Source organism: Phragmites australis, chromosome 20, assembly GCF_958298935.1.
Source record: "Phragmites australis chromosome 20, lpPhrAust1.1, whole genome shotgun sequence".
Taxonomy (NCBI): domain Eukaryota; kingdom Viridiplantae; phylum Streptophyta; class Magnoliopsida; order Poales; family Poaceae; genus Phragmites; species Phragmites australis.
In genome coordinates, this window is record NC_084940.1 from 16,910,448 (window position 1) to 17,054,626 (window position 144,179).

At 45.9% G+C, this 144,179-nt stretch overlaps 2 protein-coding genes and 1 pseudogene across 29 annotated transcripts; 2 read left to right on the forward strand and 1 right to left on the reverse strand.

The window, feature by feature from the left end:
- The first annotated feature begins 58,053 nt into the window (after positions 1–58,053).
- On the forward strand, positions 58,054–66,078 carry LOC133901588 (BTB/POZ domain-containing protein At5g47800-like). 27 transcript variants are annotated; one of them, XM_062342977.1, is made up of 9 exons: positions 58,054–58,473; positions 58,552–58,658; positions 59,406–59,475; positions 60,667–60,727; positions 61,109–61,191; positions 61,346–61,415; positions 63,633–64,034; positions 64,520–65,284; positions 65,377–66,078. In XM_062342977.1, exons 5-9 carry the CDS (start codon positions 61,133–61,135, stop codon positions 65,806–65,808), a joined length of 1,728 nt encoding a protein of 575 aa, XP_062198961.1. In that variant the 5' UTR covers positions 58,054–58,473; positions 58,552–58,658; positions 59,406–59,475; positions 60,667–60,727; positions 61,109–61,132; the 3' UTR covers positions 65,809–66,078. The 27 variants fall into 27 exon arrangements, with proteins under 27 accessions (XP_062198961.1, XP_062198967.1, XP_062198974.1 ...); XM_062342983.1 differs by lacking the exon at positions 58,552–58,658 and having other exon boundaries at positions 65,377–65,818; positions 65,920–66,078; XM_062342990.1 differs by lacking the exon at positions 59,406–59,475 and having other exon boundaries at positions 61,106–61,191.
- A 238-nt stretch (positions 66,079–66,316) lies between these two features.
- Positions 66,317–100,360, reverse strand: LOC133901587 (uncharacterized). 2 transcript variants are annotated; one of them, XM_062342970.1, is made up of 18 exons: positions 99,609–100,360; positions 99,102–99,338; positions 98,573–98,763; positions 98,323–98,482; positions 90,343–90,480; positions 90,071–90,257; positions 89,324–89,469; positions 88,945–89,127; positions 78,799–78,909; positions 78,480–78,599; positions 78,243–78,387; positions 77,801–77,964; positions 72,070–72,156; positions 71,399–71,727; positions 70,087–70,168; positions 69,842–69,981; positions 69,236–69,491; positions 66,317–67,056 (listed from the first exon to the last, which is right to left on the reverse strand). In XM_062342970.1, the coding sequence occupies exons 1-18, from the start codon at positions 99,909–99,911 to the stop codon at positions 66,721–66,723; spliced, it is 3,315 nt and encodes a 1,104-aa protein (XP_062198954.1). In that variant the 5' UTR covers positions 99,912–100,360; the 3' UTR covers positions 66,317–66,720. The 2 variants fall into 2 exon arrangements, with proteins under 2 accessions (XP_062198954.1, XP_062198955.1); XM_062342971.1 differs by having other exon boundaries at positions 69,842–69,972; positions 99,609–100,308.
- Positions 100,138–107,021, forward strand: LOC133901508 (uncharacterized; annotated as a pseudogene).
- Positions 107,022–144,179: the final 37,158 nt, after the last annotated feature.

Consider the following 144,179-nt stretch of genomic DNA (forward strand, 5'->3'; position numbering starts at 1 on the left):
ACTGGAAAATAATAGCCATCCGGAGTATACGGATTGGTTCGGAGTATCCGGGTTCGGACCCTCGGGTGAACCTCCGGAAGAGGTGCTCGGGTGCTGCCTTTTTATTTGACTAGCCCGTAGTATATGGGTGAATCCAGAATATCCGGTTTCCGGAGTATCCGAGCCATCCTCCGGTGAAGGCTCTCGGTTAGCCACTATTCTAACTTAACCCAGAACCTCCAGGTTGGTCCGAACTATCCGGGATGTACCGGACAGTCCGAGTGAGGTTCCGAACAAAGCTCTCAGCTACACGACCACATAACTACCCGAAGTCTCCGGGTTTGACCGGATTATTCGAGTGATATAGACTTGGGTTCTTCATGATTTTTTCCACGGGTGATTTGACTCACTTTATAAATCTGTGCTACCTAAATGTGCATATGCTCTATCCAAAATGTTCTAAACCAATCTCGCACCCTAAACCTTAACCAAATTTGAACACAATTCAACGGATAATTTCTGCTGAACCCAGAGTCTCTAGGTGAGTCGGGAATATCCGGGCCAGCCCAGAAAAACTGTTCTTGAGTGGATTTTGGTTGATTCGAGTTGCAACCTTTTCCAAAGCCTAATGCGAACATGTTAGGGATAGTCTAAGGGTCCTAACTTACTCATCAACTATCAACATGATTCTAGAGCTCATTTTTTTACCAAAACCATATTTTCGCTCCGAAAAGCTCAAGAACGCCAAGAACTTCAAGAACTACTCGATTCTTCCACGAAAATAAAAATGAATTGGATAGATGAGTACCTCATGAGATAGAGAATGCAGTGGTACCACATGCATAGCATGAATCCTCCACTTGAGCTCGGATTTTGGGAGAAAAGAGAGAGTGAGCTTGAGTGGGAGAGTGGGAGGGGAGGAGCTGCAGCAGCAGCTTGATGGGGACGTGGGGAGTGAGCGAGGAGAGAGAGGGAGCAGGTGGGGCTGCCCCATTTGGTGGGTGGGATGGTGGGGCCACTAGTGGGGCCCACATGTTAGAGAAAATAGGTATTTCCAATGCAATTTCAATTATTTTCTCCCCCAATTTTTTTCTCTCATCCAAATGATTTTAAACGAAGTGCATTAATGTTCCGAATTACCATTACACAAAGTTAAGCATAATGCTTAAGAAGCATGATTTTACTTAAATGCGTGATTAATAATCTTTGTACTATTCATTATCTGATGTATTATTTGGTGTTTTGCACCGGACCATCCGATGGGTTGAACCTTCGATTTTCAATGACTGCATCCTTCTCTGGTAATAATGCTCTGGTGCATTCATCCTTCTTAACACCGAACCATCCGGTGGGTTGAGCCTTATCTTATTTTATCTGAAAAAATGCTCCGGTACAACTCCCACTGATCACCGGACTATTTCTTCACCCTAATACTTTCTCTAGAAGAATTGCTCCGGTGAGCACTCTGCTCAAACACCAGACCTTCCTGTGAGGTGTTCAGGCCTCTCTTCCATTTGACAAATATACTCCGGTGAGTTCAACACCCAGAGCACCGGACCATCCGGTGAGGTAAATCTTCCTAAGACTTCTCTAATTCAGTCCAACTTTGTCCTGACTGCGGTGGCTTCTTCATGTATTGCATCCATGAGATCTATTAACATATATTCTTGACAAACATGTTAGTCCTATTGACTATGTTGTTATTAATCATCAAAATCACAATCATAGCACAATGGAGCCATTTTCGCTACAATCGAGTAGACACAACCGCCCACGGCACAACCTAGCACAACCAAAGTGAATGGCCATGAGGGTGCAACGGCGTAATGGAGTGATTCAAGCACAATGGGCGGGAGCCGGGACGCTAGCCAGTGGAGCTGCTCCCATGGAAGCACCTCTGGCACCTGCTCTGGCCTCAAGTTATCATCCTCCTCACCTCCTCTGTAGGACCCCAATCTCGGGATTCCTATACCAACTGTATCAGTCCCTAGATCAAGTAGCTGATACACACAATACAACAGTTGTAGTATCACAGTCAAACTTCATACATAATTACTAAAGTTCAGAGTATAAAAGGTTACAACTCATACTGTATAGTATAAACCTGGCTGAGAGGCCAACAAAACACAGCGGAAAGCAAAAGCCTAAGCTACACGCAGCTTAGGATGTGAACGCGACTTCCAAGACTATTTATTCATCATCGCCTTTACCTCTGGCGAAGTCGGCATTAGCTTTCTCATCTAAATGACAACAATAGTGAGTACGGATAGTACTCAGCAAGCGTTATACTACTTCAAGGTGTTGATAGATGCATAAAGGGGGTAATTCAAGGATAAGACTTTACGATTTAGTTTTAAGTGCAAAGTAGGTTTTATGCAGGTATCCAGTTATTTTCTCTACTGTTAACCTTTCAAAACAAAGGTAACCTAGTAACAAAGTTTTTGAAATAGTTTTAAATTCATAAAACAATAACAAGTTAAATTTGAGGGTTTTTCGGTCTTAGGAGGGGCTACACCTCGCTCTGTAGTCCCTTTTAGCACATCTGGTGTACCTCTAGTACCCCACAGATCCTAGCGGATTTAGTGAGCAACTTCATCACACGAACATCTAGTCTGCACACTCACTCATCAAGACACATGCACCCAGAGTCTAGTCAACGCAATTGCTACTTTCGCATGTTCATGACCGTGGACACGGCTATTCGAATAGGTTTACACTTTATAGAGGTTGTATACTGTACCCATGCAATATGCTCAACCTCTAACCGTTGCAAGCAGAGGAGCAAATCATACCGAAACACTCCAATCACCTTTCGTATCAGGCTTTTCTACAAGATTTACCCCCAAGCATCAGGGTCCATGTACTAAAGGCCAGTCCCCCTTTTAAGCCTAAGCCAGTACTAGCAACCTTCAAACAGAGGGACAAATGGACACTTGACTGCTCGCTACTCTCACCCTCCATGTATGATGCCTAACTCAGTCCGGTGAAGGAGAAGTCAAGTCCTACCCATTTAGGATGTATGTTGCATGGGGTGGCTTGGCTAGATGATGCAACAACTCGGTCCTTAAGCGGCCGGGGCAGGTATCTTTTGCAATGAAAACCACATAGGTGACTCAAGACCCCAAGAGCATCCTCATCCGGAGTACTACTCCACCTGCTCGTGCCAAACAATTTTTACCTATTTTTACACATAACCCACCATATCCCACACAACATCAATGATTTCACAACCATCACGGAATTCACAACCATCAAGGAGACATGGTATATGAGTTATCATTGATAACAGTAAATCTTATCTCTGAGGAGAGGTGTTTTAAAAGCGACGTCTCCGAGAAGACGTATTCAATCCTAAGCATGATAGATATTAAGGCGTCATCTGTCATTAATATAGATAACAACATGTAATCCTAGGGTGATATATATTTTGGATAATAACATTTATGGCATAACAAGTATTTAATAGGATTAACTACTACAATCAATTTGTAAAAGCGCATTACATAGCACATGCGATATAAGTCCAGTTTTAGTTGATCATCTAGATTAGTTGAAAACATAGGTTCAATATGATCAAGGAGATTGGACTTGTCTTCTCTGAGGTTTTCTTCCTCGCTCCTGGTTATAGTTAGGATCTTCCTCGCTCCTGACGCTTCCCACGCAGCACTCGCAGAATTATGACAGTTCTGCAATTGTGACTATGATCATTAACAGGCTATACTAGGGATGAATCAAATAACACCAAATGGAAAGCCAAATGAGCCCTAATGGATATCATACTATGATGGATAGATAGATCTCGAATTTAGATTAATTTCGGTGAAAGAATCATAAGAACGGAGAAGTTATGACTCCCTGAAGATTTAATCTAAATTAAATCAAGAAAAATATAAAATAACACTATTTATGGGTGGAGCCCATGGGTGCGACGCACATGAACAGTGACTAGGCCCACTAAATAGTAGCCTGGTGGGGCCCACATGAACAGTACTGGTGGGCCAAATTGGGCTGGGCATGAGCCTAGATGATCAGGCCAGGCTTGGGCCACACACTACAGGCCCGCTCGAGTTGTTAGCTAGTGGCTTAGCGGGTTGTGGAGGTGGGCCGCCCCACTGGGGCGCGAATGTGGGTGGTGGGGCTAGTCTGGCAGGTCGGCTGGCTACCGGACCGAGCCATGGCATGTGGTCGTTTCACGCGCGGGGGCGGCTAGTGTAGAGCGAGCCAACGCTGGGGAAAAATAGGCCAGCGATGAGCGATCCCGATGGAGCTGCACCGACAAGCTTGCCAGAGATGCGCTCCTGCCAGAGTTCTTCAACGGGAAGCTCACGCCGGTGACATAGGCACTATAGGGAACATGTCTAGGGACTTGTCAACGGTGGCCGGCAACGAGAACAGCACGAGATGGTGGCTGGAGGAGAGGGCAGTGGCGTGGAAAATTTACGCATCCTTTCCCCTCAACTACGCGCATTCTACCTGCAAAGAAAATGGGCCCAAGGCTCCCTGGACATCACAGCGCGATGATCGGAGCACACATAGAGCACAACACGTCGACAATGGTGAAATCTCATAGAGGCAAAAGCAAAAGCACAGCTATGTGCTAAGAGGGAGCACAGGGGCGACTACATGCTATCCAAAAGGGTTGTGCGAGGGGCGGGAAGGCCACCGAGAGGATTAACCTCGACGGGCAGGGTGGTGGTTGGTAATTCATCTAAGAGGCAACGACGATGCAGCTCGGTCTCTGGCTCGGATGGCCTTCTGTCGGGCTTCGGGTCCTTGGAGAGCGGCACAGGGACGGCGGTGAGGTCCTAGAGCCCCTTGGCAGCATGTGGGCGGCAGATTAGTGATGGTGAGCTATGACGGAGCAGATGGGTGTGGCGATGGTGAAATGGGGAAAAGGGGGAGGAGAGAGACCAGGGTTGTGCTATTTATAGAGGGGAAGAGAGTAGCGAGGCGGTGCAATCGCTTGCATCACACGGTCATCGGTGGCAGCGCGGCAATGAGGTGGTGGGGTGGCACTCACCATTTTCCCGCGGCATGGGCGCACTACGCAGGCTGCTTGTGTGCGTGGTCGAGGAAGTCACGGTGCCAGACGGTATGGGTGGCGTGCATGAGAGAGCAGAGATAGAGAGAGAGAGAGAAGGGATGACAAGCGCAAAGGGATGGGCAAGAGAGACAAGTGGCCCTCGTCAGTCGTAGCATTGGAGGAGGAAGGAGATGGCGACGGTGCGAGCGCTTGAATGGGTGACACGTGGACGGTCACGCTCGCACGAGCACGACTAGTGACAGGCTGGGAGTGCGCGCAAGGGAGCATGCCGTCGACATGTACGTTGGGTCACACAGGGCTGCGGGGGCCTGTGCGAGCGAGGGAAGGGAAAGGAGGCCGACCAACTAGATGTGGGCCGCTTGAGGGAGAGGGAAGTCGAGCCGGCTGTTGGCTGGTGGGCTGCACCAATGAGAAAGGAGAGGGGAGAATGGCCCAGGGAGAAGGAAAAGAGAAAAGGGAAAAGAAAATGAAAATGAAGGTTTTTGGAAAGAATTCTAATGGAGTATTTGAATTTGGCTGTGGCTTTGGATTAAGACCATTTCAAATAAATATATACTTGAACTATGATTTGGACTTGGATCTTTATTTTTGGGAGATGATTTGAATTTCAGGGATTTGAATTCAATTTGATTTGAGTTGAAGGGAAACTAAGAGTAGATTTGAAATTGAGAGACATTCAATTTCATTTCTCCACACAAAGAACCATAAAAACCTCAAACCAAATGTATATGAACCAACTTAATGTAGGATTAATTTAGAAATAAACTTGATGCAATTTGGAATACTTAGTCCATTTTTAACATACATGAATGTACACATACTAGTATATATACATTAATATATATATATATATACATATTTTCTTGTTTTTAGTTAGCTTAATAAATCATAAAAAATTTATTTAGAGTGAAATTTGCAATTAATTAACATGTTTAAAACTCATGGTGTTACATCCACCCCGTAGGGGGACCGCACCGAGGCTGTCGCCGCTTCACCCTCCTGGCCATTCATTTCGGCCCGTGTCTACGCTTGTGTTGTCGCTGGTGAGATAGGAGGTGACCATGTCAAGGCACAATGAAAGCAAACTTGGTGGCGGAGCCACCACCGCCGTGATGACCTCCACCATGGCCGCTCAATATGCCTCTTGGCTCCTACTGCCTCAGCACAGATCGCTTGTCGCCATGCCTCAGTACCTCACTCACGGTACCAAGTGGGCTAAACGTGCTTAATGGGCCATCACCAGCCCATAGTGCCTCCTGTACCAAGGGCCAGACCGGCACTATATGGTCTTACGTGGGTCGTGCTTAAGCCTAATGCTCAGTATGCAGGTCGGCATGACACAACCCTCATGGCTAATCGGGCTGAACTGAACCGTGCTATGCTAGGCCTGCTCTAGGCTTGTGCTGGCACAAAGGGGCTTCTTCCAGCTCGTGCATCACAGGTGGGACTGGGTCCCACCCACCTCCTGCACGTACTCAAATCAATTCGCTGCATTGGCATCACCGCATTAAGAAATTTCCTTGAGAAATTAAACCGTATCGGCATCAAGGTTCATAAATTCATTTTGGCAACAAAAACTGCTCACTGGCGGTTACTGAAAAATCGTGCTTATCGCGGTAGCCACGCAAAATTCGGCGAGAATTAGCTCAAAATTTACTCGGTCAAATTTGAAATTTGACGAGAATTTGGTCCGAATCGACCAAACGGTAATCGACCAGTTTGCTACAGTTACTGACTATAGTTAGTTATTTATTGACCAATTTTTCGCATTTTCTGAATTGTCAGTAACCATTTGAATTCTTCGGTAACTATTCGGTTTTAGCGATTCATCGAGCGGCTTTCTCGAATTTCATTAAAGTTTAATAAAAAATAAAAAAAGGCTCAACCTTTTAAAATCAATAAACAATTTATCTGAGCTTCAAATCAAGCAAAACAAATTTTTGTTGGTTTTCTTGTAGCATGATCTGCATGATAAAAGTATGTATACTCATAAAAAAGTTTAATATTTTCTTTGAGAAAATGTATTTTCTAAACCAAGTTAAATGCATAATTTACTCTTTGCTAATCCAAAAATCATGAAATTAATTTTGTTAGTCTTCTTACGTGATCCTATGTCTTTTAAAAATACATGAACTCATGATATAGTTATTGTTACATGCAGGATTGTGTAAATATGTTGCAACTAGATTAATTCATAACTAATCCATCACGCCTCCAAATTGAGTGAAACCACTTTTATTAGTTTACTTATACTATTCTTTATGTAGAAAAAATAATAGTAGGTATGAAAAAGTTAATTATAGTGATGTTTCTTAACATATTTACTTTATGCTTGTGAACTTTGTAAAAATCAATGAGAAATTAATAAAACTCTAAATGAAGTGAAATCAATTTTAAAGATTCTCTTAAAATACATAAAAAAATATGTGTTTACATGTTAAGCTTTTTGTTAACATAAGTTAATAAATGAGCTACGTGCTTCAACTGTTTTTTTTTTTTAAACTTCCTTCCTCTAGAATATGATGCAAATGATATTATTTTTGAAATTTTTTCACAGAAGATCTTAGAATTATCTCTAGTTTTTTAGGACTTTTTTTATTTTTTTAAAAAATTTGAATTCAAATTTGATTATCGAACGGTTTCTTTTATCGATGGGGAACAGTAAGCTCGGTTACCACGATTTTGAAGTGGTAACTGACGTATTTGTGAACCTTGATCGGCATCTCGATTTGTTGTGTTGGTTAGCAGATATTAGTCATCTTAGCAAATTAAGATGGGTAGGGGATTAGTAGATTGGGTCGTCACCTCGTCTCTCTCTCTCTGCGTTGCGGTACTAATGTGGCCACAGCAGATGCTGGCAATTACTGCACTTGAGTCGATGGATCGACTTCTTTGGGTAGCAAAAGAAGAGGAAATCTGCCAATCTGTACTCGGTGCTGTACTCTGCTGTGGCCACGGTGACGCGGACCTCGCGTGCGTGCGTGCTTGTTTGGTGCAGTTGCTATAGTGCAACACAAGGAAAAGGGGTGGGCTAATTTTGTAGATTCATATCTGATTGGGTTGGCCTTAAAGAGATGGTACAGGGCAGGATGCAATTTTCCTTAAGAGTTATTTTAACAAAAGGTAGTAAAGATCCTAATGTTAGGGATTGGGCGATAATGGAGGATTTTGCTTGGGTTAAGGAATGTCGGAGAGGCGAAGTTGTGGTCGTGGAGGGAGCGGTTAGGAGAACAGGTACAAGGCAATGGTGTTGTGGCGCCGAATCATGTGAGAGATGGATCTTTGAGAACTATAGTGCAATTCACTGGCAAAGGTGGTGGTGGATTGAGAATAATGATAGGACTGGTAATGCGTTACATCTTCAGAGTGGGTAGGAAGAGAAGCGTTGCAAGAAGTATGGTGCTTTCCGTTCGACCACATCTCCATAGTGGGTAGGAACACGACCAACAGTCGTGAGGAGTCAGGAGGTTTGGATTTTTTTGGGTAAAACTCTACTTATCATGGGTGGTATTAGGCCATGATCCTGGCCCATTCGAGTGAGCTCTTAGAGGGCAGGGATTTTAAAGAAAAGTTAATTTTTTATTTGTAAATTTTTAATTTAAAAAATTGCAAAATTGTAGGTCCATTTTGAAATTTTTTAAATCTATAGTAAAAGATATAAATTTGTCTTTTTTTTTTCTCATTGTTCAGGATATATTTTTGAAATTTTTTGTAGAGCTAGATAATAGTATCAGCTACAATACCAATTTTTTTTCTAATTTTTTCATGATTATTTTGATAGTTTTTTAATTTGAAAAGTATTGGAACACAATATTTCACTACGTAAGAAACCAGCAAAGGAGACACCATATTAGTAACAGCTGCTTTACACGTGTCACTAATGTCCTAGTATTGACAGGTCTAAGAAAAATGCGTCACTAATATCCCTTATGATCAGAACCAGATATACACCTGTGACTAATAACGGTCGTAACATGACGCGTCACTATCATCAGTGACGAGTCAAGTTGTGACCCGTCACTAATAATAAGGTCATCAGTGACGGATCATCCTAAGTCAGTTATTAGTGACGGATCATGTTGTGACTCGTCAATAATGATCCACTTATTAGTGACGGGTCAACTTATAACATGTCATTAATGATCAACCCCAGCCACTAATGATAGTATTCACAAATATTTTTTATTTTATTTTTTTCCTTATTTTTCTCATCTCAGCAGCACTAGAATAGGAATCATTGTACATTTTTACTCAAGTTTGATGTAAGGTGTGGCAGCTATGGACACAAGCACGAGTTCCAAAAACGGTGTAGAAATTTTCGGAGGCGAGAACTCAATCTTCCAAGCTGTTTTTAGCCTCAAAAAATTCTTTGAACCTGACAAAGTGAGGGAGAAACAGATGTAACTTTTTTTTAGATGTCCGTAGAGTCAAAAAACATCGAAATCAGAGTTTGTATGCAAAAGTTATACTCGTTTTACTGAATGCACTCCAGGTCACCTATCAAATTATAAAATTCGATGAAATTTGGCAAAATTAATCATTAGTGATGGTCATGATTATGACGCGTCACTAATGACCTTCAACAAAGAAAGTTAAAAGGATAAAATATCCGATTTATATCCCAACTACGTGATAACAGATGTGGTAAAGTGGCTACATGTGCGATTAGGAGGTCATGGGTTCAATTCCCATGGAACACAAACTTGAAAATAATGTGAAAAAAGCGTGGCTTGTGTGGTATGATGAGCCTGCGTTGGGATCGCTCGGGTGAAAGAATATTTTTTTTATTTTTTGTCAAAAAAGTACAAAAAATGTTTATCGGTCATTCGTGATGGGTCAAGATTACAATCTGTCACTAATATTCAGTCAATAGTGACGTGTCACGGTTACGACCTGTCACTAATGACTGAACATTAGTGATGGGTCACGGTTATGATCCCGTCACTAATGACCTTATTAGTGATGGATCATCACCCGTCACTAATGATAGGTCATTAGTGACGCGATAAGAGTGACGGGTACGAGATCCGTCACTAATACCGGTTATCATCCGTCACTAATAACTTTTTTCATGTAGTGTTTTTGACAGTTCTTGTGGCCCTTCCAACAGGCAATAGGCGTATAAATGTTCTTTTGGCCCTTCTAACGGGTAATAGGCGTATAGATTTGTAATTTTTCTATATGGACATATAATTTTACAATTTTTTAAATTAAAAATTAAAAAAGTTATCTCTGTCGAACTATATAGGATTAAGAATGAGAGTGCCTCCCATAACACCACTCCCTGCTATACCCCATATATGTGCATATATATACACTTATACACATGTTAATGTCTTTATCTCCCAGATATGGATATTTTGTAATATTACATATTATCTGATACTCCATTTTACTATTTGACCAACTTGTGTTTATGAGTTTAGCATTCTCATTTCAATCATATGAAAAATATTCCTATTGAGGACTTGTTCCCGTTGATTCCTTGGTTGTGAAAAATATTGCACCCTCACATCTAAGTGGCAATGGGAACATGAAGTGAAAATTAGCGTGTAATGTCCTCATTGCCATCATTTTCCTTGTAGAACTATGTTCAAAATTTTACATTTTAATTTTAATATATATAAAATATAAAGAATGCAATAATGTTCTTTTTTAATTGAGAATATATAGAAATGGTTTCCTTTTTTACTGAAAACTCTAAACAGTGAAGTTTGATTGACTCAACACAAAGAAGGCAATTGAGATGATTCTCATGCAGCGTCGAGTGCCCTACACTTGTGATTTGAGTATGGTAGAGGAGGGATTGTAATGATGTATTATGTTTAATAGCTTAATAAGTTAGCAAAGTTGTTTGGAATTATAACCATATAATTTTTCGGATCCTATCACAGTGTAGGAGTAAAATAGAGTATATGAGATCAAGTGGCTAGCAAGACTGGAGTTTTAAAAGGTTTTTTTGTTTCATTTCAACTAATCTTACCATTTGGAAAAGCTTTAGATACCCCCATATTGTTGTATGTTGAATATATATATCAACGTAATGAAAAATTTTAACACCGTATGGGGTTTTTATCTTAATCTACAAAACAACGCATATGCAATTATTTGGCAACATTTTCCCTTATTTTATATATTTTAAATTGCCACTTGCATTCTTGGTTTTGCAAATACTTTTGTGGTAAGTAATGCCTCAACTAGATCAGCTCTATGTCCATTTATATTACTTGTAACTTTGTGAGTCCCTTAAGAATTGAATTACAGTTGAAACAAACTTTGAGACTATTATGCTATGCTATAGTACTTGACTATATATATTTACTATAATACTGAATACCATATTACTTATCTATGACCATTCTAAAATATAGTTTGAAATTGTAATGATATTAAGTTTACCATGGATGCCCATGAAATTCATTTGAAATGATTAGGTCATTTCGTTGGAAGTTTGGAGGAACTTTGACGTGAGCTTAGACTCACAAACCACTTTTTAAGGATATATTCATTTAGGTTTTGCATTCAAAGTCCATAAACCACTTTTCACCATTCCTTTTTTATAGTTCCATTGTTGTTCTTATTATTACACTTTCCATTTCTACATTTCAAGGAGTATAAAGCATGTACCAACCACCTTTTACATTTCCTTTCTTGCATATTCACAATTTTGTTGTCCTTGTAGAGTTTCTTGATGCAATTGTTTCCATAACTTGTTGTATTTTGACACCAATCAGTGGTTTCATACAAAGAAGGATGAAATATCAAAGGCAACCTGGCGCCTCTTATTTTGGCACAAGGTCGCGCATGTCATCTAGACTGAAGGTGGCAAATGGACCATCCTTTTTGAGACCGCGAAAATCTGAAAGTAGGTTTTGGATCTCAACGCATGAAAAAAATCCAAGAAGAGGTAAAGAAGAGCCATGAAAATATGCAATATATCATGGGAAACAGAAGAAATGAAAAAGATATTGGCACTGCAAACAAAGCTTGCATGGATAGTAGCAGGATACGTTGTTCATCCAAAATAGCCAGCGAGAAAATATCCACGAGAAACTACAATGTGAAGGATCAAAGAGATAACTTTGTTTCACAACAATCCAGACAAAATCTTACCAAGGTTAGCAATGTTGGGCAGTCGAATGCCATTGCAAGGAAAGAAAATCTTACCAAGGTTAGCAAAGGGTCCTGGCAAATCAAGCCTTTCTCTAGCTATGTCAAAGAATATGAATCAAGGTCTTACCTCAAGGTTAGATAATCATTTGATTCCTTCATCGAAGGATATTAAACACTCCAATAACTCCAGATTTGGAAATGGTTCTTCGGAAAAATTGGATAAGACTACCCCCTTGAGTTCAATGTACAACTCAAATGCGTCATTGAGACCTTTGGAGTTCTCTCCCATTTCAAAGATGAATCAAGGATTGGTTCTCAACTCAATTTACACCAATAGATCAAGTTCACAGCCAAATCACTTGAAGGCAATGCCAGGGTTGGTTCACAATGCAAAGGGCCGAATAAATCTTACTCAAGGACCAGCCGAGCCGAAGCATAGTAGAGACCGGCCGAATGGATGCAATGGCAAAATTGATGATGGCAAGTTGGCAAGGAGGAGGAAAAACCCATTGTCGGAAGAAAAGCCAGAGACGCATGATGACAATGGTAGTAAAGGGGTTGTACAGTTGGAGAATCTAACTCGTAGTATGATGAAGAAACGGAGAAAATACATAGCGACAAATGAAAAAGAAGAAGATGATATTGGTGACCACAGCCTGGAGGGTGTTGAAGATGGTACTACTAAATTGACATCAGAAAATGCCAAAGTGTCTGTGCCATTTGTTTCCGGTTGTGTCAAGCAACAATGCTATTGTTGCTCAAAGCCCATTGACAAACCTATATGGAGGTACGATATATGCTTTTTTTACATTAAGTTTTTATGTACTCTTGTCTCTATGTTACTAATTTTATGATCGTTATGTTAATAGTGGACTCCCTTAATATAGGAATAAGGAATACATATCATTGGCTGGACATTTGTCAACCAAATCAGGGGAGAGAGTGTGGAAAATGTCCAGATAGTTTCTGCGAGTGATTGAAGTGACCAAAGTTTGTAGGTCGGAGATATGGCCTAAGATATGGGAGGCATCAAGACCTTCTTGTGACAACATTGGCCTGTACCTCTTCCCCTACAAAATGAGGTTTCTTGCTTAACCTGTGCATTTGTTTACATCATCTGTACCTTCATTTCCATCCGAATTAAAGTGTATAATGTCTTGTTTCTATCCCTAGGCCCGATCAATACCTGGATCAACTAGTTAAGGAAGTCATGGATAATGATTTGGCCTTACGACCAGTTGTCGATGAAGCTGAAATGCTGATATTCCCTTCCAGTCTATTGCCTAAACGATATCAAAGTATGTACTGCGTTTTTTGTTCCACCTGATTTACTATAAATCATTAAAATTCTACAGTTTACAGTTATGATAGTTATCAAATGCTGCTGTTAAGAAATCATTTTAACTCTTTTGAACCATTTCTTAGACTACGCCTTTCTTTACAGTTTCAATGTTTTGCTCATGAGTTCAGTCACTCATCATGCTGTTGTATATTTGCAGCGTTCCAAAAGAAACACTACCTGTGGGGGGTGTTCAAGCCCAGGGAAGATAAAGCTGCAACCAACATGACCCTTCAACTGAAAGCTCCTGAAGAAGTGAAACGGGGAGATCCATTGCGTCATGCGGAGCGCGCCGCTGAAGCTACCACAAATTCTGCTACGGCTGTTCCTGCTAAAGCTACTGGAGTTGCTGCTAATACTGTCACTGGAGCTACTGCAGTTGCTGGCAATGCCGCCACGGTCGTTCCTGCTGAAGCTACTGGAGTTTCTGCTTCCAATGCCGCTACTGAAGCTACAGCCATTGGTACCGATGCTCCTGCTGCACCTGTAAATCATGGACAAACTGATTCAAGCGTAGTAGTTCCCTCCGGCAGGATGGTTAGTTCTATCGTCCGACAAACTCCGAGGGTCGAGCAGCTCATTCAGGAGATGGAACGCGAAGGTGCATTGGTGGTTGGCATGCAGGGGGAGATGATAGGTGCTGGGTCATGGCCAGGGAACATCACACAGCCGCAACGCAGTAAGATCATGAGCACCGGGAAATACCCGACCGGCGTCAGCATGAGCAGAGGACTGTCAGGTTGATGCCGACAAGATGACCGCGGCCTCGACTTTGTCGCGTCAACAATCTCTGCATGCTCCTCTTGTGCGTGTGTGATGCCTGTAAGGTATCCCTGCTAGTAGCTTAGCTTAGCGTAGTCTAGTGCAGGTTCCTGCTGGTATGGCTGGTGCCTCTTGTAGAGTGCTACACTGCCACTTGAAATATCAATTACTGATCATCCCTTGCATTGGTGTGTGTAGTCCTATTTGTTTAGAAGTTTCTGATCGAAGGATTAGCTCAGCTGCAAGTTATTTGTAGTAGTTGCTTTGTCACTAGTAGAGGAACTGACTGCTTGTATGTCCTCGGCAGATGTCTCTCCATTATTTGGATGTGAATGCAGAATGCATGATGCATCTGTCAAAGCCTAATAATGCTACAAACGATTGCTTACTAACGCGAGTGCATCCAAGGATCAACTGTCCCTTCACTGATTTCATAATTTGTTTATCTTTCTTTTTTTTAATCTTTACCTTGGTTTAGACTTGAGTGCCCTGGAATTGATAACATGGTTTAATGGTTGCCTTGTAGACTAGTTCGCAGTGAAGCCTTGTTTGGATGTGGCGAAACCACGCGCGGCCCATCTACATAATGGGCTCATGCACATTTGTGACATGAAATTCGAAAATTTGTTCCCTATCCGGCAAAGAAGGTCACCTTCCATTTCGATCGCCTGTACGTTATAAGGCCATTCTTCAGCAGGGTTTTTTCAGAGTTGCTATGCTTATTTTCTGTACACCAGGCAGAGGCTCCAACGTATCTGCAGCGGCGGGCTTTTGCTTGATGAAATCAAGTGCCTCTCTTCGTGACGATCTTGCATCACGCGCTGTCATGCGACCAGTTGGCATCAGCGGCAACCTTGTTACTTGGCGCACTAAAAAATGTTTGAAATGACACTTTTAGTACCTCAGTGTTAAATGGTTTTGATTTGGGCTGATCTCTGAAGATATATTATCACGGTGAACTCTCAGCAGAGAACTTTGTCTGGGCTCTCTTATACTCTGGGCTTTCTTGTACTCCAGCACATGGTTTACGTTACCGACCGGAGCTCGGTTACCGTGGTTATCGAGCTCCGGTGGTAATCGAAAAATCGTGATTATCGTGGTAACCGTTCGAATTTCCAAAAAAATTTGGACAAAATTTATTTGAATAATTTTGAAATTTAGGGGAAAAATCGCGATTTTAGCCGCTCGGTAACTGTTTGAATTTTCAAAAAAATTCAGATAAAATTTATTTGAATAAATTTGAAATTTGAGAAAAAAATCACAATTTTAGCTGCTCGGTAACCGGTCCTTCAACCGGTTACTGAGCGGTTTTTGCGATTTATCGAGCAGTTTTCTTGAATTTTTCGTATTGTCGATAACCGCTCGGTTTTGTCGATTTATGAGCGGTTTTCTCGATTTTCAGTGAAATTTTAAAAAAAATCCAAAAATTATTTTAATTTTGTAAAATCAACAACTAATTCATCTGAGTTTCAAATAAAGTAAAACAAATTTTGTTAATTTCCTTGTAACATAATCTAATGATAAAAGTATTTATACTCGTAAAAAAATTCAAAATTTTCTGTAAAACAGTGGGTATAGAAGGTCGAAAAGTGAGGCATCTAACTCAAAAGAAAGGTGATAGTCCGTCAAACTGATCCTCCTACTATGCATGTATACTGAACTAGCTTTACTAAAATTTAAACTGGACGCGTTACCTGTCTAAATTCGGGGGATTAAACGTATTGAACTCTTACTTGTTGTATAGAAGTAAAACATAGAAAAATTGTGAAACTATTTTTCAAGAAAAATTTACTCATCACTACAAATAATAAATTTCAGTATTTAAATAGATTAATAGCCAAACGAGACAGCTTGACACCACACAACCACTACCCCGACCCCTATGTGTCGGTTTGGAACCATCATCTGTGCTAGTATGTGAACTAATCAAACCAACCCAATTATTAGTGCAGATAATATTATTTGTGTTGGTTTTGGATGAACCAACAAACATACCGTGGTGTATTTACAGTTTTGTGGAACTGAAACCGAAACTTTGCTTCCTTGCTAAAAGGGGCGCGGAGGGGGGGGGGCGTTGTAGGTGCCTTTGACCTAATGATGGCAAAAAAAAAATACAAGCAGTATTTAAGGGAGAAAAACATATGAAAAACTCTACCATTGAATTTAACTTATGGGCAACTTTGAAGATGAATGAAATATAGACAAGATCATTGGACAAGTAAACTCTCCAAGATAATAGTCTAGATGCAAGAGAATTTAAGATCCCATCATATATGCATGTGTATGTGAATTCTATATTTCTAGCATAAAGAAAAATAACTTCCCAAGGTATTAAAATTTTAGCTCAAAAAGAAAAACAAAAATCAACAACAAAATACCAAAAACTTGTAAACTTGCAAGGGAACCAATATAAGAAAACTAAGAGGAGGAGAATTCAAGCATATGCAAAAACTTAAACTTCATTACTTAAAAAGGTTAGCCATATTTTATGCGAATTACAAAGATTTATCTATCAAAATTCTCACCTATTATATAGGCTAAACACTCTTCTCACTCTCCTCTACAACCCAAGCACAAGGCTCTCATATGAATGGCTCAAGAGTACTTTACCTAACCAGCCATACTCCTCTATTTATAGCTTAGAAAACTTGACCTCTAAGTTTTCTTAACTGTTCTCAAAATACCCCTCTTTTGTAGTACATTTCTAACTACCACCGGAGGCATTTTGGTCTATTTTCTCCTCCATCTATCGGATGACCATAGAATCTTTACAACTTAGCTTCGCCTTGACCCAAGCTTCGCAATGATACCACGTGCACTCCATCCGCTTATGGTTTTATAGACAAACCGGGAAACCGACTCGCACGCTTCTTAAGGTGTCACTCACAGCTGCTTGCTTTGACCTAAAGCAAGTTTTCTGATGTTGACGTGTGTCCTCTGTCTTGTGATCTTAATCGCCGACAAGTCTCTCTCACTCCCGATTCCTCAGGCCACCTTGTCACTTGTACCTGCATCCCCTTTGCTTGACTTTGTTAACACGTCGTCTTCATCAACCTTCATCTCTTGCCTTGCTTGACATCCACATGTACCGCTAGGATCATCCTTGACTCTACTCACCTTCTTGATTGTCCAGCACCAAGCACCCCGCTTAGCCCTGATCACCCGCCGTCGATCGTCAAGTTGCGTCCATCACCTGCACACGATGAGACCAGCAAACATGCAACTCCAGAACCATATAACATCATCACATGTTAATCCAAGTCGAAATCAAGTTGAAAAAGATCAGACGTAACAAAAATGTGAACACTGGATGGTCCAGCGTTCACAGCATCCACACCAGTGCAATACCGGACCATCTGGTGAGTACAACTGCACTGGAACCCGGTTTGCATTCCTCTCTAGAAACATTAGTCTGGTGATCACAAAATCCCAACGTCGGATAATCTAGTGAACACCTCAATATTTTCCTCCGAAATGAAAAGCTCTGGTGGTACTCTCCAGTGTTCATAAGCCAATCACCGGACCATCCGGTGAGTACATGTAACACCCCAGGGACCAAAACAAGCTCGAAATGTCACTCAGACCAACCTACAGATCTGTCGAACTTTAAAGAAAAAAAAATCGATAGCACCTCCCCTGAAACTGAAGGTATAACTGGCAACAAAACACACATAGACAGATCAGATTTTAGTTATCGCACTAGCAACATAAAGATCCTAGCAAACGAGGTACAAGCCTCGACCATACAACTTAACCACCACAGACTCACTATATACATCACAGGGCAAAAGTCATCATCTAACAACGCAACAAGTTTAGCCCAAAAGAGAAGGTGAACACGTAGGCAACGTGTAGCTACCCATCCCGCAAGCGATTGACACCTCAAAATGAACCTGGAAAGAAAGCACGGGTGAGATTCAAAAATCTCAGCAAGTGAATTTGCTTTAAAGAGCTATTTAACCATAATTGAATAAGCAATCATATCTAAAATAGAAACTAGTAACGAAACAGTCTATCAACAACAAGATAAACAAATATGACTAAGCAAGTCCAACGGCAACATTAACCATTTTAATATTATGTTGGCATAAACCTTCATAGCCGCATCATATAAACAAGCCAACTAAAGGAAGTAAGACCTTGATGCTAATAAATCAATGAACTTCATATGAATACATAAACATGCACATGACATGCTCTTCCTCACCCTTATCCCTCCCCGGGTAACGTAAGGGTGTGCACCGTATCCCTTCTCGTGTAACATATGGTGCTGTACCGTTACGATCACGGCCAGAAGACGGTGACAAACTTCTAATGCATGAGATGTATATGTATGACATGCTTCATACATAACCAACAACATAACTTCCAAAAAATGCTTGAGACTTTAAAAATTGCATAATACAGCAATGAACAACTGCAAATGGCATAACATTCTTACTACACTTCTTAAATCAATAATCGAGTAAACTTCTGAAAGGCAAACAACATAGTAACCAGCTCATAATCAGTTATTCAGGTTAGATGAATGCATTATAATTAAAAGAATGTAGGCAACCAACTAATAGGTTAAAGTGTAGCCATTCGCTACATTCACTTACCTTCACCGATGATGAAGACGGCACTAGTCGCGACGCGAGGCGGCACCACCTGAACAAACACACAATTAACACAAAGACGCCGCGATGATGAAGTAAAAGAAGGCGCATGCTTATACGCCCAAAACCCAGCGTTCTCGACAACCGAAGGCTTCAGAAAGACATCTACCAACTAGTTCACTAGATGCTGACCAAGAACCTCCTCTAGCTTAGTCAAAGACCAAAGAATAAGCCACAACATATGAATAAACCTCGCCGAACACCGACACCAAAAAATAGCCAAAAGCACCTAAACCGCTTACCCGAAAAGAACAACACCAACACCATCAATACGCCAATAACGTGAACAACAACTTACATTATAGACATACACTCACGTCCAACACCAGTCAGGCCTCCAATTTAATTGACGCCCTAATCACTAACCGGACCCACAATACATTTAACCGACAATGCGGACGACTAAACCCAAACTCTTACAAGCATCTAAGGACTACGGAGGAGTCACCTTTGGAGCGGAACCGCAACCGGCAAGGAAAAACTGGCGAACACGCGGATGGTCTCCTCCTCCCTTCTTATTCTTCTTCTTTTCTTCCCTTTCTCTTCTTCCCCTTTTCCTTTCTTTCCTTTTCTTCTTTCTTTCTTTTTCTTCCTTCTCTTTTTCTCTGGCCAACCGGCCAGCCAGCCCCCCTGCTCCTTCCTCCCCACCATGCCCTCCCCCTTGCTCCCCTCCCTACACCACTGACTAGTGGCGCTCCGACCGGCAACTGACGGCTGGGCACGCGGCAGTGGGAGGCAGCGGCGACGGTCGGAGCCAGAGGTGGCGACCGGAAGTGGCGACGGCGGTAGTCGGAGGCGGAGGTGGCGGTCGAAAGCAACGGCAGTGGTGTCGGCCTAGAGGAGACGAGGGTGAGGCGAGTGTGGGTGGGATCGGGTGGGAGCCGATCCCACCAAGCCTTAGCCCCTTTTGTTTTAACCAACGGTCTAAACTTTTTAGGCTCATCACAGATTCATTAAGTGCCCAAATGCGACATTAGATAGCAAAACGGATTCGTCTTGACGAGATCTACGCATCCACGGTCTCCGATCGTCCAATCGAGCAATGGTTTAGAAGATCATATTATTATTATTATCGGCTATTACAGTATATCATCACTGGAACTTAGTTTTTCAACCTCTTTGAAAATTTTTTACAGGTGAAGCCTCCGGTGATCACCCGTGCACACATCGAACCATCCGGTGAGGCTACCGCATCAAACTTTTATATTTGCACCATTCTCTGGAAAAATTAGTCCGATACTCACTCTTACCCACACCGGACCTACCAGTGAATGAATTTTTCTCTACCTCTGCGCTGAAAAGCTCCGATGCTCACACCTATCACACATCGGACTATCCGGTGAGGTCAAAAATCATCACACCGGTCTATCCGGTGAGTGTAAGCATTCTGTACCAAGACAACGATACAAACTTCAATTCTTTATAACTTTGGTTAGACACAATCAACATTGCAGTATATAACCATATATATGCTAATCAACAAAAACCATACAAACATTAATCACTCGTCACACAAGATAAATTAAGATACATCTTAAGTTGGTTTCTCACTATAGATATATATTAAATTGTTCTCGTCATATGGAAGTTCTATGGCATAGAGTTTTGATGGCCAGAACTCATACATAACGCAGGAGATGAACGAATGGTTGCACGGAGGACAAGAAAAATTGTTTACATGTTTCAAGTAACTAAAAGAAGATTGGCTTTTGCATCTGTGGATGTTATAAGTTGTTCCTCATCAACCTTTGCTTTTCTACTCGAATCCTACTTGCTTTTGCCCAAGCGGCCAAAAGTAGGAGATTGGATTTATTGTTTCTTTTTATCAGGTCAAAATGGGCAGTCGATCGAATCGATTCCATTCGGAAAGTGAGTGCCTTTTCTTCTAGATCATTGATACTTCATGGACTGCGTTCGAGATGGAAGCGTCTGTGAAACTAATATAAAAGTACGCAAAGATGTGGAAAAAATGTTTGGGGAATACTTTGTAGTGCAGCGTTTGAGATTCTGCGAACTTTAAGTCAGATGATCGGATCTGTCAAATGATCAGTCACAAGACTTTCTTAAATTTTAAATATATTTAAGTTTTCAGTTCATATAACATTAAGATGTTGTTCAAGCCATGTTTCTAATTGTACTGGTTCTGCACTTTTGGCGGACTGCATCAACCAAAGCATGACAGCAATCATATATGTAGACGAGAAAAAAAATCTTTAGGAAGATGTTTGTATAGGCTGAGAGAATTAATACGAGTGTGGTATCAATGACTATTAGGCACATGCAAAGAGTGTTTTTAATAGTTCTAAATAAAAATACAAACAAGTGGCTTATTGGGATGTGCTTCGTGCCTTAGAACATCCTACACCAATTTTTCCCCGTAAAAATAATAAGACTGTCATTTTGGATTAATTTTGTTATAAATCACTAAAAGCACTCACGTGTAGGTAAATCATGGGAACCGGTATATTTTAAATCTGATGGAGTTGTAGAAAAAAATATCTTTTAAATGTATAGGATGATCTTCTCACAGCTTCACCACCACACTAATAGATGGTTTGCGGATTATTGAAAGCTTGTGAAGTCTGTCAGTGAGAAGGTCGGTCTAGACTCGCATATTATTGATGTAACTAGACCAAACCAGACGGCCAAACTATGCATTTCAATGAAGATGAAACAGCTCGCACGTTGGCCTAGCTTGGCATGAATGTCTACAGTGTTGCTCAGGTCTGTTTTCTACTAATATATTTCCAGAACATGACAAGATGCCCAGATACAAGAGGAAGAGGAAAGAGAGATGGAAACATGGAGGGCTAGAACTTCGAGATTCCTCTGATGGATCGACAGCACAGGCTTGGATACAGGTTGTAAGCCTAGTCAGGGAGCATATCGTTGTTCATCTCTGTCCAAGCCACTCACCCGTCGTACATAGCTTTCTTCAAGTGTCCCAAAAGACAGCGACAAACTTGCACCGCACAGAGTCGATTGCTTCAGAAAAGAACGGAAAATAAATCATGTCGAAGATGACATTTGGTAGTGTGCTCTTTCAGATAATACTGTGACATTTGGACTGGATGTTCAGAAGTTGGGATTTAAGAAATGAGATGGATCAGTTATAACATATTTTCCCTTCACAAAGCAACGGCACTGCCTTTTTTCCCTTGGCTCAATAATAGAGGTTCCTGGAGAACACGCAGGAGACCTGCTTTTTTTTTTTTTTTTGACTCAAACAGAAGTACAGTGGCTGACTGAACAATTCTGAAACAACCCATCTAAACATTAGTTGGGTATGCCTGTTATACATATATACCAGCTATGATAAACTAAATTGGTTCATGGATTCCTGGTTGACAATCCTTCCAATTATCAAATGCTGCCAACATAATTTCTTATTTAATTACCATAAGCTTGTGCTCTCAAGACAAGGCCAATCAATATGCTAAAATATTTGGATGTGCAATGGGTGAGTTACCCCTACGGTATCTAGGAGTCCCAATTCATTATCGAAAACTCAGAAGCTTGGATTGAAAAGGTGTAGAGGAACGAATCGAAAAAAGATTGAGCAGCTGGAAGTACTTAATTGCGGGTGATAGACTAGTACTTCTTAACTTCACCTTAGTAGCCTACCCTCCTATATGATGCCTTTCTTTTAAGTCCCACATGGACATCTAAAAAAGATTTCTTATCTTCGATCAAGATTCTATTGGCAAAGCGATAGTCAAAAAAGAAATACTGCCTCACAAAATGGGAAGGCCTGTGTAAACCTAAAGACCTGAGTGGACTAGGAACAAAAGACCCTAATATCCAAAATACCTCCCTTCTATGTAAGTGGCTATACAAGTTACTAATGGAGAAGAAAACTTGGCAAGAACTACTTGGAAACAAATATATGGGAACAAAACTACTTTCGCAAGTCGAAGGAAAATCAGGTGACTCACACTTCTGGGCTGAACTAATGAAAATTAAAAGTATCTTATTCTGATATGGTACTTTTGATATAAATGATGACTCTGAAATTAGACTTTAAGAGGACATTTGCTTGGGCAACTCGCCACTTGCCACTGGGCAATTTCCTTTACTTTATAATATCGTGCGAACAAGACTTGGTAGCAAAAATGATAGAGTCATTCCCCACCAATATTTCTTTGAGATGAGACTTGATTGGCCTGAAATTGGTCATGTAGAATGAATTGACGGCATGTCTCACCAACATCACTTTGTCCGGGGACCAAGATGAGTTCAAATAAAGCTTAAACCAAATTGGAAGGCTCACAGTTGGTTCTTTGTACAGGGCTCTGATGCAAGGGGACAAACCAATCCAGAATAGTCAAATGTTGAAATTTAAACTGCCACTAAAAATTAAAATCTTCCTTTGGTATTTACACAAGCGTGTTCTATTGACAAAAGTGAAAGTGCATCTAGTCCCTTTATGCGGGTTTTGATGATTGATGATAAATAATTAAGGGACTAAAGTATTTAATGACTATTTGAATAGATAAAAGTCCCATTAATGTAAGTGGCACAACGTTGGCGACCCCTAAAAATACAAGAAAGAAGACATCAAATGGTTTACTCTTTGAAGTACTTTTTTGTTTTTGAAATTGAGTATATGATCGCCGTACTATTAAGATGGGTGCAACACTGTGGTTTGATTTTAAGCTTAGTGCTCAAAAAGATCTACACTAAGTCTAGAAAGTGACACAAGCTCAACACGAATACCGAGTTGAATCCTTCTCTGTGATATCAGATATTCCAAAAATTTATAACATAGGATTCTTGGTTTAGGGTTCTTTTTAATATCGGATGTTCCAATGTTTTCATTGTATTTTCTGATGTAGGTCGGAACGTCTGGCTTTCTCAACCTTAGAGGTCTCGGTCTTGAATTAAAATCCAACATCAGATATTCTGATAGTTGGATTGGATGTTCCAATCAGGATCGGAACATCCGGTTTTGGTGAACATAGATCTTTCGGTCTTGATTTAATTCTCCACATTGGAATATCTGACTTTTGAAGTTCAAATATGTTATTTTGAACTGTTCAGATGTTCCGATATGGAGTTCGGAATCTCTAATGTGGGCTGAAAAGATGTCCAAAAACTAGTTTTTAAAGGGGTTTATTTATATACCCCTTCCCCTTCCCCCTCTCACTCCATACACCCTGCCTATTTCAAATTAGAGAGCTCTCCAAAGCAAAAAGCCCCTCATCTCTCCCAAGAAAGTGTTCCACCTTTGAGAGGGATTTGAAAAGAGAGTCCGAGTCCTAGAAAGTAAAAGTTGATCTTTGAGCACTAGGTGTCATCTCCAAGCTTTTGTGTTTTTATTCTTTTCTCTTGGAGTTTGAGGACTCCTAGACGGTTAGGAGTAACTCACGAGCCGCTAACACGTTTGTGGTGCGCTGTGAGAAAGTTTGTGAAGACTAGATTTCGCCTTTGCAATGGAAGAAATACCACAAGGAAATCGAGGAGTGCTTTGTGTAACCTTAAGAGTAAAAGGGTTGAAATAGACCCTGCTCAAATGTGATCGAGCCCCTTAATGGAGACGTATGATCCCCTCAAGGATTCGAACTTTGAGAACAACATCGTCGTGTCTCCGTCCTTCGGTTATTTCGCATACTTGCTTTAGGGTACTTTGAAATTTCATATTTAATTTCTTAAGGCAAATTTCAGCTTGTTTAGAAGTTCTTTTTAAAAAAGGCCTATTCACCCCCTTCTAGGCTGCCATCTCGATACTTCAAAAGGATAGCCTAAGCAAAAGTCAATGTCATGAAGATAAGAATTGTTGATTTTGTCATATATCCAAGACAATTCAACACTTCTTTTTAATTGTTGTTTCGTACATTCTGCATGGCTAATAGACTAGATCTAATCTTTATCAACCATGAAGTGTTCAAAACATATTCAATAATTGGCTTTAGGGTCTTAGTAAAATTTAAAAGGATATATACTAGCGCCAGTGGCTATATTTTGTTGGTCTCTATAGCTATGCAGGAATGACATTGTATTTAACAAGAGGAAATATGTTTCTCCTTTAAATATTATTTTTACTTGTACGTACTGGCTCCATTCGTGGTTTGTACTGCATTGGCAGAAGCATCGCGAGATGGTTACTATATCATATACGTGATTGGAGCGGACGACCAGAGTGCTCTTTACCTGGTTTGGATGACAATCTAAACTCCGGATCCAAGACTATGAGGAGATGCATTTCCGTCTTGCTAGACTTTTGATTGTTTTATGTCTCATGTATCGGGTTGCCGTTAATTAGTGTGTGGTTGTGTGCATCGTAGTTATGTAGAGATCCAGGGTAAACTCTCGTGCATTTGTATTATCTTGATATAACAATAAAAATTTAATAAAACTCCCTTTTCCAAAAAAAAAGCTTGTGCTCAAGTAGGACTGTAGGAGCCCAATTACATATTGGATTATCCAACTTTAAGTTCAAAAGTAATAATTTGATTTCAGTGCTACATCAAGGCTTATAAAAACTACCGACACAATCTCTAGTGATGTTGTACGTACTCATCTACAACGTGCAATATGAATCAACCCATACATGCACTTTGTATCTATAACACATGAACATGGATATGATTGCAAGGTTCTAGCAATGACAACGGTTGTATATTTAGTGGAAACCATAAAACTGAGTGCAAACTTTAAAAAAACTCTTTTTGATTCAGCAAAAGATCAATACGAACAATTCCGAATCCTCTTTATATTTTTTCATTAATCATTTCTTCCTACAAATACATACAGTTGACTCAAAACAAAGAAATGTGTAAGAGTTTCAGTTGAGAGGCCGTCCACTGGGGCTCGAGCCTGAATGCTTGCAGATCAAAGCCAGTTGGGTGTCTTCTCCCGAATTTTTTTAAGACCTTCAAGTCCTTTCTCAAGAAAAAGGAAGACCTGTTTTTATCATGACAAGGCAAACTGTGTTCATATTCCTCTGTTACTGACTATCGCCGGCCTTTCTGAGAACAAATTCTGAGAATGCATTGTCAAATCCAACTATCTGCAGCAACAGGCAACAACATCATGTATATCAGGTTATGCTCGTGCCAAATGTGTTTAACAATAGGCAGCTGGTTGAAAGCCTAAACACTTTTGCACGGCGAAAATTCTGGCCCGATCTCGCGGTCATCCCACGGCGAAAATTAAGCAGGGAATCTGCTTTAGTTTCCTGGAAAATTTTCGTTCCTACTAGCTAGCCTCATCGATCACTTCAACTCTACCACCCTTGCAGATATATCAAAGCATGATCTAATCAGTTATCACAATGTTGAGTTGTTTTCTCCAGGTCAGAAGTAATCTGACGATCAACTTACCCATCATCAGCGCATCATGGCCTACGTCCAACCCTAGCGCCCACCGTTTGAGCTCCTTTTAACCTAGGACAAGATATCGGCAACGATCAAAAACCCCTTTTCCAACTACACATCAAGTGCATATGCAGAAGTGAAGGAGGGACTAGTGGAGGGAGGCAATCGAAAGGGCAACTCTTTGCTTGCCATCTATCTATCTACTAGAGGGGGACAACATCAAACCGGAGGAATCAGCAGCGCCCTATCGCGCGATCACTGTCGATGTTCGGCCTGCCCTCACCGGTGCCCATTGCCGACAGCACGATCGGTGAGCCAGCCCAGCCGGGCCGGAGTGTGTGGAAAGTGACATGGAATATCCCGTCCCATTTGGTGCAGCACAACTAGTGGTAGTGGTGCAGGTGGTGGAGCTGATGAGGTGGGGGCAGTAGGCTGCTAGTGTCTCCCACTACCACTGTGGAAAGCAGCACTACTGTTGCTAATGAAAGCATCTTTACCATTGATGGACTGCACGCAGCTTCCCTCCCCTTCCCTTCCCTTCCCCATTGTATGGAGCAGTTCCTTGTATAGGCAATCAATCATAAGCTTCCCTTTTCTTGCCCATGTTTCCATGGTGACATTATGCAGTGCCTGGTCCTTGGAACTGCATGCATGCTGGTTGCTCATTGCAATCAGAGGTTGTGGTGTAGAATCACTTTCCCATGGGAGAGGAGTTTCTTTGGAAATGCTAATATCTTTGGCAGGCAGCAGAGGCCTTGCCTACCTGCAGTCTACTGCAGTGTGTAGTGGACGGTTATGTCTAGCCGAATGCATGTGTGACTGGCCAGGAACTAGTGGCTAGAGACTGGTGGCCTTCTATGAAGTATCTTCTCTTTTTTGATAGAATTCTCTGAAATATCACGCACAATGTCGTCTGCACATAGTCTATAGCACTATATAAGAAGCAGTAGGTCCACTAAGATATCGGTCAGCTAGACCGGCCTGCGCTTGGGCTTGGTCTGCGCCTAGGTCAGGGCTATATATGTCCTGCAAATGCGCAAGGTGAATGCCCAACAAACCTAAACCATTGCCTAAACTTTGCTGGAGCTTCTAAATATGTATTCTTTTGATTGTGTTTTGCATTTTTCCCTCCTTTTTGTTCTCTAATTTTTATATTGGGTGTTTCAAGAAATGTTGTGGGGGTCAATTGACCCTACAACCCTGAGTGCAGCTTCTTATTAGCGATGCTGACCATAATGAAGCTTGGTATTATTGTGATTACTGTTTAAATGTAAGAATATATTATGACACATTGTTTTGAGGAATTAAATTTTGCATTATTGTGAACTTAGGAAATTTATGGTGAATCTTATGCTATGTTATATATTGTGATACTATTTACATGTAAAATATTATGAAATATACTTTAGGAATTAAATTTCACACTATTGTGAATTTAGGAATTTAAGTACGATATTTTTAAAATTTCCTGCATTGCCATTGTATCGTAAATTCAACCATCTTACCTTTTGAAATTGGAAAACCAGTTGAACATTCAAGCCAAATATAAGTATAACGAACAGTTTTGGATAGCGATGTTGTAATGCTGCTCCCTGAAAGTAGGAAAAGAAGATGGAATTGGACTTTTTGAAACTTATGTATTTTTGCTATTATATTGAAAAAGATATAAATAATTATTAAGGATACAAGCTAGGAATATATATGTATATACGGTAATCAATATAAGATGGAAAAATTATGTTAAAAACATTTTTCATAAAGAAGAAATAAAACATCATTTGTAGATCACCGAAAAACTGAACAGGGAATAGAACAAGACAACCTATGGACACTGGCCCAAGCGATATAGAGCACGGGCTACCAATGGACCCCTATGAATGCAGCCGAAAGGCAGCGGTGAGATCTCATTGGCCTGCATCTTGTAACATCTTACAGCACATGAAAAAGTGCCTTTTTACACGGGTCTGTAATTATCGACAAGAAGAGTTTTCAGTCCTTTTTTCTGCAATGACCCAATGGCCATGATGCCTTCTGTTTTTCCTGAGAACCCATCATGTTATCCATGACATTAAGAATGTAATAGCCGGCACGGCACTCACTATAATCATTTTTTGTTTCCCCACTCCAATTCAGTCTAATCCTCTAATCAATCCAGATACTCATAAGATTTTTCGCTAATCCATTTGGAACGCATGAATTACAGGAACTCAAGAATTTCAGGAATAAATTTTGTGGAAATCAATGCAGATACTCATGAGATTTTTTCGCTAATCCTCTAATCCAAATTGGACTTGAAGATACAGCTTACTTGTTTCTTTTTCGTGTGCCAGCCTTTATATGTTTTTCTACCGGGTACCCCATGAAGCAATACCAGGTGCATTTTTATCTTGCGTTCGCCAATAAGGCATATATCACAGAACATCGAAGATATCATCTAATACTGTTTGGATGCTTGCGAAGCTTAATTATCAAGAAAGGGCATATACTTTTTTTGGGAATGATAGAAGTTAATAGGAAAAATAGTGCCACGCTATTTGTTTTCATGTAGAATGACAACAGATTGTTCTAGAGACTTGCCAAGGAGAAAGGGCACGATGGCTGTTGGCATGGATGATTTGACTAGATTAGGAGGTAGTGCATCCCTATCTGTCCTGGCTAATGCTCAGAAAGCTGCCAAATAATGTGGTTGTCGCCTCTTGGGAGTTCTGTGGATGCAGTAAGCTAGCACAGGAAAAGAGTATGCTATTTTTTTAATAAATAAAGTTTTATTATCTCTTACCATCACATCAAGATGAAGCAATAGCACAAGAGTGCTTCCGAGCTCTGTATAACTAAAATGCACATAGCCAAAAAGGAACAACACAAACTAGGACGAACCACACTACTTTGAAACGGAAAAACACTTTAAAGCATGTATAAGATGGTGAATCTATACGAAGCCTAGACTGCCACTCAAACAGGGTAAACAACACCCTGATCATCTGCTCCAAATGCACACACGCAATAGCCACCAAATGTCACCGTTGCAGAATAGACTATGTACGGAGCCACCACGTACAAGAGAAGATAATATGCAAATGGGAGGAACACTTCTTTTTGTTAAAGACAATATCATTTGTGCATAGCCATATAGACCAACAAAAGACGACAACAACCACTATTAGATCGGTTTTCCACTATTTACTTAGACCACAGAGCCAATTATCAAACATATTAGTTGTGCTATGTGGTAGATAAATATTATCGGTTATTTGGACTATGAACCATGCCGATCGGGCAAAACGACAGGAAAAAAAGAGGTGCTTAATCGTCTAATTCTTGTGACAAAAGCAATATTTTTGGCTACCTTGTCATTGTCTTTTATAAAGGTTATTCTTTGTTAAAAGAACTCCTTTGTGCAGGTACCAAAGAAAGACTTTAATTTTTTAATGCCACCTTCAATTTCTATAACTACCTATTCAAATTTGGTGCATTGTGATGTATTAGAATGCGATATAAAGAGTTTATGTAGAAATTTCCATCTTGCGAGAGATTCCACTAGAACTCATCGCACCCTTGAGATAAGGAAATATAGCTAAGGCATTGAATCAGCTCGTTCCAAGGTAGCAGTTTTGGACCAACATGGCTCCTCCAGAAGGAGATATGTGATGGACTTGAGTGTAGCATGACGGCAACCGTGTCCTCCTTGTTTCATGCAATATTATACATGCAAGGGTACTGCTTGTTGAGTGGCGCATTTCCCAGCCATCGATCCTCCTAAAATCTGATTTGGGAACCTTCTTTGATGATGAAGGAACCAAAGCAGAAAAGGATATGCTTGACTCACCTGGTTTCCAAGTAACCCAAGACATAAGTTTGGACCCAAGGTATTTGTTCCATAGTAATTCTTTCCAAGTCCCTTCTCTAGTCTCTAATTTATAAAACCATTTATATAACAAGGCCAAGTTGTGAGCATCGAGATCTCTGATCCCTAAACCCCTTGGTCTTTGGGTTGGCACATGAAACTCCACTTCGTTAGATGGTACTTTTTTTTATGACTATCGTCTTGCCGGAAGAATCTGGAGCGGTAGTAGTCAAGCTATTTTAGCACCCCTCATGGGATAAGGAAGAAGGACAACATGTAAGTAGGTAAGCTGCTGAGTACTGAGTTGAGAAGAATGAGTCATCCTCTTGCATGCAGATACTTGCTCAAGCGTTCCATGACACCAGACCAATCTGAGTTCTTCAACTTACGGCAGTGAATTGGAATTCCCATGTAGCGCATGGGTAACTCCCCCATAGCACATTGGAAAAGCTTAGCATACCGGGTCACATTTTCTTGGGCTTGGCCGAAGCAGAACAACTCGCTTTTGTGGAAATTTATCTTCAGACTAGATAATTGCTCAAAAGCATAGAGTAAGGTCATCAAGTTCCTAACCTTTTCCATGCTATGGTCTAAAAAAGAATGGCGTCATCTGCATATTATAGGATAGATAAACCATTATCCACGAGGTGTGGAACTAAACCACCAATTTTCCCTTCTCTTTTAACTCTCCCGATAAGAACTGCCAACATATCAGCAACTATGTTAAACAATATCGGAGAGAGTGGGTCTCCTTGGTGTAAGTCTTTTGTTTGGAAAATTTTCCCAATGTCATCATTGATCTTGACTGCTACACTCCCTCTCGAAATGAAATATTGTATCCAAGAACACCATTTAGGTGAGAAACCTTTCATTCTGAGCGATTGTAGTAAGAAATACCACTTGACTTTATCGCAAGCCTTTTCAAAGTCTAATTTTAGCAAAACTCTACTTGTCTTTTTACGTTGCAATTCATGGATAGTCTCACGCAGTATTACGACCCCCTTGAGGATATTTCTACCTCGCATAAACGCGATCTGAGTGGGTCGGATTAGCTTATCCGCTACCCCATTTATGCGATTGGTGACTACCTTTGTAAAAGTCTCAAAGCTGACGTTAAACAAACAAATAGGCCTATATTGCTGGATACGAGCAGCGTCCTTGATTTTAGGTAGCCGAGTAATTATGCCGAAGTTTAGGCTATGGATAGGTAGTGTTCCAGTATGTAACTCCTGAAATAGTATCATCAGGTCATTTTTTATGATATCCTAGAAAATATGGTAGAATTCTACCTGAAATCCATCTAGCACAGGTGATTCGTTGTGTTCCATCTGGAACACTGCATCCCACACTTTCTTTTTTGTGAACGGAGTCATAAGGAGTTCATTGTCAAGGTCTGAAACTTGAGGAATGTCATCCCGATACGAATCGGGCAAGGAGAAGTGACTTATCCCTGATGGACTAAAAATGTTTTTGTAGAACTAAGTAATGTATTCCTTTATTTGTGAATCACCTTCGATTTTTCCTTCCTCCTGTTCTAAGGAAAAGACACAACTTCTCCTGTGTTTACCATTTGTAATCATGTGGAAGTATTTTGTATTGTTATCACCATGTAAGACATGGTTAATTTTAGCCCTTTGATATCGCTTTAGCTCCCCTTGATGCAAGAGTATGACCAGATTTTCATTAGCTTGATTTTTTAAGTTTATCTCAGGATATGATAAGCCCCGTGATTTAGAAGTTCGATCGAGGTTATCTATGATTTGTAGGATTTCTTTTTTTGTTTATACATTCCTACAGTGTTTGTTGCCCATCCCCTAAGGTGAAATCTCAGCGAACTAATTTTTTTTCCCATCTCTGCATGGAGTTCCGACCAGCTACTAGATGGCTCCAAATTTCTTTCACTCATTTGGCAAAGCCCTCATGGTGTAGCCATCCCAATTTGAATTTGAAGGGTTTGTGCCCCCCCCACCTTATGGTTTGGTTATTGGAATCAATAAGGATATGAGTATGGTTAGATACCTTCGTCTGCTTGAGTGCATAAGTTGTGACCAATGGCTTCCCCTCTTCCCACTCCGTGGTCATAAGAGCATGGTCGAGTTTTTCAAAAGTGGGGGTTTGGAGGTTGTTTGCCTATGTGAATTGCCGATCAGATAGCTCAATTTTTCCCTTAAGTCCAAGTTGTCGATGATCGTGTTGAACAGGAAAGACCACCTAGGTTGAAATCTGTCATTGTTCTTCTCACTTCAGAACTGAAGGATATTGAAGTCCCCACCAACCAACATAGGATATGGGTTATCTCGATAGGTATTTACAAGGTCTTCCAAAAAGCTAGCCTTCAAGTCATCTTGAGCCGACCCGTACACTGCAGCTAAGCTCCATTGGAATGAGTCAATTTTATTCCGAATATGAATTCTAACTAAGAAATCCCCATCATAAATAAACTCAAAATCCAAGGTAGCTACATTAAATTTGGCGAGGATGTCTCCTGATCGGACCCACAGAGGATGGCAGTGCCATTGGAAGTCCTAACCGCTAGAGAGGCGAGTCAGGAGTCCTGCATCGATGAAATTCTTCCCTGTTTCTAGCATGGCTATAAAATCCAACCGTTGTTCACTATTATAATCGGCAATTAATATGATTTTAGCCAAGTCCCAAAGACCTATGCTATTCTAGAAAACACCTTCATTTTTCACCAGTTTGTTTTTTAGTTTTCTTGGCCATTTTCAAAACATGGCCTTTTTTCTTTGAGGAGAGTGATTTGGATTTCCGAGAGTTAGCCTTAAGGTCACAATCAATATTTCCAGGCATTGCCTCATCCATTTCAACCTCAGAAATTTCCTGTATCAAGTGATATAGAATGGAGCCATCCCAATCGGTGTCTGATTCATCCTCACTCGCATTGGTTAGGTGTCCATCTTGGATGCCATTTAATCTTGTTTGATTACTGTTGTTTGGTTGATTTTTTTGCTTAATTTAGACTGATCCATCAATTGATTTAAAACCTCAAAAGACTTCTGTATTTCCATCCTATTTTTCCCCAACAAAATGCTGAGAGGACTAAGATTGAACTCCGGATCTTCTAAGGAGAAGGTAATTTCATATCCTGCACGCCCAAGAACCACGTCTGTTTTTGTGGGCAGTAAATTAGCATCCATGAGATCCATCTGGACATGGGCAATGCCACGGTGTCACATACAATGCATGTGTATTTCCAATGAAGCACCGATCACTGTCGTTGTAGCCCATATAGCCTAGTGCCGAAAAGTGTGTGGGATTCCAGAAATGTGTACCAAAACCGTTTCTAGCTGGAAAGTTGGCTTTGGCTCACAGATGGTTTCCACGCTCCAATTGAGATGATCAACCTTTGTGCCTTGAGGTGGAACTCAGAATCAACCATCTTGCTAAGCTCGTCCGGGTTTGAAAAAGCCACAAGATGGCTATCAGGCCCTTGTGGAACGACACTCCAATCCAGATTGATCCTTTGATGAAGTTCATTATGAATAACATCCATAGACAATTGATTACTTGTGACCATGATCAAACTTATAGGCAGCGTATGAAGATTGACACCTTTGTGACCTGAATTATGAACCTAGAAGAACCCCAGCTTGTTCCCTTTGAAACCAAGGAGCATGACATTTGGTTTAGGGAGCCTCGTAATTAGGCACTTAGTTGATAGGTGATCTCCATGCTTGTCACAGATAACACAGTAAAGAACTGTGTCATAGGCCTTCATCGAATGACCTTTTGTCTTGCTATCTTTCGCCTCAATCCTCGGCTGTGAAGACATTGGGAAGACTGCTTTAGCGACCCAAGTGTTGGCACCACCCATGGTCATCTTTGAAGCATTCGGAGGCCGACCATGGTTGCGCCCTAGACACCTGTACATGGCCCAGCGGTCGTCTTTGAAGCATTCAGAGGCCGACCATGGTTGCACCCTTGCCACTTGTACGTGGCCCAGTGCTATGGTGCACCCCTAGAGAAGCGCGAGGAGAAGTGCCAGCTCAGAATGTGAATTGCCCACCATGAGCAGTACCAAGGCTGGCATTGCGCTCGAAACCTCCTAGGTTGCCTGTCACATTGGCTTCAATGAGGGACCGAAAGATGGGCACCTCAGAAGGTTCTTCCGCTGTGACCATGGTCACCACCCAAGGACTGGCCGTCGCCATGGCTATCGACCTACCGGTCAGACTGGTTCCTAGTAGGAAGCCTCTGTTGCATGTCAATATCACCACATGTCAGTCCCTTGTCTGGCTGGCACTGCCGGAGTTCTTGTTACCGTCAGATTGTCCACCTGACTACCTGCGCAAATGTTGGAGAGAGCGACTGGGAGATGCAAATGATGTGGCCAATCCTATTGGTAGGCAGGAAGATGAGTTTTACAACTGATTAATGGAATGATTTTCATATCATTGGTGAGCCTTTTCCAAATGGCCTCGAAGATGTATTTCCTACTTTGGTCATGCGGATGATCCGTGCCTTCCAGAATTACCTTTGAAGAAACAATGGAAGGATCCTATGATCAGGGTTCACAAATTCAACTAAAACCAGTCGAAAACCGCAAATTTGGTCAATTTAGCGTGATCTGGTTTGTAATGCGACCAAAATTTGTATTTAATTTAAAAATTCAAATCAGATTTTAAAAATAAAAAATAAAAAAATTCCATAAAAACTAGAGACAATTCTAAGACTATCTGTTAAAAAAGTTTTTTTTTGAAAAAAATGCTGTTTGCATTAGAAAATATGTGCTCAAACATTGATGAATTGAAAAAAAAAAGGCCAAAATGGGTCGAATGCACAGTGCAAACGGCCTGTTTCAGCCCAGCTGGATGGGGTGAGTGATAAAGTTTGTAATGAATTTTATTGTTATCATATTTCTTTTTTTTTACACAAAATTTGGTTAATGATTTTTGAATTAGCAAAATGATTCTAAACCACACATATCGAATCATACAAAATAGAAATGGAATTTTGACATTCATCGGATAGAAAAGGATTACAGTGGAATGATAATGTATGTATGATATATGCGTGGAGTAGGTCGTAGAGATTAAACAAAATATAGCAAATGTCATGCCATATTTGTTTCTATTTTCTTTGTTTTTTGTGAATTTTTCTAGTTTTTTGGTTTTTCTTGAACTTTAGTGAAAATCAACAAATGCTACTGTAAATGGAGAAACTCGAACAGTTTTCGACTAATTCGACCGAATGCGATAAATGCGGAAAATGCGACCGGTTTTCGGTAGAATTCGGTTGGTTTTTTGCCATGCTCAAACCAATTTGACCAAGTGAATTCGAATTTTCACCGGATTTCATGAAAATCGCTGACCTCCGCATTTCGGTTGTCAAACGAATTTTTAAACCCTGCCTGAGATTGCTGAATTTTGGAATTGCTGCCACTATTTGACGACGAAGGCTCCCTAAGGAAATCCCTAGAGCCACCACCATTTGTGGCTGACGTTTGGGTAGTGATCTAGGTCATGGCTACATGATCCAACCCCGATCTTCTCCATGACCACTACTGCGAGGAGCAAGAGACAGGGTCTTTGGTAGCTCCTTTCCTGGTCCATGAGGTTGGCTTTGGCATTGACCCATGCTCAGAGTTGCCCAAGGAGATGAGCTACTTGGCCACCGCCTCCATGATCTGCGAACCCATCGATTTTTCTTCATCAACGTCGATGCACTCTTCCTCTTGTAGGATATCCTCATTCAAGAAACCTGCCAGACGCGTGGCCTGGATGAACTCGCTCATCGATGGGGACCAGACAGCTAAATCCATAGCAAGAGACATCGAAGCTGCAACGGCATGCGGCTAGGATGTACCGAATCAGCAATAACCCACCTGGGTCCTACCAGATCAACACCGAGCGGCCGCTCAACCATCGTCGGCATACCAAAATTGCCTTCAAGATCGCCTTGGGGAAAAACGAGATTCAAAATTCAAAAACCCTCATTTATCTCAGATAAAAGAGTAGGTGTCGTCCTCTTTGCAATGCTAGTCTGTATGCAATCTGAGAAAGGTGAGTAAAAGCTTTCTTCAAGCATGAATAATGTGGTAGGAAACTAGGTATTGGTTCTTTGCTTTGGCTATGTCATCCTTTAATCAAGAGTATGCTATATACTCTAGCTAGTTTCTAGTTAGTAGCAATGTTAATTTGGCACCTGGACATTAAAAGAAAATAATCTGGCTCCTATGTGCATATTGTCATCAAGTAATTATTTTCTATATTTGTATCTAACTATTCTAACTTGCCATTATTTTCTATTGGGGGTCATCATTAAGTATCCCTAATGCCCCTGGCCCCGCCAACCTATGCCTACGGACCACAGGTCTTTGGAGGCCTTGCGGATCTCCAGGCTTCAAAACCCCAGTCTCTAGAGCCTGGGTAGGCTCCCCAAAGCACGTGGGCAAGTCATCAAGTCTTGGAGAAAGATCAGCCAGAGAGGACCCACCAGTCATCCTCCACCTTCAAGGAAGTGACTAGCATTTAATATTGATGCAACTGGAGACCTTTCTGACATCCCAACAGATGTGGGAGCCAGACTGACACCTTGGACAGTGCGGCGCTGCAATTGGCGACTGGCTGAGCACCACACCCTTATGGCCACTTGCACCACTGTATTACCATAGTAGATAATATCTTCTGATTAGGAGTAAATGCATCCTACCTAGACCCATGTTGTGCGATTCGACCGGCCCTAGGTCCCTGTGGTATAGTGATGGTTTGTATCGCTATCTCTATAAGGGCATGCTTACACATTTACACCCTATATAGCACTATAAATACAGACCCATAGTCATCAGACCAGAGGATGAATCTTTTTACTATCAACACATAATGGTTCTCCTTCCTTTCCACTTCTTCACCAAGCTTGAGTCTCCTCTTTAAAAGAGACTCTCGCCACACTTTGTTCATGGAAGACATCTTTTCTTCTGCCACCAGCACGCCGTCTGTGGGGAGTCTAAACATAGAAGTACTAGAGAAGTAGGATGCTACCCAAAAAGAAGACCACCAAGGCCACAACATAGGCGGCCAACTCCCCGTCCACACCTGTGCGAAGATCCACACGAACACCGTGACCAAGCGCACGCTACGCCGATGACAACCCCCCAACCGAGGGGAATGAGGGCCCCGTGGCCACCACTAACCCGGTCACAACCTTAGCTGTGATTGACGCTAGACCCCTACCTTGGAGACCCCATAGCAGTATAGTGCGGTCCCTGCTACATCCCTAGGGGCTGCAGCTAGCGCTGTTGCTGTGAACGCAACCTCGGTTGAACAGCAATTGCACTTGGTGGCTCTCCAGGCTCAACTGGAGGAGCTGCATATGGCCCTGCGGGACATGCAACAACCTACCCGCATAACCACCACCACTCCCTTAGTGACCAATGCTGTCCCAGCCTAGGCTCCGGGGACTGGTGAAGGCTTCGTCATCACGACCCATCACTGCCAAGCACCCATCATAGTTGGTGTGTAGGCTCTGAAACCTTGGTTTGTCATCACGAGGCTCCATTACAAGGCTATGACTCTCCCCTGTAGGCAGACCTGCAGGCCTCACCCTCCTTGAAGGGTTTCTGAACCCCGAAGCTACCTAAGTTTAGGGGCAATCCAGATCCAGATGAGTTTGTTCGCTCATACATCCTCGCTTTAGAAGCCAACGGAGGCGGACAGGCTGCCATGGACAAGTGCTTCCCTCTTACCCTAGAAGGGGTAGCCCTCCGATGGTTCTGGATGCTGGATCCTGGGACTATTTATGCATGGGCCCAGCTCCGAGACCTCTTCTGTAACAATTTCCAAGGCACCTTCATCGAACTGATGATCTCCAAAAGCCTATTCAACATCAAGCAGTAGCCAGGTGAGACCCTCTGGGATTACGTCCATAGGTTTTCCCAAACCAAGGCCCAGATTAAAGGCATCTTGGAGTCGCCGGTCATCAATGTGGCAACCCAGGGTCTGATCGATGGGCCCCTCTTCGATTGGTTGCATCGATGCCCACTCAGTGGAGGCCCTCGTGCGCAAATTTGAGGAATATGCATGTGCAGAGGAAGAGGAGCTCTAATAGGGGCTTGTGCTGGCAACCCCGACCCCCGATGTCGAACCCGAGAAATCAACCTCGCAAGCAGGGTCCTCACACACCCTTCCTCCTCCTTCGTCAGCAAAGAGGGGCTTCGAAGAGGCTAATGGCTCTGGAGTCTGCAAGGTATGACAACGACATCGGAGTGGCATCTATACTATTAATCATGGTCAAGGGGCTCCAAACCCACTCTGTTCTAGGGGCCATGGCCGGGGGTGCTCCGGAGCCTTCCCCGAGCGGCATCATGCCCCTGGTTGGCACCACGGGGAGGGACACTGGTTCACTCTGCATGGAGCCGGATGTGACCATAACACTAAAGACTGTCGTACCCTCATAACCTTTCAAGAGGAATACCCAAGAGGCAGCCAGCATGCACAACGGTGGAGAGGAATGATGACGAGCAGCCTGAAGGTAGTAGACCAGCGACGGGCCGCCAGGTTGACCAATTGGCCTTGCAAAATCCTTCCAAGCTGGCCCTGCCTGCACCACCTCCGCCACCTGTCGAGCAATACAAAAACAAGTGAGACAGAGCCATGCAAGTGATTCTCGCCATAATAGGGGGAGGAAGCTCCAGCTACTCCTCAAAACGGCAGTGGTGGGACTACACGCGTGGAGTCAACCACGTCAGGGCAACAAGCATCCATCGTCAGACCCTTGGGTCATTCACATCTGATGACTCCAAGGGGGTAAAGTTCCCCCACTCTAACACCGTAGTCATCTCAGCCAGCATCATCGAAGTTGAAATCCAGAGGGTGCTGGTCGACGGAGGTAGTTCGGCATACCTTCTCTTCATACACACTTTCGACCAGCTCCGCATTCTGCGGAGCTGGCTCTCTCTAGCCCATAGGCTTGCAGGGGTTCATGGGGCCCCTCTTGACACCCTAGGCCAAATAGAACATCCAACCATCTTCAACGAGGCCCCTGCAGCGCGGACCAAAGTGATTACCTTCAACATTGTGGATGTACCCTATGCCTATAATGTCATCCTAGGATGGAAAACTCTGAACAGGTTTGGAGTTATTCTCCATCACAACTACCTCTGCCTAAAGATGCCTAGGGCCCAGGGGCTAATCTCCATCTATGGCGACAAAGACTTAGCAAGATGCATTGAGTACGGGCATACCCCGAACACCGTGGTAAAAGAGAGCTTCAAAGACCCCCCTTCGGCATACCCTGGACACCGTGGCCCTCCGAAATCACAATCAGAGGGGGATGTAAAGCATGTTCCAGCATGTTCGGACCAACCTGACCGAACCTTCCAAATCAGGGTAGACATCACACCGGAGCAAGAAGCCCAGCTCCTGGCCATCCTACGGGGCAAACTTGATGTCTCCCACAGGAGCTCCCTAGGGTCGACTGTTGCATCATCAAAATGCCTTCTGGGTTGACCCAAAGGGCAGGGAAGTATGCAAGGGGCTCTTCAAGCTCTCCCCTAAGCGGGCGGAGGTCGCAAAGGAGGAAGTCCAAAAGCTGATGGAGGCTGGTGTCATCTGAGAGGTTATACACTCCGAGTGGCTCTAAAACCTCATCCTGGTCAAGAAGCACAGTGGTAAATGGCACATGTGCATCGACTTCACATCACTCAACAAAGCCTGCCCCCAAAATCCATACCCCCTCCCTTGCATCGACCAGCTAGTAGACTTCACTGCGGGTTGCGACTTGTTGAGCTTCTTGGATGCGTACTTCGGATACCATCAGACGTGGATGGCTATGGAGGACGAGAGTAAGACTAGCTTCATCACCCCTTTTGGGGTATACTGCTACATTCGGATGCCCTTTGGACTCTGAAATACCAGAGCCACCTTTTCCCGTCTGCTACACAAAATCCTGGAGCAACAATTAGACCGTAATGTCGAGGCCTACATTGATGACATCGTTGTGAAGACCAAGCTCGAGGCAGATCATGCTACTAACCTTCAAGAGGCATTTGATAACCTTCGGGCTACTGGCGTACGACTTAATCTGGAGAAGTTCGTTTTTGGCGCCAAGGCCGGTAAGCTGCTGGGATACCTCGTCTCCCGGAGGGGTATCGAGGCTAACCCTTGCAAGATTCATGCTATCACGGAGATGTCACCCCCACCAGTGCGCAGGAGGTCTAGCGCCCGGCTGGCCACCTTGCGGCCCTTAGTTGGTTCCTCTCCAAATCCGCTGAGCATAACATCCTGTTTTTCAAAATGCTGAGGGGCTCCAAACCTTTTAGATGGACTCTAGAGTGCTAGGCCTCATTCAAGGCCATCAAGGCCCACCTTTTCGACCTCAAGACGCTCCTAATACCCCTTCTCGGTGAAGGGCTCCTCCTATAAGTGCTGCGCTAATACGGGAGGAGATTGAAGGTAGTTCTGCACAAAGGGCCCTATACTATGTGTTGGAGGCCCTAGCTCGGGCCAAGACGCGCTACACCTAACTTGAGAAGATAGGATATGCCCTCCAGGTGGCCTCACGCAAGCTCCGACACAACTTCCTTGCCCACAACATCATTGTAACAACCTCATACCCGCTTGGCAACATGTTCCGTAATTGGGAGGTGACTAGACACATTGGCAAGTGGGCTGTGGAGCTAGCCCCCCTTCATGGTAAAATTTGTGTCCTGTAGAACCATCAAGTCATAGGTCTTGTCTGACTTCATTGTCGAATGGACACCAGCACCCGCTGCCCCTCATGATCCCTCCCCAAGATGTATGGACACGATACACCGATGGAGCATATGGTTCTGCCAGTGAAGGAACCGGTGTGATACTCATCACCCCCACATGATAGCGGTCTGAGTTCGCCACCCACTTGGAGTTCAAGACAGCTAACAACATAGCTGAATATGAAGTCGTCCTCTTGGGCCTCTGGAAGGCCCGGGCCTTAGGGGCCGCTAGACTCATCATCAAGACCGACTCTTAGGTCATCACTGGGCACATCAACAAGAGCTTCTAAGTTCAGTATCCAGACATAACGAGATACCTCGAAGCCATCCGCAAGGCCAAAGGGTCCTTCCACGACATATCAGTACAAAGCATACCGTGGATGGACAACGACCAGGCCGATGCCTTGGTGAAAGCTACTGCTAAGTGCGGAGACATGCCATTGGAAGCCTTCTTCGAGGCCCTCCTCTAGCGAGCAGCCAATACACCAAATGAAACGGCCGCCACCGTACTCCCCATTGGACCCCCAAATTGGAGGCCCCCTCTTTTCCTTCCTAAGCGGGACGGAGGAGCCAGACGAGCTCGTCATACTCCACCGCATTGAACATCACGCCAGGGGGCTACCTCCAAGTTGACGGCGCCCTTTATAAAGTGGGGGTCTGCGCTCCCCTCCTCTTTGTCACCAAGCAGGAGGGGGCTGACCTCCTTCGGTAAATTTACAAAGGACTTTATGACAATCATCTGGCGCCCCGCGCCTTGGCTAGCAAATCACTCCACCAGGGGCGCTACAGGCCCATGGTCATGTCCGATGTGAAGGAACTCATCTGCACCTACCAAAGATGCTAATGGATGGGGGCGCTAGAGCCACCGACCACTGGTTCCCCTAAAGCCGATTGCTCCAGTGTCCTTGGCACTTTGGGGAATGGATCTCATCAAACTATTCCCTAGCACCAAGGGAAACCTTTAGTACATTGTGCTGGCCTTAGAGTACTTCTCTAAATGGGTCAAGACTAATCCCCTCAAGAAAATCACATTAAAAATGTGTAGAAGTTCTTCTAGAAAAACATAATCTGCCACTTCGGCGTTCCGTGACAACTCACAGTCAACAATGGAATGCAATTCAACTCTAGACCATTCAGAGAATTCTGCGACAAACTTGCAATGAATTGTACTTCGCCATCGTCTGTCATCCACAATCCAACAGGGCCATTGAGCGTGCCTACCGTAACATTCTCTCAGGCCTAAATTGATGACTCGTCTGCCTGGCTCAAGGCCTATGGGTTGAGGAGTTGCCAAAAGTTTTGTGGTCCCTCTGTACCACAGTCACACAACCCACAGGGTTCACCCCCTTCCGCCTCCTATACGGTGATGAAGCTATGACTCCAACTGAGATCAAAGGACGCTCACTCTAGGTACAACTACCGCAAACTGCTAGAGAAAGAGAGCCCTCCCTTGACCTCATTGAAGGCATGTGGCTCCATGCCATCCGGAATCTCGACCACTACATCACTGAAACAAAGGCCTGGTACTATCCCAAGGTCGTGACGCAAAACTTCAAACCCAGGGACCTAGTGCTTCAACATGTTCTGCTCCGAGAAAACTGTGCAACAAATGGGAAGGTCCGTACCTGGTCCTCGAGTCCAATAGACCTGGCTCCAACCGTCTGGCAGATACAGAAGGCACCCCTCTACAGCATAGTTGGAACGCGGAAACCCTCCGCAAGTACTATGTGTAGGAGTCCTACGCACTTCCCCCTCCCGGCAACCATCCACGGGAGAGTACGAAGGCCCTTGAGCTAAGGCCTCTCGGAAGGGCACAAGCCATATAAGGTATGCCCTATCGCTCACCTCTCCAATTCATCATTACAATTTACTTTCGACCTTTACACAGCTTACTAATAGTCTTAAGTTGATGCATGCTGAGAATAGCACATGCGATAGGAATATTATCTACTGCAATTAAGCTATTCACTCATAACAGTACATACAAAATCAAGCTAGAGTTTTATCCTTCCTCAAAACCCTCTAGTGTCTTGAAGGCCTAGCCTCCTTTCCAAACAGGTATAGACCCTCTAGCATCTTCAAGGCCTAGCCTCCATGCCAGAGAGGTATGAAACCTCTGGCATTTTGAAGGCCTAGCCTCCGTGCCGGAGAGGTATGGACCCTCCGACATCTTGAAGGCCTAGCCTCTGTGCCAAAGAGGTATAGACCCTTGGGCATCTTGAAGGCGTCGCCTCCGTGCTGAAGGGGTATGGACCCTCTGGCATCTTAAAAGCCCCAACTCCGTGCTGAAGAGGTATGGACCCTGTAGCAATTTGAAGGCCTAGCCTCCATGTCGGATAGGTATGAACCCTTCAGTATCACATCAAAACTCCAACCTACAGGAGTTTACCTCGGCTCAAACAAAACATAACTAAGCAACCTTAAAAAAATCGCACCCGCTACTACTAACGGCCGCAAAATGCGAGGGAGCCAGGAAAGGGGAGACAAACGAAGAGTCGGTGCGACTAAGATTAAAAGGCAAAAAGTGAAGTCAACATGGCACAAGCTTATTCATACTTGACATATACAAACATTGTGCTCAGCTAGCTGCCATACATTGAATCCAAGCCTAACAAATGCGCTAGCCTATTACGCCTCCCCAGAGTATTACATGATATGGAAGACGCTATATCGCCATGCCTCCCCAAGGTACCATGGGATGTGGACGATCGACTCTTATAGCGGCGTACGGAGTGGCAATGTAGATACCCCCGGTGCGAAGACCTTCTACCAAAGATAGAATCCCCTGAGCCCTGGGAGCAGAAGGTTCCACCTAGAAGGGGTACATATCAAAGGCCAAAAGATCCATCTCTTCCTCTGACAATGCCTCTGCCGCCGCCGTAGCCTCTGCATCCTCCGCCTTGACTTTAGCCATAACAGCATCAAGGATTTTCAAGGGCACCCTCCTGTCAGGACCCTGTGGAAGAACAAGACGCCGAGAGATGTGTGGGCCAGTGGCCTCTCAAGCTGTCCACCAATCGTACTTCTCAACAAAACACACCTCCGAGGCAAGAGTAGAAGCGAAAGCGATGAAGTCCTCCAGTTCTTCCTTAACCAAGATGTCGGCGGCCACCTCCTGATCCATGTGCCCTTAGGAATGATCCACGTTCCCTTGGGAATCGTGCGGTAGAACGAATCAATCCCACCACCGCCTCCAAAAAGATAAGGCGGCCCCGAACGCTTGGGACACACTAGACCCCTCCTTGGAGGCAGCATCCTGAGCGTGAGTAAGGCTCCATCTGGCCTCAGGTTGCCACACATATAGGCGCAAATCCTACGCAAGTTAGCCACATGACATGAGCATTATAGAAGAACACAAAACAAGTAGGAGGTAGACACCACTCCATTTGGCTAATGAAGTCAAAATACATGAAACAGGAGAAGGTGGTAACCATACTAAGATTTTGACCCCCCGCACGAAGAGAAGAAACATAAAAATAGACTGCTCAGAGCTACAACTCCAGCGGTAGAGCTTGCGAAGCATCGTCCACGTGTCGAGGCTGTTCCTGTGGAGCAAAGGTCGGATGAGAAGGATGTTTGATGACAAAGGTGCGTCTGAGAGATCCTGGCAGGGAGCCTAAACTCCCACAGAGGTGCCTTAGCGGGGAGCCCCTTCAGTGCTCGGCTTCACCCGAGCTGCCATGAACCATAGCGTCATAGCTCAGCCATGCCTCACCCATACACCATGGTGAAAGCTATCCAAGGCTACATGAATCCTCGCCAGAGGTACCTTGGGCTAGAAGGCCTCAACCATGGAGTTTGGAACTAGCTGCACCAGCACTTTGAGCTAACGTACCCCCACTCAGTGTAGCAATGCCAGCTGGAGTGCTAAGGCCACGCATTCACTATACCTCGCGTAGACCTCGGCAACAGTGGTCGTCACCTCTGCGGCAGACTGGAGCCAACAGAGTGAGCCTGCTCCAGCACATCTAGGCCAAAGGGTATTGAAGAAGGCTCATCTCCAAGTCTGCTCAGGGCACTATGACTTGTTTGGGCTGCCTTTGATGCATGCCTGACGACCCCTTGGCGCTCCACGTGTAGTACCTCTTCCACTGCCTGAGCCTCCTTTAGCTCTCGCTGAACCTCAGGCACCATAATCCTAAGGTCCCTGGCTTTACCTTCTGCAGCCAGGCGACCCTTGATGGCCTAGGTGACAGACTCCTTCATGGCCTAGCGGGCTTTGGTGGCTTCCCGGGTAATTGCCTCCGTCAGAGGCCCTCCTTACACTCCTGTTGTGCCACCTCTTCCTCTAGACAACCCCTCGTAGACTCCACTCACTTCTCGACCTCCTTCAAGGTGCGACAAGCGCCTTGCCAGTTAGTCCCAAGTGGTGTCGAGGGCCGAAGCGAGAGCTTGGCACCACACACATCCTAGCGCCCTTCCCAAGAGCAATTGCTGTGGAGCGCAACATAGGAGAGGTAAGGTGAGGTGCCCAAAAACAAGGGCCTAGAACCTTTGATTGAAATATCTACCTGCTAGGCCACCGCCTCCAAACGCGCCTCCACTTCCTTCGGAGGACTTCGAGCCATTGAATGCTCAATCTCTCCACTCCTAAGGAGAGACGAGGCCGAGGCAAAAGCCTTCCACGCCTTCGGGCAAAGTGCGAAGTCTTTCGGGGTCAGGACCTTGAAGCCAAGGCTGCACTTAGCAGGTGCTAAGGCTGCCGTTGTGAAGGGTCCTGCTCCCCCAGCATCGACCACCAAAAAAAGTCTAGAGCCGACGTGATGTCCCGTGGTGGTGACACTGCCATGTCCGGAATGGCTATCAAGGTCACGCCCTAGGGAGGTCATAATTCCCTGTAGAGGCTCTGTGACTTCAGGGGTGGAGGATGAATCCACTTCCATGCCTTCTAAGAAACACCAGAAAAATCACAGAGGTCATGATTCCTTGTGCATCATCATTATAGAATAAAAACCCACGAGGCAAAATTTTCTTTACCAATGCCCCCGGTCTCCTCAGTCGAATGACCTGTAATGTCCTCATCGTCAGAGAGGTTGTGAACCCCCACACTGTGTGGAAGTCCAGGGAGGCTCTATTGCCTCCCCCGCTGGTTTGGCCATGGCTGTAAAGGTCCAGAGGAGCCAGGCCCTTTCCACGGTCACCCCTTTTGGGTGAGGTTTCGATCTCGGTCGAGCAACCTATGGTTCGGACGCTCTCAACCCACCTCCAATGATTCATTCCCTCCAACGATGCCTCGGACCACTTAGCCACCAAGCTAGCCTGTAAATCTTCAGAGGCACGCAAGGGCCGATCCTGGAGAGATCTTGCAGGAATTGTAGATGCCGCGACACTAGAAACATCGCACCCTCACTTCTCGACCACCTGTGCCTCCGCCAAGCCCGACCATGCTAGAGCCACACCCTGAGGTAGAGGTAGATGTGGTTGTACCACTCCTAGCTCCCGACCAGCTCCATATATCGGTTCTGCTCCGTAACAGTTGGTGGGCCCAAGAAATTCTACATGATTTTGGCTGCTCGCTTTAGTAGGAGGCAATTCTTTGAAAGAAAAGAGCATTTCACATATGTGGATTCCAAACTAGACAACAAAAAAACTCACCAGAACTGATGGTGGGCCATGAGTACACATTTGGCTTGTCCTCCCCACCTTGTTCGAAGACATGATTCCAGTCTATCTGAAGGGGCCAGACGCGCAACATCGTGAACTCCTCTATGAGATCATGCATGCTCATCCTCCAGGCCACCTTCTGGAGAAGCACTAATCTCAAAGCAAACTGTGCATCGGAGATATCCACCACCGGGGTCCGAACATACTCAATGGCCTAGTTCATAGAGCGGAGGGGGGATCTGAAGCCAACATCATAGTAAAACCACTACTCCGGCCATCCGGTGTACCAACGGTTGTTGATGGCCTTCACCAGAAACGCATTGTTGTACTTCAGCCATAGATGGAAGTTCACAGTGCCAAAGCTAAGGGCCTTTTTCTTCCCATCCTCCATCAATATCTTTTGTTGGCAACTCGCTTCATGGATGAGGGTGAAAAGGTCCGCTCTCCTTTCAAATCCCTCCACCCGCATGGCCCACTTGAAGATGGCCAAACGAGCAATGGCATTGGTCAACAGATGCGGGAGCTCCACATATAAGTAGTAAGGCACCTTTTTCAGGAGCGATACGGCTGGAAGGCCAAGGCCCGTATCAAAAAAGGCCTCAAACACCACAGTCTCATGGCTTAGAGGCTCCGGAACCACTTAGCCCCGTAGGGCCTTGGTGATGGATTAGTAGGGGATCTTTTCCTCCGCGAGCATCCAGTCGAGCTTGGTCTTTGTGATGGTGGATTCCCCCAATTGGTCTACCAAGAATTCTTTCAGCTGGCGTGGCGGAGATCCACGCCTGGCAGCGGCCCGAGCAACAACGGAGGAATCGGTGCTGCCTGGATGACCATCGCCCCGCGCACATCAACGGCCCCATCCAAAGTCAATATGTCAGCCCCACCTTGAGCACCGGAGCTAGCCATGAGGGCCCTTGTGAGGTGACGATGGTGGAAGATAGGAGTGCTATGGCCGGTAGAGCAGGCAGGTTGAAACAGATGCAAACGAGAGCAGAGGTGCAGAGCAAGGCCGTCGCTTGGCCGAGACCCTCTCCTTATAAAGCTAAGGGAGGAGTTATTTCCTCTTGTGGGAACGCACGTGCGCCCTGTCCTTTCACCCACGAGGCCACGGTCATGGGGGAGCGAACCCCACCCCCCACGACCCTCCAACGGCGAGGAGCCGCATGCTCTACTACTACTTCACAAGGCGTAACCACGCCACTAACCGTAGGTCGCATTTAATGCCCCCTCTCACAGGTGTCATCGGATGGTCAGTTCAAACCAATTGGACTGGACTTTCCAAAACAATTCAAGCAATACAAAGGACCATATGCCATCAGCTACAGAGATAGGAACCACCGGAGGCCCTGCTTCGAAAAAAACCATGGGGTCGACTACTTCGTTGGCCGCCCTTGCGGGAGGCTACTGTTGGGAGTCATCATTAAGAACCCCCGATGCCCCTAGCCCCACCATACTACTCTATCAAAAATGGCCCTATTAGGCCATGATTGTGATTTTGGTGATTAATGACAACATAGTCATTATGACTAACATGTTTGTTAAGAATATAGGTTAGTAGGTCTCATGGATGCAATACATCAAGAAGCCACCATAGCCAGGATAAAGTTTGATTGAATTGGAGAAGTCCTAGGAGAATTGATCTCACCGGAAGGTCCAGTGGAGAGGAGTTTGTACTCATCGGAGCATTTGTGCACATAGGCTGATAGCCTCATAAGATAGTCTGGTGCTCTATGTATTGAACTCATCGAAGTATTTCTGACAAAGGGGGAGAAGGTTGAGGACCTCACCAGATAGTCCGGTGATCTACGTAAGGTAACACCAAAGCATTTCTTGCAGAGAAGAATGCAATTGTAGAATACTAAAGATCAACCCACCAGATAGTCTGGTACTTGGTTTTGCACACCGGAGTATAGCACAGGAGCATTTCTTGCAGAGGCGACTGCAAGTACTAAAGAATGAAAATCAACTCACTATATAGTCTAGTGATCACAGAGATAGTTGCACCGGAGCATTTCCAGGGCCTAAATGGTTAAAGATAACTCACCGAAAGGTCAGGTGATAGATTTGAAGGCACACTGGAGTGTCATGTGTTCACAGAGGTATTGAGTAGAGTTCCAATAGCTAGTTTCTGAGGTTATACTCACCGGATGATCTGGTGTTAGTACTACTGTTCTCATTGTATCATCCAATGTTAACAACGTTTCTGAGCCATTAGGAAAACTACTAGTTAACGAGTTTAAGGCTATAAATACCCCTCCGCTCAGTCATTTGAAGGTGTGGAATGCTCCTAGAGTCTAGAGGAAGCTCATACACACTTGAGAAAACATCCAAGCCACTTAAGTGCTTAAAGTGATTATCCAAGGCAATTAAACACAAGATTAGAGAGTGTTTAATGCTTATAGGCATAGAGTGAGTTGTAGCTAGGTGCTGCAACTTGAAGAAGGGATCAAGGAGTGACCATAACTTGTACCAAGTGGTACGTCGGTGCCTTGAAGTCTTAATGACTCACTGGCATCTTGGGTCTTGATGGCTCAAGCTTGTTGACCCTTTGACTTGGTGTTGAGCGGCAGCAAGACACGTGTATAGGTACGCGGAGAACCTTGCCTTGGTGGCTCAAGCTCCGAAATGATTACGATGGCAAGTGACTGGAAGAGAGGCTAATGGTGAGACCTTACCTTGGTGGTTTGGTGGCTCATCGTGCTTGAGACCTTGTCTTGGTGACTTGGTAGCTCAAGAGCTGTGATTGGAACAGTCGTGCTGACCGGGAGCATATCTTTTGTGGAGCTCTAACATGGACTAGGGGTGGCATTCATGCCATCGATACTACGGGATAGAAATTCCTTGTGCCAAGTTTGTCTCTTTATCCTCTCTATGTTTCTGCATTTACATACTTGCAATTATCTTACTGGAGTAGGTTACAGTCTTTTCAAGCGATAGAGTGATACACTAGATAAATCTATAGCATATTTAGATAGAAATTAAGATAGATTTATCTTATAAAGTTTTTGGAGCAAATTTAGTTTAGGTTTCTAAACATCCTAATTCACCCTCCTCTTAGGACATCACCATTCCTCACAATTGGTATCAGAGTCTCGTACTCTTGATAGGTTTAACATCCTAAAGTTGCGACGTCTGGAATTGGGATGGATACCCAATAGTGCTCCACTTTTTTATGGCATAATTTTCCCTCATTGGAAAATTTAATATCATGTTATTTGCAAGCCAAGGGTCTAGATGTTTGGAGAGTCATCGAGGAAGGGATCCTCACATCATCAATAAGGAGAGGAAATTAGATGCATTGGTGAAGAGTATCATTTTATCATCTTTAAATGTTGATGCATTTAATTGTGTTTATTCTCTTACCAATACACATGATATTTGGACTAGTTTCATTGAAATATATGAAGGAAAAAAGGATGTGCACAATGAGAAATATCATATGCTCGTTACTAAGCTCAATGGCACCGAGCAACTACCTCATAAAAATGCTAATGATATGTACTCTCGTTTGAACATCTTGTCAATGAGATTAATGGGCTAGGTTTGACGCCAATTAACTATGATCAGTGGTGTGAAGAATACTTCAAGTTCTTCTTCTGAAGTACAAGTTGATAGTCTCCATCATCTACGATAATAACGACATCAAGTAGATGACTCCAAGTCAAGTTCTTGGCAAGATCACCACCCATGAGATGACCATAAACATGGGGATGGAAGCCTCTTTCTCATCTGATGCCAAGAACCTTTCTCTCACAAGCAAGCAAACATCATACCCACACATGAAGGCGAAGATAAGGAGACAAGAGAAAGAGTCAAGTTCAAGCGAAGATGATGGACATAAAGATGAAGATGAAGATAGCAATGACGATAATGAGCAAAGCACATCAGATGATGAAGAAATGGACCCCGAAGTCACCAAGCTCATCTCTCAAGTGGAGAAGAACATCAAGAGGATCAATGCTAAGATTGATCAATGAATCTCCATGAAAGACTTGGTCAAAACTATTAATTGCATTAAGAAGGAAAATAAGCCCAAGAGCAAGAGGGAGATAAGGAGAAGAGCCAAAGTATTTGCAAGCATGGGAATATGGGTGAGTGGAGATGAAGATTCAAGCTCAAGTGATGAGAGCTTCGCATTCGCCACCCACTCCTCCGAGAGAAGCTCTTCTTCAATGTCATCATCACACAAGTCGTCATCGCGCAAGTTATCACACAAGTGCCTTATGGCTAAAGGTATGGATAACGATGTAAGTGATGATGAATCCGATGAGGATTCTCCTTCCAATGATGAACTCCTTCATTTGATCAATGAGCAACAAAGGGTCCTTAAGAAACAACCAAAAGGGCTTAAGAAATTCAATACACTTAATGACATTCATGCTACCTTTGTTTCTAATTATGAACAATTATTGAGCAAATTCAATTTGCTAAACAAGAGCATGAAGAGCTTAAAGCAAACTTTGAGTGCATTTAACCTCAAACTAAGACTCCTTTGGAGTAACCTACCTCTCTATTTAATTTTAATCCTAAGGTAGATGCTTGCACTTCTTGTGATGGTTTAATTGATCTTCTAGCTCACCCCTTTGTATTGAGATATGTGTTGAGAATGTTCCTGTAGAACTATCTAATGATCTCATTGCGCAAGAGAATGATGAGCTCAAGTAAGAAGTGAAAAATCTCAAGAAGGACTTGGCAAGATTAAAGGGCAAGAACCATATCCAATCTTCTCAAAATAATCATACTACCATGGTGAAGAAGCTTATAGAGGGGTCCACTGTGATATGCTTTAAATGCCATCAAGAAGGCCATACAAACAAGTCAAAAAGTAGACCAAGGAGAAGAAAAAAGCAATGAATCTCTCCAACAAGATCTCCAATATCTACACCAAGCCTAACTACAAAACCAAGACCAAGAGTAACCACTACAAACTCAAGAAGAAGAATAATGGCAAGGTGGTTGCACATATGGTTGGGAGAAAGAATTAGGAGTGGAACCAACCCATTTAGGTGTCCAAGGAAGTCATCAACAACATGAAACGGCCCCAATCGATTTGGATTCCAAAGAGAACTTGAAGCCCGAGGCGGCTATGAGGATTTGGAGAATTGGCTTACAAAATGAAGTGAAGGTTCAAGAAAAGAAGCCAAGTGTATAATATCGATTAAGATCATGATCATCATATATACAAATCCTTATCTAAAGGTAAAAAAGGGTAATGGAGCTAGATGCAAAATCTTTCAATTGTTGTAGATCATTTGCCTTGTCTAGGATTACATGTGCATATTTCAATTTATTGCAATACCTAGTGTAGGTTTTCATATGGTAGGTTGCTTGTGTTTCTCTCTTTTTTATCGGCAACCTATATGGTTTATTAGTTGTAGGTTCTTTTTATGGTATTAGTTTCACAATTGGTACCTTTTATGTGTCATGAACCAATCTATAGGGTGATGAGCAATGTTGGCCTGATCTTCCGATAGGTAGCGATAAGTTGGTGGGTGGAGAACTCGACGTTGATGATCCAAAGGCTTCGACCCGAACAGATCGTCTCCCTTGCAATCACTACACCACAGCTCCGTTGGTTATCAACCGTGTCGCGCGGTTGACCTCGCCAAGAAGGCTCAATCCCTGCAAGCGTACCGAGAACACAAGCAAGAACGTAGAAGATGTAATCTGAAATATTGCGAATAGAATTCAAGCACTCGAAGTTGGGGTTCCACAAACACTTGCGGCAGCCTAGTCGGTCCGGAACAAAAGCGAAAATCTCACAATTCGTGTGTAGATCAATATCTAAGCAAAACTCAACCCTAATTAGGGCGGCGGCTACTGTATATAAAAGACTAGGGTCAGCCAAGGACCCCTGGACGCGTCCCTAATGGACTCCAACACGATACACGGCCCAACGGCCCAAAAGATGGTGGCGCAGCACCCTGACAGATTCTGGACGTCCACTTGTTTCGACGATTCCTGTTGACTCAGAAAGAATTTGGACATGGGACCAGTCCCGTTGGAAAGCTTATCTCCTTAGATTTCCAACCATGTGTAGAACATCAAAAACGGAGTCCGTATGCGTCCTGGGCGATGATTTTAGTGCAGGCTGGTCCTGGACTCCAGAACGGACTCGAACTTGATTGGACCTCCACCTTGGCTTGGGTGCCCTTGCTGTTCTTCTCCCGTGTTCTTAAGTAACAATACATCACAATTATTCAGTAGCATCCCATCCTCATCAAAATATAAAGGAACACTAAGGAACGAGCTCACCTCATGATTTAGTTGACGTGCACGAGCTCGTGTCAATGGACCTATTGTTGGAGGAATACTCGGTGTGTGTGTATCCGAAAGAGTGATGTCCTCATCATAGGGTACCCTTCTCATTGTTATAAAAAAAACAAGTGCATATGTATCGCAAGTACTTAAAACTTGTATGCACACTTTTAGGGGGAGTATATCCTATAGGTTGTAATTTTGAGACTAACATGTGTTGCTAGATGTATCTTTTGTAATCTCATAGAGAAATCAACACGTCTCTAGAGGTATGCGATCCTTAAATGCTTCAATTAGTATCATTATCAATTCATTTCTATATTTAAGCTACATCCGTGCATGATATGACATAAACTTCCTACCTCTACTTATTGTCTAGATTTGCATATATTGCTACATTCCTACAAGTGGTATTCACAATTGGGTTTTATTATATGTATGCACACATAAAGGGGGAGTTTAGATTTTATTTTGTGAGTTTCATGAATTATGATCCTTGTTTATCTTTTTCAATTGATATTAATGCCTCATATCCTTATAATTGGTATATCTTCTCAATTGGTATCATTTCATATTGGATCATGATTTATGAAACTCTCTCTCATGTGCTCTAACACTTTTCCTTAAGTTCAACATATGAGTGTAGCCCTTTTTGAAATTGTTAACAAGGGGGAGAAGTTTGATTACCAAAGTAAGAAGCAAGATACAAGATGTCTAAAAATATCGAAGTTGACAAAGGGGGAAGAAGAAGAAGATATAAGAAGCAATATGGGGCACATAGGTTGACAAAGGAGAGAAGTTCTTGCATGAGTGATCAAGTGAGATAGTGATAATGGAGAAAGGGGGAGCCACAACATAGGGGGACTAAATGGTAAGAACATATATCCAAGCAATGTGATAAGGCTTTATGCTCTTTACAATTGGTATCATTTATTATTTGTCATTTGCTTTGGTTATGTTGTCATCAACCACCAAAAAAGAGGAGATTATAGCGAAAATAGCTATCGGAGGATTAACTCCTGTCGTAGGGATCCCGAGAGACCCCTTTTTAGAGATTCAGCCAGGGGGATGATCCTTAATAAGTTCGTTGGAGAAATAAATGGGAATGAATGCAACGGCCGGTGGTGGGGGTGACGACCTAGTGCAAGAAGAAGTAAATGCACCGGAATTTTGGACAGGTTCGGGCCGCATAAGGGCGTAATATCCTACTCCTGTATGGATGCTATAACTGTCCTGAGGAAGTCCCTCAAGGATGTTACTGGTTACAAGAATTTTGGCCTAACTAAGAGCTTGAGGCTCCTTGTTCTTCGGCTGGAACTGTGCTCAACCTTGCTCACAGTGTCTCTCTTGCACTGTGTTCTTTGTGGGGTTGGGGTTCTTTCGCCGTTGTTGGTGTTGTCTCTCTCCCTGTTGGTGTTTCGTTGTTCCTCTTCGATCTCCTCTCTTCTGTGTTGCCGGCTATTTTAAGTACTCGCCAGCCACGACATGCCCCGAACGGAAAGGAGGGGGCTCGAGTTCCGAGACGCCATAAATGGAAAGGGCGTCATCATTTCTTCTGGGTGAAGTGACCGGGGGTGGAAAATTCGTCGCACGCCCGGTCTCCTGTCACCATAAATGCCCTGGCAACGGGCGCCGCGGAGAGGGCCCACCTGGCAGCCGTAGAGCGACCCGGCGTGCCCGCCCTGTCTTGTTCCCCTACCACAGCAGTGTGGCAGACGGAACGCCTTGATCCTCATGACATTATCCCGAGACAAGCCGGATGGCACGGGACGGGACCTGTGCAATTAATGACCCCACGCCTCTCTGCCAAAACGTGGTAGGAACTGACGCTGAGCGCGGCGGGAGCAGTTGGAGGTGTCAGGCCACGCACGCTCATTAAATGCGGCCTCGGACCTCTGGCTGGTTGACACCTCATCGGCAGGCCCCTCGGGGGCCTTTCTGAGTCGTCGGGGTACCAAGTGCTCGGGGGTACTGTTCACATCACCGAGCACTCTCTCCCGAGAATGTCCATCCTTGTCCTTGGGGTGCCGGGTGCTCGGAGGTACTGTTCATCTCCCCGAGCACTCTCTCCCGAGCACTCTTGCACGAACCCTCGGGGAACCTAGTGCTCGGGGGCTGCCACGTGCAGGCCCGAGCACTCTTTCCCGAGCACTCTTGTACGGATCTTCGGGGAACCGAGCGCTCGGGAGCTACCGCACGCAGCCTCGAGCACTCTCTCCCGGAACTTAGCTCTTCTGATCGTCGGGGGACTAGGGTGCTCGGGGGTGACCGGGCACCTCCCCGAGCACTTTCTTCCCGGTACTCAGATTCTGTGGATCATCGGGGTACTGGGGTACTCGGGGGCCACCGACCGTGGCCCCGAGCACCTTCTCCCGGGACTTGGCCTTTCCTTATCCCATAAGAGAGACCCCGCGGGATGGCGCCATGTGGTGGATGGCTGGCCTGGCCTCGGAATTCGGGGACCCCCAGTTCCTGATACACCGACAATAGCCCTATTAGGTCATGATTGTGATTTGGTGATTAATGACAACATAGTCATGGGGACTAACATGTTTGTCAAGAATATATGTTAGTAGGTCTCATGGATGCAATACATCAAGAAGCCACCACAGTCGGGACAAAGTTTGATTGAATTGGAGAAGTCCTAGGAGAATTGACCTCATTGGTAGGTCCGGTGCAGAGGAGTTTGCACTCACCGGAGTATTGTGCATAGAGGCTGATAGCCTCACCAGATAGCCTGGTGCTCTATGTATTGAACTCATCGGAGTATTTCTGATAAAGGGGGAGAAGACTGAGGACCTCACTGGATAGTCCGGTGATCTGCACAGGATAACACCAGAGAATTTCTTGTAGAGAAAAATACAAGTGTAGAAGACTGAAGATCAACCCACATGATGGTCTAGTGCTTGGTTTGTGCACACCGGAGTATAACACTGGAGCATTTCTTGCAGAGGCAACTGCAAGTGCTGAAGAATGAAGATCAATCACCGCATAGTCCGGTGATCACAGAGATAATTGCACTGGAACATTACTAGGGAAAAGATGAGAAGGTTTAACTCACCGGATGATCTCGTGTGAATAGAATGAACACCGAATGAACGCACTGGAGCATTTTAAATATAGAGGCTGCAAAGGCTCAAATGGCTAAAGATACCTCACCGAATGTCCAATGATGAATTTGTAGGCACACCAGAGTGTCATGTGTTCACAGAGGCATTGAGTGGAGTTCTAACGGCTAGTTTTTTAGGTTGTATTCACCGAATGATCCGGTGGTAGTACTACTGTTCTCACCGTATCATCTGGTGTTAATAGCTTTTTTGAGCCATTAGGAAAATGACTAGTTGACAGGTTTGAAGCTATAAATATCCCTCCACTCAATTATTTGAAGGTGTGACATGCTGCTGAAGTCTAGAGGAAGTTCATACACACTTGAGAAGATATCTAAGCCACCAAAGTGCTTAAAGTGGTTATCCAAGGCAATTAAGCACAAGATTATAGAGTGTTTAGTGTTTATAAGCTTAGAGTGAGTTGTAGCTAGGTGTTGCAGCTTGAAAAAGGGATCAAGAAGTGATCCTGACTTGTATCGAGTGGTACGTTGTCACCTTAGAGTTTTAGTGACTCGCGGGCATCTTAAGCCTTGATGGCTCAAGCTTGTTGACCCTCTGACTTGGTGTGGAGCGGTGGCAAGACAGGTGTACGGGGACGCAGAGACCCTTGCCTTTGTGGCTCAAGCTCCGAAGTGATCACAGCAGCAAGTGACCGGAACAGAGACTAGTAGTGAGACCTTACCTTGGTGGTTTGGTGGCTCATCGTGTTTGAGACCTTGTCTTGGTAACTTGGTAACTCAAGAGTCGTGACCGAAAGAGTCGTGCCGACCGGGTGCATATCCTTTGTGGAGCTCCAACATGGACTAGGGGTGACATTAATGCCATCGATATCATATGATAAAAATCCCTTGTGCTGAGTTTATCTCTCTATCCTATTTATGTTTCCGTAGTTACATACCTGTAATTTACCTTGTTAGAGTTGGTTGTAATCCTTTTGAGCGGTAGAGTAGATACATTAGTTAAACCTAGAGCACATTTAGGTAGAAATTGAGATAGATTTATCTTATAAAGTTTTTGGAGCCAATTTGATTTAGGTTTCTAAACGTCATAATTCATCCTCCCCTCTTAGGATTTCACCGTTCCTCACACCTATGCATGTGGACCACCGGTCCCTGGAGGCCTTGCGGATCTCTGGGCTCCAGAACCTTCCAAAGCCCTAGCCTCCTAGAGCCCTAGTCCTTCGGCGCCTAGGCAAGCTCCCCGAAGCACGGGGGCGAGTCATTACGCTTTGGAGAAAGATCAGCCAGAGGGGGCCCGCTAGCCATCCTCCACATGTAAGAAAGTGACTGACATTTAATATTGATGCAAGTGGAGGTCATTCTGACATCCTTAATGCAAGTGGGAGCCGAACTAACACATTAGACAATGCGGCACCGCAATAGGCGATCGGTTGAGTACCACATCCTTTAGCTACTTGCACCACTGTATTACTATAGTAGATAATATCTTCTAATTAGGGGTAAATGCATTCTACCTAGACCTATGCTGCGCGATTCGACCGGTCTAGGTCCTTGTGGTATACTGATATTTTGTATCGCTATCTCTGCAAGAGCATGCTTGCACATTTACACCCTGAACAACACTATAAATACAGACTCATATCTATCAGATCAGAGGACAAATCTTTTTACTATCAACATATTATTAGTTCTTCTTCTTCTCTACTACTTCTCTAAACTTGAGACTCTCGCGCGTACTTTATTTGTGGAACGCATCTTTTCTTCCACCAATATTTTCGTTTTTTTTTTGTCAAGGCTACTGAATATCTAATATCTATCAATAAATTTTGCGTACTAAATGCTCCAAAAAGTCTCCCCTGTTCCAAATTACTCATTGTATTACCCTGTTGCCTGTTCCAAATGTCTAGCTTTTCTTATAGTTCCTCTAAGACTTAAATATCAGAAAAATATATATTTTACTCATACTTGGACAATTGACGCGTGGAGTGCTGGGTTGATGTGCATAAAAATGTATAGCTGTAGCCGTCTCTGCAACTTCTATTACTTGAACAAAAAGGGCTGAATTCATCCATAACAATTCAAAACATACAGATCTAAGGGCAATCAAGTTTCTGTCAAGTCTGTACTTTTCAAAACCCTTTTCTGATAAAAAGAGGTACGGTACAACTAAATTTAAGCCAATAAAAAGCCACTTTATCTATGGTAAAACAATGAAAAATACATCAATAGCTTTTTTCTAGTTCTCCCATGAACAAATCATACTGCTTTTTTTGGCCTATGGAGAGGTTGATGAGGCATGGAGCTAGTGATGGCAATAATACACCATCCTCCGCCGACTTGTGGGGTCAAGAAGATCCTGGCCTTCTCTCTCTCTCTTTCTCTCGTTGCCACATTTCTCTCATTCCTTCACCACACAACTCTCTATCATCTCTCTCTCTCTCATGATTTCACTTAATAAGGAGATAATCTTATGTGCATAACATGTGAGAGGAGAGGCATTTGAGGGAGAGGATATCTCTTGATTGTCAGCATCCCCCCTTTCTCCCCTTTATATAATTTCCTCAACTCATGGAGACCTAAACCCACCAGGCCCCTGCACTCCTCGTATTGCAAGAATCTCTCTCTCTCTCTCTCTCTCTCTCTCTCTCTCTCTCTCTCTCTCTCTCTCTAAATGAAGAGCCTCCCCTCCAAGACCCCTGCAACATCTCAAGCAAAATTTCTGGATCAGTGAGTGGAGAGGACATCTCTCTCCGATAGCTTCATGCGCGAATCCTAATTAAGGTAAGCTTTCTCTCTCTATCACTCACTACTAAGTACCATCGCTTGCATGTACATCTGCTTGAGCCAGTCCATTTACAGAGCTTTAAATCCATGGCGAGTTTGCAGAAATCAAACTGCAACCACATCAAGATCACTGCGGTTTTTCTTTGCATCGCAACAAAAGTTATCTTAGCCGACAAGTTGAAGTTCAGTTTCTCACTTCTTTAACATCAATTTCTGGAATACAAATATTTGGACTTCGGTGGTTTTTTTTTATGGCGCCTTTTAATATGCATGGGTACAATACAATCCAAAGACATATACAATTCTCCTTTGCCCATTTAAGACTGAAAAAAATGTCCATGGAGTTCACTTCTCCCATACTGGAGAAGTAAAGGTGTTTAGTTGCCACACACACGCGTCTAGTAAGTGCTTATTATAAGTTATTTTGCATTTTATGTCCATTCAAGAAAAATATTTTTGTTTCCCAAAGAATTAGCTGTCGATTCATTGAATACTACTTGTACCAATTTTGCCATGGCACCAGCTGCAAACATTAAATCCATGTGTTGCATAGTCCAATATTTCCATCATGCAAGCAATTCTCTCGCGCACCAACCCCCTCTCGCTTGCAATGAACCTGGCATCTGTAGCTGTACATGCATTTCATGCTAGCTGCACTGGATGTTTCAGACTTTTAGTCCACATCCCACTAGTTAAGGGGTCCATTCAGTATTACAAAGAAGCCGAAAGGCGTCGCAATAGGCAAACTTCTGACAACTGTTGATATGTTTGAAAGCCAACCAAAGAATTTATCCATTATTTGCATGTGCTCAAAGTCCACACTGCTGCATGCTCAACTACGCATGGCAAGCCTGCATTTTGTACCCTGATGAAGCCTGCATACATAAATGGACGCTGGGATGATTCCAAGTTGCCAACATCTTGTGCAGAAAAGAGTGAGCGGAAAAAGGAGAGGAATAGCAAGCAACCAGCCATGCATGTCTGGTGGAGCCTTGTGGGGTGAGGCCTGCTTGAGGTGAGCACTATTCCATCTGAAAGCAGCACAGAGTATTAGTGCCATCACCACTGTTTGTCCTCTAGCACCCCCCCCCCCCCCTCTACATGTTATGCTACAAGCTGGAATTTGGTGCATGATGAGGCTTCAAGGGACATGAGTTGCATGGAGGCCCCATATGTCTTCCCTAATGCCTTGATGCTTCGGGCACTGAGGAAATGCTAGGTACACAAGCACAAAACAGATTCACCAGGTTTCAGGGATTCACAGCTCCTAGAAATCATCTTCTTTTGGATTTTTCCTCCCCAAAAATAAAGCAAGCATTACTTTATTATTTATTTTCACCATCAACCAAGTAGTGTAGCATCTATCCTTAAAGGAAAATCTAAATTACCTTATCTTAGATTTTGCTTCCTTAAAAAGCTGCCTCTAATGAGGCCTGATCTACCACTCACACCTTTGTCACTAATGTGGCCAGCACCCTGTCTCTGTATTGGATGATGAGTGTATGTGTTGTGTGGTCTGGGCACAGGTCACATCAACACACCATCAACAAAAGGTGAGTCAGCCTACTCGAATCACAAGACCCCTAATATGTGTGTGTTTGTGTGTGACTATGATTATGAGGTCATGCTTGCATAAACCCAAGAAAATGCATGCAAAAAACACATCAATAATATACATTTTTCTCAAAGATATTCTGACGAAAGGCCGTAGAGAGCTAGGATGGGCGATGGGGCGCACACACACAATGGAAAGTGTGGTCCTGAAAGCTCCTCTCCTCCTAGAGTATATATATTAGAAGGGCTGGTTGTGCTTTTCCTCCAAATGAGAAGGGGCAGGACCACATCTCAGTCACCTCACATTTTCCATGAGCTCGAGGTTCAGCTTTCTAGCTGGCAGATCTTAAGGTTTCAGAGTTTTTCTTTTTAATTTATCGAGGTATGGTAAGGATCCACTTTAGCATGATACAATGCATCTGTGTCGCTTGAAGGGGAAGCTTTTTATTGAGTCTTAGAAGTTTGCTTTCATCACCTTTTCAAGTTCTTTTTGTGTCAGGTTCTGCGATTTTCATAAGCACTTGCAATTGACAAGCTTTATTTGTGATGTTTTGCGTGATTTTAGTATTTGAATGTGATTTCTACTGATTATTGTCAACAAAGCTTCACTCGGTCCTATAATTTGTTTATTTTCAGGAACTCCTGTACAATCTGTTCTGTTCTAGCCAAGGCTCTCAAAATAAACACAGCTTGACTGGTAACAACCTGTTTCCGGAAATACTGCCTACAAGACATTACTACTGAGCAAGATATTGTTTGACAAGTTTGTGGAAAATTTTGGACAGTTTGAGCAAATCATCACATGATTTTCCCTTTTTTTCTGAACTAGTATTATTTCGATAGTCAAAGAAACGCTCGACAAGGTGATTCTTTCTGTTTTTGTCAGAAATTGGACGAAATGGACAGTTTGTAGTTCAATAAATTGTGAATGCTGGTCACTAACTGCACTCTGCTCCTCTTATTTTCGAAGAAATTTATGTTCTCCTCTTATTTTCGAAGAAATTTATGCGCTCCTCTTATTTTCGAAGAAATTCAACTAAAGCTTTCTGGGAATTAAGAGATCTTGCTTCATTAGCAGGAGCTGATCAAGAAGACCATCGCAATGAAGTACATGAAGCTTGGAACAAAACCCGATACATTCTACACCGCCGAAGCAGTCAGGTAACTGTCATGTAGTCTCTTAATTTTTTTCTTTAGGAAATTTTTGCTTTTATGCCATATAACATATTTTGGAGAGAAGTGAGATCAATATAACTTTATGTCGACAAGAATTAGTAGAGTTACTTAACAACTTTTAGCTGTTATGGCATTGTAGGTCAGTAGTATCGGACATACCTGCCGATCTCATCATCCATGTCAACAACACCAAGTATCAGCTACACAAGGTACTAACGCTTTTCATTGACGCAAAGTAATTATCATTTTCTGTTTTAAAACATTGTATACATTGCTTACGAAGTGCTAATCAAGTAGTGTTTTCCACAAGATTCTGCGCCTATGCGTACTTGCTATTCGCACTGCGCATATCCCTAGTTACAATCCGAAACACTGTGAGTTACAACTTGTTAGGTAGATCAATTACAACTTCATGTCCAAAAATATATAATTGCAACACGAGAAGCTAACACTGTGAGTTACAACTTGTTATTCGCACTGCGCACATCTCCCTGTTACAATCCGAAACACTATAAGTTACAACTTGTTAGGTAGACCAGCTACAATTATAACTTGTTATTCATACTGCGCACATCCCCTAGTTACAACTCGAAACACTGTGAGTTACAACTTGTTAGGTAGACCAGTTACAATTCACGTTCATAAATGCATAATTGCAACACGATAAGTTAACACTGTGAGTTACAACTTGTTATTCGCATTGCACACATCCCCCCATTACAACCCGAAACACTGTGAGTTACAACTTGTGGGGTATGTGCAGATATGAACTACAGTGAACATACCTGCATAATATACATACAGTATATATATATATATATATATATATATATATATATATATATATATATATATATATATATATATATATATATATATATATATATATATTCGCAGATTTACGTAGTCAAAAGTAATTGTAGGAACTTGTTAGTCAACTGAAATACCCTTATCGCCTCATCCAATGCGAGGAACATCTCCCCTGTAAAGATTATGCTCCATACTGAAAGTGCAAAGCTCATTGACAAAACATATCTTCAGCAATCAACTCCAGTTGCAACCACTTCTAAAGGCTCGCAAATCTGATAGCTACTACCTTTACACCACTCTGAATAATTAAGTCATTCGACGAACATACATTAGGAAGGGGGCGCTGAACGAGATCCATCTTTCTATGATAGTTTGTGGTGTCACATGTTCCCCTTTATCACTTTCTTTCCATAGGCATCGTTACGGCGCTTTTACTAAGTTGCCGTAATCAATGAACGAATCTCGGTTGGTTCATCGGCTTGAGGATCTGCTTTACCAAGATTGTCATAGCTCACATGCCAAACGGAATGCATAAGAGCGTAAACAATGCCCGTCTCATGCTTTTTCAGATACACGCTTCAAAAGCTTCTTCTGAATAACATGCAAAACTAGTAAAGCATGTTGGAAGAATAGAATGTCCAGTTCCTCTTTAAGTCTTGTCTCGTGAATGCCACTGATGAGAGTAGTTTACTGGCAATTTGTAAAGTGATCAAGTGGCGAAAGCCATTATTTGCCTGCAGTTTCCAAGGGTCGGTACTGACAGGCCGTGGCGGTTTTGCAGCACTCTGCTTATGCTCTTGTTCCTGGTCTTTCCTTGATCCTTGTTTTTGTCTAATTCTATAAAATAATGACCTAACTTCTACTAGTAGTCTTGGATAATATATGCATACAAAGAAGCATTCAGGTAGAGAATACGTGCTTTAATCAAGAGGATTCCCTCTGAAACTATTTTGGCAGATTTGCATGTCACTCTTACATCTGAACTGGTTGGTAACTTGAGACAAAGTAACTCCAAATTCTGAACTTTTGCATTTTGTTGCTTCCACATTATTTGCAGCTGCAACTTGGTCAGCACTATGAAAATGTTGCGGTCCGATGACATCGATTGCTATCTGCATTACAAAGTATGCCAACAAATATCTAGAGCTGACCTTCCTGAAAAAAAAAACAAAGAGAATGATAATGCTGCACAAGTTTCTCTTGCTTTTGTGCATCAATAGACAATAGAACTACATACCACAACAACGTAAACTACAAAGTACAAATCCATATTGTTGGCTTCAGTGAACTACTGAATCGACGTAACAGTTAAATATGTTTTGTGTAATTTTCCCGGTACCTTAAAAATGAAAATAGCAGATAATTCGGAAGGGGGACTTCAAGCGATTGCCTCCAGGTAGATGAGAGCATCTTTTCAGGACAAGAGCTCAAAATTACACCAAATTTATTGAAAGATGAGAGTACAGAGACTCGAAGAGAAAATCTTTAATCCTTGATAGATGACTAGTACTGAATTTCAGGACAACACCTAAAATTCACGTAGCAGGGCAGCAATTTTGTGGCTTTGCCCCTTTCCAATGTCCAGCCTCTTGATTTCAGGTGTTGTTTACCTGTAGTTCCCGCTGCTCCTCATGTGCGGCCTCCTGCAGCGCCTCTGCTCCGACACCGACGACGGCGACGAGGAGCCCGTGCCCGTGGCGCTCCACGACATCCCGGGCGGCGAGGAGGCCTTCGAGCTGTGCGCCAAGTTCTGCTACGGCATCTCCATCAGCATCAGCGCGGGGAACCTGGTGCCGGCGATGCTGGCGGCGCGGTTTCTCCGGATGACGGAGGCCGTCGCCAAGGGGAACCTGGTGGCAAAGCTCGAGACCTTCTTCGACTCCTGCGTCCTGCAGGGGTGGAAGGACTCCATCGCCGCGCTGCAGGCGGCGTGGCGGATGGCCGGGTGGAGCGAGAGCCGCATCGTGCAGCCCTGCATCGACTCCATTGTTGAGAAGATCCTCATGCCGCCATCCAAGGTCAGTCACTTTGCTGTCTTCTGCTAGTTGTGGTTGGTTTGGCGCCAACTTTTCAAAGGGTGATGTCACTGCAATGGCTATCTTGCCCAACTCACAGCCCGGCCCAGTTACATTTTATTTCATTTATTAGTGCTTTTTTTCAGGAAATAGAATCTTTATTGGTGTTAGATGAACCATATATTGGGCACGGTTACAAAGTCGATAACTACCCAAGTCGCTTCTAGGACTCGGACCCAGGCGACCATTTGGGTTAAATACCATTGCGCCATTGGACTTTTTCAGCTTGGGTCATGTGGTGCATAAAACCCGTCACAAACCTCGATGAAATAAGTTCTCTTTTACAAGGATGAATTTCACATAGTTTTATATAAATTGTAGTAAGTCGTACAAACCATATCAAATTTCTTTGTAAATCCTCCAATCAAGAAAGGTCTTTAATTTAGCCTGTAGCTTCATCTTGAGCACTCAGGGGACATTTTGTACAGGTCACCTGGTCCTACACATACACCAGACCGGGGTACACGAGGAGGCCCCACCAGTCAGTCCCCAAGGACTGGTGGACGGAGGACATCTCGGAGCTGGACGTCGAGGTGTTCCGGTCGGTCATCTCCACCGTGCGCGCGTCGCGGCTTCTCCCGCCGCCGCTCATCGGCGAGGCGCTCCACGTCTACGCGTGCAAGCACCTCGTCGACCCACTGCACTCTGGCAGCGGCGCTGGCGCAGCCGCCAACGGCGTCCTCCATCAGGCGCAGAGCTCGGCGGCGGGCGAGGAGACGCTGGCGAATCAGCGGCGCGTGCTGGAGTCCATCGTTACTATGATCCCCGGCGAGGCGGGGTCAGTCACCGGCCGGTTCCTCCTCCGTCTGCTGCGTGTGGCGAACTACGTGGGCGCGTCGTCGTCGACGCGCGCGCAGCTGATCAGGCAGGCCGGGTCCCAACTCGACGAGGCGAGGGCAGCGGACCTGCTCATCCCGCTGCCGTCCGATCCGTATGCGTACGACGTCGGCGCGGCAGAGGCCGTGCTGGAGCACTTCTTGGCGCAGTTCCAGCGGCTGGCGGCGCCCGACGAGCGGCGGCGGGTAGGCGCCGCCATGGAGAAGGTGGCCAGGATCTTCGATGAGTACCTGCGGACCATCGCGCTCGACCGGGACTTCCCCGTCGGAAAGTTCGTCGACCTCGCCGAGTGCTTGCCGGACTTCGCCCGCAGCGACCACGACGGCCTCTACTACGCCATCGACACCTATCTCAAGGTTTCAAATCAATCACTAATTATTGTGCTCCACAGGACGCTAAGAAATCCCTGAACTTTTATGATGTATTTGAGATTATCAATGGCGCGCAGGAGCACCCGGAGCTGAGCAAGGCAGACAAAAAGCGGCTGTGCCGGCTGATCGACTGCCGGAAGCTGTCGACGGACGTGCGGGCGAAGGCAATATCCAACGACCGGATGCCACTGCGCACCATTGTACAGCTGCTCTTTGTCGAGCAGGAGAGGACCATCGGCGGCGTTGGTGCCAGCCATGGCGCCATCGCACCGGAAGGGCCCTCCCTGGACGCCATCTCCAGGCTCGCTGCAAGAACCAAGGAGGACGAACCAGCGCCGTCATCCGCTGGCCACAAATCGGACGTGCACCGGCTACGTGGCGACCGTGCCCAGGGGGCCGATGGCGCGGCCATGACGAGGTCGCTGTCGGCATCGACCAAGACGGCAGCGGCGGCAAGGAAGGAGAGGACGCCGGAGGAGAGGGGAAGCAGGATGAGGAACAAGCAGTGATGAAAGCAAAGTGTGCATGATCATACAGAGTCTCCCTTGTTTTCTGATCCCCTTGCTTCCAATTTGTTCATACTTGTGATTCTTGATTTTTTTTTTCTCTCTTGATTTCAGCGCATCCCATTTTTGGTGGGAGATGTAAGAGGCATCCATGTTGAAACTTGAAAGATGAGAGAGGGGTAGATTTTGTAATTAATATGGATGGGAGATTAATAAGTGGCTACAGTCATACAATCTAGGATAGCTCACCAATGAAGGAAAGGTTCATGTTGATCAGATTCTTCCTCCCTCTGTAATTAGTGTTAATCTTCTTTGAATTTCAAGCTTTGCCCAGTCGAGTCGTGTTAGCAACTGAGAAATTGACCTCTTGTACATCAAATATCTGCCAGTTTCAACAGACCGTACAAATTTGTTCGACATATGCCATATTTCAGTCAAATGCATCGTCTGTTTTAACACGCGTAATCCATATTATAACCAAAAGAAAATATTCAACGCTCCCTTAGAACAATTGTCAAAGCTGATTGTATTCTTAAAGAAAATCCTTAAATATCTCCTCGCAACAAGTTATTTCATATGCTACACGCTTGCATTGAACAATGTACAATATCTGATTCATCTTTCCCGACAAAACACATTACAGGAAAAGCAAAATCAAACGATGAGCTTAAAAAAAGCCCATCATCGACCTCACCTCTCACTAACAAGTAATCTCCAGACAATGGTAATCTGACTCTCATCGTAGCTCTGCCACAACTGCCCAAACAAGAATCTACCCTGCTTTCACTCACAAAACTGGCCTCCACACCTAAGCAATGCTTTGCAGTTTTGAACCATAAACCGAAAACCAGGTGCTGCTATGATAACACTAATTTGTTCCACACTATTGCAGAATTACACTTTTCAAGATGTGCGTTAGTGTCTATGTGAGTGCTTCCGACTTTTCCTAGAGCTTATGTCACCTCTCACCATCTTTCTTCGCTCAATAATTCTGGAAGCAAAACATATAAAGCCGATGACTGCCATGGCATACAAGGCTCTATAAGGCGCCAATGCCATGGAGCTAACAAAGGAATAAAAGCCGCCCAGGAGGTAGAGGAAGCTCAGCCCAACTTCGCCCCCTCTCCTTCCAGGTATCTTGAACGATATACAGCTGACATTTGGTTGTGATCCGAAAAGTCCATGCAGAATAACACCAACACAAATGGCAGAATCTATGAACCAGGGAAAATTCTGCCCCATTCCAATTCTCTGTAGAAAAAAAAAGGAACTGGTCATCATCATTGATGAAGCAGCATAGGATATGCAAAAGTTTTGAGCACAGTGGTAATGAGCATCCGATCTATATTTTGTTAAGAAGTTTTGCAGAATATCTGAGCTATAAAGTAGAAAACATATCGGTTCCCAAATCAACACTTGGCAATGTATTAAAGAGTGGGAGGTTCGTAGGATGTGGCTTGCTTTCACCAAGGGCATCCTATCGGAGTAGCTATATTCTGGCAAAAAAAATAAAAAAATAAAAAAAATACAAAACTATATTCCAAATTAAGATAGGCGTGATTAACTTGGAGCCAATATATCAAAGTATGATCTTAACTAGAGGTAGAAAGCTGCAGCCAGTTTACCACCTATAAAATGAGTATCCAGTATTGGTGACCATAAACAATTTATTTTCAGGAAATTTAAGTCATTTTAAGGCTTTTTGTGAATGAAACGAACCAATTCCAAGTTTCCAACAGCATTTCACGTTTCATTGCATATACAACTACAACAACAATAGGATCGCTGTTTTCTGATAGGGCAACTCTTGGTAAGACAATTCCTTTTTTGGCCTGTTGATGTTGCAAAGTGACTGCAAATTACTGGCGCATAAGCTTCAGTTTTTGGCACAAAGTTGTTTGTATCTTAGGGTGATGTTTTTTCTCCATTTTTGTGAAAGATATTTTGAATTATATGTTTATATGCAATGTAGTGCTCTAACATCTATTAAGAAATCAGGAGCTTGCCAATGTCCATGGAAATGACGAGGCAATGCTACCCACCAGAATGGCAATAGCACAGGCCTCACCAGCACACCATTGTGCATAGGCTTGACTCCCAGACTGATACAGCTCAAAGACATCCCCAAACTTAGCACGAGTATGCAGTGGTAGCATCCCGAGCAATCTGGTCAGCATCAGCAGCAATGCGAGGTGCTGCCACTGGCGGGGCACGAGGTGGACAGGGCCACTTGCTCGTGAGTAGCTATGAGGGCCACTTCCATCGAATTTCACTGGAGGGAGAGGGGCAACCACCAAGGCATTCCGCAGCAGCCTGATTCAGGGAGGAATGGACAGCAGTGACTTCAGGCAGGGGAGTCCTGGCGGTGGTGATCTGAGGCTACAGTGATAGGGAAAGCCAAGCAACAGCAGCCCTAGAAGCCCAGGTGGCAGTATCAGAGTCGAAGATGACTGTGCGGTGGCAGTCCAGTGCATCAGTGGGCTCAGGAGGCTAGGTCAAGCGTCGACCAGATCGGAGACAACCATTTTCATGGAGGCCCAATCTGAGCTCGCCATGCTTGGGAGCGATGGAATTGGGAGGTCGGATCCATGCTTAATGTGCTCAGGAACAGTGGGATCAGGCTACGATTCTGGAGTGTGTCCGGCTGAGATCCACATTGGCGGTGTCAGCCAAGAGGATTCACGACAACATTGGGCAAGGGAACTGGGTGGCAGCAGCTCTGAAGAGGCAAGGAGGTCGAGATACACAGGTTGCGGCAACAGTCCATGTTGGTAAGCAGACGATATAGAGAGGACAGCAATGGCAGCTCGGGCAGGAAGGTGGAGAAAGAAAAAGGAGAAGAGAGGTGGCAGTGGCAGCCTGGGTACAGTGACTTGTGGGAACTTAGGGTTACAGTTTTGGTAGTGGAGAGAGAAGCTAGGTGAGAGCAAAAGCTCGGTGACCATGTTCAGGAAACCCAACTTATCTATTCAAAGGGCCAAAGCCAAGATACACACATGCACTAGGTCATCAAAATGACAGAAAAGAGCCTAGCTAAGTGCACATACAACACGTGTATCTAACATACTGTAGTAAATACAATATTGGCTTCGATATAGCTGGTATATATTGCCCACATAATTAAGTGCACAAATAAGATAACCACTCACCAACCAAGATAACTTATCAATTGCGGACTAAGAAAGTTTGATAATAAAAACCAAGCTTCATCTTTTTTCTAGGTACTGATTTAACAAATGCACTGACTAGTTGGCTAATGCTCTATGGCTACTCAGTCCATTGAGATGACTGAATGCCAGTGCAGCTGACAGAAGCAGTTTGAGAAAGCGTATTTACATGTTGAGAAAATTTATCACCAGCCATTAGCGATAAGACAACTACTAAAGAAAACAGGCAACTTTAGATATTCAGGTAAGAAAGAATGACAAACCTGTAGCCAGGCAACAAGTGAAGGTGCAAACATGAGTGTAGTTAGAAGATGCAAGACCATGATTCCATGCCGACAGTCAAACAGTTCTAGTTGACTGTCGGTAAAGCTTTTAGCAGCTGTCGGAGTATCATCCATTGGAAGAAGTTGCTGAAGCCCATCTGGTTTACTTTTGGATAGCAGAGCAGGATCATCACCCGTCTTGGATTTATACAAATCCTTTTTCTGAGTGATACTACGAAAAGAAGCTGCTAAAAAACTGTTACAAAACCAAAGTATCCGCTTTAGTATTTAAAAATATTGCAATTACAAATGATATAATATATACATGGTGGGAGCATATGTTCATGCATTCAAGAAAGGGAATCTCCGTGCAACTACTAAAACAATCATGAAAAATATGTTTGAATATTCATCCATAAAGCAAATCATATATGTAATTACCAGATTAATTGTTGGAGATAAAACACAAATGAAGCATATACTGCTCACAAAATGCTCTCTTTCTTACACAGTGAAATTAGTAAGAACTAAAAATGTGTGCGGGAGTAAATACATTTCAGCAATTAAAACAAAACAAAAATATCCTCAAAAAAGGTTACAACGTACCTGCACAGGTTTGAATGAGAGTGGAAGGCATGTGAGAGAAGTAATAAACCAAGGCCAATTGCTGGATGAACCAAACAGGCAAGTGGCATAGTAGCAACTGCTACAATTAAATTTGGATTGTTCGTAATCATCTGGAAAATCTTTTTCAAAAAAGATCAGTTAATATCTGAATATAAGAGCCTACAAGAAAAGGAATGACAAAGTTATGCAGGTCTGAAGGCACTCTACTTCTAGAACGATGTTACCTTCAGTGACTGAAATGAGAATAAGAAAGTGGCGAACTGGCGAAGAAATGCAGATTGAACACCATCCTCCCATGATTGCCAGCTGTAGATCATTGTTGCAAGATTAGGAGAAAAAACTGATTTATGATTGTATGGTCACTGCAGAATTCATAAAGTAAAAGATACAACAATTGTGTGCTTCAGAACACAAATTACTTATGAAGTCACACTGGACAGGAGGTAAATAAACAAGAGATGGTTTTCCATAGGTGATAACCATAAAACAATCTGTAGATTAAATTCTACTAGAAAGAAAACAATTAATCATTTGCATAAGAATTAAGACTGGTCAGTTCTGAAATCATAGATATTCTCCTACTTGATGGATCAGAAAAATATTGTACCAGTGCTATTATTAATCAACAACGATCCCCTTGATAAGAAGAGTATAACACACACTGTCAAGTGATCAACTTCTCTTGCTGTGTCACCTAGGCGTGTGAACTCTGAAAATGCAGTTTCAAGCCCCTAAACTTGTTAAGTGGTTAGCGAGAGGTCCAAAACAGGCCAGCCAGCATCTACTAGCTTGTGTGGCACGCTGATTGTGTGCCAACGTGGAACTCGGTCGCCGCCCCAACCTTGCTCGCCATGCCCCACTTCCTCACCCTGCTCCTCTGCAGCTCATGTCTCCTCCCCTCTAAGTCATTATCTTGTACACCTTTTTGACAACCTTGTCCTCAAAAACTCCAGCCACCACAACAGAAGCACCACCGGAACCACCACCTTGTAGCCGCTGCTACTCACAAACACTTCTTCTGCCACTCCTTCGCATGGTAGCGGCAGTGCTCCATCTCGTCGTTCAGCCACTAATGTTTGGCATCCATGTCTTACTTCCTCTGCTAGAGTGCCAGCAACTTCCCACTACCAAATCACCGCCGCAATCGTGCCTCTCGCTGTTGCCGCCAATGCCATGTTGGCACTGTACCGGGTGTGGCATGCTTGCATTACGGGTTCCATGCTAGCACACAGTTAACAAGTTTAGGGGCCTAAAATAGTGTTTTCTATAATAATGGACCTAGGTGACACAGCATGGCAAGTTTAGGGATTGTCGGTGTATTTTACTCTAAAAGCTATGTACTCATACGAGAAGCAAGGTGCTCCAATGAAATGGAACATCTCCATCCCAAGACAAGTAGCAATTTTAAAACTAGCAGCTCTAAAACAGTACCAATCAGATCTCAATTAAATGTATCTTTAACAAGAAAAAAAATGGAAGAGACATAAAACATATTACTAATAAGAAAAAAGAAAATATATATTAGTGTGTACTGACCGTCTCTTGATGAAGACATGTAGAATGGCAGCCACATAAAGAATCAATTTTGAACTTATTATCAACAGAATTGTGAAACCATTAGCAACTATATAGCAGATCATAGTCACCAATAAGAAGGTCCCAAATGGTGGGTTTTGCTCCGTCATGAAAAATAAAAAGGCAACAAACAGAAGTATCGGCATGAAGCAAAGGAACATGAATGGGTTCGGGAGTCTCAGATTAGACTCTATAGCTGACAAAATGGATGGCACAGGAGAATCACGTTCCCATGCTGACGATTGCCGCATCAGACCAAAAAACATTACAGCCACCATGAAACCAAGAAGCTGCAATCAAACAGATTACAGGTTAAAATAAAATGCCATGGACGATCTTTTATGTAATTATCTGAATACAGTAAATAGCATTTCCATGAAAATATGGTGTGACATGTTAACAAAATGGAAACAATTAGATAATCATTAACTTGGTATTGTGAAACTCAGTTCCAGTGTGAAAAGATGGGAAGATAATATAGCAAGAAATCCATATCATATAACTTTAAACAATCAATGTGATCTAGCAGACAGTAACACAATTGTATCATCCTTGGTATATGAATACAACTAAAAAAAGGTAACAGACTGCAGTCGTGCATGGACAAAAGCGTATGCACACAACAAGATTACCTCTGATGAGTACAATAAAAAGAATCTGCTTGCAGCAGCACTAAGTGAAGCACGAGCACTGACTTTGTACGAGCAATGTGGGTCAGCCTGTAAAATTTCAAGACACATGATGTAATGAGTTCAAAGTTGAGAATCATTTGTTTTAATTTCTAGCAATAGGTAAATAAAAAAGGAGAAAAATAGCTCAGTGACACAAGGAAAATGCATATTATGCAACTTGACACCCCAAAGCTCTGATACTATTGTGAGACTGAAAAGTAATATTTGTTGGAAGTTGACACTGTTAGATAACAGTAACAACAATACTAAAATATTCAATATTGAAAGCAACCTTTCTTGATTCAGCCATCAGCCATCAAGCAGCATTCAAAGAAGAGCGAGAGCATCCTTAGCACTCTCTCTCTCACTCCTAATATTAAGCCCACCTTGTAAAATAGTTATATTGAATGAAGGATTTGTGCCACTGTAAGGTAATCCTTCGTGTGAGTGTAAGTATTTTGGGTTCCCGAAAGGGAAAACTATTTGTAAGCTATGTTTGTGAAAATGAAGTAGTGTTGTCTTTGAAAATCTCTTAGTCTTCTAGTTTGTCCATATGAGATGAGTTTTTATGCTATGTATTCTATAGGAGAAACCTCTTCGGTAGTTCTCAGGTAATCCCTGCATTTTGCATGATCATAATAAGGTAAGGAGAACTATGTGTCCGTAAAGAAGTGTTCCCATTGGGTGGAACTGCCTAGGATGATGGTAAAAACTTATCACATATGTTCATGACTAGGAATATCTAGGGGAAGCTTTGATACTCCTGAAATAAACTAGCGATAAGAACGGTGAGTACCGAGTAGGATTTTTACGACTATTGTGCAACCGGCTGAGTTGTTAGTTTCGCCAACCTGCAAAGATCCTGAATAACATCATCGAATACTACTGAATCAAGAAAGGTCGCTTTCAATATTGAATATTTTAGTATTGTTGTTACTGTTCAAATAGTATTTTAATAATATTAAATATTGATATATATATATATATATATTACTCTGTGTAATATCTCTAGAGTATAAAGGGTTCTTTGCATATTGTAACATGTACATGTATATATACTAGCTCAGGGTCTCTAGGGAATACAAGTTGCTATTCATAACATGGTGTCAGAGCTACAATTAGGGTTGGGTTTTCTCTCCTCTAGCCGTCCCTACGTGTTGCAACTTCCACACCGGTTGGTCATCTCCCGTCGCCCACCATCTCCTACCTCCACCCGATAAGATATTCGCCATTGCACCAACGCCGTCTCCACCATGCACGGATCCACACGCCTCCCAGCCGGCCACGCCGCTCTCCCCGTCAACTGGTCCATCACTAGCCGGATCCAATCCCCACTCGGGCAGCTGCCTTTGCAGCGCTCGCCAATCGCCTCCTGATGCGTCGCTCTATTGCCTCTGCAGCTGCTCACCGTAGCCGCCTCGTTGGTCCCACATGCTAGTGCACTGCTACCACGGATGGACCTGCCCACCTCCACACGCTGGCAGCCTCCATGTCGATGACCTCCGCGCCGGCAGCCTGATCCAAGCCGGTGGCCTGTCCGCGACTGACTCGTGCTGGCTCGCCGGCAGTTTCTGCCCCGCGGTTTTTGCTTTCCGTCACCGGGTTCAGTTGTATAACTAATTTGGCCAGCAGCTCAAAAAAAAAAATGCGGCAGCACATTGTTTTCTTTGCGCTCTCACAATCGCTTGTCACGTTCTCGTTATTGCTCACCGCTATCTTTGCGCTCTTGCCATCAACCGTTGCTTCTCTTTTACGCCCTCACTGTCATTCATCACTTCTTCAGGATGTTGTCGAGCATCGTTTAAGTTCTTTGGTGCTCGGTGATCTTTGATGGTCTTAAGTACCGGGACTTAGCGTAGCATATGCGCATTCACATATGTGGGCTTCGTCTTTAGGGTGTTCTCTCTAGCGACGTTCCTTTGCCTATCAGGAAGCTTTGGAGTTGTGCCGTGATCAGTTGTCTGTCTGTGTTCAGTAGATGGATAATGATGCTCGTACCTGCCGCGTTCTATCCTGGTTGCTAGTGTGGAGCCTAGGATTCCTTCTGAGACTATTGAGTTCTCTACCGCTTTTCAGATGTGAATTTATCTTCGTCCGACCTATGAGCTTTCTGGAGATGCTCTCTATCTGTTGTTCGCCATGAGCAATCTCTTCAGCAGGGTGATGCCACAATTGATGTGTTATATGCTCAAATGTCGGTTGTGTGGCGTCAGTTGGACTCCCTTTTAATTGATGGTTGCCGCTCCTATTAGTGTTGAACGTGATTTTTGACGTCTCTACGAGTTCCTATCTCGCCTTCATCTAGAGTTTGAGCAACGACGTGCTCAACTGCTTGCACAATATCCCTATGTCATGCTTGTGGAGGCTCTTACGGAGTTACGTTTGGAGGAGACTCGTCTACGTGGTCTTGGATTGTTGCCGCTTCTCTCAGTGTTGGTTGCTCGTCCACCTGCTACACCTACATCTTCGTCTACACCGACATCTGCTCCTCGTGCGACTCCTTCGTCTTCTGCAACCTCTTCATGTGGTGGTGGTCACCCTCACTGCACCTACTGTAGCAAGAGGGCCATGTTAAGGTGAATTGCTACTGGAAAATATAGTATCTTCGACGTTCCTCTGGTGCTTCTACCTCGATACCTATTCGACTAACACTCAGCAGGAGACTGCGACGCTGCTTCGCCGCCTGATTGCTATCTCTGGCTCTGCACCAACAAGTTATGCTGGTACTTCTACTCCCTTTTCTATCACTGAAAGATCACCTTCTACACAATCAGGTACTTCACCTTAGATTCTTAACTCAGGGGCATCTTTTCATATGACTTCTGTTTCTTCAAGTCTATCTTTGCTTCATTCTCTTGTTTCTTCTCTTCATATTGTTACTGTTGATGGTACTTCTCTTTCTGTTGCTGATCGGGACACCCTTATCACTTCTTTTAATGTTCCATCTGTTACTCATGTTCCCTAACTCACCATGCAGCTCATGTCAGCTGGTCAAGTTATTGACCATGTTTATCGCGTTATTCTAGATTTTGACTCTTGATGTGTTCAAAATCGTCACACGGGTGCTCTGGTTGGTACTGGCCCTCAGCGTCATAATTCTCAGCATCTATAAGAGCTTAACTGGCTTTGTCTTCCTTCCTTTCGTCGTCGGTCTTTCTGCTTTCTCAACAATTGGCTCCTTCCAGCAGTGGCATCGTCTTAATCATGTTTGTGGGTCACGTCTATCTTCATTAATTTGTCATGGTCTTTTAGGGTCTGTCTCACGTGCATCATCGTCTTGGTAAACAGATTCAGCTTCCTTATCCTCGTAGTGAGTCAGTGTCTCAATGTCCTTTTAATATTGTTCACTCAGATGTTTGGGCTCAGCTCCCTTCGTTCCAAAAGGGGGTCATAGCTACTATATTGCTTTTATAAATGATTTCTCTCGCCACATTTGGATTTATTTCATATCTTCTCGTAGCAAGGTGTTATCTATATATAAGCACTTCGCAGCTATGATTCGCACTTAGTTTGACACTCCTATTCATGTCTTTCGTATTGATTATGCTCCTCACAAGCTCCTCTTTCTTCTGGTATTGTTGAGCCTTTTTCTTTCCACTATACTCGTCATTCTCGTGCTGCCCATCTTGCTATGCCACGTTCTGATGAGTCATCTCCTTCTGGTGATTCAGTTCCTCCATCTTCTCATTGCTATTCTCTTTGTGATCGCCATTTGATTCGTCCTCCTGATCGTTTTGGCTTTGCTGATGCTGTTCCTGCCGAGCCGTCTTCTTATTGTGATATTCATTAGCAATAACAGCAGGCGATGGCAGAGGAACTTGTTGTTCTTGAGCGCACTGGCATGTGGGATCTTGTTCCTCTTCTCCCACATGTTCGCCCTATTACGTGCAAGTAGCTATATAAAGTTAAGACCTGCTCTGATGGTTCTCTTGAGCGCTACAAGGCTCGTCTTATCGCATGTGGTTTCCTACAGGAGCATGGTTGTGACTATGATAAGACTTGCTCTGGTGGCCCACATGACCGCAGTGCGCACTCTTCTTGTTGTTGCCTCTGTGCGATAGTGGTCTCTCCCAGCTTGATGTCAAGAATACCTTTCTTAATGGTGAGTTGCATTAGGAGGTCCACATGCACCTATCGCCAGGGTATTCTATTCCTAAAGACATGGTTTGTTGCCTTCGAACCTAATTTGAGCGTTTTTCTTTTGTGATCACTGTCGTTGGCTTTTTTGCTAGTGCTCATGATCCTGCGCTCTTTGTTCACACTTTCTCTTGTGATCGGACTCTTCTCTTGTATGTTAATGGTATGATCATTATAGTAAATGATTCTAAGTATATTGCTTTTGTAAAAGCTCGTCTCAACGAGTAGTTCCTTATGACCAATCTCGGTCCTCTTCATTACTTTCTTGGGATTGAGACTTCTACTTCTAAGGGCTTCTTCTTGTCCCAAGAGAAGTATATTCAAGATCTTCTTCATCGTGTTTTTCTCGCTGATGAGCACACTGTTGAGACTCCCATAAAGCTTAACCTTCAGCTTCGGTCCACTGATAGCGAGCTTCTTGTGGATCCCACTCGCTACCGTCATCTAGTTGGAAGTCTAATTTACCTTGGTGTCACTCGTCCTGACATTTCTTATGCAGTACACATCCTTAATCAGTTAGTTTCTGCTCACACTCACCTCTACTATAGTCATCTCTTGCGTGTTTTGCGCTTTCTTTGTGGAACTATCTCTCGTCGTCTCTTCTTTTCACACTCTAGCTCTTTACAGCTTCGTACTTATTCTGATTTTGGTGTTCCTTCTTCTACACCTACTCCTTTTTACTCAGACAGTACATGCGCTATTAGTATTGCTCAGGATTCGATGAAGCATGAGCTCACCAAGCATATTGGTCTTGATGCTTCTTACATACGGACACAAGTATAGGATGAGGTGATTGATCTTCAGTATGTTCCTTCCGAGTTTTAGTTAGCTGATTTCTTTACGAAGGCACAGAGTACACCTCAACATAGGTTCTATCTCTCCAAACTCAGTGTGGTTGATCCCCTCATGAGTTTGAAAGGGGGTGGGTGTTAGATATATATTGCTCTATGTAATATTCCCAGACTATAAGGGGTTCCTTGCATACTGTCACATGTACATGTATATATATTGGCACAAAGCATCCAGGGAATACAAGTTGCTATTCCTAACAAGTATTATAAGAGAAACATCAGTCCAACCAGTGAACTGCAGTCAGACCAATGAACTGGTGAACTAAGTGGTTTAAACACCAATCTGGTTTCAATAACTACGGTCAGAACTTGTAGGTCAGTGTCAGAGGGAAAAAGGGCGTAGCTGGTATTGATTCAACCATAATGAGGTGGTCCCTGATTCAAGGAGGGTAATTTGTGGCAATGGGTGATTGGCAATACAGGTGATAGGAAAATGTAGAAGCAGATAACATGCTAGGGCTTGGTAAAATGTAGGCTAACGGCTGGTGCCTGGCAGTAGACAAAATAAGTAAGCAGGGTTACATTGTCCAAAAAACTGATAGCACCCTACAAGTCCTAACAGTTTACAGCGTCTGGGGGCCAGACAACAGTTTCAATTTTTTGCAGGGCCAGATTTCATAATACATGTTTTCCTTAGTCATTACTGAGCTTACTTTCCTGTCAAAAATTTAAAGGCATACAACAACATATAAACAGAACCTTACCAGGACTAGCACTGTAGTTCTGTCCGTCCCTTCAGGTGAATCCCAAAAACCGGGTGATGAATCAACCACTAGAGTCTCTGAGTATATATTTGGAATAATGTGTAGGCCTGATACAACATCCCAAGCCAAAGCAACGGGTGGAAAGCACCGCAATTTACAAAGGTCTACAATACAAGCAAACATATGAAGGTTATTGAGGTAGTAAAAAAGCGTAACCATGATTATTCATGATGATCAGCATTATTATTAGTCCGGTAAAATAGCCGGTATACATTCTATTGTATGGTATTGGATGTTTTACTAATTGATAATATCAATCTACAGACCAAAATAGAGGTTATGTCTACATTTGCTCTTAATATTAGTTATTACTACCACCAAGTAAAGACTAGGATACTAGCACCAAGTAAATTTATGGAGCAAAAGAGAAGCAACAGCTCACTATTTCTCTCAGCTTCCATTTGGTCACCAGCATTTTTTATTCCACATCCAGCAGTTTCCAGTGATAATATTACTGGTAGAAGGCCCAGACTTGCAGAAAATGACAAATTTAAAGCCAGTGGGTGATCCTCTGCCAGAAATATTTCCTGAGATAAAAAATTACAAGTTTCAACCTTTTACATATCATACAATAGACCAAACATCATAACCTATATTTTGACAATTACAAGCTACTAACTTCAGGAGCAAAGCTGGAGCGAATAATTCTGCCAACAGAAAATGCACTTGCTCCTTCCTCTGGATTGAAGAACTGTCCCACTGCCATAGAGGCCGCTGGGGGAGGCCTACCTGAAATTGTCTGGATACTGAATTTCAGAACAAGCAGTAGCTTTAAAAATTCAATCGGCGGGTAGAACATTTACAATTTGTTTCCATTGATAAAATTTATAACCATAATATAAACTGAAGATGCCAGGTGGGATATGAAACTGAACTTAAAGTTTCCGAGATAATTAAAAAACATCATAGAACAAAACAGGAATGACACAAAAGAATACCGGTCGAGGTGCCACCGATATAGTCATGAAGCGGAAACCACTCATTTCTTCCGGACTTAGTAGAAGAAAAGCAGAAGGAGGTGGTTGCTCAGTTTGACTCCCAGGTTCAACCTGCTCGAAAAGCATAACACATAAATATGAAGGTTGCCAAGATGATCCTAGGAACAGTTTTTGTTTCACAAGATAAGGTCATATGGATCATGACCCTGCCAAGTTTTAAACAATACACATATTTTATAAAAAAGCAAGTTTTGTGTGTATCTGTTTACAACATAAAAATTATATTAACTAAAAGTTCAGAATTTTGGATGAGCATATTAACATTTAGCTCAATTAAACCAATCGTTTTTTAAACTAGTTCACATTATGTGAATTTTCTAAATTTAAATATTTAGTATAAGAAAGATAACATGTACTCAGCTTAAAACAATATGTTAAAAGCTAAAAAATAGCATATCAAAGTAAACAAGATAACGATATTAATAAAATAAAATATTGAGTGTAGTAACATAGTTTGTTGCCAATATCACAGTCCAACCCCATTGTGAGCATATTTTTACACAAGCATACAACCCAACAAGTGATCCTATGATATTTTGACCCTAGAATCGATCTCTCATGTCGGCTCCATGGGATCCTACAATCCATATTACGGTCCTAACAACCTAGATTATCACGGCAATGATCATGATTTACAAAAAAAGACAAAAAAAACTCGACCACAGGGAGAAGACACCCCCTAACTTTGTCTTAAGAGAGAGGACCAAGAAAACAATCCAATCTCTACTATGCGTGAGCCAAGAATCAATCCTAACACATAGTGACTTCATTGATGATAACAAAACAATATCCGTAACTTAATCGAATAAAATCGTCTTACAAAAAAAGACCTTTGAGAGTCAAAGAAGCAAATAAAATTGCACCGGCCTAAGCGTAGTCTTTATTCCTCCTGGCAACTCCATAGGCGATCGATGGAGAACACCTCCCAAGAACATGCCATCCTCGGTGAAATCCTCAAAATCTTCCCCAAATGAGTATGGCTTGGGTGTAGCAAGTGTGAGTACATGCGTACTCTACAAGTTGTGGGAAAAATGCATATTAAGGCATAAACAAGGATAAAGCTGATAGGGCTTAGTTGCAAAAAAGCAGCGATGTTCCTTGTTCGCCTTCCCCTGAGTTTCCGACGGAGCCTGTGCAACCATCTATCAACAAAGGAGACAAAGCAGCTATTGATGTTGCCACCGCTACCTACGAGAAAGTTGTCTCTGTCTATCAGGAAGCTTTGGAGTTGTATCTTGATCAGTTGTCTGATTATGCTCAGTGTTAGTCGCTGAATTCTTACTCTTGGTAGTAGCTGAATTCTTACTCTCATCGAGAGAGGATGACACTAGGAGTTGGGGCAATTTTTCTGGTTTATTTCTCACACAAATGCCATACCAACCTGAGGGGTTGGGGATACATATTTATAGGCTGCTAGCCAGCCAAGCATATGCTAAGATGCTGTCCTAGATGCTGTCCTAGCTGTCCTAGATGCTAAGATGCTGTCCTAAATGTTGTCCTAGCTGTCCTAGATGCTAAGATGCTGTCCTAGATGCTGTAGCCCTAGAAAGGACCACAAAGACCAGCCAAGGACCATCTGAAGCAGCCCCACAAAGACCATATGCAGCACAGAGACGCAGCACAGAGACTTATCCCATCATTCTCCCCCTAAGTCTTGTGCGTCGTCTTGTGGGAAAGTTGAACCATCCAGGTCCTGGAGCAGAGCTCAAGGAACTTGATCCTCCCAAGAGGCTTGGTAAGCAGGTCCGCGAGCTGGTCCTTGGTGTTGATGTAGCTCGCCTTGATGCTCCCTTCCTCCAAACAGCCTCGGATGAAGTGGTATCTCACCCGGATGTGCTTACTCCGTTCATGGAAAACGGGGTTCTTTGCCAGGGCCAGAGCGGACTTGCTGTCCATCCTGAGCTCCACCGCTCTAGTGTCTCTGCCGAGGAGATCACCAAGCAGTCGAGCGAGCCAGAGCGCCTGAGTTGAAGCGGTGGAGGCCGCTATGTACTCGGCCTCGCAGCTGGACAGGGCCACCACCTGCTGCTTGACCGACTGCCAGCTAACGAGGCACTTGCCGAGGAGGAAGAGGATCCCGCTCGTGCTCTTGCTGGTGTCGATGTCGCCGGCGTGGTCACTGTCGCTGTACCCGACGAAGTGTGCCGCCCCAGGGCACCTAGGGTAGTAGAGGCCGTGGTCGAGAGTCCCCGCAACGTAGCGGATGATTCTCTTCACAGCCTGCTGGTGCTCCGTCGTCGGTCGCTGCATGAACCGACTGACGTAGCCGACGGAGAATGCCAAGTCCGGCCGTGTGTGGGCGAGGTAGCGAAGGCTCCCCACAAGACGCCGGTACTGCGTAGCGTCCACCTCCTCCGTCGTGCTGTCGCGGCTCAGCTTCAGCCTCTCCTCCATCGGAGTGAGAGCTGGGTTGCAGTCGGTGAGCCCAGCTAGCTCAACGACGCGCTTGGCGTAGGCGGTCTGTCGAAGCGTGATCCCGGAGTCATCCTGGTGCACCTCGATTCCCAGGTAGAAGGAGAGAGGCCCCAGGTCACTCATCTGGAAAGTGGCCTTCATCTCTTCCTTGAATGCCGCCACCTCCGCATCCTTGGTGCCGGTGATCACCAAGTCGTCGACGTAGACACCCACCAGCAGAGCATTTCCTCCACTGCCCCGTCGGTAGATGGCCGCCTCGTGCGGGCTTTGCTCGAAGCCCATCCCCTTTAACGTGGAATCCAACTTGGCATTCCACACCCTCGGCGCCTGCCGCAAGCCGTAGAGGGCCTTGCGCAGGCGGAGCACCATGCCCTCCTTGCCGGGGATCGCAAATCCCGACGGCTGGTGCACGTAGACCTTCTCCTTCAAGTCGTCGTTAAGGAACGCCGACTTGACGTCCATGTGATGAACACGCCAGCCCTCCTGGGCAGCTAGCGCAAGGAGGAGTCGCACGGACTCCATCCGTGCCACGGGAGCGAAGGCGTCGTCGAAGTCGACCCCCTCCTGTTGCACGAAACCTCGTGCCACCAAGCGAGCCTTGTGCTTGACGATGGCGCCGGCTTCATCCCTCTTCAGCTTGTACACCCATTTAAGGGTGATCGCGCGGTGACCACGAGGAAGGTCAGCAAGCTCCCAGGTGCGGTTCTTCTCAACCGCATCCATCTCCAACTGCATCGCGGCACGCCATGCCGCGTGTCTCTCGGCCTCTGCAAACGACCGAGGCTCGCCGTTGTCACACGCAAGGTGCAACTGCGCCTCCAGGTCGTGAGGCACCAGTCCCGGCACCGGCTGGTCGCCGAGAAGGTTCTCTATCGTACGGTACCGCAACGGCTCGCCGTCGTGCTACGCGTCGATGCGCTCCTCGTCGTGAGAGAGCGGAGTAGCGAGCTCAACCGGGCTGTGCTCGACACGAGCTGGTGTTGGAGTAGACGTGCCCGGAGAGGTGCCTGTCGGTGCTGGTGCCAGCTGTGGTGGAGCCAGCGAAGAACTCATCGCAGCCGAGGTCCTGGCTGGAGAGTGTGGCACTGTCGGAGTAGCAGACGCCGGGGTCGGTGAAGGCTCGGGGACTGGGGTAGACGTGCTCGTCGAAGAAGAGCTGCCTACTCCCCCAGCTTCCTCGAAGTGGACGTACTCGACAGTGAAGTCGTCGTACGTTGGAGCAGAGCCGTCGTCCACCGCCTTGTCCCACGCCCATCCTCACCCTTCGTTGAACACAACGTCACGCGCCGTGCGCACACGCTGTGTCTTCGGGTCGAGGATGCGGTAGGCCTTCGAGCCCTCCGCGTAGCCGATGAACACTCCCGGAGTGCTCCTGTCGTCGAGCTTGCTGATGTGGCCAAGCTCCTTGGCGAACGCGAGGCAGCCGAAGACTCGCAAGTGGGAGACCGCCGACTTGCGCCCATGCCAAGCCTCGTACGGCGTCCTGCCGTCGAGCGCCTTGGTAGGCGAGCGGTTGAGGATGTAGACGGCCGACACCACCGCCTCTCCCCAGAAGACAGCCGGCATCCCCCTCTGTTTGAGAAGGGCCCGAGCCATCCCCACAACCGTCTGGTTGCGTCGCTCGACGACGCCGTTCTGCTGCGGGCTGTACGGCGCGGAGTAGTGGCGCTAAATGCCCTTATCAGCGCAGTACGACGCGAATTCAGCCGCCGTGAATTCGCCGCCGTTGTCGGTGCGCAGCATGCGCAGCTTGCGGCCGCACTCCGCCTCTGCAGCAGCCTGCGCACGCCTGATGGCGTCCGCAGCCTCTCCCTTGCTGCCGAGGACCATCACCCACATGTAGCGGGAGAGGTCGTCGACGAGCAGCAGGAAGTAGCGTCGTCCTCCCGGTGTGGCCGGTGTCACCGGACCACACAAGTCCCCGTGCACAAGCTCGAGCCTCTCCTTGGCTCGAAAGCTCGCCCGCTGGGGAAAGGGGAGTCGCCTCTGCTTCGTCAATACGCAGACGTCGCAGAGCTGCTCCACATGGTCGAGGCACGGCAGGCCTCGCACCATCTCCGTGGCACTGAGCCGCTTCAGGGCCTCGAAGTGAAGGTGCCCGAAGCGCTCGTGCCACTGCCACGCCTCGTCATCCCGACGAGTAGCGAGACAGAGGGGTTGTGCCACCTGCACGTTAAGGACGTAGAGTCGATTTGCGCTTCTGGTTACCTTGGCAAGAAGGCGACGACGGCGATCCCAAATCCTCATGACTCCATCCTTAACCACCACGCGCGAACCGTTCTCATCCAGCTGTCCCAAGCTGATGATAGAGTTCCTCAACGCGGGGATGTAGTAGACTCCGGTGAGCAGCCTGTGCTCACCAGACACGGCGGTGAAGATGACGGAGCCGACGCCCTTGATCTCCACACCGGAGGCATCCCCAAACTTGACGGAGCCTCGGACGCTAGAGTCAAGCTCGGTGAAGAACTCCCGTCGACCGGTCATGTGATGGGTGGCGCCGGTGTCGAGGCACCACCCGTCAGTCTTGTCGTTGCCGGAGCCGTCGCCGAAGAGGGCGTGTGCTTTTGGCTCGTCAAGGTGGAGGAGAGCCGCTGCGGCCGGTGCCGCTGGAGGTAGCTCGATGCTTACATGTGCCATGAACAGAGCCGGCTCCTCCTCCTCCGCCTGTGCGACATGGGCCTGGCCGCGTCGTGGCTGTCGACAGTCCTTGGCCCAATGGCCAAGCTGGCCGCAGTTGCGGCAGGTGTCGTCTCGTTCTGGCTTGTACTTGCCAGCGGCGCCGCCCTGGGCGCCTCCGCGGGCATCACCCTCGGCACGTCCTCGCGCCCCAGCCTGGGCGTCTCTGCGCGCCTTGCGCGGCTTGCCACGCTTGCGGCCGCCTGTCGCGGAAGAAGGCTCCCCCTTCTTCCGGTCACCTTGGCAGGCAGCCCACTGCTCCCGAGTGAGAAGGAGCTTCCCGCCAGTGGTGATGGGCCCCGAGAGAGACTGTGGCTCATCGCTGTCGACGACCTTGAGTCGACCTATCGCCTCCTCGATCGACATCGTGGAGAGATCCATCAGGGACTCGATCGAGCGAGCCATCTGCTTGTACTTCTCGGGGACGCGACGGAAGAGCTTTTCGACAGCTCTCTCCTCGCCGTAGGTGTCATCGCCGAACTGCACCATCTTCTGCAACAGAGTGTTGAGACGGAGAGCAAAGTCATCAACGTCCTCACCTGCCTTGAAGACCAGGTTCTCCCACTCCTTGCGAAGTGCCTGCAGTGTGGACTTGCGGGCGCGGTCGCTGCCGATGCGTGCCGCAGCGATGGCGTCCCAAGCCTCCTTGGCAGTCTGCTTATTGGTAAGCGAGAACTGCATCTCGGACGGGACTGCAGCGATGAGGGCATCCAGCGCCCGTCGATCCTGGTCGTAGTCGACGTCGCCGTACCGGACTGCCTCCCACATGTGCCGCACCTGGAGCTTTACCCTCATCACCGCAGCCCACTCGACATAGTTGGTCTTAGTGAGGGTAGGCCACCCACCGCCGGGGCCGACGTCCCTGACAACAGCCTGGAGCCCGTGGTAACCACGGTACCGATCCGGGGAGAGAGAGCCACGCTACCTGTGAAGGCCGCGCTCTCCATCGGCCCGTCTGCCACCGTTGCCGTGCTCGCCCCCTCCAGGAGCGCCACCGCCGTGCTCGCCTCCTCCAGGGGCGCCACCACCGTGCGCGCCTCCTCCAGGGGCGCCACCGCCGTGCGCGCCTCCTCCAGGAGCGCCGCCGGCGCGTCCGCGTCTGTCTAGGCTGCCGCCGCGCTCGTGGGCGTGCGCGGCTGCCCACTGCGCCGCCCGCGCTCGCGCTGCCTCCCTTCCCAGCAACTCGAGGTCCGCGTCGGCGCTGTCGTCAGCAGAAACGGAGCTGCTGATGCTGCCGCGCAGAGCCTCGACCTCTGCTGCCGCCGCACGCGCTGCATCCGCCGCCGCCGCTGCTTCCGCCTCCGCTCTGACTGCTGCCAGCTCCGCCACTGCCAGCCTCGACGCCCTTGCCGCCGCCGCTGCTTCCGCCTCCGCTCTGACTGCTGCCAGCTCCGCCGCTGCCAGCCTCGACGCCCTTGCCGCCGCCGCAGCGGTCTCTGCCGCCGCTCGCTCGCGTTCCTTTGCCGCGGCAAGTTCGGCCTCCTGCCGACGCCGCGTGCTCGAGGCGACCGAGCGCTGAGACTGCCCTGCGGACATGACGCGCTACCCGGGGGCTGCTGCGTGGGGAGAGGGCTGCTTCAGACGAGCTGCTGCTCGTTTGCGCAGAGGGAGAGAAGTGAGCAGGAGCGGCCGGAGCTGCTGCTGCTCCCAGCTGGGGCTGTTGCGCGGCTGGGAAAGGAGGTGAGCAGGAGATGCTCAGGCTACAGGATACTACGGCTCTGATACCACTTGTTAGTCACTGAATTCTTACTCTTGGTAGTAGCTGAATTCTTACTCTCATCGAGAGAGGATGACACTAGGAGTTGGGGCAATTTTTCTGGTTTATTTCTCACACAAATGCCATACCAACCTGAGGGGTTGGGGATACATATTTATAGGCTGCTAGCCAGCCAAGCATATGCTAAGATGCTGTCCTAGGTGTCCTAGATGCTAAGATGCTGTCCTAGATGCTAAGATGCTGTCCTAGATGTTGTCCTAGCTGTCCTAGATGCTAAGATGTTGTCCTAGATGCTAAGATGCTGTCCTAAATGCTGTAGCCCTAGAAAGGACCACAAAGACCAGCCAATGACCATCTGAAGCAGCCCCACAAAGACCATATGCAGCACAGAGACGCAGCACAGAGACTTATCCCATCACTCAGTGGATGGATGATGATGCTCGTGTCGTGTCTATTCTAGTTGATAGTATGGATTTCTTCAAAGATTGTTGAGTTCTCTGCTGCCTTTCAGATGCGGACTTATCTTCATCAAACCTATGAGCTTCTAGGGATGCTCTCTATCTATATGTTGTTCACCAGGAGCAGTCTATTTAGCAGGATGATGCCACAGTTGATGTTTTATGCTCAGATGTCGGTTGTGTGGCGTCAGTTGGACTCCCTTTGTATTGCTGGTTGTCGATCCTATCAGTGTTGCTTGGATCTACGTGTTGAACAGGATTTTCAACGCCTCTACGAGTTCCTGTCTCGCCTTCGTCCAGAGTTTGAGCAATGTCGTGCTCAGCTGCTTGCACGACATCCCTGTGTCATGCTTCTGGAGGCTCTTATGGAGCTATGCTCGTAGGAGACTCATCTGCGTGATTCTGGATTGCTGCCGCTTCCCTCAATGTTGACTGATCGTTCACTTGCTACGCCTACGTCTTCATCTACACCGCCGCTTGCTCCTCGTGCAACTCCTTTGCCTTTTGCGGCCTATTCAGGTGGTGGTGGTCGCCCTCACTGCACCTACTGCAACAAGGAGGGCCATGTTAAGGTGATCTACTACCGGAAGAAGCATCTTCGCTGTTCCTCTAGTGCTTCTACCTCGACTATCTCTTCGACTGATACTCAGTAGGAGATTGTGACACTGCTTCACTGCCTGGCTACTACCTCTGGCTCTGTACCGACAGGTTCTGCTAGTTCTGCTACTCCTTCTGTCACTGAGAGACCACCTTCTACGCAGTTAGATACTTCACATTGGATTCTTGACTCAGGGACATCATTTCATATGACTTCTGATTATTCCTATCTATTTTCGCTTCATCCTCATGTTTCTCCTCTTCATGTCATTATCGCTGATAGTACTCCTCTTTCTGTTGCTGGCCGAGGCACACTTAGCAAATCTTCTTTTAGCGTTTCTTCTATTGCTCATGTTCCCCAAATCACCATGCAGCTTATGCCAACTGGTCAGCTTATTGATCATGGTTGTCGTGTTATTTTAGATTCTTACTCTTCTTGTGTCCAGGATCATTGTACAGGTCTCCGATTGGTACTGGGCCTCGGCACCAAGATTCTCAGCCTCTATATGAGCTTGACTGGCTTTGTCTTCTTTCCGCTATCATCGCTGGTCTATCGGCTTCCTCGACTGCTGGCTCCCTCCAGTAGTGGCATCATCTTGGTCATATCTGTGGGCTGTGTTTGTCTTCATTAGTTTGTCAAACCCTTCAGGGTTTGCCTCAAAAGATACGTCTTTAGATTGTCAAGGTTGTATGCTTAATAAAAATATTCAATTTCCTTATCCTCATAGTTAGTCAGTGTCTCAACGTCCTTTTCATATTGTTCACTCAGATGTTTGGGGTCATAGATGATTTCTCTCGCCACACTTGGATTTATTTCATGTCTTCTCTTAGCAAGATTTTATCTATAGATAAGGTTTCACCACTATGATTCGCACTTAGTTTGACACTCCCATTCGTGTCTTTCGTGTTGATTCTACTAGTGAATTTTTTTCTGGGCAACTTCATTTTTTTCTTGTTAAATATAGTACGTTGTCTCAGTTCCCTGGCCTGGAGCTCATGCTCGAAATAGTGTTGTTGAGCGTAAGCATCGTTATCTCCTTGGGACAGTTTGTGCGCTTATGATTACCTCTTCTGTCCCACCTCATTTTTTAGCTGAGGCGGTCTCCACTGCCATATACTTGGTCAACATCCAACCCTTTTCTGCTCTAAGGGTGGGATTCCTTTTGAGCATCCATATGGATGCCTTCCTAACTACTCTTCTTTTCGTCTTTTGTCTGTATTTGTTACGTTCTACTCACATCCCGTAAATGTACTAAACTGATTGCTCAATCTGTTGAGTGTATTTCTTAGCTACAATGCTGAGCATAAGAGTTATAGGTGTTAGGACCCTATTGCTCGTCGGATGCGCATTTCTTGTAATGTTACTTTTGATGAGTCTCGTCACTTCTATCCTCGTACATCTCCTTCCACTTCTTTAGCTTCCTTTGTCAAGCCACTGTCATTTCTCACCTTTTCTACCACACCCATTATTGTTTCTTCTTCTCTTGCTGTGCATTTTTCGGTGCCTTCCATGCCTTTGGCTTCCACGCTCTAGCTCTTTATAGCTTTGTGCTTATTCTGATACTACTTAGACTACTGATCCTTCTTATCATCAGTCTATTTCTGCATACTGTATTTTTCTTGATGGTCTCTCATTGCTTGGAAGACTAAAAAGCAGACTATAGTTTCTCGTTCTAGTGCAGAGGCTTAGTTGCGAGACATGGCATTGTTGACAGCGGAGCTCACCAAGCATATTTGTGTTGATGCTTCTTACACACGAACACAAGTACAGGATGAGATGATTGCTCTTCAATATGTTTCTTCTGAGCTTCAGTTGGCTGATTTCTTCATGAAGGCACAACCTACAGCTCAGCACATGTTCTATTTCTCTAAACTCAGTGTGGTTGATCTCCATGAGTTTGAGGGGGGTATTATATATATATTGATCTGTGTAATATCCCCAAAGTATAAGAGGTCTTTGCATATTGTCACATGTATATGTATATATATTGGCCCAAAGCCTCTAGGGAATACAAGTTGTTATTCCTAGCAAATAGTTCGAGAAGACAGTGATGTTAACTGTTGCAAATAAAAAATCAGTTCAACTATCTGTAATGTAAGCAACACAGTACAAAGACAACTGGTCTAATGTCTACCCAAATTGTACAGACAAAAGAAGTGATGACAGAAAGTAGGAAAATGAGAATGATTAGGTGAACAATTGGGAATAGAGTCTAATATTACCTGTTTTGGAGCAGGTCCTGCAGGAATTTGGACCATCTTCGATGTAACTTCCACTATCTTTTTACTGGCAGGTGTTTCATTTTGCACAGACGAATGAAGCTTTTCTTGCCACAAGTGAATCCTTACTCCAGAACATGGAGCAAGATTTGTTACAAAAACAAAGTGTCCTCTGCCATTTGATCCCTTGCATCAGAAAGCAGACAAGATATCAAAACTTTTTTATCATATGCAGCAGTACTTCCATCTAAACTTCTAAGGTGTCTGAACAATAAACAGAATTACTTTAAATAAGCTTTCCTTAATTGATAAAATTCATCCATCACAAAAGAACAGCAAAAACCAAACAGGGATTGAGCACTAGATGACCAATTTCACCTACCAGCTTTTTAATATCTAACCATCTTCTTCTCCCATCCATTGCTAAAACAGTAACTGAATTTGACTGAATATACATGTCCTTTTCAAGGCCATCACTTGTCCATTGAACAGATGGTGGGCAAGAAAGTGAATCCTTTTGCTGCAGTTCTACAATAAAATACATCATTATGTTAAGATGTAAAGAATAACATGAGATTTTGGCACTATGTAATTGGAGAAGACCCTAGAATTAACTACACTGGTTAATGTCACATTTAATTAAATAAAATTCTTATCTTCTTTATAGATATGTGCTATCATATATCAACTAAAAAATTCAAACCCTATCAAAACAGGATTCAGTTTAGCAGTTCCATGAGCCTTGCATTATAGCAGTGAGGTCAGACTAAATAATCAAGATCTTGAAAAGATAACAGGAACTATTGAATCAGAACCATGAGCAAAGAGGCCATCTTAGCACATAGCATACATTATTATTTTAGATGAGGTGAAGTACAATTACTTTCAAAACAGAACTTTTACAGACAGCAAATTTATTTTTATGAAAAAGATATGAGATTCTCTTGAACATTTTCATACAGTGGCAGTATGGAAATAGTCATTTTCTACTTAGATTTCAGAAACCCAGCCAAAAACTATGTGCTCATTTATAAGGTGACATGTTCCACAAATAATTCATTTTCTAAGCAATCAACTTTCCTATTTTTCTAACTGTGAATGACTTGACAAGGAAAAGAATGATATGTACCGCTAACATCCCGATTATCACTGGAAAGTAAACTTGACGGCCGAGAACCAGGAACATGAGTCATCCAGCTCAAAGACTGAGGAACTGCACTTTGGAACATTTTCGTAAACACAAAAACTCTTTTTTGCGTACTTGAAAATGGCTGCCCATTAGCAGGATCTATGATGCTAAGAAGAGTGTGAGCAACCTGGACAAGTTTAAGACCACATAAGTACAATGTTACAACATAATGCAAAGCATTAAGAGATTTGACATGAATATGCAGTTTTGACCTGTACAACTAATTGGTTGCACCAGAGGATAGATTGATGCTCCATGGATAACCAAACATTCTTCATACTGGAGCTTCCTACCATAAAGCCGTGTGTCAAAGGCACAATGCCATCCAATGAGGCCAACCTTGACCTAACCTGAACCAAAATGAGTGAAAAATAGCCTTTTAATTGGCCTCTACTTCCGAGATTACCATACTCAAAAAGTGATCATCCAATGTTAAATATTCAAACAATGAGATCATGCATGCATCACGAATCGAACAAAAACTCATGTAATAAACATTATGAAGTTGAATAAATAATCTGAGATTCTGAAAAAAATCAAGATCTTAGTCACAGATATCAGAACTAGGACCAGACCAGCAGTCAAACCAGAGAAGACCAGACCCTTATATGGGCTGGGTCATGCTATTGGATTGTTCAAATAGTCCTCCCACTTTGAACTGGTAAAGAAGGTGGAAGTGTTTTTTCTGCAAATCAATGAGGTCAGCACGGCTCTAGATTATGCCCTAACAAATGAAGAAATTTCTAAATGTTGCGTCCGTCAGAGTTCAAACCTGGCACCTAAAGACTTCAACATGCATGTGGCTAGGCGCACTAACTAGCCTAACCTTGAAAGCAAGTTTTGTATTTAAAGTGAACGAAAACTTTTTTATGGAAAGAAACAACAAACATGCAAACCTTTTTTTTCTCAAACGCGCAGGAGAATTGTGCATCATTATATTAAGAAGAAGAAAGGTTCCGAAGCGGACGAGAGCAAAACAAAACAAAAACAAGACAAAAGCAAAGCAAGAACAAAACGCCCCTCAAGGAGCTAACCTAAAACTTATCTGGACAGGGCTAAGAGACTACTATGTTACATCAGCAAAACAAAACACAACAGAACTTCATGGCCATAGACTACTAAGCCCTTTTGCACCCGCTAAACACCACATCCCGGCATCATCTTCGATGTCCTGCAAGATGGCCTGATTATTAGGTAAGAGCCCTCGAACACGCATCCGTTTCTATGCTTCCATAGCCACCAAGCCGTCAGAATAACTAGTGAATTGAAACCTTGTATATGTTGCGTGGGAACTTCATGTTGAGCACGGCACCACCACTCCCGGAAGAGCAGATCATTTTGGTTTGGTGTGAGCTACTGAAAACCAACAATGGAAAGCACTGAGAACCAAACATCCCTAGTGAAAACGCAAGAGCAAAGGAGATGTCATATTGTCTCATCGGCTTGGTCGCAGTGTGGGCAACGTTCAGGATGTTCCATCCCACAACGTGCCAACCTGCCCGCTGTCCAACAGCGGTTGAGGCTAGCTAATCACATAAAGAACTTGCATCTCAGTGGTGCCCAAGATTTCCAAATAAGACTCCAAGTTTCAAACTCCACGGCACCAATGAAGAACCGGGCATATGCAGACTTAGACGAGAAGATATCGGAAGCGGACGGTGCCCAACGATGTTGATCATCTACTCCCTGAAAGAGTTGCACCTCACTAATATTGTCCCAAAGGATGAGGTACTCAAGCAGTGCTTCTGAAGATAACCCACCTCTGATATCCCGAACCCAACTATTGCCTGACAAAGCCTCAAGCACTATCCTCTTGTTGAGAATTCTTTTTGGCACCAACGCAACTAGCGGGGGAGCGAGGTCACTCACCGATTCCCCATGCAACCAATGATCGGTCCAGAAAAGTGTCCTCTCTCCACTACCCGCAATGGAGATGATCAAAACAAAGAATATTGTTGAGGAGTCTGGATGTACTTGTAAGTCAAGGCTTGCCCATGATCGATCTGGCTGTGTTTTTTCCAACCAAAGCCATCTCATATGGAGGGCCCAACCTAAAGCTTCCAGATTGTGCAATCCAAGACCCCTCAAATGCAATGGCTTGCACTCTCAACCCCGAGCAACCAAACAATGACCCCCATTAGCATTCTTGCGACCCTTCCAAAGGAAACCTCGCATGATCTTATAAATTGCTTTAATCACCCATTTAGGTAGCTCCAAGGTGATGAGTTGGTATATGGGTATAGCTGTGAGCACTGCTTTAACAAGGGTAGCTCTCCCCGCAAGGTGCAACATAGCTACTTTCTACCCCGACAATTGGTCAGCTATTTTGTCGATCAACGGATAGAAATCAGCTTTAGAGAGCTTCCTCACAGATAAAGGCAGGCCGAGGTACTTGCCCGGGAAGTTTACCACGTCAGAGGGTACGGAGGCCTGTATTGTGTAAATGTGTTGTTCTTGACATTGAATTGGGGTCACTAAACATTTCCTTATATTGGTGACAAGGCCTGACGCCTCTCCAAAAACCCGAAGAATTTCCTTAATGAGCTCCAAGTCGTTAGCACATGAGCGAAGAAAAAGAACCACGTCGTCTGCATATAGTGAGATTCTCTGGCTAGACCCTCTCGCAAGGAGAGGCTGCAGCAATCCGTGGTCACTTGCACTCGAGGTCAAAGCATTAAGAACATCCATGATAATAATGAAAAGCATGGGAGATAAAGGGTCGCCCTGCCTTAGTCCCTCTGATGAATAATCAGATCACCCGGTACTCCATTTACTAAAACCCGAGTCGATGAAGACCTTAGTAATTTAGAGAGCAAGTTGCACCAAAACGGACCAAATCCTAGGTGTCTTAACACCTCTAAAAGAAAAGGCCAAGACACCGAATCAAAGGCCTTGGTTATGTCCAGCTTGAGGAGAACCCTCGGCTCCTTTTGTCTATGCAGTAACTTTGCAGTCTATTGTACCAACATGAAGTTATCATGTATACATCTCCCTTTGACGAAAGCACTTTGATTCGAAGACACCAAGGTCGAGAGTTTTGCAACTAGCCTGTTGGCCAAGATTTTCATGACGAGCTTAGCAAAACTATGAATTAGGCTAATAGGTCAGTAATCCCTGAGCTCAAGCGCATCAACAGTATTGGGCAGCAACGTTATGTAGGCGGAGTTGAGAAGGTAAAGCTTGCTCACATCCCCTTGTAACAGCCTGCTGAGAGCAGCCATGAGATCCACCTTGATGATGTGCCAAGCCACCTTATAGAAACGTCATGTATAGCCATCTGGCCTCGGAGCCTTATCCGATGGCAACGACTTGATTGTTGCCCATACCTCCTCTTCTGTGAAAATTTGCTCTAGGTCCGACAAATCATGCAATGCTAGATAAAAAGGATGAAGATTTAAGGTACATTCCCGCTATGTTGCCTTGCCCAACAGGTGAGAATAAAACTCCAAAACTGCCTATTGCTTGTCCTCATGTCCAGTAAGGATCATGTCCGCTACTTTTACTTTTGCCATGAAATTCTTGCGTTTCTTGTACCTAGCATGGTGTTGAAAAAAGGAGGTGTTCGCATCACCCTCTTTCAACCAACCCAACCTGGATCGCATCCATGCCATCGTGCGCTCGATATGCGCCAGTCGAAGGGTATGTCGCTTCTGCTGCCGACGAAGCCAGTCCTCCTCACTAGATAGAGCACGGGAGTCCTGAGCAATCTCTACCCGATGCAAGATTTCCTTGGCATAGCGACGCTGTTGCTTGATGTTTCCTATCTTTCGCTAGCTCCATGATTGCAAGTCACGAGTGAGTCTCTTGAGCTTGTCAGACAACCACACTAGAGGGAAGAGCACATCCAACGGCACACACCATGAGCGCTCCACTTCCTCAAGGAATCCCTCAAGTCTCGACCAGTAACTCTCAAAATGGAACCGTGGCTTGCCTTGAATATTATCACGGAGTCAAGAATTAGTGGGTAGTGATCAAATAGCAATGATGCCGAACTTTGGAGAATGTAGTCCGGGAAGAGTTGTTCCCAATCACCCGTGCCAAAGACCCGATCGAGACGAACCAAGGTTGGCACTTCCCGCTCGTTTGACTAAGTATATTTCCACCCAAGGAGAGTGATCTCCGTCAGTTCCAATCATCGAGAAACCAGCGGAAGTTGTTTTTATCTTCCGCCATGGCCCTGTCAAGATTGGAGTTGTTTTTATCTTCCGCCATATAAATAAGGTTGAAATGTCCACCAACTACCCATGGTCCAGAGCACCCATTCCTTATGCTGCGCAGCTCATGTAGGAAGTGGATTTTTTCAGCATCCGATTGAGGTCCATATACCCTTGTGAACCACCATGGCGGCCCATCTTCAGACTCAAATTGAACCGATACAAAATAAGAGTCGATGCATGTTCCCACTACACGACAAACGATGCCTCTCCATGCCAACAGAATTCCTCCACGGGTACCTTGCACTGGCAAGACGACGAACTGATCAAATTCAGAACCAAGAGTTGACATAACCATCTAACGAGATATGGAAGCCTTTTTCGTCTCATGTAGACGGACGACATCAGGTCGAAACAAACTGATCGTGTCACGAACTGAATCACGCCTAGATCTGTGGTTAAGACCCCTCACATTTCTGATGAGCATATTGGAGATCATCATCATAAAAAAGCAAAAAGCGACCAGGGACCACCAAAGGCCCGAGATCAGACTGCAACAATGGTCGAGTCCGGGAACACGGTGACGTCGCGGAGAGCATCGCCATTTACTGGCACCGTCCATCCAAACAAGGCCGCAAGCGCTGCTATGTGAGCCTGGGCGAGGGGTTTGTCGAAGAGGCTAGCATATTTCTCCATGGCTTGATCATCAATCACCTCCCTCTCCTGAACCACACCCAGGCGTTGCATCAGGATCCCTTGTGTTTGTCACACTAACGTCGTGCAGCGTCTCTTTTTCACCAATCTTCCACTTCGATGAGGCACATAGTCCGGTGGTATTTGCCTTGCTGGCCGCTTTGGAACTGTCGACTGCCAGAGAAGCAAGCCATCCATCGGTCTGGAGACCATGGCGATGAATTCCTAGGCGCTAGTAGCTGGAGGAGTGCGCACAGAAGAAGGCACAAACTCCACGACCCTATCAGGCGTAGGGGCGCTGAAGGTCGCAGCGTGACGCCGAAGTCTGGAATACGTGTGCAAGGGAGAGGGGTTGGTATTCTCGTCGCTCCTAAAAAGAGCCCCACGTCCACACGGTGTGCCTATGGCTCTGTCCTCTGCCATAATAGCCTCTAAAGTTGTTACTTGTACTGATTGTCCTAAGCCAAGGTCGTTGTTTCAGGAGGTGCTGATACAGAGGATGACGAGCCTTCCTTCCAAAGCGTTGTAAGAAGAGATGATGAAGATGCAAGGGACGACAGGCCCACTCCGGAGCAGTGTTCAGGTTGAACAGCCGAGCTGGCTTCTGATGGAGGCAAGACCTCACACCGGGGGGGGGGGGAGGGGAGCCCCCAAAGTGACCTAGGCCATTGGCAAGAGGTGGCCTAGCAAAATTGGGTGGAGGCCCGGACGAGGCATTAGCGCTGCTATTATTGGGAACGTCGATTGTCGTTGAGCATGAGGGTGCAGTTGCCATCAGTTGAACAGCAAAACATACTCCCCTGACAACCATGGGAAATAAAACTTGCGCCCGCTGCTCGGTTGTTCTATCTGATGAAGCTAGGAAGGCAAAAGTAGCATTGAGTCTGTTTACAGACGTTGAGGAAGCAGATTTTGGTGACATTGTGACTCTAGCGACAAAATTTTGTAAGGTCTGCTCCCCGATGTTAGCAAGGCCTTCCATACGCTTCACTTCGCTGGCGTCAATCACCGCCACCTTGCACTGGACGCCCTCCCAAGCGCACCTATGTTGTTGATCAGTTCCGACTGCAAGCACCGTGGCCTCTTGTGGGGTGGCGCTGAGGCTCTACTAGTTGTTGATCAGTCTCGGCTGCAAGCACCGTGGCCTCTTGTGGGGTAGCACTAAGGCTCTACTAGTTGGCTTAAGAGCCTGCGATGGTTAGATTTATGTTTACCTCGAACTTTGGACAAGCTTGCAGACAAGTTACCAGGTTGGAAGGCGGCATTATTGAGTCCGGCGAGCTGAACAATCCTTGTTCGGGCGGTTCTGACAGCAATTCCTATCTACCTTCTTATGGCTTTGGATATTCCTAAATGGGTTATCAAAGCCATTGATAAGATTAGGCAGGCATTCTTGTGGAAGGGAAGAACCAATGTTAATGGTGGACACTGTGTGGTGGCTTGGGACAAGGTCTGTCGTTCAATTGAGTTAAGCGGACTGGGCATCCGTAACCTACACACACTCTCTTGGGCCCTACGCATGAGATGGTTATGGCTTCAGAAGACTCAACCGGATAAGCCTCGGGCCTCCTTCAGTTTGTAGGGGTTGATAGCAAAGTCAGGGCTTCCATTGTTTCTATGGTGGGCGATGGTCGAAACACTCTTTTTTGGTCTAACCGGTGGCTGCATGGCAAGTCGGTACAAGATTTAGCGCCCAACTTGTTAATTGCAGTGGGCAAGCGAGCTTGCCTGCGAAGAACAGTGGCTGAAGCTCTCTCTGAACACAAGTGGGTTAGGAACATTAAAGGTCCTCTCTCGGCCCAAGCAATCATGGAGTATCTCCAGCTCTGGGATTTGGTAGGAGTGGTGCTGAATCCGGAGATTGCGGATGTCCATTCTTGGGTTCACACAAGCTCTGGGCAATATTCTGCAAAGTTGGCCTATAACTAGTTCTTGGGGAGCATCACTTTTGAACCCTAGAAACGCTTGTGAAAGGCCTGGGCATCGCTATGATGCAAATTTTTCCTTTGGTTAGCCGTGCTAAACCGTTGCTGGACGGCCGATCGGCTTGCCCATCGGCATCTCCCGCATCCTACCACCTACCCTCTTTGCGATCAGGCCGAGGAAACAATCCAGCACCTACTCATTGATTGTATTTTCTCTCGACAAGTGTGGTTTGCGGTGCTTAATCGGACAGGCCTCCCTCAGGCTACACAACCATCGGATATATGTTTCAATGATTGGTGGCGCCTTGCTACAGACAGAATGCAGACAGCCAATCGGCAGGGCCTCAACTCACCCATCATCCTCTCAGCATGGATGATCTGGAAACAGCGCAACGCTGTTGTTTTTTAGAGCACGAAGCCGGAAGTGGTTTCGCTGTTGGAAGCCATTTGAGAGGAGGCGTCGCTCTAGTTGGCAACGGGCGCCAAAGATCTAGCGGTGTTTCTTCCTTAATTGTTTTGACTGGTTTCGTTTTCTATCTGTGTGTGAATTTTTGTGTCTGTTTTTGCTCAACTCGTCTCTTATGTCCTACCGGACCCTCTCTCTTTTTTCTCTTTGCCGGCTAGCCCGGCTTTGTATTTTGTTCTGTTCCTTTTACTCCTTAATACAATGACGTGTAGTTCTCCTGCCGGTTTGAGAAAAAATTGAACAAAAAACGCCATGGAACATGGTTGCCGCTAAAAAAAAAGTCAACAATTATTATTGTGCAGGTTGATGTAAATTTTCAAAAGTCAAAACAGAAAGTGTAACTTTATCACATTGAAAAATACTGAACATTGAGCCAGCTAAGAAAATATGATAACATATAAGCCATATCCTGCCACTTGTTTTTCGGTGGCATAGCGTCTATGGATCATGGGGGGCTAAATAATCATGAAAAGAAGGAATATAAGTTTTATACTACCAATTTAGTATATTATAGACATGATTTCCTTAACTAATTTTTCCTAAGAGTTTCACTGTCACAATGGGTGTATTACAGATTGGCAAAAAAGCATTGATATAGAGCAAAATAGGAAAATACCATCGCAAAAGAGCTTGAGTTGGAAAATGCCATCGCAAAAGTCACAAGTTGGAAAATACCAACGCGAAACAGTATGGGACCTTCTGGGCGTCAAAAGGAATGGTGTTAGCATTTTGTAGTACCCATAGCGTTTTGTGATGGTATTTTCCAACTCGTGATTTTTGCGATGGCATTTTCCAACTCGAGTTCTTTTGTGATGGTATTTTCCTAATTTTCTCACTAATATATCATACATATTACAGAAAAGAGCATCTTCTCAATGGAGATAACGTAGGCATAACAAAATCTGCATAATTAACCATATAAAATCAAAATATGAGAACAGCAAAAAAAGATACCTGATAATCATGGATGCCACCTGATACAGAGACAACTATAACATTTGATAGTTTCGGACTACTTGCACGTGATACTCCCATCCTGTATCCCTTTCTCCATTCTTCATTGACATGGGAGAAAAACTGACCCAGGGACGGCTGCAGTGCAATAGGAGGGTACCTGGATAAGAAATTGTTTGACATCCTGAGTAATACTTAATCAACACATACAGACTAGGTACAGACTAGGGGGGAGGGAGAGAGAGAGTACTGATGTGGGCTGGAAAGTGTCAGTATGGTTTCCACTGCTGACTTCCTTAAGTTTGGATGCACAAGAGCTGCTCGAGCCACAAAACCACCCATCGAATGGCCAACTAGTATAACATTGGATGGCAAGCTACAAGAGGATTGAGCACCACCCTTTGATCTCGCTAAATGTGATTCTTTGTATTGGTCAAGGATCTACAAAGCATAAGATCAGTAAACAGAATTAATTTAAAGAAGTCGTGCTAAAATGTAAACCTAGCTGAAAACCTTAAGCATTAGATAATGTGCATGGAAACTAGGCACAACCATATATTATTAGCAACTATAGACAAAGTAGATGGAAGTAAATTTTGTGACATTTCACATTTGTTTGTGAAACATAGTCTTCTTAAACATTTGAAAAATCCAATGCAAGGGATATTTCCCTACTTGATGTTGATTCTAACAGTAGGTTAAATTATGACGGTTACGACTTACGAGCAAAGGGTCAAATAGCAAGTTAAGATCCACTCTTAAGAGTTAGGACTACTTACCCTATGAATGGCGTAGACAACAAATTCAGTATGCTCCTCAAGTATCTGACCATCCATTGCAGAGTGTTCTCCTTCAAGGTCAACAGCAAACCAATCCAGCATGCGGCCATACCGTGATGGGATTGAAAAATCTTCGCGTTCACTTACTGATAAGGTGCTAGATGCTTCCTGATAAAAGGTCGGCTCAAGTGGACCATTCTGATATGCTCGAAATGACTCTGCAGCCACTGATCGGACCTAGACACCAAACATGGCAATAGAAGAAACAATCATTACATCATCGTAACAGCAGTACCATATATTCATGATAAAATAAGCTGAACCACAAGTGCGTAACTTGTGTAATGTCAGGCACCTTGGTTAAAATAAGCGTTCAATTGGGCATTGGCATATCATATCGTTTCAGAACAGCATTATGGGCAGAACACTAGAACAGGCATTCGTATGCCATGATCATGTCAAGTTCAAATGTGAGCATAGGAAGTAGCCAAGCAACGATTTCATCACCTGTTTGTAGCTACCTCCGTTGCCGGGGATGAAGAGCACGGGCACACCATTGAGCCCCTTGACGTGCTTGGCGAAGTCGATCTGCTTCCAGCCCTCGTGGTACAGGAACAGTCCGTACCTGTCCGAGGACACGTTCCTGGGAGTGGCGGCGATGGGGATGTAGGTCGGATACATGTAGGTCATCACGCACCCGTTGGGCACCGGCCGCAGCAGCCTGCTGAGCGCCGCGAGTGCGATCCAGGCAGAGAAGAGCAGCACGGCCCCCACCCGGCAGCTGCCCCGGAGCCCGCCGCCGCCGTCCATGGGGGAAGAAAAGCGCAGGCCTTGCTCCAAGATTCGATGCGGGATCGGAGGGAAAGGTGGGATCTTTGGATCAAGGACGGGATCTTGGACCCGGCGGACAGCTCGGGGGACCGGGGAGAGGGAAGCCTCGAAGGTCGGCAGTTCCTCGTCTAAGTGACGCAGTCCGGGGCTCGTTCTGCGGCGAATCCGCGGGTCCTGCCGCCGCGGAGGAGGAGAAATCGCGGAGATGTGGAGGAGGTGGTGGTGGTGGGAGGGAAGCGGCGCCGAAGGGGGGAGACTTGCTTTGTTCCTGCTAGCTTTGGAGAGTTGGGGCCGGAGCTCTGGCTGGTGGGGCCGGCTGGCAGTTGCCTGTCGGATCTGGAGGCGCACGAATGTTGAAGCAGGTTGGACGGACGGCAGCGGGGCAGAGGGCCGCCGGCTGCCGGCGCACGTCGGAGGTTTTTCCAAGATTTTTTAGGCTGCAAAGGTAGATCTCAGCGGACACCTAGCCAGGCTGGGTCACATTGGTCCGGGCGATTTTTTAGGTTTAGACTAAATTTTTTTTTTAGAAAGTTTATACTAAAAAATTTGTTTGAGAAAGTTTATGCTGAAAAAAATTATCAAAAACTTTTTTCTCAATAACATTATGTGTTCAAAAATTTGTGCTGAAATTTTTTTATCTTTTCCTTGATAATTTTTTCTAAAAACTTTTTCTTGATAACTTTTCCTAAAAAAAAAAATTTGATAATTTTTCTCGGTACTTTTTTAAAAACTTTTCTCGTAACTTAATTTTCAAAAAAGGAAAGTTGCGTAGGGAGAGAACTTTCCGAAAAAGAAAAGTTACGAGTTGGCTTCCTAGCGCGCGCGAATTAGTCCCGTCCCCTAGTCATATAGTGTGAATTACATCTTAAAATTCCAAATCGCTATTGTAATCGAGGGACCATTTAGGAACTAATCAATTATTTGGCATCTAATAACTTCTGTTTTATGTCTATTTTCTGGTTTCATGAATAGATATTGAATAAGCCGGACCTCACTCTATGCCATCCCCATCCAGATTCCAAATTTCTTTACTCTGTGCTATTGTTAGTTGGCATGCAGTGAAAAAAAAATCACCACCTAAGGATGAACCTACATCTAAACTAAAGGAGACACTACATAAGTGACGGATCGTAATATCACCTGTCACTTATGATAAAAGTGACAGGTCGTAGTTGTGATCCGTCACTAATGTCAATTATTGGTGACGGAAGAAAACTTGACCAGTCACCAATGACGACTCATCATTCACAAGTCATTGTAGACCAGTCATTGGTGACGAGTCAAGTTTTGACCCGTCACCAATAACTTACTCATCGGATCAAGTTATGACTCGTCACTAATAACGTTACTCAGAAATACATAAAATGATCCAAACATTAAAAAAATTATTTTTATTTTATTTTTTTCTTATTTTTTTCTCACTTCAGAAGCACTAGAATATTAACCATTGTACATTTCTACTCAAATTTGATGTAAGGGGTAATGGCTATGGACACAAACACTCATTCCAAAAACGGTGCAAAAACTTTCGGAGGCGAGAGCTCAATCTTCCAAGCCGTTTTAGGCCTTGAAAAATTCGCCGAACCCAACAAAGGTGGGAAGAAACGGATGTAAATTTTTCTTTAAATGTCCATAGAGTCAAAAAAAAATGTCGAAATTGGAGTCTGTATGCAAAAGTTATGGCCATTTAATTGAAGGTACTCCGAGTCAACTGGTTTTTATGTCTATTGTAAAATTAATATCGGTGACGGGTCATAACTGTGACCCGTCACTTATGACCTTCGACAAAATAGTTAAAAGAATCTTTTATCCGAGTCCCTTCAGGACACACACGAGGTTGAGGTGGTTAGGCAGCTACGCGCATGAGGGGCCGTCGCGAGTTTGATTCCCACTGAACGTACATTCTAAAAATAGCCTGAAAAATAGGTAGAGACACATGGTGAGTGGTGATAGGTCTGAGTTGGATTGGCTTGGATGAAAAATATTTTTTTTAACTTTTTTCGCGTCAAAAAACACGAAAACCGTATATCAGTCATAAATGATGGGCCACAAACAAGTCATAAGTGATGGGTCACAGTTGTGACCCGTCACCAATGACCTTAATAAGTGACGGGTCAAGTTTTGATCAATCACCAATGATCTTATTGGTGACAGGTCCTTATCCGTCACTTATTACATGTCATCAGTGACGTGTTCGGGGTCACGGGTGCGGTACCTGTCACCTATGACGGTTATGACCCGTCACCCTTGTCCATTTTTCACGTAGTGGCCTCTCACCGCATCATACAGCGGATTTATTCCCATTTAGGGACCGTTTGGAAGCCCAGTTTTAAACTAAAACCGGTGTAAAATACCAACCCATAATTTTTTCAAGCCGGATCCAAAAAGTCTGTTTGGATGAGTTGTAATTCTAATGGGTTTACACCGGTGACAGGCCGCTCCACTCGAAAATAAAAAAATCATATCTCTGTCCCACTTTAAAGATACATGAAAGTTGAGCTCCGCCTCGCTCTTGTCCTAGACTTGTTGCCTTCCACCATCTACCGACTCTGGCGATGGCGGACATATCTTGGGACATAGGGTACATATATACACTTAATTTATGTTTAAAAAGTTGGCTATACATCTTATGTAATAGATGTTGATATTAGTAGTTGTTAAAATTTAGCAATTATGTGTTGTATTTTGCCTCAACATATCATTTATATTCTCCTAGGTATTTTCTCACTACCGCATTCCACCTTAAAGCCCAATTAATTCCCAGTATGGTGAAAACAGACAGGTTTTAGACGGATAATGCTCTTACCATATATGTATATTTATTTTTTGTAAGATTTAGAGTCAGGAGCGGATATTGTAGATACAAATTTGAATACAGATTATTTTGGAGTTGGAGTCAAACTAGAAACGGAATAAAATAGTTGAATATTACTCACGCACAGGGTCGTACAAGCAACAAGTAGCATGATAGCAATCATGTCTATTAGTATTAAGACTGTATGGGTTTCGTCTCTATTCTGAAGCTATTCATCATCTTCACTAGGATAAACTTTCGTGAATATGTAGATTTACATGCATAACTAGAATCTCACTTAGAGTATACTATCATAGTCACTACCACTTATTTAGGAAGCGATAAAAGCATAAAGGAGTCCAAACATATCTAGCCTCTAAGAAAGTAGATATAAAACAAGATATACATATCACAGGATTCTGTTACAAGGAAAAGAAGTTGAGAGCTATTTCTATTCCTTCTACGCAAGCAAGAGGCATAGACACTCACACATAAAAATACTATAGATTTCATCAAATGGGCTTATTATAGCAGTCAATACCTGGTAGTAATTCAAAATAGTATATTGTATAAACATATAGAATCCATACTCTATTCCGTAGATAGTATTGGTCTGGGTTGAAGGCAATAGACCCTGTAAAATGTGGATAATTTGATCTAAAAATCGGATAATCCGTATCCACCGGATTTTTTAATAGTATACTTGTATTTGTATCTGTATGAAACTATCCATAACCGCACCCACATATGTATAGATTTTTAAAAAGGCTTACCATGCCTGCATACATATCTGAACAAATCAGATTGGAAACTATATGTTCCGCTTTCACATCTAGCTCCCAATGACCCAAATGTGCAATATACCTTGGTCATCTAACAATTTTTTTAGCTATGTACACCCATTATTAAAATATTGGGCTTGCTTGCAACACCCCATGAGTCACAAAACCTAGGATGTCACTCAACTACACTACAAGAATGCCAAACTATAAAATTTGCAGCATAAACTTAAAAAAAAATAGAGTAACACGGAAGCCACAACATAAACATATTAAAAACATGATATAGATCAAGATACTCTATATGGTTAATTCATCTTAAGCAACTACTATCATAGATAAGTTTTTTTACTCAAACAAAGTGCAAAATCTCAACTTATAAGATTTTTATTATGGTACATAACCGAAGGTAATTATAGTGATAAAAGTGTATAGAATGTGTTGTTAATCTCTCTCCTTTATGCTATCTTCAAGAAACAATATAGGGAGGGAAAATGTAAGGGTGAGATTGTATAATCTTAGCTAGCGAACTACTTTAACAAACTTTAAACCACAAGTTTATTAAGCATTAATTTAACAATTCAACAGGCACTAACGTAACTTATTTCATCCTGAAGCAATTGAATAACTATTTCTCCATATATAAGTATAAGATAAAAAAAGTACAACTACAAAAACTTCATCATGACATATGAGAATAACTCCATCTGGATCATCATGACTAATCAGAAAACCACATAAAATAATATATAACTACTCAACAAGGATCAACTACTAATAACCACATACCGTTTGTATGCAATATTATTATAGAAATAATTATAAGTGATCCATTGCAACAAATTTCAATGTAAATACTTTTGCAATACAATATGATGCATATGATTGCTATGCAATGCATGTTCACATATAACTTCATATTATCTTCAAATACACAATTTAAATCACACCACATATGAATTTTTGAGAAATGTCACTTCTCGTATTAACTTCCATGGTAATTTTGATATATGAAACTTCAACATGAATAATCTTCAATGATTACAAATGCAATGCAAATGTATGCATTGCAATGCATTCATACTCAATAAGGTATGAAGTTGCATCGTATTACGATAATATACGATGTTGTACATGTACGGTCGTAACCATAAGATCACGATATAACTTTAAGAGCACTCCAGAATAGTCATATAATTTTCTTACCGACTTGACTTATACACTCTAGAATAGTTATATGGCTTTCTCACCATCCTAGCTCAAGTGTAATGCAATGCAGATGATATATTTCAAGTGCCATATGATAAATAATGTTCCATGACCATCAACATACATCCTCAAACAAAGCATACTTAAAGATAAATAACATAAGAACTACTACAAAAATTGTCCTCCGTGCCCCCTCTTCACTGCCGGTTAAAAAATAACTGGCAGTGATAACATATCGTTGCAGGTTCGAAGCTTCATGCACACATAACAAGCCGAGCTAACAAGAACCATCAGTGATAGTGATTAACACTACCGGTTCATAACACAAACCAGCAATGATATTAGTTCATCAAAAGGCATACCTTTAATGATCGACAATGATAATAGATATCACTAGCGATTGTATTTAAGAACTGACAGTGATATAAAAAATTCATATGTCTTTACGCGAACCTGCTCAGCTTCTCCTAGCACCTTTAAATGTTTCTCTCACACTCGATCAACTCTCACTCTCGATCGTCTTGCTCTCTCACTCACTCTCGCTATTAGCTTCTCCCCTTCCACCGCCTCCGCCATCACCGCGCGATGGATTCGCCACCACAGACTCCACCGCCACCTTCTCTGGCTACACCTCCCACACCCACGCCATCATCCGGGGAGGAGGAGGAGGCCATGCTAGTGCAATCGTCGGATGAAGCGCCAACGACCTCGAACTCTGGTGGACTTGGTAGGGTCCTCCTCTAAGGACGAGGTGTGGGACTTCTTCGTCGATGAGCCAAAGGCAAAGAAGCCTTGGTCAAGCTCGTCTAAGGAGGAGAAGGAGGATCCAGAGGAGAAGAAGGAGGTCAGAGATGAGGAGGAGGCTGGTGATGACTTCTCAAGAAGGAAGAACACAGTACTGGCTCGTGCACTGGAATACCCACGTCTCCATATCAACCCAAAAAAGTGTCCCATAGATACATACATGTACCGGCGATCGTGATGTACACGTCAAAAAAAGAACAGCGCTATATATGCTGGACGATGCTACACTAGCTTAGTGCTTGGAATAAAATAATTTGAGTTTCATGCACTCACACATATTAGCAGAAGATTTTTTTTTCTTGAAGTGGGGAGGCTTATCAGTAATTAAGCTCTCATTGCATGATGATGTGCTAATTGGAGGATTCCCTTTTGTAGATGAGTCCTTCTCTGCCATCACCATTGAAGAAGCCATGAGGATTTCCCTTGTTCCATGCCTGATCCAGTTCGGCATGCATCCGTCTACACTACTATAGAACCCATCATAAATGGTGGCTTATCAATGTCAGTTCGGCTAAAGCCGCTATTGATGCATCATTAATGCCGATTCATACCAAGCTAGCATCAACATTGAATTACTGCTGTTTTTAATAATCATCACTGCCGGTTTATAATAAAAACTGACAACGATAGTATCATTGCCGGTTTTTAATACTAATCAGCAGTGAAGCCATGTCCGAACCTAAAATTCAATTCCAATCGGATTTGGCTCGCAACCTCACCTCCAACTCTCTCTCTCTCTCTCTCTCTCTCTGTGTGTGTGTGTGTGTGTGTGTGTCTTTGTTCGTGTCTGACTCTCTCTCTCTCCTTTATCTCTTTGTGTCCGACTCTCTCTCTTCATTCTCTCTCCACGGCTCTCTCGCTCTATGCTGCACCTTATCTCCCCCACTGGCCCTACTCCTCTCCCCCTGTCGTAGCCCATCCCCTTCTCGCCCCACCGCCGGCCAACTATCCTCACCCCTCCCCACCAACCTCCTCCCCTCATGAGATCCACAGCGAGATCCGACGGGGATCCGACCATGGAGTGGCGAGTGTGAGGAGGAGGTGGAGGCAAGCGGCATTCTACCCGGTGTTCGGTCGAGTCCTCAACGACGCCGCGCTGAGACCGAGGGTGCGCTGGGGTGGCCAGCAGCTGTTCTAGCTGGAGAAGGCCCAGACCTCGCTCCCCCAACGATGCGTCCCCTGACAACTACTATCTTTGGATGCCTAGGTCATCGCTGGCGTCCTCCCCCTCGTGGCTACAGCGGAAGAGCATGTCCATGGGGTCCATCGCGCAGTGGTGCCGCATCGAGGAACTCGTCATCAGGTGCAGCCAGTGACTTGAAGGAGAGGTTCTTCTTCCCCTACGCACCGCCATCCCCTGCCAGGGAGCACACCTCCAACTCCAAGGCGAAGCAGCTAGCAAGAGGAAACCAGGCCACCGCCGTAATCGAGGTCGACACAGTAGCCGCGGGGCGCCGGATGTCCTGGAACGCCAAGGCCTTCATGCCGCCCACGGTCGAATAGGAGTGTGTGATGTGGCGGCGGCCTTCGTGCCGCCGTGTTTTCTTCTGCAGGACGGAGCAAGACTGAGTTGTGGCATGGCAGCGGCGATGGAGCGTGCTAGCGATGGCGGCAGTCGAGCCGGCTCGATTTTGAGCCAGCTCGTTTCCTTTTTTTTTTTGCTCCTCAGAACACCTATCACTGCCGGTTCCAAAACCAATAGTCATAGGGTGTTGGAATCGGTAGTGATCACCCTTTTGTGGTAGTGCTATGGTGATTCTCGAGAATGGGAACAAGATGTACTTCCACCAGACACAAGATCTTACTCAGGGCCATGCTGCGGAGTCAAAGAAAGCACGCAAGTGTGCAGCTGCTAAGGCAAGAAAGGTCGCAATCATAGAATTCCGTGATCTACTAAAGAACTCTGAGTCACACGCTGCTCACAAACACCCCTCGTTGGGCATGCCAGCACCAAAAGCAACCCCACTGCCAATGGTGCAACATGATGAAGTTGCGGTCCTGGGTGCGCTAAATGTCGTCATCCATTTCTTATCCTTATCGGTGAGTAAAGCCCAATTTAGGAATAATTTGAACATTCTCCGTAATTATCGGAGGAAGAGAAGTCAAGTAAAGAAGCTACATGCTGAATTGAGTGCTCATGTTGCTCAAAATGTGTCACTTACTGAGAGGCATATGGCTGTAAATAACCAGACCATATTAATGAACCATATGTTCTCTCTAAAGGCTAAGCAGTCTCATGCAATAAAGAAGCTCGTCAGACATGCTATTATGAACGAATTTTGAACTCGCACTTTAAAACATGTGGCCAATTTTCCATGATGCAGCCCATCGGTCTGCACCGAAAGCAATCTTCTTGGTCCTTTGACACTCACTACTATAGAAAAGATCATCATTGCCATTAAAATTGATATCACTGTCGGTTTTTGAACCGGTAGTGAATTAGCAAGCGGTCACCCCGACCAGTGCAAAGCCTCCAGCGGCCAATGAGAATCATTGTCAGTTTTTGGACTCGCACTGTCGGTGTGTCAAGTAAACGGGTACCCCGGCTAAACAGGCCCCACGTAGGGTGCAAACGGCTAGGGGAACATCTCCTAAAAAAGCTAATTGGTCGATGAGCTACCCCGACCAGTGCAAAGCCTCCAGCGACCAATCTCGCTGCATCTTAACACAAACCCATGATCAGCCCCCCTGGTCGCGGGACCTGATTGGACACTTGCCCGAGCAATTCTCTTCACCAGGCATTGGCCCCGACGGATAAGGTCATGGGCGGTGCAGGGGGGCGTGTCCCATCCCGTAGCAGCGTCGCACGACAGCTAGGATGTTGTCAACCATTCGGCAGGGCAAGTGGACGGAGATGGCACAGAGAGGCAAGTGAACGGAGACAGTGCACGGAGGCAAGTGGACGAGGACAGCGTGCAAAGGCAAGCAAACGGGGACGGTGCAGAAGTGCACCGTTCCGTCCCGTCGCATTAAATGCAGTAGGATAAGGTTCTACGGGTTAAGCAAAGACGGCGCGCGGCAGCACGATATGCAGTGTTGTCAGAGCAAGTTGCGTGCCCGGGACTCCGTAATGACAATCTGAGTTAGATATTAGAATGAGCAGAGGCCATCTGTGTAGAGCCCGCATGTAGTTCTCCCTCTCCCTACTATATAAAGGGATGAGGATCCCGTTGTAACCAAGACAGATCAATTCTGGCAATCTGCTAGAACACTACTATAACCAATTGAGATCTACTATAACACCAAAAACAGGACGTAGAGTTGTTATCCTCCGGGAGGCCCGAACCTGTATAATCCTCGGTGTCCCTGAATCCTTCATTTACACGAATAGACACATTCACTCCCTGAAACACCGTTCACGCACCCACCATCTGACATACCTCGGAATCACTGTCAGGGATTACTCTCAACATTTGGCGCGCCAGGTAGGGGGCGCACTTTCGTCGTTTCAGTAAGTTTGAGAAAACTTGATCAGGCTACCCATGGCCAAATCTACAACAACCGCTGAGTCCCGTTCCGAGGATCCCGGTTGCCGCGTCATTATTCGTCATGGGATACCACCCGGACGAACCAGGTGTACTCTAGGCATGGGACACTAAGCCAGAGTCACGGAGCTCCAAGACCCAACGTGAGGTCTGCATGGTGGCCCATTCCGCAGAGGGCGTTGGAGGGCACCATGTCTCAAACGCCGGCAGAGAACCCCTGGCTTTTCGCCCAGAGGGAAACCAGCATGGCGCCGGACAGGCAAGAGCTTCAAGACAGCCTCAGCATTCCCAGCACCGTCCCGAGGAGCCCTTGCACAGGGCATTTTCTACGGTGGCATCTTCACCTAGGCCATCACGTCGCCCCAACCCTAGGAGCTCCCCACCTCACGACCTATCACCACTTCACACCTAGTGTCTTGACTATGAGACCATGACACCAGCACAGAACCTCCAGATCCTACGGGTTCTCCTCAGGCATCCGCCGGTGCTCATACTAGAAGGCTCGCCGGTGGCACCTTGGCTGCATGATCTCACTCACCTGGCAGAAATTGCCCAGTGCCAGACCACGTCGGCGTGCATCACGCCTGTCACGAGGTTCGATAGGGCCGCGGTCGCCATGGGTCATAGCTGGGTTCGCGACAGAATAGGTCCCCTGCTCCCCCAACAACATGAAGTACCCGTGGGCCACCACCAAGTCGAGGTGGCCAACCCTCCGACCTACGCGACTCCTTGCACCAACGTGACCTTCGTGGCTTAATCCAGAGCCAGGTGACCACTAGAGAGGAGGAGAACAGGGTCCGACGGGTGTTAGAAAGGGCAAACAGCCCTACCTTATGCCTTCCCCCTGCAGGGAAGCATCGGACGGCTCCACCCCATCACCAGGGCCCAGAGACCGCCGTCTCACCCTAGGACACGTGCCGCCACCCAACAATGAGCATCGCTCCATTAAGGGATGAGGTGTAATGCCCTGTCCGCCAGGCTACGAGAGGTGCGCTGGCCAGACAAATTTCAGCCGGTCGTAGCTGAAAAGTATGACGGCTTGACCAATCCGGAAGAGTTCCTACAGATCTACACCACCTTGGTGTAGGCCGCCAGAGGACACGAGAAGGTTATGGCCAACTACTTCCCTACAGCCCTGACCGGTTTTGCCCTGTCTTGGTTGATGAATCTCCCCCGTGGGTCGGTTCACTCCTGGGAAGACTTGTACGACCCCAGTTCATCGCCAACTTCTAGGGAACCTACGCCAGACCAGGGGTCGAGGATGACCTGTATCAGGTTCGACAGCGACAAGGCAAGTCGCTACGAGACTACATCCGTCGCTTCACTGATCACCAGAACACTATTCCAAGGATCACAAGAAATCCATGGTCATAACATTCAAAGGGGGGGGGTCAAGGACCAGAAAATGGTCAAGAAGCTAAGCCACCCGGGTGATCCAACACACCACTGAGCTCTTCGAGCTCGTGAACAAATGCGCACAGGCTGTAGAGGCCCAAGAGCGGCAAATCGACTCCAGGTCGCGCCCGGCAACTGACCGACCCACCTCTTCCAAAGGAGCCGACCGGAAGAATAAGAAGAGCAAGTGAAAGGCCGGATCCCCCGAGGTCTTGGCAGTCGAACAGGCCGGCCTTACACGCTGACGCTTCGAAAAGAAGGCGGGAAAAAAGGTCGGGGCTACTGCCCGATCCATCGCACGGATGCCCACGACCTAATTGAATGCAAGGTCATACGAGGTATCATCGACCAGGAGCTCAGAGAACACAAGCACAAACGCGACGACAACAATGTAGACCAGGTTGCCCCCGACCAATCGGCACAGGGATACCAACAGGCCAACCACATGGTCCATCACATCTTCGGAGGGGCCGTGACATATTCCTCTAATAGGGAGTACAAGTCGATGGTCCGGGAAGTATGGGCAATCGCATTAGACCCGAGCCCGCGCCTCAAGTGGTCGAAGGTCCCGCTCACCTTTAGCCAGGCCAACCATCCGGCATACGTCAGGTGCCCTGGTCGCTACCCCATCGTGGTTGAACCCACGGTACATAATATCGGCTAGGCCATATGCTCATCGACGATGGGTGCTCGATCAACCTTCTCTTCACTGGTGCACTGGATGCCCTACAAATTTCGAGAAGCTCTTTAAAGCCATCCCCACCTTTCTTCAGAATCACCCCGAGCTCCTCGGCCAAACCGCTAGGACGAATTGAGCTACCGGTCACCTTCGGCTCGCCGGACAACTTCAGGACCGAAAGGATCCTCTTTGATGTGGCCAACTTCGGGACTGTGTATAACACGATCCTCGGGCGACCGATAATAGCCCAGTTCATGGCTGTCGCTCACTACACATACCAGGAAATCAAGATCCCTGGGCCAATAGGGGCCATCACCATTACCGGCAATGCTAAGACAGTCCTGCACTGCGACAAGATATGGGCAATCCCGAGCATAGTGGCTGACATGGCCACAGTTGTAGCACGGGCTGCCGGGACCACCTGTCACGCTCACTTGGGAGCCGACGGGTCTTGTACGTTGTCCTTGTGGAGCGGAGAAAGCTGGACACTGCACCAACCACATCAGTCGTGGAGCAATCGGTGCTGACACGCGAGATGGTGGAGGCTGACTCTCAGTGCAAGCGTGTTGAGAGCTCCCGCCCATGGAAGGCGACGGACCCCTCTTGCGCTTCTTATCCTCCTGGTGATTCTTGAGCTTGAACTCCACCGTGAGTGAGGTGCTCACAAGTTTGTTGAAATCGGCGAACTCGTGCACTGACAACCGGCCTTGCATCTTCAAATTGAGACCGTTAACGAAGCGGTATTGTTTCCACTCGGCGGTGCTCACTTCATCTTGAGCATATTGTGCAAGGTTGTTGAACACCTGTACATATTCCATCACAGATCAACCTCCCTGCTTGAGGTCCATGAACTCCCATCGCTTGATCTCCATAAGACCCTTGGGAATGTGGAAATCCCGGAATGCCTGACGGAACTCCGCCCAAGACACCCGATGATTGGCGGGGTGCATGGACAAGTAGTTGGACCACCATGCGCCCGCCAGGCCCTGAAGTTGGTGGGCGGCGTAGAGCGCCTTCTCGTGATCCTCGCATCTGAGGAGAGCAAGTTTTTTCTCGATCGTCCGGAGCCAGTGCTCGGCATCTAGAGGATCCTCAGCCCGCGAGAAAACCGGCGGCTGAGTCCTCATGAAATCTAAGAAATCATCTCGGTGCTCGGCTCCACCCCCTCCATGAAGAGCCATGTTGCGCACGAGAGCCTCTAGAAGCGCCTGATTAGTCTGGCGGTTCTGCTCAATCTGCTTGAGCACCTCCGCCATGCTCAATGGTGGAGGTGGCAGAGGGTTGTTCTCATTAGAACGCTCGGGAAGATCTCCCAAACTGCCACGGGTTCTCATCCTATTGTGACGATGAGAAGAAAGAGAGGTGAAGGTTAATTTCTGACATAGGTGAAAAATCAAACTCCAACTAATGCTATTTTGCTATGTCAGATCTCACTTACTTGGACCCGTATATTATATATTGATGAAAAAGCATGTTCAAAGGCATGATGCAAAATGAGCAATAAAACATGAAAGTATGCTCATTTCTGAACTACACGTATCTTTCTCGAATTCATCTCACCCCAACGAGCCTCACGACCACATACTTTATTCTTAGGGGCATAATATAGCAGATTCATACATATTGATACGAAAATTCATAAGTAAACATTAGTTGGTTGCTTAGTGGGTTTGACGCACTTACTAAACAACGTTCTAATGATGTTTAGGCTACTTAATTAAACCAAGCTCTGACACCATGCTGTGAGGAACCGTCCAAATAATATTCTAATTAATCACCAGGAGGATCATTATTTACAATCACAACCTCGATGATTAACCTGAATATCATCCCGGTAGTCCCGGCACGTGTTTTGTGCCCAAGATCAGAACACATGCCATCCAACAGGTACATCACAACATAGCTTAATAAAGAGAGAGTAATAAACATTTATATTACAGGTATTAAGCATGCAACTGATTTCAACAATTTACAACAAAAACGAGCTAGGAGAAGACAAAAACCCCTCAACTCCTAACCACAAAAGAACTACGCAGCGGAAAGTTAAACTTATAAACAACAAAGGAGAATGGCGCCACATGCCCTTAGGCACCGTCCCAAAAGCGTCATTTTCAGAGTAGGATGCACTACTCTTGCCCACCACCAAGATCGGCAGGCATGGAGTAGCCAAACACCGCCTCTTCCTCACCAGCAGCACTTGAAATGTAGGCATGAGTACGAAGGGTACTTGCAAGACTTAAACCATATAGATCATATAAATATAGCTCGACTCCAAGGATTATGCATTGATCGTTAGCAAGGATGAACCACAAGTTAAGTAAAACATATGCACTAAGCATCCTAGACATATGTGTGAGCGACTAAAACTTTACCAAAACATATGAAAACTACCCTGCATCTAACAACTGAACAAGTGTAACTGTAACAACATGTATATCAATAAGTAACAAGTGCCCACATCTCCATCTCCCACATACTGAACCACAAACCATACTCGAAACTCTACGACCGGGTGCAAATGAAACAATAGCATGCTCATGACCGAGAGCGCGGCAGTTCGAACTGTTTATACACCATGCAGGGGGATACTCCTGGACCCACACGACACGAGGATCATACGGCTTGTGCCACCCGCTAAAGTGCACACAAGGGGATACCCGTGACAACCTTTCCCAACCAGCCACAACCATGTGCGACATGCAACACTCGGCGTGGCGGTACCAGAACTACTCCCGGAGCAAACTAGTATCGCTTACAAGCCCGCCCACTCACACCGTCATTGTTCAGGCCCCACAAAGCCACACCTGCGAAGGTATTCGGCTCGCCTTACCATTAGATTGACATGTGGTGAGTATGGTAAGTGCTAAAGCCAACTACCCCGACGATCGACCTTAAACGATGCAAGCGGTCTACGGTGTCCTGTCTTCCTCTACCGGCCTACTCAGAGGAACTCCACATCCGGGCAGGACAAAACACCATCCTAGCACCGCCCGTATCTCATCTCATACTCACCACTCATACAACTACCTCAACCTCAACAAGTGTGTATAACCATAAGAAGGTCCTATGCTCGCGTACAACAGAACGCGCCGTCGTTCGACTTCTACCGAATGACCTAAGCATGGCTAAGCATATAAGTCGAACTCATACCTAGACATTGACAACACCTCACGGCTACACAGAATGTAAATACATAAGTATTCAAAGTAGAAGAATGCAATCGGCATAGGTTCTACCCATTAGTACTTGACACTGACTCACTAAACATGCATACATACATAAGCATAATTCATCAATTTTAGACCTGTCCAATTACACAAGAGGGATCAATAAGCTTAGTTGCTCGCCTTGCTGTTCAGGTGGCTGCCCAAAATTTCCTTCGATCTCCTGGAACACCGGCTCGACGTTCTCTAAAAAGAATAATGCGTGCAATGCCATGAGTATGGATGAAATGAAACAATGCATGCCACAAGGTGCAAACGATGAAATGCCATGAAAATATGCTCTAAAATGTAGGAACACATTTTTACCAGCTAGAAAAAGTCATAAGAAGACTAGAAAAATTAGTTTCATCCCTTTTGGACTTATAAAGAATTAATGGTGAATTAATGAAGCTTAAGCCTAATTAATTAGCCTCAAAATTTTAATTCAACATTTAATGGCTGGGGATATTTTTATTAGATAGAGTGGTTTATTATGAAATCAACAAAATTGGTTTCATGATTTTTGAGTTTGTATGAATTAATTATGAATTTTATAAGTTATCAGTAGAGGCTGATGAACAGTGCACCCGGATACTCCGGTGAAGGCCGGATACTCTGGGGTACCGGAGACTCTCCGGTGGCGCCCTCTCTGTTATTTTCGGCTGGGGCTCACCCGGAGACTCCGAGGAATGCTGGAAACTCCGAGGAAGCTCCAGAACTAGACTGTTCATCAGCCTCTACTGATAACTTGTAAAATTCATAATTAATTCATACAAACTCAAAAATCAAGGGTTCCAGAACTCATTTAACAACCTAGAAACTCAATTCCTAACTCAAATTCATCCAATTCCTCATATTAGGTCTAAAACATCCAAAAATACCCAAACTTCACCACATAGCTCCAAATTCGGATTTTGACCAACCAAATGCGTATCCAAGCCATGGGAAGCCTAGAGGACTTACCCAAGGTTCTTTGCCAAGGTTGGGGACCACCAGGAGAAGGAGAAAACGGTGGGAAATCGAAGAACCCTGGTGTTCTTCACTTTTCAACTATAACACCAAAAGACATCCAAATCGGCTCAAATCCTTTGGGAATAAGCAAACAAATTGGAGGAATGGAATGCTTGTGAGCTTGTGATCGCAATGGTACCACATGCATACCTTGGTTTAGCTCCTAGGGTGCGGATTTGAGGGAGAAAGGGGAGAGGGAGTGAGAGGGAGGGTGAGGGGGAGCTCCCTTGCTTTGGCTGGTTGGGAGAGGACAGAGGCACGGGAGTGGGAGTGAGGGAGCAGGTGGGGCTACTGCCCAAGTGGAGGGAGAGATGGTGGGGCCAGGTGGGTCCCACATGTTAGGCAGCGGCAGGGACCGACAGTAGGCGTGGGGGGAGTGGTTGGAAGTGACAGGTGACGCTCCCTCTTAAATGCAGCATCAGGCCTCTCACCAATTGACACCTTACCGCTGAGCCCTTGTGGGGTCCACCAGCAAGGGGCTTCTCAAGACCTTGGGGAACTCTGGGTGCTCGAGGACAAATATTCATAGCCTCGAGCACTCTCTCCCGGATATGCCATTTCTCGGTCCTCGGGGAACTCGGGCACTCGGGTACCACTGTTCATGGCCCTGAGCGCCCTCTCCCGGAACTGTGTCTGCTCGGGTCATCGGGGAACTCAGGTATTCGGGGACCACTATTTATAGCCCAAGCGCCTTCTCCCGGAACTGTGTCTGCTCGGGTCCTCGGGGAACTCGGGTACTCGGGGACCACTGTTCATGGCCCCGAGCACCCTCTCCTGGAACTTGGTCTTCTCAACCTCGGGGAGATAATCCCCGAGGGAGGGCGCCACGTGGCACTCTGCTGTCCTAGCCTCAGGACTAGGGGACCCCTGGTTCCCATGTCACCGATAGCAGCCCCCGGGCCCATTGGCAGTCGATGACCCAGAGACTGCGGATAGGGCCCTTGTTTCTTCGAGGCCGATCCCAGCATCGATGCCACGTGGCCTGTTCTCAGGCGCTAGAATCTTGCTGTCTCTGTAGTCCTTCCGGCCCAAGCGTGTGTCCTTTCGACTTCCGATGAGAGTGATAACGAGGCTGGAGGCACGCGTGGCAACCGCACAGATCGAGGGTAGTGCGCCTGGCAACCGCACGAATCGAGGGAGATTCACCTGGCAACCGCGCCGATCGAGGGGAATGCGCTTCACAGAATGCGCCACGGAAAGTGTCGTTTGAAATCCCAAGGATATAAAAAGGAGAGGGGGAGCGAACTGTTGCCCCTCACGCCATTCTTGCAATCGTCGCCTCCTGTTTGCTTCTTCCTCCTTGCACACCGGGAGCTCTCGCCCTCTTCAGCCTGCAGCGCACCCCTTCTTCTCAACCCCTCCAGCACACTCCCCACCCCCAAAAAATGCTGAGGGCAGGATGCAACCGCCAGGACACGTTGAGCTCTGATAGCGTTCTGCCGAAGTCCCGCATTGTGAACAAGGAGGGGGCAGAGAAGGTCCGCAAGCTGATGGTGCCCGCCGGCCAGCGGGAGGCGTCAGTGGTGACGCCGACGAACTTTCCGCCCTCCACGCGCCGGTCGGAGTGGATCGTCATCTTTGTGTCCTTCCTCGCCGCTGGACTGGTGCCGCCATTTTCGACGTTCTTCCTCCAAGTGCTGGACACATTCGGCATACAGCTGGCCCACCTGAGTCCAAACTCAATGGTGATTCTGGTGATCTTTGCGCACTTCTGTGAGATGTTCGTGGGAGTGCCGCTGTCAGTCGCTTTGTGCCAACATTTCTTCATCCTCCGAGCGGCCGGGAAGAGGAAAGGATCCGACGAGGTGGAGGTGGTCGGCTGCTGCAACATCCGCTTGCGGGAGGGGCTCAACGAACTCTACATCCCGCAAGTGCTACACAGCAAATGGGAGAACTGGTGCCGGGACTGGGTCTGTCAATGTCAGCCCCCATGACTGCCTCACGCTGCCCCAAATGCTGGCGGAACCCCACAGGCCGACCTGGGAGGCGGTTCCCGCGGAGGACGAGCGCCTGCGCCCGGTGCTGAATCGCATCGACGACCTGCGCCGGGCGGGGCTAACTTCATTGATGGTGGTCGCTGACTACCTGCGCTGCCATTTGGCCCCCTTGCGGGAGCATGCCCGTGCTGCCTGGATGTACACCGACATGGGCGACCTAACGAGGACCCACATCGGCCCGGATGGGGACCTCGACGAGGGGGCGCTGGTGACCCTGTTGAAGGTGGTGACCGGCGTCAATGACCTTGCCCGGGCGGTCCTGCCCTGAGAGGAGCTGGCGCTCTGCGCGGATCCAGGCCGGGCGGCACTGCAAGCGTCCATGCCGGTGTTCGACGCCCAAGGGCTGGTGGATCGTCCGGGGCGCTGGAACCCCAGGACCATACAGATCCTCGGGGTTGATGACAACGGAGGGCAGGGTGCCACCATCGAAGGCAGCAGGCTGGCGGCCCGAGGAGACAAGGGGAAGCGTCCCCAGGCATACGTCCCTCAGCCGTCTTCATCGTCGCCGACGTCACCTCCGTGACAACGGGCGGCGGTGGGCTACGCGACGGAGGGTGGCCGAGGCGGCCAATCTTCAGGAGCGGTGTCTGAGACGGAGGCCAGATCTAGGGCATGGCAGCCCGAGGGTCAGGGCCTAGCTGGCGGCGCAACGGTTGGTGGCCGGACGGACCAACCGCCGGAGAAAGGCTCCGGGGCGGTCGCTGGGGCCAGCCCACAATGGCATGAGGGCCAGAGCCCTCCCCCAAAGAGGAGGAAGTCACATAGCTCCGACTTCTGGATTCCGGAGTCTCAGTGGCGGTACCGTGGGCCGAAAACCACGTAAGCTCCCAGTCTGTCTCGAGCACATCTGCCCGGATTTTGGCTTTCTACTAACCTTTTTTGTTTTCAGGCCGTCCAAGGACCCCGCAGGAGGCCAAAGGAAACCGGAGGAGCCGAGGCTAGCCCCTGTTCCGGGGCTGAGCGTGCCTGTACCAGAGCCAAGCGCGCCTACGGACTAGGAGCCGAGGGCACCGGCCAGCCCTAAACGAGGGCCTCGGCCGGTCCCGAGCAGCAAACGCTAACTAAACCTACCCCGAGCTCTCCGAGGAAGGAGCGAGTGGCCGCAGGGGAGGTGGTCGCGATGAGGGTGACGCCGGCGAGGGGACCCCGAGCGCCTCTGCAGAGAGGGCACACAGGAGACCCAGCCCCCGACCACCTTCTGGCCAGGCCCCGGAACCCCTCCCGGAGGTGCTGGGAAGCGCCCAGGAGGTCATCTGGAGACTTGATGTGGCCATGGCAGTAGAGCGGGCGGAGCTCAAGAAGGAGTGCGTCGCCCTAGTTGATGAGAGGGGCCGGTTGGAGGAGGCCCGAAAACTTTTGGAGACCCGCATCGCCTCGGCCCACACGTCTGACGAGAAGTCCATGCGCGAGGTGGCCGAGGAGCGGGAGGCGCTGGAGGAGACACACGACGAGGCCGTCGCTTTGTAGGAGAAAGCCAGACGCATGGAGCAACTCGTGACCGAGCACGACCAGGTGTCCCGGAGGCGGGCCGCATAGCTGCTTGCTCGGGAGCGGCAGCTGTTGTCTCGGGAGGAGGCGACTGGCAAAAGGGAGGAGGCTGTGTGGTCTGCCCAGGCGGACTTGGCCCTCCAGAACAACGAGCTCGAGCGCGGCCGCGTCGACATCCTCCGCTGGCAGGAGCAGGTCGAGCTGCGTGAGACCGACGTTGAAATAACGGCGGTGGCCCTTGATGCCCGGGAGGAGCAGATCGCGCGGCGTGAGGCGGATGCCGCCTCGGCATCGTCGGCTCTCTCCGCTCGGGAGGAGCTGGTTGCCAAGCGGGAGGCCGACCTAGCCGCCCGAGAGCAGGTCGTCGAGGCCTGGGCCGAGCAGCTGCAGTGAGCTCAAACCGAGATCCTGTCTGCGAGGGGCGTCCCTACCAGCGCAGCCGACGGCACCAGCCTCGAGGACTGGCTGAAGAGCACAAAGGATGAGCTTGAGACCGTCATCGCCGAGCGGACCAACGTGTAGCTGATGATGCGGGACATCCTTCAGTAGGCACGGAACTCCGTGGAGGTGGTTGGGCTCGGGCGCGTGCAATTGGGCGAGTAGTCGCTGGACAAGGAGATGACTGGCCACATCGCACTCGGCTTTGCGGAGATCGCCTGGTGCCTCGAGGCCCTTCTAGACGCTATGCAGGAGCTGGCGTCCCGGGAGTGCTCTGGCCAAGCGGTGGCCGAGCACATTCTCACCTGCTATCGCAGCCGAGACCCTGCCTTCCCGCTGGAGCCAGTCTGGCAGGGCGTGGTCGAGGTTGAGGAAGCCGCCGCCTGGGAAGCCACCCGTGACGTCGCCGCCGAGGTGGCGGAGTGTTTTGTGTAGGAGCCGGAGCCAGAACCGAGCGGCGATGGCAGCAGCGACGTGTCTTCGCCTCCGCCTGAGCCTGTAGATAGTTTGGTTTTTTGTTTTTGGAATCTTGTAAATATGGGAGTGATCCCCTCCAGAACGGTTCCTTTGAATATAATAGAAGCCTTTCTTTGGGATCGAAACTCCACTGTGTTTGTCTTTATATTGTTTGCTTTTTGCTTGATGTCCTGAGAGGTACTGGCCGGACCGAGCTCGGTCCTCTTCCCCCGAGAGTTAGGTTGCCCCGACCACTCATCGTATGAGTAGTGGGACCACCCGAGCATCCAGCCCCCGAGCCCTCGCGAGTCCGTAGATGCTAAGTCAAAGAGACAAAGACACGAACTTCTTTGCTCGGGAGAGGAGTACATCCAGAATGGTGCACGCCACGACCAATGAACACTTTCCACTCTACGACATCCCAAACAAGTAGACCGGAGACATGTGCGGGCGGAAATGCGACCAAGAGTCCCCACGGTCTGGTGGTGTCCGGGGTAGGACTGACCACTCTTTGTTCAAGTGGTAGGATTACCCGAGAACCCCAGAGACTCGGTAGTGCCTGGGGTACTGTCATGTAGCCGGACACCACAGCCTACCACAACAGACTTAAGTCAGTAGCTACTGCCTGCGCGCATACCGACTGGGATCTGTTTTTATCAACAGGAAAAATAGAGAGCGTGTTTTCTCGCACAAATCGAGCATCTCACCAAACAGATTAAACATATGGATTCCAGAGAGAAAACTTAGAATAAGAGTGTATATTGACAATTTGTACAGAAGTGGTAACTTACATGGTTGGTGGCAGCCCCCGGCCAACTTGGGCAGGGGGACCCCTGGCCTGGTTGGCCCGAGCACGAACATGTCCACCTAAGGTTAAAATTTGTGCAGATGCTCGATGTTCCATGCATTTGGGAGCGGCTGCCCATCCTCTGTGGCCAACCGAAACGAGCCTTATTGCAGGACACTGGTCACGATGAAGGGGCCTTCCCGCATAGGGGAGAGTTTATTCTTTACTTTGCGCGTTTGAGTGCATCGGAGAATTAGATCCCCAACCTCGAGTGACTGGGCCCAGATGTGACGCTGATGATAGTACCGCAGGCTCTGCTAGTATCTGGCTGCTCGGAGGTGGCTCGTCGCCGACGCTCCTCCAAGTGATCGACATCGTCGCGCCTTTGTTGTTCCTGTTCGTCTTCTGAATAGGCATTCACCCGAGGGGAGCCGAGAGTGAGCTCGGAGGGGAGGACCGCCTCAGTACCGTACACGAGGAAGAAAGGAGTCTCCCCGGTGGTGCGGCTTGGCGTGGTCCGGTTGGCCCATAACACAGCAGGCAGCTCGTCAATCCACTCTTTCCCATGCTTTGCCAGCACGTCGTAGGTTCGGGTTTTGAGCCCCTTCAGTATCTCGGCATTTGCACGCTCGACCTGCCCATTGCTCCGAGGATGAGCGACAGAGGCGAAGCAGAGCTTGATGTCGAGGTCCCCGCAGTAGTCCCCGAACAAGGCACTTGTAAACTGGGTGCCATTGTCGGTGATGATCCTGTTCGGGATGCCGAAGCGACTTGTGACACCGCGGATGAATTGAAGTAACGTGTTCTTGGTAACCTTGATAACTGGGACCGCCTCCGGCCACTTGGTGAACTTGTCGATGGCGACGTAGAGGTACTCATAGCCCCTGATTGCTCGGGGGAATGGACCCAAGATGTCCATCCCCGAGATCGTGAAGGGCCATGATAGGGGGATGGTATGGAGAGCCTGAGCTGGCTGGTGAATCTGCTTTGCGTGGAACTGGCACACCCTACAGCGTCGAACCAACTCGGAAGCGTCCTGGAGGGCTGTAGGCCAGTAGAAGCCTTGCCGAAAGGCCTTCCCGACCAGCATGCAGAATGATGCATGGCTACCGCACTCGCCCTCGTGGATTTCAGTGAGGAGCTCACTGCCTTTTGCCCGGGTGATGCATTTCAGGAGGACATCATCCGTGCCGTGCCGGTAGAGATCCCCATCTACTATGGCATAGCGTTTGGATTGTCGTGCAATCCTCTCCGCAGAGGCATCATCCCCGTGAAGGATGTTTTCTTTCAAGTACCCTCGGATCTCGTCGATCCACGAGGCATCTTGAGACCCACCAGCAAGCGCGGCGCACTCATCGCGCGGCGGCACCCTTACGGGACCTCCCATTGAGGGTGCTACCTGGGTTCCCTCAACTAGGCTCGAGGGTTCCCCTTCATCCTGGTCGGCAAGCAGAACGGATGGCCGTGTGAGCCTTTCTTCAAAGGCTCCGGCTGGGACGAGCGTCCGGGCAGAGGCCAGGCGGGAGAGGTCATCGGCCAGAGCGTTGTCACGGTGAGGTATATGCCGCAGCTCCTGGCCGTCGAAGTGCCTCTCAAGCCTCCTGACTTCCGCCACGTACACTGCCATCTGAGGATCCACACACTGGTATTCCTTGGATACTTGGTTGACCACCAATTGGGAGTCTCCCTTGACTAGCAGCTGCCGGACCCCGAGGCCCACCGTTGCTCGGAGGCCAGCGATGAGGCCCTCATATTCCGCCATGTTGTTGGTTGCTCGGAAATGCAGCTGCACGACGTACTGGAGTACTTCACCCGTTGGGGAGGTTAGCACCACTCCAGCCCCCGCGCCTTTTAGCGTGAGAGAGCCATCAAAGTGCATGACTCAGTGCCCGGGCCCATCTTTCCTGGGGTACACGGAGATCTCTTCGTTGTCGATCTCGGGGACCGGCGTCCACTCTGCCACGAAATCGGACAGAGCCTGGCTCTTGATTGCCTGACAGCTAACGAAGTACAGATTGAATTCTGCGAGCTCAACCACCCACTTGACGATACGCCCAGTGCTTTCTCGATTCCGGAGGATCGGCCCCAGTGGGTATGTGGTTACCACCGAGACCTTGTGCGCCTGAAAGTAGTGACGCAGCTTCCTGGAAGCGACAAGCACGGCATAGAGCATCTTCTGGGCTTGAGGGTATCTTGTCTTGGCGCCTCGGAGGACTTCACTGACGAAGTACACCGGTCGCTGTATATGGCGGGCCCGGACTGAGGCCTCGCCCGAGGGCTTGTCACAGCCCCCGAGCTCAGCACAGTGGTCGGGACCGACCGGGCTCTCGGGCTCAACTCCCTGGTCAGGAGGAGCCGTGGTCTCGGGCTCAACTCCTTGCTCGGGAGGAGCCCCGAGAACGGAAGGCTGCTCGGGGGCGGCTGGGAGCTCGGACCCAGCACCTTGCCCCGAGCACTTGTCACGCTGCACCACTAGTACCATGCTCACGATCTGAGGAGTGGCCGACCAATAAAGGCTCACCCACGGAGGGGGCCACCAGTACGGGTGGTGAGGTGAGATACTTCTTCAAGTCCTGGAAGGCCTGCTCGGCCTCCGATGTCCAGTCAAAATGACCGGTCTTTTTCAGCAATTTGAAGAGAGGGAGCCCTCGCTCCCCGAGCTTCGAGATGAAGCGCCCCAGGGCCGTCATGCAGCCAGCGAGACGCTGGACTTCCTTGAGTCAAGCCAGGGGATGCATCTGTTCGATGGCCCGGATCTTCTCTGGATTGGCCTCGATTCCTCGGCTGGAAACCAAGAAACCGAGGAGCTTGCCCACGGGTACCCCGAAGATGCAATTCTTGGGGTTGAGCTTCAGGCGGGTAATGCGGAGACTATTGAAAGTCTCGGCTAAGTCTTCCAGCAAGGTGGCACGCTCTCGGGATTTGACCATGAGGTCGTCGATGTAAGCTTCGATGTTGCGGCCAACCTGCGAATCAAGGGTAATGCGCATGGCCCGCTGGAATGACGACCCAGCGTTGCGCAAAGAAAAAGGCATTGAGACATAGCAATAGGTCCCCACCGGGGTAGTAAAAGATGTTTTTTCCTTGTCCTGTTTGGCCATGCGGATTTGGTGACAACCCGAATTTGCATCTAAGAAACACAAAAGATCGCATCCCGTAGTGGAATCTACAATTTGATCTATGCGTAGTAAAGGAAAAGGATATTTTGGACAAGCCTTATTTAGGTCGGTGTAGTCGATACACATCCATAGCTTGCCATTGGCCTTCGGGAAGATGACTGGGTTTGCCAGGTACTCTGGGTGGAGGACTTCTCGGATGAAGCCGACATCAAGGAGCTTGCTGACTTGCTCCCGGATGAACTCCTAGCGCTCGGGCGCCTGCCGCCGGACCTTCTGCCTCACCAGCCATGCGTCTGGTCGCACAGCAAGGTGGTGCTCGATCACCTCCCTAGGGATCTCGGTTATATCGGACGGCTGCCATGCAAACACGTTGATGTTAGCCCGGAGAAAGGCGACGAGCGCGCTTTCCTATTTGTTGCCCAGGTCACCATCGATCCGGACGACCTGGGACGAGTCTTCGCCCACCACGACCTCCTTCGTGGGGATGGAGGCGTCGGTGGCGAGTTGGGGTTTAGATGAAGAGGGTCCTGGGCCCCCTGGGTGTCCTTCGACCTCAGCCCGAGCAAAGACCAAGGCTGAGTAGAACTGGTCGGCGGGCACGAAAATGGGGCCAGCAGGGCCCGACACCTTAACCGTGAGGTAGGCATAGTGCGTGACCACCATGAACCGGGCGAGCACCGGGTGCCCGAGGATGGCGTTGTAGGGCAGGGGGACCCCCGCGACATCGAAGACGACGTTCTCCATCCGGAAGTTGTCCCGGCTCCCGAATGTGACGGGCAGCTCGACCTGCCTGAGGGGCAGAGTGTGCCCCGGTGTCACCCCATAGAAGGGGAGCAACGGCTTTAGGTGCCTGGAAGGCACCTGCAGCTTCTCGAAGGCCTCCTAGGACATGAGGTTTAGGCCTGCACCCCCATCGATCAGTACTCTGCTGACTTTCATATTGCAGATGGTGGGGGACACTACCAGAGGTAGTCGCCCCACGCCTACAGTACTCGTGGGGTGGTCCGCCAAACTGAACGTGATCGGGGTCTCCGACCACTTTAGAGGCCTTACGGCCGCAGTGCCCGGGGTAGCCGAGCACACCTCATGCCGCATTATCTTGACACAGCGATGAGAGGAGGGCGTGTACGCGCCCCCGTCGATGAAGGCGATGGTGTGCTCGGGCTCTTGGAACCCGAGCTCTGGGTTCTCAGGGGCGGATTTGTCATCGCCACCCCTGCGGCGCTCCTCGCGCTCCTTCTGGCACCGCTCGACGAGTCCTTTAACTGACCGGCACTCAGTGAGGTCACGCCAGTCAGTTTGGTGGATCTCACACCACTTTCCTGGTTCGGGCTTCGCCGGAGCTGGAGCCCTCACGGGAGCGGGCCTCCTGTCGATAGCCTCCCGGCGTGCCGGCCTGCGGGCAGGGCCCTCCACTGGCACGACAGGGGTAGTGTCGCGCCTCCTTCTCTTTTTCTTTTCCCTCCTGTTAGAGCGGGAAGGACATGCCTTGTCGGCAGCTGGTTGCTCAGGGCGCGGGACATGCCACGCCCGAGCCTCTGCCGCCTTAGCGCACTTGTTGGCCAACGCGAAGAGCTCCGCGGTGGTTTCGACCTCATGCGTACCTAGCTTTTCGAGCATCCGCTCGTCGCGGACGCCCTACCGGAATGCGACGATGATGGCATAAGGGGTAATTCGCGGGATGGTGTTGCGGACCTAGCTGAAGCGCTGTATGAAGCGTCTCAGTGTCTCCCCCTCTTGCTGCTTCACGGCATGGAGGTCGCACTCCAAGCCGGGGCGTGTGAAGGTGCCCTGAAAATTGGCCACGAACTGGTGGCAGAGATCATCCCAAGAGCCGATGGATCCTGGGGGTAAGTTCATAATCTACATGAAAGTAATTGGCCATAACCTTTTCACTGCCGCCCACTGCTTGGACGGCGGTGGTGTAGATCTGGAAGAACTCGACGAGATTGATGGACCCGTCGTACTTCTCCGGTAGTTTTGGCCAAAACTTTGTGAGCTAGTTGACCCGACGGAGCTTGCTGGTGAATGCGCGACAGCTGGTGCCGTACCCCGCGGTGCGAGCAACGCCCTTGGGAGGCGAACGTCGGCACGCCGGGGAGCCCCGGCGGTCACGGGCCGGTATAGAGGAAGCCTGGTCCTCTGCCTCGGCCTCGTGCTGGGACTCCCGGTGGCGCTCAAGGGTGACGCGCGCATCCTCGACAGCCCTCCGCTCATTAAGGTGTAAGCGAAGGTCGTGGGCTCCTGTTGTGGCCAGGGGGGCGGCACTCCGCCTGGAGGCCCCCCGGCCAGTTCTACCGCCACCTGAGGATGGATCGACTTTGGTTATGCCGCGGTGGGAGGTGGCACGGGAGCTTTTGGCCAGCACCTGCCGGTGAGCTGTGCCCACCAGGGCGACCACCTCCTGCAGCCAATGGCCTTCTGCGGTTTCCCCTGCTGCCTGGACAGGCGACTGCCTGAGGAGTGCTTGCACCGCAAGTAATGCACTCCCAGGGCTGGCATCACCAAAGGCGAGCCTGCGCCGTAACGGTGCCTGGCGCTGTCCGGACGTAGATCTCATGGCAGGGGTGTCTGCCGCTTGCTGAGGGTTAGGCGGCCCGCCTGCGACGGCGGCAGCGGCCCTGCTGGGCTCAGCGCTGTTGTCTCCAAGGGAGGGGAGTGTTGTGCGGGCCGACCGCTGCTGCTATTGAGGAATAGCAGAAACTGGGCCTCCTGGGTGATGGGCTCTACTTCTTCGCTGCAGTTGGAGCCAGTGCGTTGGAGACGATATCCGTCTGCCATCTTTTCTACAGAAAACAAAACGGATTTAGGGATACAACCCCCCTACCTGGCACACCAGCTGTCGGAGGATGAACTCCACAAGCGGGGATCTGGAGGGAGCCCCTTTGAGATTCGGCCGGGGGGATGATTCTGAATCTACCTCATACGTGAATTAAATGAGAGTAAATAGGATGCAGGTGGGATGGATGATCAGATGCTAGAGGAAATAAATGCTCAGGGAATTTTAGATAGGTTCGGGCCGCACTGAGCGTAATACCATATTCCTGTGTGTATACTATAAATGCTTTGGGAATGCCTCTCTGAGGATCTCTTGTGTTACAAGGATTTCTGTCTAAGTCTAGAGCTTCGTGTGTCTTGTTCTTCGTTAGCTTGTCTCGGTATTCTTCAACTCGTGAGACTTGGTCGACTTCCAGCACTTGTCCGGCTTGTAAGTCTTCTGAAGCCCTTGTCCTTCTCTGGGGTGCCCACCCCTTCTTATATCCCGTCAGGGCGGCCAGGCATGCCCAGAAAGGATGGCGCGAGTCCCAAGGTGCCATAAATGGAAAGCAACCATCATGGGCTGTAGGTTGACGTTACGGGGGGTTGAAAACGCGCCCCCGTCCGGTCCTGTTGTCATCATCCCGCTTTTCAGCGGGTGCAGTAGGGAGGGCCCACCGGGCAGCCACCGAGCAACCCCGCGTGCCCATCTGGTCAGAGCAAGCCTGACGCAGCAGAGCAACAGGCAATATGCCTCGAGCCCTACAACGATATCCCGAGGCGCGCCGGATGACGCGTGATGGGACCCGCCGCATTAAATGTCCCCACGCCTCCCTGTCAGGCAGTGGTAGGGACTGACAGCAGGCGTGGGAGGAGTGGTTGGAAGTGACAGGCCACACTCCCTCTTAAATGCAGCATCGGACCTCTCACCAATTGACACCTCACCGCTAAGCCCTTGTGGGGTCCACCGGAAAGGGGCTTCTCAAGTCCTCGGGGAACTGTGGGTGCTCGGAGACTACTGTTCATAGCCCCGAGCACTCTCTCCCGGATATGCCTTTTCTCGGTCCTCGGGGAACTCGGGCACTCGGGGACCACTGTTCATTGCCCCGAGCGCCCTCTCCCGGAACTGTGTCTGCTCGGGTCATCGGGGAACTCGGGTACTCAGGGACCACTGTTCATGGCCCCGAGCGCCTTCTTCTGGAACTGTGTCTGCTCGGGTCCTCGGGAACTCGGGGTACTCGGGGAGCACTGTTCATAGCCCCGAGCACCCTCTCCCGGAACTTGGTCTTCTCGAACCTCGTGGAGATAATCCCCGAGGGAGGGCGCCATGTGGCACTCTGCTATCCTGGCCTCGGGACATGGGGACCCCTGGTTCCCATGTCACCGACATTGGGGGATTCGACCTTCAGTTCATCCCCCAAACTTTTATCAAGTCCCAAGTGCTGGCGGATTTCGTAGCTGAGTGGTTGTCCTCTGAGCCAAGCAGGTGTAGCGACCGGAGGCAGACAAGCACTGGACCTTGCATTTTGATGGGTTGTTCACGCTGAAGGGAGCCAGAGCTGGGGTGGTTCTGACCTCGCCCACTGGTACGTTTACGCTGAAGGGAGCCGGAGCTGGGTGTGACCTTACCACTAGAAGTACAACATCACTTACCACCACATGAAGAAGACGGGCACGATCCTCAGGGAAGGATCTAGGGGCTGGCGGTACGTTTCCGCTGAGTGGCACACGTGCGAGAACGGTACCACAAAAGATACTCCCAGTATGTGTCGTCATCGTACTATCCTGCAGGAACGACAACATCCACTGGGCTTGACTCCATCCACCTGTTTATGTGCTCCGTATTAATCTCTGACCAGTCATGTGTGCCTGTGCTCCTCCTGTACGTGACATAAACAATTATAATTTCTTAACATGGATCACTTAACATAATAATGGTACGTACAATAACACACTTACTCGTGCACCTGACCAGCGTCTCGTGGGGGAGGTACTGGCACCAACTGTCAGTAACCAAACTACCTCTGTACACGCTCAGGAGAATACACTTCCATATTGTTCATGTACACAAGAAGCATCTGGTCATCCATAAGTCCAAGTCATGAAAACAAGAGGATGCGATGAGGCCTCCGGTCGCAATTTCGGCCACTCGTTCCATATGCCATGGATCCCACTCCACGAGGTCGCCTCTAAGGACGTCAAGGTCACTGATCACCCGGGAGTAGTTACCATGGTCTTGCTGGTGAGTCCATCTCAGCCTGGCATGAATCCACCGATACCCCATCGTAGGCCTCATGTCGTCAGCAACACTATCGAAGATGGGGACTGGATAGTAGGTCTTGCTCACCACGATCGACAAACCGGGAGATACTCCCAGCTCCAGAGCTGTAGAAGGTGTAGGCAGGCAGAAATAGATCCCATCTTCTTTGCCCGCTGGGTAGCGACACACAATCCTTTGTATGTATCAGCCAACACAGCAGATCTCCGACTGTAAATGTCAGCTTGTACGGACGTAACGCAAGCTAAACCGCTAACCATACAATATGAGGAAGTACATAATTGCCTGTCATGTTGCAGAACATGATGCCTCACAGCAAGATGTACAAGTACACCTCGTAATGCTGCATAACTGTAGCCTTGTTCGCATCCGGTGGGTAAGGAGTGAACTATGGTAGCCCATGAATCCATGACATGGAGAGCCCAACATCCTTCATGTCATATTGCACATTCAACCTACAAGATGCAGAGACTCAATGAAGCACGAACAACACTGGAACATATGAAGTGCTTTGTGTAACAAATAATTACCTGTCCTGAATATAACTCTTCCACTGCTCCTTTGCTGGTCGTGAAAGTACTAACGGGGTGCCCCTGATCGGTAGCCCGGTCAGCATGGCCACGTCCCGTAAAGTTACGGTCATCTCTCCACAAGGAAAGTGGAACGTGTGCGTCTCAGGACGCCAGCGGTCGACGAGGCCTGTGAGCAGTGACACCTCGATCGGCGGGAGGGGAGTCCTGCCACCACCCTCCATGGGAGCTCCGGCCATCACAAGAGCAAATGGTAGTAGTCCTGCCTGTGCGAGTGGCTCGTAGAATCGAGGGTCTAACTCCTTAAGCTTGCGCACACTCCTGGAACGCAACGGGACCAACTGCAAAGGTATGCAATACATTTATTGAGTAAGTACCAAGTTATCAGGGCAATTGAAATTTATGTATTATCGTTGTATCTGTTGCCCTGCGAAAATCATCCTTCCCCTGTGGTTCTCGTCGTATCGTAGCTGAAGAAGTTCAGGAAGGTGAACGTGAGCCATGCCAATGATTTCAAGCCTCATGGTTCAATAAAAAATAATGTAAGACAATAGCTATTACAAAACAGGTACAACAACTAATAGGTGCATAATAAATTACAATACAAACCATGTCTGCGATTAACTTCATAAACAAACTCAATTGCAACTCTAATACATTCCAGTTCGGTCATAGCTTGATAGTTTACCGCCGGGTCAGACAAGTCCTCCTGTCATGGGCAGATTGTTTGCATATTTTGCACCTACGTAGTCCATCAACACCATCTGCATCCATGTCACCTTGCAGCCTCGTGGCTCTAGGCCTCCCAAGATCCGTGCGTCGTGCTCTGGGATAAGGTACCCACTTAGGCCTCTCAATTGCTTTGTAGATACTTCCGATGTTGAAGGAACACATCTTTGGAAGCCATGTGCTCCTTAATGCATTGATCGTGAAGTAGGGTGATACGTATTGTGATCCGTCGTTGCCGCCCATATCCCTACAAGAGGCGAAGACATAGGAGCACTGGATATGGTGCAGTTTTGGCTTATTGCATGTGCACTTCACCTCGTGAGGACCAATTTAACATTGTTGCATGGTGTCCCCCACGCTATACCCTGAAGTGTACCGACGGTGACACATGACCTCGAATTCATTGTTAGCCCGGTCGTAGATCCTAGTCTGATGAAAGTGTGACTTACTCCTCCTTCTGGATATGATTTCCTCCATCTTAGGTGCATACCGCGTGCTGCACTCCATTGCAGCTATACCACGGTCTCGAAAGTAGTCAGTCGTTCTATAGAATGTGAGCTCAATGATGGCACACAACGGCAGGCCGCGTACACCCTTTAGGATATTGTTGAACGCCTCTGCTATGTTCGTTGTCATGATCATATACCTAATATGAGAGACAACAATTTTAGATGGGATATTTTCATAACCAAAAGTAAAATACGATCATTGAAACACTATGTTCTAACCTGGAACCATGAGTGTCATAGATTAGGGCCTAACGCTCCATCGGCTTTTCCGCTATCCTATGGCTAAACGTAGCATGTGAATGGCTAATGATGGTTTAGTCCCCCACCATTTGCATCCGCAGATGGTCCTCCTATACTTCCTACTCTGCCATCATCTTGCGAGTGGTCTCATTTAACTCTCACCATATCTCATTGAATTTCACCGGCTGGTTCTGAAGGCACAACCCTTTGAACCTCTTTACAAGACCCTTGTTGTGGTACTTTGAGTACAGGTTCACACCTAAGTCTCGCATGCACTACCTTCTCTCCATATCAGGCCATGCAATGGAGTGGTTTGTGCTATCATGCAGCACTTCCAACGCATGCAAGAGGCCATTGTTGCGGTCTGAGATGATGCAAACTCGTTCCCTATTGCCAACGACACGTGTCATCACCAAGGTGAGGAACCACAGCCAACTATCATTGTTCTCACTCTCAACTATTGCATACGTGAGAGGAATGATCTGATTGTTTGCATCCGCCGCCATCGCTGTCATAAGGTTACCATGGTACTTGCTGCTAAGAAATGTGGCATCTACATATACAACCGGCTTGCAATGTCTGAAAGCATCGATGCATTGGGCAAAGGACCAGAAAAACATAATGAGGTATTGGCCAGTGCTGCTGTATAACCCATCCTCTAGCCTGATCGGCTCATCCGCTGTGGCCCACTGGGTCCCTGGATTCGTCATGGCAATCTTCTGCGGCAGCCTCGGGACATAGTTGTAAGACTCTTTGAAACTTCCAAATAACATTTTCAACGCATTCTGCTTCGCTCACCACGTGGTGTGGTAATTGATCAGCATACCCATCTTAGTCTGCACCTCCTCCATAACGGATTTGGGTGACAAACATATGTTCGTACGAAGTAAGGATAATTCGGGTGCTTGATACACCTATCTCATACTCTGTAGGGTTAGACCGGGCGCACTTGTGGTCGCTTCTTGTGATTATAGCATAGTTGCTAATAAAGTGGATGACCTCCTCCCTGTTCCAAAACTGTTGTCCCACCTGAATGTCGCTATTCTGGTATCCCCAGTTAAATAGGGTGTTATACTCAATAATGATACAATCTAGCAGCCCAGCACCATGAAAGTACTGGATCACCGGCACCGAGTCATCGTTGTCAGCACCTTCTTCATCCCCGCTACCACCGGCTTCATCATCTATGCATCCTGTATCTACCTCACCATGGTCCACTTCAGGTCCCTCTGTACCGGAAGTGCTCTCCCCGACATGCCCTTCCTCCTCATCATGCATCACATGATGGTCTGATCCTTCCACGCTAGGCACTGCTTCACCTTGCACCAGTTGTGATATTATGTTTACATATACTCCCATTTCAAAGTTCTCCTCTAATGCCTTGTATGAGTATAAAGCCCATGCATTTTTTCTTCTCAAATCGAACAACGTATGGATAATGATCGAGTTGTTTGGCACAAGCCGTGGCTGCACATCCTCTAGAACAATATTGTAGGACTGCTGGTTCACACACAAAAGGCTCATAACATGTGATTTTAAGCCTTCTAGATCAATAGATAGCTCAACCGTACTCTCTACGTGCTGGCAATTCTGAATTGATACGAGCCTCCCATGCAAAACAACGGGATGTTCTACATAATAAATGTAGATAGTCATAGCGTCTCTGCTAAACAAATATAAATGGGTAAATAGCTACTTCGATGTATGTACTATAAACAGCTAATTATGCCCCATACATTATTATAACTTCGGTTATCATGCCTATTGCGGGATCAAAATTACGGTTACACTATAGTAGATTCTGTTACGAGATCATAATTACTATTATGAGATCATAAATTATGCAAATATTATACCTACTCTATTTTATCAACTTAATACCATTTAACCAATGTATTCAAACGGAATAAATACTCTACATACTCCAATTACATTTTCTAATCTAAATATTAAGTACATACATAATCGACGTATAAAATTACGATTACACTATAGTAGATTCTGTTACAAGATCATAATTACTATTACAAGATCATAAATTATGCAAATATTATACTTACCCTATTTTATCAACTTAATTCCATTTGACCAATGTATTCGAACGGAGTAAATACTCTACTTACTCTAATTACATTTTTCGAATCTAAATATTAACTACATACATAATCTATGTACAAAATTACGGTTACACTATAGTAGATTATGTTACGAGATCATAATTCCTATTATGAGATCATAAATAGATCATAAATTATGCAAATATAATACTTACTCTATTTTATCAACTTAATACCATTTAACCAATGTATTCGAACGGAATAAATACTCTACTTACTCCAATTATATTTTCTAATCTAAATATTAAGTAGATTATGATATATAATCTACGTACTTACTATTACAGAAGGCTATCCTCTCCTCGCAATGCTGCTCTACTCCTGCCCGCGCTCGACTGCTGCTGCATTACACCTGCTCGCGCTCGACTGCTGCTTCAAATACTTCTCACGCTTGCGCTTACCTGCTGCTCTGCTCACACAGACAACTCGCTCTGCTCGCGCTCGAATGCAGGTGACAGAATGCGCGCTGCGAGCCATTTTATAGCTACCGGCCGAGATGAAAAGGCAGCGACTAGCTGACCGAGAGAATAAAGCAAAAAGCGAAAGCGAAAAGAAAAGGTAAAGCGTGACGTGACATGACGTGACGGCACACGATATACAAAAAGTGTATTTTGGCACACTGTTCCCTGTATTCGGCACACGATGTGCCGAATGCATGTGATTTTCAGCACACCATGTGCTGAAAATACCTTTTTCGATACATCGTGTACTGAAAAAGGATTTTCGGCACACCTTGTGCCAAATACATATGCTAGATTCGTCAATACACCAATATATTATCTATTTCAATAAATACGCTCATATATATTATATGAATTCGTATTTTTGCCGTGGGAAGAATAATATTATATTGTGAATCTGAACCGTCATAGGATGAAGGACATAGATGGCGTGCATTTATTCTAGTGCATAATCCTCATATATATATATAGGCCAACAAATTGAGTACTCATGTATGTATGGGTGCGTACAGATTGGGCAAAGTTTCATACAGAACTAGAGCATGTGTGCCTGCTGGCACGCATCAGTACCACACACACGCGAACCTTGTGCTTAAAGAAAATTACTTTCCCTGACAGTGTCACGGACACGATTAGTGCCACATCTCCTGACGGTTTTTGGCAGCACCGTTAGTAGCGAGAGAACTTGAAAGCCTGAAATCTTGCGAGGGCTTGTGATATGTAACACCTATAATTCTCTATTTTTTTAAAATTTAATTAGGATTTAACTGAATAGAATAGGTTAAAACCTATTTTCTAAATAAATTTAATTTTGATGTAGATTATATTTTTGTGTTGCATATATGTTGGAGTAGATGCATTAGAGTTTTATGGTGTGGAAAATAATTTTTAAAAACCCCAAGGCGCGCCGTCTGAATTTTGAAAAAATTTGAAAAAGGCTTTTACAAAAAGAAAATATCTTTTTTCCTCCCTTGGCCCCTTTCCTTTTCTCTTTTTCTTTCTTTTTCCCTACGGCCCACCATTTTTTCTCCCGACTGAAGCCCACTGTCCAAGCCCACACCGGCCTCCACTCCTCCTTCCGCCTGAGCCGCTCGGCAGCCATCCCGTGCCCACCTCCTGCCTAGGCCGGCCGAAGGCCCAGCCGCCTAGCAGCTGCCACCCGCCTCTTCCTGTTGGCGCCCGGCGAGAACCCGCCTCCCTTTTCCCTCTGACGCAAGGGCCCCATGCCGTCTCCTACCCTCGACCCGAGTTGGACTCCACACAACCCGACTCAGACATGACCGTAGCCACCAACCTGAGCCCGTATCCCAACGAACCCCACCCTTATCTGACTCCCATGCGTTTTCCCCACCTATATAATCCTGCACCCCTCCTTTTGATCTATTTTGTCGAACCCTAGCCCGCCGTCGCCCATCTCCATTGCCGATCTCGTAGAGCTCGCGCCGACGCCGCTCTGGAGCCACTCCACCCTCACCGACCGGCTCTCCGGCTTTGCAAGCTCGGAAGCAAGCTCGTTGACCCCTCCTTGTCGCCCATCAGCCGCCGGAAGAGCTTCTCCGCCTCTCGCTGAGTTGCACCGCCGCCGAGTTCTGTGGATGCGCTCTTGTGAGCCTCGGTAAGGACCCCTTCCCCCTCAAACGGGATCGCCTTAGCCTCCGTGCCGTTTTCCACCACTCGTCGTCGATCTTAGCCCGTTTTAGCACCGCTCTGGTGAAAAACCGTCAAAAGCACCGCCATACTGAGCCCCTCCACCGTCGATTATCCCCCTCTCCGGTCACCCCTTCTATTCCGGCCATTAGATCCAAAACTAACAGTAGGTATTCTATCCCGCTAAAAAAAAAGTTAGGTATTCTAACATGAAGATAAAACAATGGCCTTTATTTTGGTTTGAAAAAATTAAACATACCACTTAATATTTAGCCAGTTAGTAGTATAATATGTGAAAAAAGATCTTGAAACTAGATAGTGCATCACATGATATTTACAGAATTGGTGTAATCGCAAAACTTAAACTTCGATAGTCAAATCATAACCTTATCATGAACAAGTCCAAAATTTGCAAATCCAAACCCTTTCTTTTTAATCATATCTGAGACCTAACGTTTTATTACAAAAAGGAACCGATGTAGAAAAAAAAAGTTAAATATCTTGTTTGAGATAGTGTAAATGTTGCTTTCGAGATTTTGTCTTAGACAATAAATTGCAGCAAATAAAAAGTAAGACGTGCCGCATCGACTATAAAGGGGATTTCAAGCAGACCACGGCAAAGCAAAGGGACTATAAGTGAGTTGGTTTGGATGGAATTGTAGGCCGGTTGGTTTAGTAGCAAACATTGTTATCTTGCTCAATGTGCTTTGAGATTTATGTATTATAGCCATCTACGTGTCTTTTCTACACACTACATCAATAATGTTTTCTGGCACGGTTGCAAGGAACCACCTCACCCTATTATAAATAAGGTCCAACATTTGGTATGCGCAACTCTAGCTGAAACATCACAATTAGGAGCATGCCACTCCAATTCGAGGAACTTGTAAAATGCCAATTAGAATATGTGTATTTCCTTGATACATGTCATTCTGTTTTACTTCCCCCCCCCCCCCCCCCCCCTCACATTCCCAGTACTAATTGCCCTTCCGTTTTCTATTTTTCCACCCTTGTGGTTACCAAATTACCAAGTTTATTCATCTCCTTGTTAGCTAAATTAATTTTTATTAAAGAAATTATTTTCTCTAGTTCGAGGAGGGCGAATTGAATCATCATGATTGCCAAGGCTGAGGGTGGCCAGATGGTCTGTGTGACAGGCGCAGGAGGCTTCATCGGATCATGGTTGGTGAAGGAGCTTCTGCCCTAGCTGTGGCTATGTGGTAAGAGGAACCGCAAGAGAACCTTGTGAGTCTACTATATTTCACGGGGATTTTTGTGTGCTACTTAACTATAAATTATATGGGATAGTGTGTACTCTTTTAGTTTCCACTAGTAAACGTAGAGATTTACATGTATCAATATGCAATGGTGAAGTTGTGTAGGTCCAGTGCATCCCCTAACTTCTATCTACCTATCTGTAATTGGGCGTACATTGGTCAGGGATTGTGTAGAACGATTAGCCTGAGTAAAATGTTTATGCTATCTTTTCACTTAATTCTTAGTTCAAGTCCTCATATTTTGAGATGCTTTTTCTGGCTGCGGAACTTTTAGGAAGTTCATTTTAGCTTACACTATTTACTTATTTAGTGACTTCTCTAATATTAATAACATATCTTAACTTACTGACCCAGCCAGTATATTACAACGGGAAATGGATACTTGGTAGTCGCATTTGTGTTATGTCGATGGCCAATATCCAAAGCGTCCTTTTGGGACTGGAGTAAATTGGACTTTGGTACTTCTAACCATTCGACCCAGCCGCCCAGCAGCTGCCGCCTGCCTCTTCTGGTTGGCGCCTGGCAAGAACCGGCCTCCCTTCTGCCTCTAACGTGTGGGCCCCACGCTATCTCCTACCTCCGACCCGAATTGGACTCCATGCCACCCGACTCAAACACGACCGCTGCCGCCTTGCCGAGCCCGTATCCCAACGAACCCCGGTGTTATCTGACTCCCACACGTTTTCCCCGCCTATATAAGCCCGCACCCCCTCCTTTTGATCTATTTCGTCAAACCTAACTTGCCGCCGCCCATCTCCATTGCCGATCTCGCTGAGCTCGCGCCGACGCTGCTCTGGAGCCGCTCCGCCCTCACCGATCGGTTCTCCGGCCTTGCAAGCTCGAAAGCAAGCTCGCCGACCCCTTCTTGTCGCCCATCTGCCACCGCAAGAGCTTCTTCGCCTCTTGTCGAGTTGCACCGCCACCGAGTTCCGTGGACGCGCTCGTGTGAGCCTTGGTAAGGACCCCTTCCCCCTCAAACGGGATCGCCTTAGCCTTTGTGCTGTTTTCCGCCACTCGCCGTCAACCGGACCCCGCCTTAGCGCCGCTCCAGTGAAAATTCAGCGAAGCGCTGCCGTACCGAGCCCCTCTGCCGCCATTTATCCCGCTCCGGTCACCCCTTCTATTCCGGCCATTAGATCCAAAATTGACGGTATAGATTAGATTCAATCATACCCCTTTGCCAACCAACCGCATGTTGCCACGTGTCACCCTCATAATCCTAGTCAGCCCAGCACCACATCATCGCCACGTCACTCATGTGTTGAAGTGTCAAGCACCGTCATTTTTCCAATTTATTTTAATTCAGGAAAATAGCCAATTTTGCAAATAAGCTCCTAAACTTTTCTATTTTTACCTAAAAGTCCCTAAACTTTTCTATTTTTACCTAAAAGCCCATATCTTTTTACAGTGGCAAAATTAGGTGGATACCATAAAAAATGTGCCTATATTGGAAAATACCATTGGCTATGAGGATAATATATGGACCTAGGGCCCACATGTCATCCTCACACCGATGGTATTTTTCAACTTTTATGATTTTTGCGATGTTACCCAGCAAATTGCATGTATCTATAGATAGGTCCCTCTATTTTTTTAAAAAGCCCCTGCCCTCCCTGTTTTGTTCTAAATATGTCCTTTTATATTTTAGATTTAATCCTAAACTTGTTTTTAACGTAACTTTCTAGTTTTAGCTCCAATTTAGACGATTTTCGCATTCTTGTGTTCGTAGCAGCGTGTACTACCATTTAGTGCTTTTTTCATAGATGTTAGCTATTATTTGGTGTACTATTCTTAGTAGTTTTGTGGTGTGTTTTTTGGTGTATTTCGAGAGCAAACAAGGAGCAGTTCGAGAATCTCTAAGATCAAATATTTGAAGAGTCTGAATAGCAAGTTGGAAGAGACAAATGTCCATGAATATTCTAATCCTAGTTTTCAAATGTGTTGTTTATTTCAAACATGCATGTTGTTAATCCTGAATCATATTTACTTATAGTACTCTATTTCATATATTCCTTGTCACCTAGTTGTCAGTAGTGGTTATGATGTGTAGCTTATGCTTAGGTTTGCACAAGGGTATGGATGGGTTGTTGGTTAAACATGACTAATAAACTATGGAACTATGAGTTGAGAAATTTTGGTAATGGTATAGCAATATGAAATCTTAGGTTTTGAGTAAAGAGGTGTTGGTGATGGTGGTTATAATTATGTTGTTGGTTTGGCATTTGCTAAAGTGACCTACGTAAGGTCCGGTTCGTGGAGCAGCAACTCAAGAAGTATTGTACAAACCACTATGCTTGGTATGAGATATGTCTAGCCTATTAATCAGCGGATACTCAACATAGAATGAGCTAATGATGGTATAGTGAAAGGGAAGAATGAAATTTTCTAAGCTACAAGGCACAAGAGGGGGTTTCTGGGTGGTATGATGTCACTTTGATGTGGTGAAACCTTAGCGGGATTATTCTTATTGGGAGGATGCTTTGTAACGGCTTTGTAGTAATTTTCCAGCGACACACTATAGGCGTGTGTTAAGTGTTTCGCGAACATGACAACATGAAAATAACGACTCGTGGGGAAAGCTGGACAACCTCTGCAGAGTGTAAAATCTGATATATCAGCGATGCTCATGGTTATGAGAGATTTGGATGCTCACATGATTAGTTTGATGGTATGTTCTAGTTGGTTTGGTTGGTGGGTTGTTACCTATGATGGGTATCAAGTCGGTTGGTTTAGCAACCTGATGTGGTTTTCAGGTAGTTGGGAAACATATAGAGATGTTTCTATAAGATGGAAGTCTAGTGATGAATCACATATTTAAATAGGTTGCTTTTATAACTCTGCGATAGTATAGTTGGCATTTATGCAAATTTAACCTGTTATAACATGTTCCTTTATTTAAGCTTACATGTTATTTATTTCTCATACTTGTGGAGTACGACATGCACTCACACTTGTTATTTCCATCCAAATATACATTGAACGCTACTCAAACAATGAAGAAGAAACCGACTACTACATCAATGAAGATGAAGATTGCTAGGCAAGTGGACCCTGATCAATTGCTTGTGGAAGATGGGAGGTTTCTTGTTTTTGCTAGTGTGTTTTAGTTAAAGACTTTGATGTCTTTATATCTTGTTTAAGTTAAAAGTTGTAACAATGGTACTATGTGTAATACACTGATAAAGTCATTGCATGTATGAAATTTGATTATAACATACATGTGGTCTATATATAGTTTTGTCCTTTTATAAAATTGGGTGTGACATGATATGTATGTGATATTTGAATTGTATACGTGACGTGCAGTCTATATATATTTTATTTGTGATCTGTGAAGTTACGGTCGGTTAATTAACATGATCAATTGTGGCAAAACCATTATTATCCTGGTTGGTTTCAGGAACCGGCTGCGCACTCTGTTTTAGTTGATTAGGAGATTGACTGGAATAGCCGTGCTTGTGTTACAATGCAAGACTAGGCATGGCATACGGTGGTTTGGATCATGGCGGAGGATGCGTACTAGGTGCCCGTGGCCGTTTCTAATTGAACTTGGGTTAGAGCTTTGAACTGTAAGGGCAGAGTGATTTTTCCAACGTTTCAGCGGCTCTAGAGCAAGAGAAAAGTTAGGTATTCTGTCCCGCTAAAAAAAGTTAGGTATTCTAACATGAAAATAAAACAATGGCCTTTATTTTGGTTTGAAAAAATTAAACATACCACTTAATATTTGGCCAGTTAGGCCACGCCTAACAGCTTCCCTTCGCGAGCGAGATTCCCGTCGTGAAGGGATTCTCATTCCCTTCAGCACTCTAACGGTTTCCCTTCACGACGGGATTTCCAGGGTCATTCCCTTCAGGACGGGATTCTCTCTTCCTTCCCTTCGCGATTCCCCTCGAAGGGAAGTTGTTGGAGATGAGAGAAAATAAAAGGAATGGGAACGGAGAAGGGAATCAGGAAAGGAACGAAATGAATGGAATATAGTTGGAGATGATCTTAGCAGTATAATATGTGAAAAAATATCTTGAAACTAGATAGTGCATCACATGATATCTACAGAATTGGTGTACTTGCAAAACTTAAACTTTGATAGTCAAATCATAACATTATCATGGACAAGTCCAAAATTTGCAAATCCAGACCCTTTATTTTTAATCATATCTGAGACCTAACGTTTTATTACAAAAAAGGAACCGATGTAGAAAAAAAGTTCAATATCTTGTTTGAGATAATGTAAATGTTGCTTTCGAGATTTTGTATTAGACAATAAATTGCTGCAAATAAAAAGTAAGGAAGATGTGCCGCATCAACTATAAAGGGGATTTCAAGCAGACCACGGAAAAGCAAAGGGACTGTAAGTATCGAGACCGGTTTAAGAAACAAACAAATCTCATCTATGTGCTGAGTACAGGAATTAGTTCTAATATATAGTGACTTCATCGATGATAATTATTATAATTTTCATACTTAAACAAATTAACCGTCTTACAAAAGAGATCTTTAAGGATCGAAGAACCAAATAAACTGCAGCGGAACTAAACAAACTACGAAAACTCTAACCCTTTACGACTCTCCCACATGCATCATCGACGTAGAAAGCATCTTAGAACGATCCACCGTCAGCGTACTCCTCGATACCTTCTCCAACTGAGTATTTGGGGATAACAAGAGTGATCACTTGTCGTACTCAGTAAGTTGTGAATGAATAGTATGCATATAAAGGCTTAACAAGGATAAGGCTATATGGCTCACTTGCATAAATTAACATTTAAGTAAAAATATTTGAAAAGCAAATCACTATGTGAAAAACAGACAAAGGAGACACTACATAAGTGACGGGTCGTAATATGACCCGTCACTTATGATAAAAGTGACGGGTCGTAGTTGTGACCCGTCACTAATGCTAGTCATTGGTGACGGGTGAAAACTTGACCCGTCACCAATGACGACTTATCACTCATAAGTCATCGTAGACCAGTCATTGGTGACGGGTCAAGACCAATGACTAATTCATCGGTGACGGTTCTCATAGGCCTGTCATAAGTGACGGGTCAAGTTATGACCCGTCACTAATGACGTTATTTAGAAATACAGAAAATGATCCAAACATTGCAATTTTTTTATTTTTCTTTTATTTTTTTCTCACTTCAGAAGCACTAGAATATGAACCATTGTACATTTCTGCTCAAGTTTGATGTAAGGGGTAACGGCTATGGACACAAATGCTCATTCCAAAAATGGTGCAGAAACTTCCGGATGCGAGAACTCAATCTTCCAAGCCATTTTAGGCCTCAAAAAATTCGCCGAACCAAGAAACGGATTCAACTTTTTCTATAGATGTCTATAGAGTAAAAAAAACATCAAAATTGGAGTCTGTATGCAAAAGTTATAGCCATTTAACCGAAGGCACTCTGAGTCAACTGGTTTTTATGTGTATTGTAAAATTAACATTGGTGACGGGTCATAACTAATGCCGCTCACTTATGACCCTCGGCAAATAGTTAAAAGGATCTTTTATCCGAATCCCTTCAGGATGCACGCGAGGTTGAGGTGGTTAGGCAGCTACGCGCGTGAGGGGTCGTCGCGAGTTCGATTCCCACGGAATGTACAGTCTAAAAATAGCCTGAAAAATAGGTAGAGACACGTGGCGAGTGGTGATATGCCTGAGTTGGATTGGCTTGGGTGAAAAATATTTTTTTTGACTTTTTTTCACATCCAAAAAGCACGAAAACCGTATATCAGTCATAAATAACGGGTCACAAACAAGTTATAAGTGACGAGTCACAGTTGTGACCCGTCACCAATAACCTTAATAAGTGACGGGTCAAGTTTTAACCCATCACCAATGACTTTATTGGTGACGGGTCCTTACCCGTCACTTATTGCATGTCATCAGTGACACGTTCAGGGTGACGGGTACGGGACCCGTCACCCTTGTCCATTTTTCACGTAGTGAATATAATTAAGTGAATAACCAACCACCTCAAGATCTCTATCCATCTTGACTTAACCCACTAACCAACACATCAACCAAAGTTCCATCCACTAAGGTTGAACCCTCAATCATAGTTTTCACCACTATGATTGACCATCCTCAACTATGATTCCCACCATCATAGTTGACCTGACTAACCAAAACATCCAGTTATAATCATGGTAGGTTTTTAGTGCCGCTCATGACCGTGAGCACGACTGAATATTCAGTTTTAACTCTGCAGAGGTTATACTTTAACCACAAGACGTATCATCCTGTTTTGCTGAGCATCCGTTGACCGACGGATAACTCTTACACACTACCGAAGTGTGCACTAGGAATCCATTACAAAGTCTCTAAAGTGTTTCATGCTTGGATGAGGTACCTATTACATCATTAGCAGTAGCTGTGCGGATGGACGATCGGAAGAATGATGCACTATTACCATCTTGATTTTATTAGCAACATGCATGTCGATATATGTACATAGTTCTTGATTTTATTATCATTCAAGTTCATGCGCATTATTATTTCTTCGATCGATCTGTGAAAAGATTGGCAAGATCTGTCAATGTACATAAGGCGGTGGCACAATAAGATCACCAACACTGATAATCGAAGAAGACTCGATCGGTCTAGTTCATCTATAGGAGGACCCTTTGCATGTATCAGCTACCACAAAGTGAAATAATGCACAAGTAAAAATAGAAAATGGTATCATGGATAATTCACCTAAACCTCATCATTTATATATTTGGTATCAACCTACTAGCCAAACACTCACACTGACAGCTCCAGCTCCATTGTGAATCTACGGAGCAGATTTAAAACTGAAAAGAAGCAGTTTTGTAGGAGGAAAGAATGACCCGCGAAGCTTCTTGGTCTAGCTCATCTATAGGAGGACCCTTTGCATGTATCAGCTACCACAAAGTGAAATAATGCACAAGTAAAAATAGAAAAAGGTATCATGGATAATTCACCCTAAACCTCATCATTTATATATTTGATGTCAATCTACTAGCCAAACACTCACATTAACAACTCCATCGCTGTTGTGGATCTGTGGAGCAGATTTAAAGCAGTTTTGTAGGAGGAAAGATTGACTCGTGAAGCTTCTCAGGGGTCTATTAGACTTCATGTGAACATCACGTGTGCCCTAGAGTGCCTGCATGGCTGCATCCTCTTTACAACATTGGGGAGTTACCACTGCGATCATGTCCTACATGCGCCTTTAGTAGTTGTGTTTCGTTTAGTACTGTCGGAGGATGAACTCCTGTCGCAGGGATCCCGAGAGACCCCTTTTTAGAGATTCGGTCGGGGGGATGATCCTGAATGAGTTCGTTAGAGAAATAAATGGAACTGGAAATAAATGCAACGGCCGGTGGTGGGGGATGGTCGACCTAGTGCAAAGAGAAATAAATGCACCGGAGTTTAGACAGGTTCGGGCCGCACGGGGGCGTAATACCCTACTCCTGTGTGGATGCAATATCCTTCCCCGAAGGGGATCCCTCAGGGATATATCTGGTTACAAGAATATATTGTCTAACTGAGAGCTTGAGGCTCCCTTGTTCTAGCTCTGCTCAAGCTCGCTTGCGGTGTTCTTCGGATGATATCTTCGATCGTTTCGATCTGTCTTCGGATGTTTTCTCGTGTGTTCGGGTTGTCTTGGTCTGTCTTCTTGATCCCCCTCTTCTTCTTTCTGTATGCCCATCCTTTTATGCACTCGCCGGCCACGACATACCCCAAATGGGAAAGAAGGGGCACATGTTCCAAGACGCCACGACTGAGAAAGGCGTTATCATTCCCTCTGGGCGAAGTGACAGGGGCGGTGGAAAAACGCGGCGCGCGTCCGACCACCCATCACTGTGGACGCCCTGGCGCCATTGAGAGGGCCCACCGGGCAGCCACAGAGGCACCCGGCGCGCCCACCCTGTCTTGTTCCTCTGCCAGGGCAGGGTGGCAGGCGGAACGCTTTGATCCTGGCAACGTTATCCCGAGATACCCCGGATGATACGGGACGGGACCCGTGCAATTAATGGACCCACGCCCCCCTGTCAAAGCATGGCAGGGATTGACACTGCGGCAAGAGC

Bases quoted from the DNA above. Each gene is read 5' to 3' on its own strand.
- LOC133901588 (XM_062342977.1), top strand. From the start codon at position 61,133: ATGAAGTACATGAAGCTTGGAACAAAACCCGATACATTCTACACCGCC. The intron at 61,192-61,345 runs GTAACTGTCATG...ATGGCATTGTAG, and splicing joins TACACCGCCGAAGCAGTCAG to GTCAGTAGTATCGGACATAC. The intron at 61,416-63,632 runs GTACTAACGCTT...GTTTACCTGTAG, and splicing joins CCAAGTATCAGCTACACAAG to TTCCCGCTGCTCCTCATGTG.
- LOC133901587 (XM_062342970.1), bottom strand. From the start codon at position 99,911: ATGGACGGCGGCGGCGGGCTCCGGGGCAGCTGCCGGGTGGGGGCCGTG. The intron at 90,481-98,322 runs GTATCTTTTTTT...ATTTTGGTTCAG, and splicing joins GTGGCATCCATGATTATCAG to GTTAGGTCAAGGTTGGCCTC. The intron at 78,388-78,479 runs GTTAGTAGCTTG...TTTTTATCTCAG, and splicing joins GCTCCAGCTTTGCTCCTGAA to GAAATATTTCTGGCAGAGGA.